Raw genomic sequence first — 144,179 nt, 5'->3', positions numbered from 1 at the left:
GTTGAGTTTGAGAAGTTCTTTATAGATCTTGGATATCAGCCCTTTATCTGTAGTGTCATTTGCAAATATCTTCTCCCATTCTGTGGGTTGCCTCTTTGTTTTGTTGACTGTTTCCTTTGCTGTGCAGACACTTTTTATCTTGATGAAGTCCCAAAAGTTCATTTTTGCTTTTGTTTCACTAGCCTTTGGAGATGTATCTTGAAAGAAGTTGCTGTGGCCGATGTCAAAGAGGTTACTGCCTATGTTCTCCTCTAGGATTTCGATGGATTCCTGTCTCACATTGAGGTCTTTCATCCATTTTGAGTTTATCTTTGTATATGGTGTTAGAGAATGGTCAAGTTTCATTCTTCTGCATGTGGCTGTCCAATTTTCCCAGCACCATTTATTGAAGAGACTGTCTTTTTTCCATTGCATATTTTTTCCTGCTTTGTTGAAGATTATTTGACCATAGAGTTGAGGGTCGATATCTGGGCTCTCTATTCTATTCCATTGGTCTATATGTCTGTTTTTGTGCCAGTACCCAACAATTCACTTTAAATAATTAACGTTATTCCCATTTTACAGATGATAAAACAGAGAGTTAGGTTAACTAAGTTGTGCTCAAGGTCACACACAGCTGGAAAAAGTTGGAGGAGAGAATCATACTAGGTTTTCTAACTCCAGATATTTCACACTCTTAATCAGCATATATCATACTTCTCATTCATAAGAAGGTGTCTGATCTTGGTCCTTAGGATATCAGGACTGTGCTATGATGAAAGGTGTATCAGGATAGAGGGAAAGAAAGGGTCGTAGCAGCCTCACCTTGACCCCTCTCCACTATTGTTCTCACCTCCCTCTCTCATCCCAGATGCCAGATGGAAAATTTCCTCTCACCTATACACACTCACAAGGCTTCTTTTTATTTGAGTTGACTCTGAGCTCACTCAGTATGAAAAGCCTTTTCCCCTGTCGAAAATAATCAGTGGCAATTGTTCAACACAGCAGTTGCCTGAGGCAGTGACAATAGTTGGGGCAAACAACAAACTGTCCAAAAACTTCAAAGAAAGAGCTGGAGAATGAGATGTACAAGGGAGCTTTGAAGAGTGTCAACACATTCCTGGGAATCTATAAAGCCATGCACATGTTTAGGGCTGTGTGCATGCCCAGGGAAGACACGAGGAGGCTATAAGTTCTCACCTCTGGCTGTCCTTGAGGCTCTGTATAAGTAGGAAGTGAAGCCTAAGACATGGTTGTCAGTTGCCTGACTGAGTGTCAAAAGTTGCCCCAATACACACAAAGAGCCCCATAGCAAAGACTGGGAAGCTTATTTGTCCCAAACATTTAAGGAAATCATTCTCTAATCAGTACCTGACCACTAATAACTAAGCAGAGACTTCATTGCCATGCATAACAAAGAATACAGACCTCACAGAATTGGTTCAGAAAAGTCACTAAGCAACAAACAAAACAACAAATACTGTGGAGTGAGGGATCCAATTTCCAAAGCTGTCACACTATATTATTTTAAATGTTCTCTTTTCAACAAAAATATGAGGAATACAAAAAAAGAGTATAGTCTATACATAGAGTAAAAAGCACTAATTAGGAGCTGTCTTTGAGGAAGCATAGGCATTGGATTTAATAGATGAAGACTTTAAACTATTTTAAATACATTCAAGTAACTGAACTATGTCTAAACTAATGTATGAGAATGATGTTTCACCAATTAGAGAATATCAATAATGAGATAGAAATTATAAAAGTCAAATAGAAATTGAGTTGAAAATTATAATAAGTGAAATAAAAAATCCAGAAGGCTCAAAGTAGATTTGAGCATGTAGAAGGAAGAATCAGTCAACTTAAAAGAGATAAATTAAAATTATCCTCTGTGAGGATCAACAAGAAAAAAGAATAAATAAAAGTAAACAGAGCCTCAGAGAAATGTGGGAAACCATCAAGCATACCAATATATAAATAGTGGAATTTCAGAAGGAGAAGAGAAAGAGAAAAGAGCAAAATATATATATTAGAAAATGAAAAAAATCCTGAATGTGATAAAAAAAAAACCCAACCCAACAACATCTTAATCTACACATCCAAAAAGCTCAACAAACTCCCAAGCAGGATAAATTCAAAGAGATACATCATAACCAAACTGTCAAAAATTAAAGTCAAAGGGAGAATCTTGAAAGTAGGAAAGAGAAAAGTGACTCACACATACAAGGGAACTTCAATAAGATTAACAGCTGATTTCTCATCAAAAACCATGGAGGCAAAAGGCAGTGAGATGACATATTCAAAGCAATAATGAAAAAAGATCGTCAGTGAAGAACTCTATATGCAGCAAACCTATCCTTCAAAAATGAAGAAGTTAAGACATTGCAAGATAAACAAAAAATGGAGAGAATTATTTGCTAGCTGATCTGCCCTACCAAAAATACTAGAGGCTGAAATGAAATGAATAAATACTTCAGGCTGAAAGGACATAGACAGTAACTTGATTCAACATGAGGAAATAAAAAGCATAAGTAATGGTAATTACATAGGTAAATATAAAAGATAGTATAAATTTTGCTTGTAATGTTTTCTCCTATCTAATTTAAAAGATATCTGCATAAACCACTACTTATAAATCTACATTAATGAAAATACAATGTATAAAGGTATAACTTATATGACAATAATAGTACAAAGGAGAGGGAGAGAGAATGGCGTTACATAGAGGCAAAGTTTTTGTAAACTATTAAAATTAAGTTGGTATTAGTTCAAACAAGATTGTTATAAAATAAGATGTTAATTTTAATTCCCAGGGCAAAGGACACTATGCAGAAAATGAAAAGGCAACACACAGAATGGGAAACATTTTTGCAAACTATATATCCAGAGTATATGAATACGCAACTCAATGAAAACATGATAAATAACCCAATTTTAAAATAACCAAAGGATATGAATATACATTTCTCCAAAGGAGATATACAAATGGCTAATAAATGCATGAAAAGATGCTCATATTTTTATGATTATTTTTCATCCCTAATTATTACTGGGGAAATGCAAATCGAAATCACAGTGAGATACCACTTCACGCCCACCAGGATGGCTATAGTGACAAAGACAATAACAAGTGTTGGTAAAGACATGGAGAAACTGGAACTCTCATATACTGCTGGTCAGAATGTAACAGGATGCAGCCACTGTGTAAAAATGGTTTTGCAGTTTCTCAAAATGTTAAATATAGATTTTCCATATGACCCAGAAATTCCAACCCTAGGTATTCATACTCAAGAGAAATAAAAGTATTTGTCCATACAAAAACTTGCACATAAAAGTCCATAACAGCATTATTCATAATAGGCAAAAACAACACAAATGTACATCTACTAATGAATGAATAATCCAAATATGTTATATTCATACAGTGGAATATATTTCAGCTATTAAAAAGGAATGAAGTTCTGATATATGCAATAACAAACCTTGAAAATAACATGCTAAGTGAAAGAAGCCAAAAATAAAAGACCACATATTATATGATTCCATCTATATCAAATGTCCATAATAGGTAAATCTATAGAGATGGAAAGCAGATGAGTGGTTGGTTAGAGCTGGGGTGTGGAGAAGGGAATGAGGAGGGGAATGCCAATTGGTATGGGGTTTCTTTTGGGGATAAAGAAAATGTTCTAAAATTGTGGTGATGGTGTATTAATTATATCTCAAAAAATAGAATAATAATTACACAGGCAAAACTCTCAATAAGAGCAGGATTTCCTGGAATGCCAAAGTGAAGTCAGGGCCTTAGAGACCATAGCCTTCTTGCAACTGACTATGCCAGTATAATGCCAATTTCACTGCTACCTCCTTCACCATCCCAGGAATGGAAAGAGCTTCTGGCTGAGGATAGGCTGATACATTTTGCAATGTATTTCTGCTACTCATTCTAATGACAAAATAAGGTATAGAGTCCCACTAAGGAAGCGGGGGGGGGGGGGAAGTAGCCCCTGTCACAGAATTGCAGTCAGTTCTCTGTTAATCCTAGAGCTGTAGGGTCTTTTGGCTTTGCTGGACCAGCCCAGCCATTTGGCAGGTAAAGCATAGTCAGCCTCTTTACCAGTGGGGCTGAAGCCCAGGAGACAATAACTTGCCAGAGTTAGCTATGTGCTATGGAGTGGAGATTGCCAGGGTTCAGTTGAGTCCAGGCTGAGCTAGGATTCGGATCTTGGTTGTCTGCCAGCTTCTTGGGAAAAATAGATGTTTTCAGCAGTTCAGTTAAAAATGGCCCCTAGGCGAGGAGCCCTATGGGAAATGAGAGGAAGCTTTCAGACAAAAATGGGTAAGAACAAAGGGAAGAAAAGCATCTCTTTTGTTGTAGCAGGAAGAAGCCTAGAGAGCTGGGAGACCTGAGTTACAGTCCAGTCATATTACTTCGGGAATGCCTCAGTACTTTTCTGGGCCTACTTCTTCATAGGTAAAGGAAGCAGGCTGAGTGAATTAGATTAGGTTTTTGGGTTTTTTTGTTTTATTTTGTTTTTTTCTCCAACATGTTTCAGGGAACCTTAGGGCATCGTTACAGACTAAATTATGGCAACAAAATCCTTATGTTGAAGTCCTAACCCCCAATGTGACTGCATTTGGAGATGGGGCCTATGAAGGTCTAATAAAGTTTGAATGAGTTAATAAAGGTGGGGCCTTCATTCCAAGGACTGGTGTCTATATAAGAGGAAAAGACCCAAAATATCATTCTCTCTCTCTCTCTGAGTGTACACAGAGGAAAGGCCATGTGAGGACACAGTGAGAACATGGCTATCTACAAGTTAGGGAGAGAGTTCTCACCAGAAACCAACCCTGACCACACCTTGATCTTGGACTTCTAGCCTCCAGAATTGTGAGAAAATAAATTTCTGTTGTTTAAGCCACCTAGTCTGTGGTATTTTGTTATGGCAGCCTGAGCTGACCATTACAGCTATAGTGAAGGTACATCAGTTCATAACCTTTTATTTGACTTAATTTCTTAAGAGTTTATTTTAAAAGCTTAGTAAAAGTCATGAAGACATAGTGTCATATGCCAAAAGTGTTAGAGACCACAGATTTTTGTTAAATTCTCCTGCCAGGTTAGCTCATTTTTACAAAGCTCTTTGAATGAAGCTTCTTTTCCTATCAGCTTAAATGAAGAGTATAAGGCTATTTCGGGATAAGCTGTTTTATTTATTTAAAGATTTTCATATGGTCCTTATGCTTTCTTTCTATTAATTTCTTTCAGGATTCTTTTTTTTTTTTGTCTCTATTTTGTGAATTTGACCCTGATATGTCCTGGTGATGGCTGGCTTTTTAAAAATTTAATTGTAATTATCTGTGCTTCTTGGATTTCCATATCTGTATCCTTCCCCAGATTAGGGAAGTTTTTGACTATAATTTGCTCAAGTAAACCTTCTGCCCTTTTTACTCTCTCTTCATTTCCTTAGACTCCTATGATATGAATGTTATTACACCTTAAGGAGTCACTGAATTCCCAAAGTCTATATTCATGATCCATTACTTTCCTTTCTCTCTTCTTTTCAGTTTCTTTATTTTCCATAATTTTATTTTATATCACTGATTTGTTCCTCTTACTTGTCCATATTCATTTTTATGGCATCCATTTGGGTTTGCATCTTGGTTATAGCATTTTTAACTTTGTCCTGACTAGATTTTAGTTCTTTTATCTCTGCAGTAGGGGATTCCCTAGTGTCTTCTATGTTTTTTTCAAGTCCATCTAGTATCCTTGTAATTGTTGTTTTAAATTCTAGTTCAGAGATCTTACCTGTATCTGTATTGTTAAATTCCTGGCCATTATTTCTTCCTGTTCTTTCTTTTAGGGTGAATTCCTCCATCTTCTCACTTTGTCCAGAAAAAAAAAAAGGAAACTATATCCTAGGTGTGTTTTGGTACACTTGTTAAGAGAAGCTAGATCCAAAAAATAAAAAATAATTAAATATATATATACACACACACACATATATGAAAGAAAGCTAGATCCTAGGTGTATTTTGGTTTGTTTGTTAAAAGAAGCTAGATTCAAAAAAATTTTTTTAAAATTTAAAAAATAAAAAAGGAAAAAAGATAAAAGAAATAAGAAAATAAGAAAAAACCCCAATAAAATAAAAATAATAAAGAAGCTGGATCTTATTTGCCATGGAGCTGAAGCTTTGAGGCACTCTATGATCAGTAGACTTGGTGCATGAGAGGGGTTTCTGCTGGTCTTCTGGGGGATGCCCTGATGGAATGATTCTCAGGCCAACTTTCCTTAGTGGAGATGCACCTGTGGGCCTCAAGGAGGCGGGGCTTGGTATAAGTAGCTCTGCCCTCCAGTGGGTGGTCGTGTTTTGCTCCCTGAAGTGTTTCAGCAGGATGGGCAGGGTGAAAATGGGTCACCCAGCTCTCTTGACCAGGAGCAGGGAGCTTGTACCTACCACCATTCAGAAAGCCCTCACAGAGAGAAAATAATCACCTCTCCTGGGTCCCCAGCCTCCATCACATCCCTGCCTTCACCCTGCGTGCATCTGAGCTGTCCACCTGGCAGGCAGCACAGCACTCTTGTGTTTTATCTCAGGCGAGTGGCTGAGTTCCCAAACTCCAAATTTTAGAGATCCACGTGGTCACGGACCTGCGCCAATTCCCTGGGGGAGGATTTCTCTGCACTGGACACCTGCCGGTTTGTACAGAAATCAACCACATGGCTGTGCAGTGGCTCAGAATTTATGGCAAAGTGCAGCAGAAAGCTGGTCCCAAGGCTCACTGCCCTCAACCAGTGCCCCTGTTTGTATGCTAGCAACAGAATCAGGCTTACAGTTTTTGTTCATTTTTTGGTTTGTTTCCTTTTCTTGTGTTCTAGATCAGATTTCATTTTTTTTTTCTTTTCCTTTTTCCTTTTTCTTTGTTTTTCTTTAGAATCAGGCTTATAGTGTTTTGTTTGTGTGTTCACTTTTTGTGTTCCTTTTCCTTTTTTCTTGGATCAGGTTTTTTTTTTTTAATCAAGCTTTTCTTTTTTAAGATTTTATTCATTTATTTGACACAGAGAGAGAGAGAGCACAAGCAGGAGGAGGCAGAGGGAGAGGGAGAAGCAGGCTCCCTGGTCAGCAAGGAGCCTGACATGGGGCTCAATCTCAGGAGCCCAAGATCCTGACCTGAGCCAAAGACAGATAATTAACTGACTGAGCCACCCAGATGCCATTAATCAGGCTTATCTTAGCAAACAAACCAAAGCACACCTAGTTAAAGGTCCAAACACTCCCCACTGCAAGCAAGGGGAAACTCTGTAGAGGACTGACCTGTGGGAAAGAGCAGCTAAAACACAACAACAGAATGTGCACAGCATACACCAGAAACACTTCCTGAAGTGCCAGGCCCTGGACAGCGTATGACCCCTTCTTAATATAGTATTAGTTTCAGGAGCAGTAAATATAATAAGCTTTCATAAGATTCAAAAGACAGAAACCTAGACATAACAACAAGATGGAGGAATTCTCCCCAAAAGAAAGATCAAGAAGAAATCACAGCCAGGTATTTGCTTAAAGTGGATATAAGCAACATATCTGAACAAGAACTTAGAACAGCAGTCATTAAGAATATTAGCCAGGCTTGAAAGAAGCATAGAAGACACCAGAGAAATCTTGGCTGCAGAGACAAAAGACCTAAAAATTAGTCAGGCTAAAATAAAAAATGGTATAACTGAAATGTAAAACTGACTGGTTGCAATCACAATGAGGATGAAAGAAGCGGAGAATTGAAGAGGTGATATAGAAGATAAAGTTATGGAAAATAATGAAGCTGAAAAGAAGAGGGAAAGAAAATTATTAGGTCATGAATATGGACTTAGGGAACTCAGCCATTCCACAAATCACAATCATATCCATTTCATAGCAGTCCCAGAAGAAGAGCAGGAATAAGGGACAGAGAGTTATTTGAACAAATTATAGCTGAAAACTTCCCTAATCTGGGGAAGGAACAGGTATTCAAGACCAAGAGGCACAGAGAACTCCCCTCAAAATCAACAAGAACAGGTCAACACCAAGATATATCATAGTAAAATGTGTAAAACACAAAGAAAAAGAATTCTGAGAGCATCTAGGGACAAAAAGTCCTTAACCCACAAAGGTAGACACATGAGGTTAGCAGCAGACCCATCCACGGAAATTTGGCAGGCCAAAAGACAGTGACATGATATAGTCAACATGCTGAATAGGAAAAATATGCAGCCAAGAATAGTTTATCCAGCTGTCATTCAGAAAGGAAGGAGAGATAAAGAGATTCCAAGACTAGCAAAAACTAAAGGAGTTTGTGAACACTAAATGAGCCCTGCAAGAAATATTAAAGGGGACTGTTTGAGTGGGAAAAAAGACCAAGCAACAAAGACTAGAAAGGAAAAGAGAACACCACCAGAAACACTAACTTTATAGGTGGCACTAAATTCATATCTATCAATAATCACTGTGAATATAAATGGACTCAATGCTCTAATCAAAAGACATAGGGCATCAAAACGGATTAAAAAAAAAACACAAGACCTGTGTATATGCTGCCTGTGAGAGACTCACTTTGGATCCAAAGACACCTGCAGATTGAAAGTGAGGGGTGGAGAACCATCTATCATGCTAATGGAAATCAAAAGAAAGCTGGAGTAGCCATACTTATATCAGACAAACTAGATTTTAAAACAAAGACTGTAACAAGTGATGAAGAAGGGCACTATATCATAATAACGGGGTCTATCCATTAAGAAGATCTAACAAATGTAAATATTTATGCCCCCAACATGGGAGCACCCAAATACATGAATCAATTAATAACAAACATAAGGAAACTCATCGTTAATAATACAATAATAGTAGGGGACTTTAACACTCCACTCACAGAAATGGACAGACCATCTAAGCAGAAAATCAACCAGGAAACAATGGCTTTGAAAGACACACTGGACTAGATGGACTTAACAGATATATTCAGAGCATTTCACCCTAAAGCAGCAGAATACACATTCTTTTCAAGGGCACATGGAACATTCTCCAGGATAGATCACATACTGGGTCACAAATCAGGTCTCAACCAGTACAAAAAGATTGAGATCATACCATGCATATTTTCAGACCACAATGCTATGAAACTAGAAGTCAACCACAGGGGAAAATTTGGAAAGACCACAAATACAAGGAAGTTAAAGAATATCCTACTAAAGAATGATTGGGGGGGGGAATTGGGGAGGGGGAACGAACCATGAGAGACTATGGACTCTGAGAAACAAACTGAGGGTTATAGAGGGGAGGGGGGTGGGGGGATGGGTTAGCCTGGTGATGGGTATTAAAGAGGGCATGTACTGAATGGAGCACTGGGTGTTATACGCAAACAATGAACCATGGAACACTACATCAAAAACAAATGATGTAATGTATGGTAATTAACATAACATAATAAAATTTAAAAAATAAAATAAAATACTTAAGAGACAAAAAAGAAAAAGAATGAATGGGCTAACCAGGAAATTAAAGAAGAAATTAAAAAATACATGGAAGCAAATGAAAATGAAAACATGGCAGTCCAAAACCTTGGGATACAGTAAAGGCAGTCCTAAGAGGGAAGAATATTGCAACACAAGCCTTCCTCAAGAAGCAAGAAAAGTCTCAAATACACACTCTAACCTTACACCTAAGAAGCTGGGAAAAGAGCAGCAAATAAAGCTTAAAACCAGCAGAAGGGGAATAATTAAGATTAGAGCAGAATCGATGATATAGAAATCAAAAGAACAGCAAAACAGATCAACAAAACTAGAAGCTGGTTCTTTGAAAGAATTAACAAAATTGGTAAACCCCTAGCCAGACTTATTAAAAAGAAAAGAGGAACCAGATAAATAAAATCATGAATGAAAGGAGAGATCACAACCAACACCACGGAAACACAAACAATTATAAGAGAATATTATGAGCAATTACATGCCCAACAATTAGGCAATCTGGAAGAAATGGATAAATTCCTAGAAACATACAACTACCAAAGCCAAAACAGGAAGAAATAGAAAATTTGAGCAGACCCATAACCAGCAAAGAAATTGAATCAGTAACCAAAAAATCTTCCAACAGACAAGAGCCCAGGACTGGATGGCTTCCCAGGGGAATTCTACCAAACATTTAGAGAAGAATTAATACCTATTCTTCTGAAGCTGTTCTGAAAAATAGAAATGGAAGGAAAATGTCCAAACTCCTTCTATGAGGCCAGCATTACCTTGATTCCAAAACCAAAGACCCCACTAAAAAGGAGAATTACAGGCTATTATCCCTGAACATGGATGCCAAAATTCTCAACAAAATTCTCCACAACTAGCAAATCAAATCCAACAGTACACTGAAAGAATTATTCACCATGATCAAGTGGAATTTTTTCATGGGTTGCAGGGGTTTTTCAATATTCCCTAATCAATCAATGTGATACACCACATTAATAGAAAGAGAGCATAAGGACCATATGATCTTTTCAATAGATGCAGAAAAAACATTTGACAAAATACAGCATCCTTTCTTGATAAAAATCCCTCAACAAAGTAGCTATAGATGGAACATACCTCAACATCATAAAGGCCATGCATGAAAGACCCACAGCAAATATCATCCTTAATGTGGGAAAACTGAGAGCTTTCCCCCTAAGGTCAGGAATACGACAGGGATGTCCACCCTCACCACTGTTGTTAAACATTGTACTAGAAGTCCTAGCCTCAGCAATCAGACAGCAAAAAGAAACAAAAGGCATCCAAATCAGCAAGGAAGAAGTCAAAAATTCACTTTTCACAGATGACATGATACTCTATGTAGAAAACCTGAAAGACTCCACCAAAAATATTGCTAAAACTGATACATGAATTCAGCAAAGTCACAGGATATAAAATCAACATACAGAAATCTACTGCATTTCTATACACCAATAGTGAAGCAGTAGAAAGAGAAATCAAGGAATAGATCTCATTTACAATTGCACCAAAACCCATAAGATACCTAGGAATAAACCTAACCAAAGAGGTAAATGATCTGTACTCTGAAAACTATAGAACACTTATGAAAGAAATTGAAGAGGACACAAAGAAATGGAAAAACATCCAATGCTTATGTATTAGAAGAACAAACATTGTTAAAATGTCTATACTACCCAAAGCAATCTATGCATTCAAAGCAATACCAATTAAAATAACTCCAGCATTTCCCACAGAGCTAGAACAAACAATCCTAAAATTTGTATGGAACCATAAGAAGCCCGAATAGCCAAACCAACCCTGAAAAAGCAAAGCAAAGCTGGAGGCATCACAATTCCATACTTAAATCTCTATTACAAAGCTGTAATCATCAAGACAGTATGGTACTGGCACAAAAACAGACACATAGATCAGTAGAACCGAATAGAAAACCCAGAAATGACCTACAACTATATGGTCAACCAATCTTTGACAAAGCAGGAAAGAAAATCCAATAGAAAAAAGACGGTCTCTTCAACAAGTGGTGTTGATGGGGCGCCTGGGTGGCTCAGTTGGTTAAGCGTCTGCCTCCGGCTCAGGTCATGATCCCAGGGTCCTGGGATTGAGCCCCACATCGGGCTCCCTGCTCAGTGGAGAGCCTGCTTCTTCCTCTCCTCCTGCTGCTCCCCCTGCTTGTGCTCTCTCTCTCTCTCTCTCTCTCTCAAATAAATAAATAAAATCTTTAAAAATATGGTGTTGAGAAAACTCGACAGTGACATGCAGAAGAATGAAACTGGACCACTTTCTTACACCATACACAAAAATAAATTCAAACTGGATGAAAGACCTAAATGTGACACAGGAAAACATCAAAATAATAGAGGAGAACACAGGCAGTAACCTCTTTGACCTCGGGTAGAGCAACTTCCTACTAGACACATCTCTGGAGGCAAGGGAAACAAAAGCAAAAATTAACTTTGGGGACTTCATCAAGATAAAAAGCTTCTGCCCAGCCAATGAAACAATCAACAAAACTAAAAGGCAGCCTTTGGAATGGGAGAAGATATTTGCAAATGACATATATAATAAAGGGTTAGAATTCAAAATTTATAAAGAACTTATCAAACTCAACACCCAACAAACAAATAATCCAGTCAAGAAATGGGCAGAAGACATGACCAGACATTTTTCCAAAGAAGACATCCAGACGGCCAACAGACACATGAAAAGATGCTCAACATCACTCATCATCAGGGAAATACAAATTTAAACCATGATGAGGTATCACCTTACACTTGTCAGAATGGCTAAAATTAACAACACAAGAAACAACAGGTCTTGGTGAGGATACGGAGAAAGGAGAAACCTCTTGCACTGTTGGTAGGAATGCAAACTGGTGCAGCCACTCTGGAAAACAGCATGGAGGTTCCTCAAAAAGTTAAAAATAGAACTACCCTACAACCCGGCAATTGCACTACTAGGAATTTTTCCAAAGGATACAAAAGTGCTGATTAGAAGGAGCACATACACCCCAATGTTTATAGCAGCATTATCAACAATAACCAAACTATGAAAAGAGCCCAAATGTCTATCCACTGATGAATGGATATAGAATATGTGGTATACATATATAATGGACTATTACTCAGCCATCAAAAAGAATGAAATCTTGCCATTTGCAATGACATGGATGGAGCTAGTGTGTATTTTGCTAAGTGAAATACATCAGTCAGAGAAAGACAAATACCATATGATTTCACTCATATGTGGAATTTAGGAAACAAAACAGGTGAACATAGGGGAAGGGAAGAAAAAATAAAATAAGGTAAAAACAGAGAGGGAGGCAAACCATAAGAGACTAGTAACTATAGAGAACAAACTGAGGGTTGCTGGAGAGGAGGAGGATGGGAGGATGTGCTAAATGGGCGATGGGCGTTAAGGAGGGCACTTGTTGGAATAAGTACTGGGTGTTATGTATAAATGATGAATGACTGAATTCTACAACAAATATTGTAAATATTAAGTAACTTGAATTTAAATTAAAAAATGAAATGGAAGGCTGCTTTTTATTATTTATTATTTTTTAAGACTTCATTACCCTTTTTAATGATTTATTTATTTATTTATTTTAGGGAGAGGGAGAGAGAATCTCAAGCAGACTCCCCACTGAGCACAGCCTGAACAGGGCTTGAGCTCATGACCCTGAGATCACTACCTGACTTGAAATCAAGAGTTGGACTCTTAACCAACTGAGCCATGCAGGCACCCCAAAAGACTTTATTTCTTTAAAGAAAGTTTTGATTCACAGCAAAAGTAAGAAGGCGGCACAGGGATTTCCCTTATACTCCCTGCATCCACACATGCATAGCCTCTCCCTTTGTCATTATCCCCCACCAGACCAATAAATTTGTTATATTTGATGAACCTACACTGATACATCATAACCTGAAGTCCATAGTTTACATCGTGATTCATTCTTGGTGTCGTACATCCTATGAATTTGGACAAATCTGTAATGACATATATCCATTATTATATTATCATACAGAGTACTGTCACTTCCCTAAAAATCCTTTGTGCTTCACCTGTTCATCCCTTCCTCCTCACAACTCCTGGCAACCACTGATCTTTTTACTGTCTTCATAGGTCTGCCTTTTCCAGAATGTTATATAGTTGGAATCATTCATTAGGCAGATTTTCTGATAGACTTCTTTCACCCACCAATATGCATTCAAGTTTCCTCCATGTCTTCTCATGGCATGAAACTTTTCCTTTTTAGTGTGGAGTAATATTCCATTATCTAAATGTGCCACAGTTTATTAATCCATTCATCTACTGAAAGACATCTTGGTGGCTTTCAAGTTTTGGTAATTATCAATTAAGCTGCCATAAACATCGGGGTGCAGGTTTTTGTGTGGATGTGTTTTCAACTCATTTAGGTAAATACCAAGGAGCATGACTGACTGCTTGATCACATGAGAAGAATATGTTTAGTTTCATAAGAAACTGCCAAACAATTCCAAATTGGCTATACCATTTTGCATTTCCACCAGCTGTAAATGAGAGTTTTTGTTGTTCTACATCCTTGCCAGCGTTTGGTGTCATCTTTTAATTTTTTTAAAGCATTTGTTAGCTAGGTTTTGGAGGCCAAGAGAGCTTCTCAAGAAGATTGTATTTTTGCTTTGAGATTATTTTCAGTCTCCCAACACTCAAGAAGAAAATGTTAAGCATTCTCCTAGTGCTACTCATCTTCAATTCCTTGACACCTACATTTATTTTTTTTTTATTTTTTTATTGTTATGTTAATCACCATATATTACATCATTAGTTTTTGGTGCAGTGTTCCATGATTCATTGTTTGTTCATAACACCCAGTGCTCCATGCAGAACGTGCCCTCCTCAATACCCATCACCAGGCTAACCCATCCCCCTACCCCCCTCCCCTCTAGAACCCTCAGTTTGTTTTTCAGAGTCCATCATCTCTCATGGTTCGTCTCCCCCTCTGACATACTCCCCTTTTCTTCCTCTCCTGTTATCTTCTTCTTTTTCTTTTTTCTTAAAATATGTTGCGTTATTTGTTTCAGAAGTACAGATCTGTGATTCAACAGTCTTGCACAATTCACAGCGCTCACCGTAGCACAAACCCTCCCCAATGTCTATCACCCAGCCACCCCATCCCTCCCACCCCCAACCACTCCAGTAACACTCAGTTTGTTTCCTGAGATTAAGAATTCCTCATATCAGTGAGGTCATGTGATACATGTCTTTCTCTGATTGACTTATTTCACTCAGCATAACACCCTCCAGTTCCATCCACGTCGTTGCAAATGGCAAGATCTCATTCCTTTTGATGGCTGCAAAATATTCCATTGTGTATATATACCACATCTTCTTTATCCATTCATCTGTCGATGGGCATCTTGGCTCTTTCCACAATTTGGCTATTGTGGACATTGCTGCTATAAACATTGGGGTACACGTACCCCTTCGGGTCCCTACATTTGTATCTTTGGGGTAAATACCCAGTAGTGCAATTGCTGGATCGAACGGTAGCTCTAATTTCAACTGTTTGAGGAACCTCCATACTGTTTTCCAGAGGGGTTGCACCAGCTTGCATTCCCACCAACAGTGTAGGAGGGTTCCCCTTTCTCCACATCCCCGCCAACATCTGTCGTTCCCCGACTTGTTAATTTTAGCCATTCTGATGGGTGTGAGGTGGTATCTCACTGAGGTTTTGATTTGGATTTCCCTGATGCCAAGCGATGTTGAGCACTTTTTCATGTGTCTGTTGGCCATTTGGATGTCTTCTTTGGAAAAATGTCTGTTCATGCCTTCTGCCCATTTCTTGATTGGATTATTTGTTCTTTGGGTGTTGAGTTTGATAAGTTCTTTATAGATTTTGGATACTAGCCCTTTATCTGATATGTCATTTGCAAATATTTTCTCCCATTCTGTCGGTTGTCTTTTGGTTTTGTGGACTGTTTCTTTTGCTCTGCAAAAGCTTTTTATCTTGATGAAATCCCAATAGTTCATTTTTGCCCTGGCTTCCCGTGCCTTTGGCAATGTTTCTAGGAAGAAGTTGCTGCGGCTAAGGTCGAAAAGGTTGCTACCTGTGTTCTCCTTTAGGATTTGGATGGACTCCCGTCTAATGTTTAGGTCTTTCAACCATTTGGAGTCTATTTTTGTGTGTGGTGTAAGGAAATGGTCCAGTTTCATTCTTCTGCATGTGGCTGTCCAATTTTCCCAACACAATTTGTTGAAGAGACTGTCTTTTTGCCATTGGACATTCTTTCCTGCTTTGTCAAAAATAAGTTGACCATAGAGTTGAGGGTCCATTTCTGGGCTCTCGATTCTGTTCCATTGATCTATGTGTCTGTTTTTGTGCCAGTACCATACTGTCTTGATGATGACAGCTTTGTAATAGAGCTGGAAGTCCGGAATTGTGATGCCGCCAGCTTTGTTTTTCTTTTTCAGTATTCCTCTGGCTATTCTGGGTCTCTTCTGGTTCCATACAAATTTTAGGATTATTTGTTCCATTTCTTTGAAAAAAGTGGATGGTATTTTGATGGGGATTGCATTGAATGTGTAGATTGCTCTAGGTAGCATTGACATCTTCACAATGTTGATTCTCCCAATCCATGAGCATGGAACATTTTTCCATTTCTTTGTGTCTTCTTCAATTTCTTTCATGAGTATTTTATAGTTTTCTGAGTACAGATCCTTTGCCTCTTTGGTTAGATTTATTCCTAGGTATCTAATGGTTTTGGGTGCAATTGTAAATGGGATAGACTCCTTGATTTGTCTCTCTTCTGTCTTGTTGTTGGTGTATAGGAATGCCACTGATTTCTGTGCATTGATTTTATATCCTGCTACTTTACTGAATTCCTGCATGAGTTCTAGCAGTTTTGGGGTGGAGTCTTTTGGGTTTTCCACATACAGTATCATATCATCTGCAAAGAGTGAGAGTTTGACTTCCTCTTTGCCGATTTGGATGCCTTTGATTTCTTTTTGTTGTCTGATTGCTGTGGCTAGGACTTCTAATACTATGTTGAATAGCAGTGGTGAGAGTGGACATCCCTGCCGCGTTCCTGACCTTAGGGGAAAAGCTCTCAGCTTTTCCCCATTGAGAATGATATTCGCTGTAGGTTTTTCATAGATGGCTTTTATGATATTGAGGTATGTACCCTCTATCCCTATACTCTGAAGAGTTTTGATCAAGAAAGGATGTTGTACTTTGTCAAATGCTTTTTCTGCATCTATTGAGAGGATCATATGATTCCTGCTCTTTCTTTTGTTAATGTATTGTATCACGTTGATTGATTTGCGGATGTTGAACCAGCCTTGCAGCCCAGGAATAAATCCCACTTGGTCATGGTGAATAATCCTTTTAATGTACTGTTGGATCCTGTTGGCTAGTATTTTGGTGAGAATTTTTGCATCCATGTTCATCAAGGATATTGGTCTGTAATTCTCTTTTTTGATGGGGTCTTTGTCTGGTTTTGGGATCAAGGTAATGCTGGCCTCATAAAATGAGTTTGGAAGTTTCCCTTCCATTTCTATTTTTTGGAACAGTTTCAGGAGAATAGGTATTAATTCTTCTTGAAATGTCTGATAGAATTCCCCTGGGAAGCCATCTGGCCCTGGGCTTTTGTTTCTTGGGAGGTTTTTGATGACTGTTTCAATTTCCTTAGTGGTTATAGGTCTGTTCAGGTTTTCTATTTCTTCCTGGTTCAATTTTGGTAGTTGATACATCTCTAGGAATGCACCCATTTCTTCCAGGTTATCTAATTTGCTGGCATAGAGTTGCTCATAATATGTTCTTATAATTGTTTGTATTTCTTTGGTGTTGGTTGTGATCTCTCCTCTTTCATTCATGATTTTGTTGATTTGGGTCATTTCTCTTTTCTTTTTGATCAGTCTGGCCAGGGGTTTATCAATCTTGTTAATTCTTTCAAAGAACCAGCTCCTAGTTTCGTTGATCTGTTCTACTGTTCTTTTGGTTTCTAGTTCATTGATTTCTGCTCTGATCTTTATTATTTCTCTTCTCCTGCTGGGTTTAGGCTTTATTTGCTGTTCTTTCTCCAGCTCCTTTAGGTGTAGGGTTAGGTTGTGTATTTGAGACCTTTCTTGTTTCTTGAGAAAGGCTTGTATTGCTATATACTTTCCTCTCAGGACTGCCTTTGCTGTATCCCAAAGATTTTGAACAGTTGTGTTTTCATTTTCATTGGTTTCCATGAATTTTTTTAATTCTTCTTTAATTTCTTGGTTGACCCATTCATTCTTTAGTAGGATGCTCTTTAGCCTCCATGTATTTGAGGTCTTTCCGACTTTACTCTTGTGGTTGAGTTCTAGTTTCAAAGCATTGTGGTCTGAAAATATGCAGGGAATGATCCCAATCTTTTGGTACCGATTGAGACCTGATTTGTGACCTAGGATGTGATCAATTCTGGAGAATGTTCCATGGGCACTAGAGAAGAATGTGTATTCCGTTGCTTTGGGATGGAATGTTCTGAATATGTCTGTGAAGTCCATTTGGTCCAGTGTGTCATTTAAAGTCTTTATTTCCTTGTTGATCTTTTGCTTAGATGATCTGTCCATTTCAGTCAGGGGGGTGTTAAAGTCCCCCACTATTATTGTATTGTTGTCAATGTGTTTCTTTGCTTTTGTTATTAATTGCCTTATATAATTGGCTGCTCCCATGTTCGGGGCATAGATATTTACAATTGTTAGATCTTCTTGTTGGATAGACCCTTTAAGTAGGATATAGTGTCCTTCCTCATTTCTTATTACAGTCTTTGTTTTAAAATCTTGTTTGTCTGATATAAGGATTGCCATCCCAGCTTTCTTTTGGTGTCCATTAGCATGGTAAATGGTTTTCCACCCCCTCACTTTCAATCTGGGGGTGTCTTTGTGTCTAAAATGAGTCTCTTGCAGACAGCATATTGATGGGTCTTGTTTTTTAATCCAATCTGATAGCCTGTGTCTTTTGATTGGGGCATTTAGCCCATTTACATTCAGGGTAACTATTGAAAGGTATGAATTTAGTGCCATTGTATTACCTGTAAGGTGACTGTTAACTGTCTGTTGTCTGTGTTCTTTTCTGCTCTTTGCTGCTTTTGGGTTCTCTCTTTGCTTAGAGGACCCCTCTCAATATTTCTTGGAGGGCTGGTTTCGTGTTTGCAAATTCCTTTAGTTTTTGTTTGTTCTGGAAGCCTTTTATCTCTCCTTCTATTTTCAGTGATAGCCTAGCTGGATATAGTATTCTTGGCTGCATATTTTTCTCGTTTAGTGCTCTGAAGATATCTTGCCAGTCCTTTCTGGCCTGCCAGGTCTCTGTGGATAGGTCTGTTGCCAGTCTAATGTTTCTACCATTGTAGGTTACATATCTCTTCTCCCGAGCTGCTTTCAGGATTTTCTCTTTGTCTCTGAGATTCGTAACTTTTACTATTAGATGTCGGGGTGTCGACCTATTATTATTGATTTTGAGAGGGGTTCTCTGTGCCTCCTGGATTTTAATGCCTGTTTCCTTCCTCACATTAGGGAAGTTCTCTGCTATAATTTGCTCCAATATACCTTCTGCCCCTCTCTCTCTCTCTTCTTCTTCTGGGATCCCAATTATTCTAATGTTGTTTTGTCTTATCGTATCACTTATCTCTCGAATTCTGCCCTCGTGATCCTGTAGTTGTTTCTCTCTCTTTTTCTCAGCCTCTTTATTTTCCATCATTTGGTCTTCTATATCGCTGATTCTCTCTTCTGCCTCATTTATCCTAGCAGTTAGTGCCCCCATTTTTGATTGCATGTCATCAATAGCCTTTTTGATTTCGATTTGGTTAGATTTTAGTTCTTTTATTTCTCCAGAAAGGGTTTCTCCAATAACTTCCACGCTTTTTTCAAGCCCAGCTAGTATCTTTAAAGTCATGATTCTGAACTCTAGGTCCGACATCGTACTAATGTCCGTATTGAGTAGGTCCCTGGCTGACGGTATACCTCTTGTTCTTTTTGCTGAGGTGATTTCTTTCGTCTTGTCATTTTGTCCAGAGGAGAATAGATGAATGAGAGAACAAAATGCTAACAGGTTTACAACGTCCCCAGCAAATATACTGTATACAAATCAGAAAAGACCTGAAACCAGGGGAAAAGAAAGGGAAAGAAAGAAAAAAGAAAGAGAAAAAGAAAAAAAAAGAAAAAAAAGAAAAAAACAAAAACAAACCAATACAAAAAAAGAAGAATATGATCAAATATGATCAGGCTAGTGCATAGATCAGTGCCACACACTAGTTTTTGGGCGTATTTTGTTCTGTTAGAAAAAAGTGCCTCCTAAAATTTTAAAGGAAGAAAGACATATATGTACAAAATAAGGGTTGATACAATGAAGGGATGGAAGATGACTGTAAAGATGAAAATTATAAAAGATTTTATAAAAGGACTTGGTAAGATAAGTTGTTTGAAAAAAGAAAGAAGATTTAAGAAAAAAAAGAAAAAAAAAGGAAAAAGGGAGAGAATGTGATCAGGCAGGAGACTAGAACAAAGCCATACACTAGTGATTTAGGGTATATTTTGATCTGTTAGAAGAAACTGTACCTCAAAATTTTAAAGAGAGAACAACTTATATATATATGCCAAAAATAAGGGTAACTACTATGAAGGGATAAAATATGACTCTAAAAATGAAAAATAGAAAATGTTGCTTTTTTTTTTAAAAAAAGGGATTGATAAGATGTTGGTTGAAAAAGGGAAAAAGAAAAATAAAAAAAACAGTCAACAAAAATTAACTTTGATGAAATAATGAATTATGGTAAAAAAAAAAAAAAGCCATGAATCTATGTGCAGTATTCCCCTAGCGCTGGAGTTCTCCCATTCTCCTTGATCGATCAACTTGGTCTTGGCTTGCTGGCTGTTTGTGCTGATCTTCTGGGGGAGGGGCCTGTTGCTGTGGTTTCCAAATGTCTTTGCCGGAGGCGGAATTGCCCCGCCCTTGTCGGTCCGGGCTAAGGAAGCTGCTCCAGTTTGCTCTCAGGAGCTTTTTTTCCCTGCAAGCTCTCGGTACAGCTTTGGAGGACCAGGGCAGAAATGGTGGCCTCCCAATCTCCACCCGGAGGAGCTGAGAACTCGGGGCCCCGCTCCTCAGTGTGCCCCCAGAGAAAAGCAGTCACTTCCGTGTCCCCGGTCTCCGGCCGCACTCCATGCTCACCCGGCCTGTGACCAAGCATTGCTATCTCTGGCACCCGACCCCGCACGGAGTCTCCAAACCCAGCAGATCCCTGCAGTGCGTTCCCGCACCGCTCCTCCCCGGGAAGGAAGGGGAGTCTCCCCGGATCTGCTGCTTGTTGGGTCCCTGCTGGGGGAGCCGTGCCCCGACTGGGCCGCAGATCACAGTTTATGGCAACCCCGAGCTGAGAGCCCGCGCCTCGGCTCTATCTCTGCAGCCGGTTTCCCCACTCTGATACCTGGGAGCTCTGGCGCACTCAGGAACCCCCGGTCTCTCTGTGACCCCAAGGGTCCTGAGACCACACTGTCGGGGGAGGATTCCACCCCCCGCTTAGCCACTGCAGCGACGTCCCTCCGCCGAGCCAACTTCTAAAAGGTCCGATTTTGTGCTCCACGGCTCTAGCACTTGCCAGAAGCGGCCGACGGAGGCCCCTCCCCCGCCGTCTATCCTCCCGAATATTGCCTCGGATTCACTTCTCCGCACGCCCTACCTTCCAGTAAGTGGTCGCTTCTCTGTTCAGAGAGTTGTTGCTACTCTCCTGTTCAAACTCCTGTTGAGTTCGTAGGTGTTCAGAATGGTTTGATCCCTATTCAGCTGAATTCCTGAGACCAGATGAAATCTAGGTCTCCTACTCCTCCGCCATCTTGCTCCGCCACCGACACCTACATTTAAACCTTTATGATTTATTTGTTTCAAATGCTTGTGAGGCAATGTTCAAATAAACAGAATACTGATTTATAAATACTAATTGAGGTAAAAGATTGAAGAGACACTATAAAGATTGAAAAGACAAGACACAAACTGAAGAATTCTAAAATCATAGATTAGATTTATACACAGAATATATAGAGACAACAAATCAATAGGACAAACAGACCAATAGGAAATTGTGCGAAAGTTGAAATTTGGTATTTCATAGAAGATGCACAATGGGACAAGAAGCATGTAAAAAAATACTCAACATTGCTACTAATTGGGTAAATGCATATTAAAATGATTGTTAATTTCATAGCCATCACTGAAAAAAAAAAACGACTGATAACATCAAGTGTGGTGGCCAATGTTGGGAAGTAGGAACTCACACACTCCGTTTGAGAGTGTAAATTGGTTTGACCTCTTTAGAGAGCCATTCATAAACACCTGATATGCATTCCTAAAGTTTAGCAATTACACTTCTAGGGGTAAACACTCCTTAAGTCTCAGTATTTATATTTTTAGATGTGTGAATATAATTTCTAGATTATAGACAGGGGATGCCACTGTGAAAAAGTGAGGAATACAGAGTAGGCAATTACAACATAGTGTGATCAATACTAAAATGAAGGCAGCACAAGATGCCCTTGGAGTAGCCAAGAGGAAAAAAAACCTCCATTTTACAGATGAGAACATTGAGATTTAGGTTAACCAAGTTGTGCTCAAGTTCACATAGATGGGAAGAGTTGCAAGAAGGAATTCCACTCGAGTTTTCTAATTCCAGGTATCCTACATGTTTAACCAGCATGCATATTATCTCCTATACATTAAAGGCCTTCTTTATTTAAAATAAGCCTGTTACAGTCTTACATTTTTCTCTAAAATTACCCAAGTGTGAATGTACCAGTTTCTTCTTGACTAAATTCTATTAATATGAGTATTTTCATTCTACCTTATTATGACTAAATTCACTGTTCTCTTGGTGTGCTCAAAGGGTTCCATACAAGATTTAATAATACAGTAATCTCTATTTGTATGGCAGAGATCCATTCCATTGGACAATTATGTATTCAGGGAGTATCACAAACATGGCAGGTATTGTAGTAAATATATTTGGGTCTCAGTTCTAGAAGTCTACATGGGATTCTCTAGAATAGAATGGCTCTTTTTATTTTGAGAAAATATAGTTTCCAACAAAATATACAGCTTTAGGAGTCACACAAAGAGCTCCTGATAAAGAAAGGGGATTCCACCCTGGCCATCTACGGTAGCCAAATCTTATTGATCAATTGGGAGACACAGGTCCTCACCAAATCACCTCAAAACCTAATGGTCTAGTAGCTTTTATACCGAATTGACATGACCAACTCTCATGTCCAGATGCCAGCTATGACACACTTCTAGAACTAGTCTCATTCCTATCATACCAACATGGACTGCTTAATTGTTTTGTGAGTTTTTTATTTGAATTCTCCTTCAGTTTTCCATTTAAAAACACATGAATCCATAGACAGGATGTGTTCATTAATTTTAGTTGTGGTTTCTTTTCCATATGTCAGTGATACCCAGACGCACTGAGTTGAGTACCTGTAGGTGCTACATTATTGAAATTTGTAGTCAAATTTTTATTTGGTTAAAAAACATAGTTATGCAGGGCTCCATCTCATCTGACATGGGAGTTACAAAGAAGATTTCTGAGTGTTTGATGTAGGAGGCCAAGGATGATGAGTGAGGAATGATGTAGCTGTGGCTGTGGATTCAGGAGGAGGAAATAAGTTTGAAGATCCCATTTCTGAAACTGGTAATTCAGGTGGATGGCATTTTATTTATTTATTTTTCATATTAAACTTGTAGGTTTTTTTTTTAAAAAGATTTTATTTATTTGTCAGAGAGAGAGAGAGCACAAGCAGGGAGAGGGGAGCAGAAGGAGAAGCAGACTCTCCGCTGAGCAAGGAGCCCAATGTGGGGCTTGATCCCAGGACCCTGGGATCACGACCTGAGCCAAAGGCAAACACTTAACCAACTGAGTCACCCAGTGTCCCAAACTTGTAGCTTTATTTAGGTTTGATTTTAATAAATGTGTCAGAGAGAGAGCCCACAGGAAATGGTGAGGCCCATGGCAGGTGGATGGAATTTTAAATCTTATTTATTAGCCTGTTATTTGCCAGAGTATGAGTGCCTTTGGAGAAAGGATTTCTAAGGGGTAAATGGACTCTTTAAGGTGTATGATCAGAAGAACCCTCAACACTTGCAATGTGGAACATGTTGTCTCTGTAAGGATCACTTGATTGGAACCAAGGAACCAAGACCCAATCAAGCTAGTTGTGGGAAGAAAGTGGCTGGCTATAAGGATACTTGTAGAGTCAGGGTTCAAATTCCATCCTTTTCAGGTGAGGCCTGGAGTACAAAGCCTAGAAAGTCTGCTCTTAAGTTCCCCATAACTCTCTCAGACTCAAATCTGTTCTTTAGTCCAGCATCCACTGGGTCTGGACCTATGTCTCTTTCTTAAGAGTCTGTCTTCCATCTGACTCCACTGCACCTTTGTGAACCTCTGTCTTGGCTTACCTCTATTCACAAAAGGAACTGACTTTGATGTAGGAATTGGCTCTGTTCCAAAGGCCAGGGCAGCTGTGTCACACCTCTGAAGGGAACACAGCCAGGTTTCCAGAAGAATTGTCTCTATTCAGTGTCCAAACACCAACAAAAACTGGCAATTCATTCTAAGACATCCCTGAGAAGCTAATGGAGTTGGTTAGCAGATAGGCATCCCCAGAAGTGTTTTGGAAATGTTGGGAACATGGGCTTGGGTTCTAATTATGGATCTTCTTGGTCTCTTTTAGATTCAATCTAGAAGTATAATATGAATAATAGTTATACTTTCTATATGTACTAATAGGCAAAGCACAGTTCCCAGTGTCTGGCACATAAAAATTGCCCAAAACTATGGGATATCACTTATGCTCATGCACAACAATGACCACAAACCAAGAAGGACATCTTTCAGATCAAGACTGCCAACTTTCTCTTCATCCTTCCCACTTCATATCCAGTACCTAGAATCTACTTAGAATTTAGTCATACACATGTACCTAATTATAGGTCATTTCTCATCATTATTGTTTGTCTTGGTTTTGTGGTTTTTGGAATTGAGGTTGTCAGCTGTTCCTCAACAAAGTGTGAAGCTGACTGGTTTTCCCATACCTTTTGAAGGCTGTCCAAGGTCTTTATAACTCCTAAAATTGACCTTGAGCCCAGTGAAAACAGCCTGTGATGGCAGCTTGTATATGATCCAAACCAGCTTTCCTATCAGTGGAGTACCCTCTTCCACATGCCAACATCTTACTTTTATAGACAATGCCCCTAATTACTACAACTTTACTGGAAATTCTGAAGCTGATCAAATATAAAGCTACAATTAGTAGGGACATAAGGTAGTTGTGAATTTCCTCAAGCTTGTGTGTGTGTGTGTGTTAGCAATTTTTTAATTGAGATTCAAATAACACAAAATTTATCATTTTAATGTGTACAAAGTTTTTAGTATGTTTACAAAGTTGTGCAATCATCACAACTATTTAATTCCAGAACATTTTCATCACTCCAAAAAGAATATTTTTACCTATTAGCAGTCATTCTCAATTCCTCCTACCCTCATTCCCTAGAAACCACTAATCTACTTCCTGTCCTTATGGATTTGCCTATTCTGGACATTTTATATAAATGGAATCATATAATATGTGGCATTTCACATCTGGGTTCTTTCATTTAGCTTAGTATTTTTAAGGTTAATCCACACTGCAGCATGCATCAGTATTTCATTCCTTTTGATGGATGAATAATATTTCATTGTACAAACACAACACATTTTGCTCATCCATACATCAGTTGATGGACATTTGGGTTGTTTCCACTTTTTTAGCTATGAATAATAATGTTTAATTCTTTGTGAATACAAAGTTCTTTTTCTCCCTCTGATATTGGGAATGTGGACTTGTATTTTCAAGGCAACCTAGAGGATGAAGGATAGGGCTAGAGTAAGTTAAAACACCACAAAACTTGCTGTTCTTACTAAAAATCAGCTGTTTTTCTTGAATAAGTGCTCCCCATGTTGCTGAAAGCCTCTGGTTAGTTTTGAGATTAGCTAAAAAGTTGATTCTGACAGTTTTGCCAGTTTTATAATTGTTTTTATGGAGGGGCAAAATTCCAGTTTCATTTTTTGCTGATATGCCACATCAAGTGTTAAATAAAAATAGTTCACTTCTACCTGGAGAATTGGTAAATGGACAAGTCAAAGAAATCAAGTTCTTTTGTCCTCAAGGTGCAAATGCCCCAAGTATCATACTTCTTTTTACTGTTGGGGTTGGTAGTAAGTTCAGCTTCATCTCATGCTAGAAATTCAACTGGTACAAGCCTACAGAGAACAGCCTTTATCCAGCTGGCATAAAGCACTAGGAAAGGGATAACAAATATGACCAGCTTGAGAAGCCCCGAATCTCAACTTTGAGCAGGGAGGAGGAAGGCTAGCAACTTTCTTCAGGGCAGTCTACTGCTGCAACCTGGCTGACTTTGAGCCTCTTAGGAAACTGATGAGTCATATAGTTGGCTCCATTAATAAGTGAATTTCGAGCAAATAACTGAGATGTCATCAAGTCAGACATGCAAAGCCACACAGCAGCTCTGTGGGGATGATGAGGCACACATTTTGGACCCACACACATATCAACAGTCTCCACAGAATTTTTCTGGTATCAGCATTTGACCGAGAATTTATAAAACTAAAAATGTAGAGGGGATTTCTGTGGCATATACTGAGCCAAATTTAAGGATTAGGGCCCCAAAACTCTTGGCTCTTCTGCAGGTTCTTTGAAAGTGAATTCAACAACTAGAGACTATAGGGAAAACCAGAAAGCTGTCCAAGTGTATTTCATGATTTGGGCAACTGATGCACTAGACATGGGGTTGACACTGGATCTGCAGAGACAAGAATATAACGCAGCAAACAACTTGAGCTATCACTGATCAGTATTTAGATAGTCATCATAATGTAATGTTGGTTTGGGTTTTTAAACTTTAGAATCTACCTATAAACAAAGCATGTAAGACTTAGTCTGGTTATAAAACAGAATATAATGTTATCAGTTTTGCCAAGACAGTTGGGGGGGCTGGGAAGGAGTAGTAACAGGGAGGTAAGCACAAGGTAAGAGCCTGCCTGCCAATATTTTCATTTCACAGAGTGGGGGTTAATAGGTAATGTTAAGAAAAAAAATGAGATAAGGAGGGTCAAGTATATATTATTTACTTTACAAAGAACAAAAATAATAAAACATCAAAATCAAGAATGGGATTAATGAATTAAATCATCTTCATAGGCTCATAATAATATCATAATTATAGTATCATTATATCATAATATGTAAAATTGATAAATAAAAAATAGAATATATACAGAATTAAGAGTTATAAAATAGACACCAGAAGAAATAAAAAAGGGAAATAATAACTCTGGGTTGTGCAGCTGGGGTTACAGAGTGGTGGCTATTTCCTTAACTATGAATAAATATGTAGAAGTAACATACGGATATGTTGTAAAAAAAATCTTACGAGCACTTCCCAATTGCTTTTAAGGTATAATCCCAAGTCTTCAGTATGGCTTCATTCATGTTTATCTTTTGCTAACTTCCTCAGCTTCATCTTTCTTCATTTTTCTCCTCCCAGGATAGTTCAGCCATGCAGAATTAGTCTTAACTTTCCCTAGCACACTAAGTGTCGCTCATCTTCAAGTTTGCAAGTCTGATGTTTTTTCTGCCTGAGGCGTTCTTACCTTGCTTTTCCTCCTCCTCACCTAATTAACTACTCAGGCCGATGGCTTTATTGTAGACCTCACTGCCTCTGAGAAGCACCCATGATCCAGACAAGATGGGAACCTCTCCTACATGCTCCCATAGAATCCTCAAATGTCATGCACAGTGCTCAGGTGGACACCAGGAGTAGATGTACAGTTCCCTGTCCTACTGAAATCCCGGGGAAAGCTGTGCAAGGGCCAGATGCAGCTGGATACATTGAGTCTGTGCTACAGGAGAGGGAACCAGGCCATTGTGGCTCCCCCTTTTTATAGAGCAATTGAGAGAGCAGCTTTGCCAGAAGAGCAAAAAGAACTCAAGGTTTGACAACAAATGATCTGAGCCTGGGTGTCAATTTTCCTGGGAGTTGCTGGTAATGCCAACTTCTTACTATCTGGAGGCCTTGAGAGAAGCTGACGTCAGGTGCAGCTCCTATCATTGAGGGGAGAGGGGTCCAATATAGCTCATCACCAGGCTATCCTGAGAGGATTCCTGGTGTCATTCATCTCACCACTATTTTTAGTAATTATCATACTATATTAAAATTGGGTATTTACTGCATCCTTCCAACTAGTCTGAGTGACTTTTGAGGCCAGGGACCTTGTTTATTGATCATTATGTCTCCAGCACTGAGTCAGGTTTATAAACTTTGGTTCCTCTGAATGAATCAATGAATAAATGACATGCCATCTGAAATTATGCTTGGAAAGAGTTGTCCAACTACCTTAGTTAATAGGCCCCTTCTGTTTACATGTATGTTACTGTCTAAGCCTTTAAAAGAATACCCTGGTGATTGGAAAACTTCCTTAAGAGCCAAGTGAGAAAATCTCAGAGTTGGCAGAACTCCTTGGTATTATTAAGATGGAGAATGATGTTCCCTTGACTCCTTACTTTGTGTGTGTGAATAAACATGCATGCATCCATCATTCTCCACCGGCTCCAGTCATAATCACAGAGAAAGGGAAAACACTTATATTAGAACTTGAACTGAAGTCTTTCTAACTCCAAGCATAGTCTCTGAAGACATAAAGATAATGTAAAACATTGGCCCATGTAATGCAATACAATATTCCTTATGAATAAATTTAAGACTTTTTTTAACATCTCTCTCTAAACTTTTTTGGAACATGTGCTGTCTTTCTAGATGTTTGTTGGGTAAATTATAAAGCCATAGCAACAGAGGAACTATTTATTTTAGTACAGAACAGGGTTCTGAATGGTCCCTCTCTTATCACCATGAAAGCTCCAGCCAGGTCTATGTTCCCCTTCCTTCTGGGTAAAACAGAATGGCACCCTCTCCTTGAAATAATGCAGGAAAGGAGTCCTTTCATCTGTGCATTGCTTTGACTCTCATATAGTTTTCTCCTGATCCTGATGTAAACCTAAGAGTCCCCCAGGGAGCTAACAGATAATTCAAGGGCTATTTATGGTAAAGAAGGAAGCATAGATCAACAGTAATACTTGGAGTCTAGTCAACTGCAGAGAAGAATATCATGAAATTGCTCAACAAAAAAAGTAAGTTTGTGAATATTAAGGCCCACCTAAAAGAAATGTCCCATTTGCAAATTGGCTAGTGGGGACCTACGCTACTTCATTGAAATTCAGGGATTAAAAAGGACAAGATTGGTTTTGTTCTCTCTTGAGAAAAATTAATTAGACATATTTTCAATTTTTGTTTAGTGTGGAGAAACACTAATTTAAAAGTAATAAAAAAATTCAATTTATTTTTTCTAAAAAAACTATTTTGTTATGAACTCAATTGCTTCTGAACTTAAAACTCAATGAAATGAACTTCATTACTTTTAAGTCTCTGATAAAACTGTTCACTTGAAGAGGTTTTACCTTCACTAGTCAGATAGGCTTCCCACCGTAAATGGGCTGATTTCTACAATGTGTATCTTATCACAAACCTACCAAAAAAACCTACCATAATTAACTCATACTTGGTAAATATTTTATTTGGGTAACATATGTGCTACTCATTGCAAATATGTGGATAAGATCAAATTGTTAAATAATGAATACCTTATAAATAAGTTATTCTAATCAGGTAGTGATATCTCAAAGTACTTCTTGGTCTATGATTCATTAAACATCTAAATATGTCATCTAGAGACACATGCAGAAAATATCAAAATAAATCATGACTAGCACATGAGGGGTTATCTGGCTTGACACATATATATACATCTATCATTGAATTGGGGTTACAGAATGTTGTATGAGCCAGGAATCTATCTCTTACAATCAGATATTTGTAAGAGGAAGTGACCAGGAGTAACTTACATAATGAAAATGTTAGGGGTTAGTTATACTTGATCTAGGTCTTTGTGAAGAATATTCTTCAGGAAGACACACATGATACTTAAGCACCACAGGGACTATTCTCTTTCAGCACAAATGTTAGCTTACATTCATCTGTTTCAAACTAAACCCTGGTTGGAAAAGCCTGAATACTCTGCAGAGAGAGACCATGAATTTCTGTTTTACCATCCAGAAAAGGTAATGAGCCATTCTTTTTTTTTTTTTTACATTAGCTGTATACAAATTTGGGGGGCTTTCCTTCTATGATCTACCCATAAGTAGCCAGAGAAACTAGGATATCCGGCCTAGAACAGGTACGTGTATGTTTTTCTTTTAATAACTGGAACTCCAATAGCTTAAAGTCACTTTTTCTAACCACTAGAGAATTCTAGAACATCAAAATGAAATAAATATTCTCTTTTCTGAATTATAAGAAATGCAACTTATAGTATTTTTTTATTTTTGTTAAAGATTTTATTTATTTATTTGACAGAAAGAGACACAGCAAGAGAGGGAACACAAGCAGGGGGAGTGAGAGAGGGAGAAGCAGGCTTCCCGCTGAGCAGGGAGCCCGATGCAGGGCTCGATCCCAGGACCCTGAGATCATTACCCAAGCCAAAGGCAGATGCCTAACGACTGAGCCAGCCAGGTGCCCCGCAACTTATAGTATTAATTAAATGTTTACCTTGCCATCCATGCACAATGATTATTTAAAAATGGAACAAACAGCTAAACAGATAGTTAAGTGACACAGATCATATTTGGGTCTTGCAAAGTTGTTTGCCTTAATGAGCCTTGCTCTCCTTGGGAATAAATTGGCACTTAAATTTCTTCTATACCACACTTTATAAGGCGTATAATTTCACACACAATCAGTCATAGCTGTTAGTGTGTACTTTATCAGCAATTTTCAGAGCTGTTTTTGCTTTTTCCAACAGAGAGGAGAATGGAGCCCACTAATAAATATTATTTATAAAGTACCTTTTTCTTTCCCCAATGGACATTGCTGTTTTCTGACTTTGTGTCTCCCTTTCCCTACTTCACTATATTATTCTGTAAACTTCCTCTAATATTTCTATATAGCACTATGTAATGGTACACTTTACAACAACCTTGGACCCAGAATTGTCCCCCTTGAGCTCCTCTTGGCTACTTTCCAAGCACACAGTGAACAACTGTCATCAAATGGTCTCGGTTTCTTTTTTCTACCTTTTCTGCCATGTGTTTAATGCCAGTTGGTTTGTATCATTAATCTTGTAATTAAAACCCTCCTTCATTGAATTTATAACCTTTGCACCTCCCTGAGCAACACATTCTTTCCGATCCTTTGAAAGTGTTTTTCCTGATCTATAAGTCTTGCATCATTTCTGAATTTCTTTGATCCTCAAAAATGGCTTTCAGGTTTAAGGGAAAAGGGCCACCTCCAAGATGTAGGTTCAATAACAACAAGGTTATAATACTTGTTAAACATGGTGGGAATAATAACAGAACCACCAATGTGTGACAGGATCCCCATGTGCAGCCCTTGCTCTTACTCACAGTCTACGAGTGCAAATCCTAAATAAATGCAATCCCACACAGCATTAATAAAATTGTATTTCTGGTTGGGAGTTTTCTTTCTTTCTCTTCTCTTTCCTCTTCTTGGGAGCTTGGGACAGGTAGCATGTTAGCATATTAGCAAATGGTCAGAAATATCAGCTGAAGGTCTGTTTACTTCACAGACCTCTAAGGATCTAAAGCACCTACATAAAGTCATCACAGGTGAAGAACTCAAGAGTGAAAGGTAGGGGGTAAGAGCAAGACTTAATAAGATCTCTTGGAAGTAGAGGAGGTGGAGGGAAAAGGTGGGATTCCCAAATGCCCATTAGAGGAAAATTTTGGATTAACTGATGATTTGATGGGGAAAAATAAAGCAAGGTTGGTTTCATCCCCTTGACTATGTTCATGAGTGATTGGCTAGCAGTAAAATCTGATTTCTAGTAATGATCTTCCTTATACCTTCCCAAATGCTGTTTCAAAAAAAAAAGGGGGGGGCTATAGATTCTTTACCAAACATATTGGGGGAACCAAAGAAATAGTTTATATCATGCATCTTTATGAAACTTCATATAGTTTTGGAACACTCTTTCAGTGAAGAATTCTTCTCATCTGTTAGCAATTCTTCCTTCTCCTTCACAGAAATTATTTCTCAATATTACACCAATTTTCCATAGATACCCAACTCTTATCTTCATATTGGGACCACACTTAGCTAAAAAAAAACAAAACAAAAACCAAAAAAACCTGACAGTCAAAAAGTAACTATCTACTCTTAGAAGCCATGCCCCATGAGAATCTTTCTCTAACCCAACTGGCTTTTCAAAGTACTTTATCCAGGAAAAACTACTCCCATTTACCTTATACATCATTTTATTGAAAGGTTACAGTAGCTCTAGTCCTTTTATATACACTTGTAATATTCACATTTTCAGATTTAGTACAGAATGCCAAAGTTGTACCAATTTACATTTTTACCAGCAATATATGAGAGTGTGTGTTGCCCCATATCCTTTTATTTGCTTTTGTCATTCTTTAATATCAGGCATTGTGGTGGGTGTGTAGTGATATATCTTTGCGGATTTTATTTAAACTTCTGTGATGACTAATGATGTTGCACACCTTTTAATATGTTTAGTCATCGTTTGTATATCTTCTTTTATTAAGTGCCTATTCAAGTCTTTTGCCCATTTTTCTATAGGGTTTTCTCTCTTTCTCACTGATTTGTAGTAGTTCTTTATGCATTTTGTATACGAGTCCTTTGTCAGTTTTATATTGTGCAAACATCTCTTATTCTTTGACTTGCTTTTTCACTCTCTTCATGGTATAATTTGATAGTCAGACTTTCTAAATTTTAATGTATTCCAATTTATTAATCTTTTAATTTAATGGTTAGTGTAATTTTTGTGTTCCATTTAAGAAATCTTTGATATTTCAAAGTCATGAATATATTCTACTATGTTATGTTCCAAAAGCTTTAGTGTTTTAACTTTCACTTTAGATCTTTCACATTTAGATCCACCTTGAAATTATTTTCATATAAGTGTGTGGTTGAGGTCTAGATTCATTTCTTCCTTTATGGCTATTCTATTGACTCAGATGATTAATTTAAAAGAATCCCTTTCCCCAATGCCCTGCAGTGTCACTTTTGTCATAAATCAAATGTCCATACATATGTGGGTTTATGGGTTTATTTCTGGACTCTACTCTGTTCTATTGCTTTATTTGTCTACCCTTTTGAAAAGACCAAACTATATTAATGTAGTTTTATGAGTCTTGCTATCTGATATTGTCAATCTTTCAACTTCGTTCTTCTTTAGGACTGTCTTGGCTGTTCTTGGCTCTTTGTACTGCTTTATAAATTTTAGAGTCAGCCTGTCAATTTTCACCAAAAAAAAAAAAAAAAAGAATGTGCAGAGATTTGGATTGGTTGAATTGCATCTATAACTCAGTTTGCAGAGAACTGATATCTTTACAATATTGAGTGCTCCTGTCCATGAACTTAGCAAATTCCTCCATTTGCTTACATTTGCTTCAACTTTTTTCAGTAATATTTTGTAGTTTCCTGTGTAGAGGTCTTGTTAGATTAATTCCTAGGTATTTCATGGTGTTGTCAATGTATCTTTTAAAACTTCATTTACAATTGCTTGTTGATAGTATATGGAAATAAAATTGATATTTCCATATTGACTTTTTACCCAGTGAATTTTCAAAATTCACTTATTAATTATAACATTTATCTGTAGATTCTTTTGTGTTTCTACATACACATTCATTCAATCAATACATTTCTAAAGAATATGTGGGGGTGGGAGGGATGGGGTGGCTGGGTGATAGACATTGGGGAGGGTATGTGCTACAGTGAGCACTGTGAATTGTGCAAGACTGTTGAATCACAGATCTGTACTTCTGAAACAAATAACACAACATATTTTAAGAAAAAAGAAAAAGAAGAAGATAACAGGAGAGGAAGAATGAAGGGGAGTAAGTCAGAGGGGGAGATGAACCATGAGAGATGATGGACTCTGAAAAACAAACTGAGGGTTCTAGAGGGGAGGAGGGTAGGGGGATGGGTTAGCCTGGTGATGGGTATTGAGGAGGGCACGTTCTGCATGGAGCACTGGGTGTTATGAGCAAACAATGAATCATGGAACACTGCATCAAAAACTAATGATGTAATGTATGGTGATTAACATAACAATAAAAATAAAAAAAAGAATATGTGTGTATGTGTATATGTATGTAATACAAATGTCTGCTGGGAGAGTGTAGCAAAGAAATGCCTTATGTGTCACTACAAACTAACCTATCAGCTGTGATTTCCACTCAGCATCTATTCTGTTCTTTCTTCCTTTTCTGGATCCCATTTGTCTGTATCTGCTACCATAAAGCTACTCAGAAAAGCATCACCACTGACACTATGTGTAGTCCCAAGTAGACTGTCTTTAGATGATTCTAAAATGCCCATCCTTGGGATGTCAAACCTGTATTGGGTCCCATGAAAAGGCAAAAGAAAGGGCTTCTCTACTCTGTGTTGCCCTGTGTTGCTGGGTTCTAAAGCCAACTTGCTTGTGCCCAGAGTTTCAGAGCCTTTTTTGAATGCCCCATCTCTCACCTTTCTCTAACTACAAAGGGTCACTCAGTTCACATAGCTGGGGACACATCCTGTATCATCATCTTCATTCTCTATTTTCATCTTTTTAAGTTCCTCTCTCCAGAATAAAAACAAAAACCTCTCCTAGTTTATGAATAGAAGCAAATGGATACTGGTATGTAGAGGGTGGAGGGTGGAGGGTGGACCGGGACCTCATTACACTATCTGCAGACAACATAAATTTCCCATTATAATTTTACAATAGTAAAATCTTTGTAGTCTCTTGATTTAACTGATTCTTTCTTAGAATGCTGTGTATGTTTTGGTGAGGTATTGAGTACAAATACAGAGAAACTGGGATAATAGAAGAAGGCTATTTGAAATGCAACTGTAAATAGACTAAAGAGACTGAGAATTTTTAGCATAATATCTCATAGGAGTTATGTTCAAATCCAGACTGAAAGGGATAGCTGTTCTTTATCCCATCCTCCGTCCACATGGATTTAAAGACCTTTCCAACTTTAACGAAAGAGCTAGATGGAACAAATGACAACCCACCTGGGTCAAAGACTGAAACAAGCAAAATGTAGGAGCTCAGAAGAGGGAAACAGAGGTTTAACAACAGGAGAAACCTGTGGAGGAATGAAGAAAGAGATAATGACTCCAAAGAGGGACGAGTTTCCCTAGGAGAAAGGTGACTATATAGGTGGTTCCAGTAATGACAAAGATTCAACACATGTAGTGGAGCAGGCAGGATGAGCTGCAAAGTGTGGAAAAGTTACTTCCAGTTCTCCCACAAAGGTAACACTCCCCTGCACATTTTTATGGATCCTGAGCATGTGGCTGGTGGAGAGTAAGATTTGTCTCTTTGGGAATGCATTTTATTGTGCTCCATTTGGCTATTCAGGGCACAGTAAGGAGGCTATACTCTAACTCTCATTGTATTTGGCTTTGAATGGCTCCCAGGAAAGCTGCGTGTTGGCAACATTTTTCTTTAAATGCAAATTAGAAATTTCACATTTGACTTTGGTGCCCTTAGTCATCTTCAGCCCCAAAATAGATTCTGTGTATATAGTTCTTTCCTTCCCCAAACAGCTAATGCCACCACATAAAACTCTCACAACCATGGTAATAGCATTCTTGAGGTTTAACCATTTGTTCCCATTGTGCTTGCACTGGATATAATGTAATATACCATTAATCAGTTCTCATGCTATTCTTCAAGCGAATTTCAAAGAACATGTAGTTTCTTCTAGGAGGCCTTTAGTTTTTCCTTTAATCAGCCTTTTAAGCTTGCATTTTGTCCATTGTCTTTTCCTCCAGGTCTGACTTCTAGTTGGAACATTTGACAAGTTTCCATGACCACAGAGTTGATACCCACCATAGACTAAGTTTCTGGAGGCAGCATCAATCTTTTGGCTATATTTCACTCAGGAAAATTTCCTATACTTTGGCAACTACAGATAGCTTTGAACCCTTCATTGGGGATAGTTTCAATAGCTTGTTGGTATGTGTTATGAGAGACAGCATCAATATCTTAATCTTGATCCCAGGTTTATAGAAAATATTATACTGAATAATAAAATTTAATTTTATTAGTACTACTGCTGATAGCACTGAGCTTCATATTGGTAAACAGTACATCTGAAAAGGCACACCATAATTAAGAAGGGCACTTGTTATGATGAGCACTGGGTGTTATATGTAAGTGATGGATCACTAAATTCTACTCCTGAAACCAATATTACACCCTATGTTAACTAACTAGAATTTAAATAAAAATTTGAGACAAAAAAAGAAAAGGCACACCATAAGTGTATTCTTTGTAAGAGCCCATTTTAAAGTCAAGAATTTTATTTTGCAAACAGGATATTGAGTCTCAGCTTCAGAAAGACTCATACTTATATAGCAATAACTATATGTATATATATATATATATATATCTTCATAATTTTCCTGACAAACCACAATATTTATTTTAAAAGGATATTAAATACAGGGTTTGAGGAGGCCAACAAACATTAGGACAGGAGCTTAAGCAAGTCATCAATGATTAAAGTACCTATATATAGGTTTTTCTAACCAATGTCTAAAGGAGTAAAATACCAGCCAACCCCCTGTCTGATCATTGAACTTTCCCTCTTTTTAAAAATTTACTTATTTTTATTTCAATTCAATTAACATATAATGTATTACTGGTTTCAGAGGTAGAGGTCAGCGATTAATCAGTCTTATATAATACCCAGTGCTCATTACATCACATGCCCTCCTTAATGTCCATCACCCAGTTACCCCAATAAAACAAGATGAAATCAGAGAGGGAGACAAACCATAAGAGACTCTTAAGCATAGGAAACACACCGAGGGTTGCTGGAGGGGACGGGGTGGGGGGATGGGGTAACTGGGTGAACTTTCCCATTTTTCATCTGACAACTCTAGGTTGGTTCGTGAAGGGGTTTCACAAATCTACAGTGCCCAACGAAACCCAAGAAGATCCTTAATTTCCTATAATTTGTGAACAGGGCTAGTTAATAAGAGTAAAATTCTTTTTAGAATGTGTGATCACCTCCAGTTGTGGCACAATATACCCTACATGATCCAGGACTAGTAGAATTGGCGTTTGTCAATGGATACTTTCAGGCTTGCATTTTCCAAGTGGTCTCATACCAGAAACAGTCCTCATGTTTCTCCAAGTTCTTGACTAATATGATTGTGCCTTCTAAATAAATTAACATCTCCAGGTAGTCCAAATTACCAGTCATTTTTTTTCTCCATCAACTGCTGGAACATAACAGCCCCTCTCCCAAGATAATTTAGGGCATCCTTTCAGATTGGTAAAATCCCACAAGGCAGAAGAAATCTCTCTTTTTTGCTCACTTCATCCACAGGGGTTTGATAATACTTGCACCCCTAGACCAATACACAGTAACTCATTATAGCCCTATCTGGTAGTTGTTAGATTAGGAAACTGAGGTATTGAAAGGTGAATGAACTAGCTCAAGCTCATACACTAGTTAATGGTGGAGCTGAGATTTGAACCCAGATCCAGAATCTGCACTTTTAAGTTTGAACCCATTCTTTACTCCTCTCCCTTCCTCCAAGTTTTAGGTATATGGTGTCATATTTTATATCCTTTTATTTTGTGAATTCCTTGACTGATTTTTATAGATATACTTAATTTTACTGCTTTTGTGCTTCCTACTTTTCTTACTCTTACTTCTGGTCTTTCCTTTTCACTCAGAGTCCCCTTTAACATTTCTTGTAGGTCTGGTTTAGTGGTGATGAATTCCTTTAACTTTTGTTTGGGAAATTCTTTATCTCTCCTTCTATTCTGAATGATAGGCTTGATGGATAGAGTATTCTTGGTTGCAGTTTTTTTCCCCCAGCACTTTGAGTATATCATGCCAATTTCTTCTGACCTGCAAAGTTTCTGCTGAAAAATCATCTGATAGCCTTATGGGGTTCCCCTTGTATGCAACTGTTTTCTTTGCTCTTGATGCTTTTAAATGTCCCTATCACTACTTTTTGCCATTTTAATACTATGTCGGGGCTCTCTTGCCTCCTGGATCTGGATTTCTGTTTCCTTCCCTAGATTTAAGAAGGTTTCAGCTATTATTTCTGGTTTTTTTATTATTATTATGTTATGTTAATCACCATACATTACATCATTAGTTTTTGATGTAGTGTTCCATGATTCATTGTTTGCATATAACACCCTGTGCTCCATGCAGTACGTGCCCTCTTTAATACCCATCACCAGGCTAACCCATCTAGAACCCTCAGTTTGTTTCTCAGTGTCCATAGTCTCTCATGTTTCGTCTATTATTTCGTCAAATAAAATTTCTTCCCCCTTTTCTCTCTCTTCTCCTGTGGGATCCCTATAAAGCAAATGTTATTATGGTGTCACTGAGTTCCCTTGGTCTATTTTCATTTTTGTTATTATATTTTCCTTTCTCCTGTTCAGCTTGATTGCCTTCTATTACTCTGTTCTCCAGGTCACTGATCTGTTCTTTTGCTTCCCCTAGTCTATTTATTCCATATGGTGTATTTTTAATTCAGTTATTGAGTTCTTCATCTCTGGTTCTTTTTTGTGTTTTCTATCTTTATTTGAGGGCCCCACTGAGGTCCTCCACTCTTTTCTCAAGTCCAGTGAGTATCTTTATGACCATTACTTTAAATTCTCTATCAGTCATATTACTTATTTCTATTTCACTTAGGTCTCTTGCTGTGGTTTTGTCCTATTCTTTCATTTGGGACATATTTCTCTGTCTATTCATTTTGTCTAACCCTCTGTGTCTGTTTCTATGTGTTAGGAAAGTCAGCTTCATCTCCTGCTCTTTAAAGTAGTGGTCTTATGAAGAAGAGGTCCTGTAGTGTCCTTCAGTTCAATGTTCCCCGTTCACCAGAACCTAGTGCTTCAGGAATGTCTCTTACATGTGCTGCATGCGTGCTACTATTGTGGCTGAGCCACTTTTGCCTTCAGTCCAGTCATCTACAATGACCCTCTTTGTCTGTTGTGGGCAGTATCTATGTTGTTAGGGTGTTAGTCTGGGGCTGCCTTGGGCTTGAATTGAGTCAGGCCAGGCATTTGCCAGAGATGCAGTACCACAGAAATGCAGGGCACTTTCCCTGTGTTGTCCCCAGAGAAGCTTTTGTTGATGGACAGAGCCTGCAGTCAGACCCAATGTATGCCCCCAGCCCACTGCTGGGGCCACAGTTGTACTGGTATTTGTGGTTATCTTCCCCTCTCTCTGGGGCAGAAGTCACTTTGGAGTGGTGATGGCCTCTGTCAGGGCTACTTGAACACTGCTAGGCTCGTGGCACCACTTTGGATGGGCTCCAGCCAAGGGTGTATTGGAGGGGCAGGTCTGCAGGAGAAGCTGGGGGTGAGGTGCATGGTGCCAGCAAAGTCCATGTTGGTACACTGTGGGAGGGGATGTGCATCCACCTGGGAAACTTCTGCCAATGTGGGCTGGTTTGGAGGGGGCAGAACCACAGAAACAGGCAGAGGCAGGGTGCACTGTTAGTAAGCTAGGTGGAGAGTGTTGGGTCTGGGCTGGTTCCTGCAGGTGTCCCTGTATTTAGGCCAGGGGTCAGGGGACAGAAATGGCACCCACCAGCTCTTTTGTTCTTGGAGAATTCTCCCAAAGATACCTGCCCCTCCAGCACATGCTCTGAGATTAGTAAATAAATCTACTTCTTGTATACCCCAGGCATTTTTCAAACTGCTGTTTCTATGCTGTATCTTTGCTGTTTGTTTTGCTATCTCCTTAAGGACAGGACTCAGTTTCCTACCACCCTCCAGACTCTCCCAGAGTCAAGTTTACTGATTTTTAAGGTTCCAGGTGTTAAGCGACACTAATTTTAAGAACCCATGAAGCCAGGCCCCTCCGGTTTTCAAAGCCAAATGTTATGGAGATTTGTCTTCCCCCTGCAGGTCCCCCATGTCTGGGGTGCCTATTGTGGCGGTCTGTTTCTTTCCCCTCTCTGTGTCTGCCACATCCTTCCCTCCTGTGAACAGTACAATGGGCCCTTTCAGCTCCCAATTGTTTCTTTGCCCTTCCTTCCCTCTTTAATGTGGCCTCTTTACATTTAGCTGAGGAGAGTCTGTTCTGCCAGTCTTTGGGTCACTTTCTGGGTTATTTACACTGATATTGGTGTTATTTTGTTGTACCTATGGGATGAGGTGAGCTTAGGATCCTTCTACTGCACCATCTTCTTCCTCACTGCTGAGTCTGCACTCTAAATATCTACTTTTCAATCTTTCTAAATAGTTTCTCACATGAGAAAAGATTCCTGTAACTCAATCTTATGCTTATTATCTTAAGCACAGCTCCCATCCAATTCACAGAGGGAGAAAATTCCAGATTTAGAACTTCCTCCTCAATCTCACCATTCTCTCTTTAGGTATTAGTAGGTCCTCCTAATTAAAATTCTGGATTTCATATTATGGAAAGAACCCAAATATCCATTGACTGACAAATAGATAAAGAAAATATGGTATATATATATATATATGCGCAATGGAATATTACTCAGCCATAAAAAAGAATGGAATCTTGCCATTTGCAGTGATGTGGATGGAGCTTTAATATTGTGCTAAGCAAATTAAGTCTGTCAGAGAAAGACAAATACCATATGATTTCACTCATATGTGGAATTTAAAACAAATGATCATAGGGGAAAAAAGAGATAGACAAACTAAGAAACAGACTCTTAACTGCAGAGAACAAACTGATGGTTAGCAGAGGGGAGGTGGGTAGGGGGATGGGTAGAATAGGTGATGGGGATTAAGGAGTGCACTTGCTGTGATGAGCACCACGTATTGTATGGAAGTGTTAAATCACTAAATCATACATCTGAAGCTAATATTACACTGTATATTAACTAACTGGAATTTAAATAAAACTAAAAACTAACTAACTAAATAATAAATAGCATTCTGGATTTAATTTAGGAGACCAGGGAGTATTCACTTCTAGGATAGAAACATGGGGTGGGGCAATGGGACAATGCCAGAAGAAAGTTGTGAAAACCATCACTACACTCAAGCGAAGACTGGAAATGGTAAAGCCCTACACATCAATAGGCTTTGGCATATAGGCTTTGCCAAGTCTATCACTACTGGCCATATGGTTTATAAATCTGGTATAATTGATAAAGGTGCATTGATAAGTTTGTGAAGGCAGTAGCTGAAATGGGAAAAATAAGCTTAGGTTCTAGATAACCTGAAGGTTAAGCATGAAAATGGTGGCACTGCTAATATCTTTCAGTGGAAATTTGAGCCCATCAAACCTTATGTGATCCTCTTTGATGTTTCAGAACAGAAATATTTTATTTTAAATACACACACACACACACACACACACACACACACACACACACACACCTCAGCCTGATGGAACTGCCCAGTATGAAACAACTTGTTGTCAGTTTTAATAAAAATAGATCTTACTGAGGTACTCTACAACCAAGAAATATTTGAGGAAATTGTCAAAGGATCTAGCCTCTACTTTTCAAAAATTGGGTACTACCTAGACACTGTAGCATTTGTTCTAACTTCTGGTTAAAATGAGGGAAATATGTTGGAGTTAAGCTCTAACATGACTTCATCAAATGGATGGAAATTCATATATAAGGATAACATTGCTGGTGGAAATACACTGCTTGTTTTGCACTTCATATTAAAGGAGGAAATATCTCAAACTGTCTAATTTAGCCTAGCCATGGAAGTTTAAGTGTAGGACTAATTAATGATAATAGTACATTGTAAAAGCTTCAGATGGAAAGAAATGTTTTGTGGATCATTTGTTTCTGGAAATTTGCAGCAGATTATGTCAGCTTCCTAGTCAACATCCATTACTTCCATCCTTTTGTGGCAGAGGTATCAATTATATATAGGCCAAAAAAATTATATATAGGTCAAAACACCAGATATTTATTTTTCTAACTTCCTTTGAAGAGAGGTAATGAGCATGTGATTCGATTTTGATGAGATTTTTAATAAATATTCACTCCTATAAAAATTTATGCTTTGGAGAAAATACCTTTCTTCTTTTTTGAAAGCAGTTATGTCTGCATGTGATGGGTAGAACTGCTGTAGCATTCTTGCAACCATGAAGGAAGATATCACTGATATACTTGAGGATGGCAAAACTTAAAAATGGAGAGCAACTGAATCTCTGATAAATCCACTGAAACAGTACACCAATCCAGGAACCATCATATATCTGTGCTTTTTGCTATGTGAGATAATAAATGTACTTATTATTTAAGACACTTTAGATAGATCATTATGTTATTTCCTGTTATGGGTTGAATTATGTCCCCCACCCCTTAAATTCATATATTGAAATCCTAACCCCCAGTACTTTAGAATGTGACTGAATTTGGAGATAGTATCTTTAAAAAGGTAATTAAGTGAAAATGAGGTCTTTCAGGTGGGCCCTAATACACTATGATTGGTGTCCTTTTAAAAAGAGGAAATTTTGACACACACAGATACAGTGGGAAGACCATGTGAAGACACAGGGAGCAGTCAGCTATCTACAAGCCAAGGAAAGAGGCCTCAGAAGAAACCAACCCCACTGACACCTTGATCTTGGATGTCTAGCCTCTGAGACTGTAAGAAAGCAAATTTTTGTTGTTTAAATCTCTTAATTTGTGGTTTGATATGGCAGCCCTAGGAAATTAATACATTGCCCTCTAAATCCTAACTCGTATATAGTTCATAAGATTGACACTTTAAAAATGAAAACAACTTGACCAAAAGCCACCACAGACCCACAGACTTTTTGAGACAATTTAAACAAAGTTAATATAAAAACAAAAACAAATAGAAGACCAGGTGGTGGGCTTCTGGCCAGATTTACCTTTCCAACATGAACAACTATAAAACAGGACAAAACACACAAAAGAACGGTCTTCAGACATTGAACAATAGTCACCACAGGATAGTTATCTCCAAGAGAAGGAAAAAAAAGAGGAGCCCTACAATTGCCCCAGATTTCTGCCTGGTAGTATCTGAGTATCTGCTCGAGTTGAGGATATAGAGAATTTAAGGAGGCTAAGACACCTAGAATTTACAAGGCATATTCCTGGAGGTAAGAGAGCTAGAGAGAGAAAGAGACATTCATCAATCAATGGATACTTGGTCCAATTCCGTATCTTGGCTATTGTAAAAAATGCTGCTATAAAGACAGGGGTGCATTATCCCTTTGAATTAGTGTTCTTGTATTCATTGGGTAAACACCCAGTAGTGTGATTTCTGGATCATAGGTAGTTCTATTTTTGACTTTTTGAGGAACCTCCATACTGTTTTCTGGAGTGGTTGCACCAGTTTGCATTCCCACCTGGGGACTCTCTCCACATACTTACCAACACCTGTTGTTTCTTATGGTGTTGGTTTTAGCCATTCTCATGGGTGTGAGGTAATATCTCATTATAATTTTGATTTGCATTTCTCTTATGGTAAGTGATGATAAACATCTTTTCATGTGTCTGTTAGTCTCCTTTGGGGAAATATCTGTTCATGTCTTCTGCCCATCCATTTAGGCTATTTTTCATCACAGACATTTAATTTTTCTGAAGTTTACATTGGGTCTTCCATGTCTCTTAACATATTCATGCTTTCTTCTACCTTTCTGAACAGATGGCAGATAGCTATAATAGCTGTTTTCATGTCTGTGTCTAATAATTCTATCATATGTTTCTCTTATGTGTTTATCTATTGACTCAATTTTATTATTATGGGTTGTATTTTTATGCTTCTTTGCATGCCCAATAATTTTTTATTGGATGTTTTCCATTGTGAATATTTCATTGATGGGTGCTGGAGTTTTAAAAATTTCTTTTTTGAGCTTTGTGTAGGCTGATGTTAAATTACTTGAAAATCATTTGATTCTTTTGAAGATTGCTTTTAAACTTTGTTATGTGGAATGACAAGAGCAGCTTCTAGTCCAGAGCTAGTGTCCTCACTACTGAGATAATACCTTTGTGGGTACTGAACCTGATGCCCTGGAATTATGGAGTTTTCCACTCTGGCTGGCAGGAATACAAACTATTCCTCACCCTGTGTGAGCTCTGAGAATTGCTCTTCATACTCCTTTCCATTGTTTCCTTAATCCTCCCAGGCACAGGTGGTTTCCTTACATGAATGTACTGATCAGTAGTCAGCTACAGATTTACAGGAAACCCTCTGTAGATTGAGTGCTCTGCTCTCTCTTCTGTTCTCTCTCCTATCCCATCTTCCCTCTCTCCTCTCCACTCTCTCCATTTCTCTCTCTCTCTCTTCTCCATCTCTCCCTCTCTCTGTAGATCTCTTACCTCCAGTAATCTGCCTTGTAAATTCTAGGTGTTTGGCCTCCTTGAATTCTCTATATCCTCAACTCGGGCAGATACTCAGATACTACCAAGCAGGAATCTGGGGCAATTATAGGGCTCATCTTTTTTTTTTTAATAAGGGAATTTAAGAGTGCTCATGTATACTGGGAAATTTGGGAAGCCACACACATGCCCAGGAAAAGACCATGTTTAGAAAAGACCTGACAAGACCCTAACTTTTCACCACTGGCTGATCTACAGGTTCAGTGAAAGTAGAAAACAAAGGCTGAGGCAGAATTGTTAATGGCCTAGCTAAGTGTTAAAGGAGTGTCTCAGCAGAGAGTCAATCTATAACAACTGGGATTGGGTTTTTTTTTTTTTAAAGCTCCTAGCATTCAAGGAAATATCAGTCAAACACTGACTGCACATAAGCTAAATCTTCAACAGTGAAGAAAAACAAACCCTGGGAAAGGGGAAGAATTTAATCTCCAGAGTTATTACACAATATTCAAATGTCCAGTTTGCAATAAAAAGGTACAAAACATATAAAGAAATAGGAAATTATGGCTCATTCAAAAGAAAAATAGAACCTGTTCCTGAGGAAGCCTAGACATTGGACTTACCAGACAGACTTTAAATCAATTGTCTTAAATATGTTCAAAGAGCTAAGAGAAACTGTGGAAAAGAACAACAACAGCAATAAAAAACCCAGGAAACAATGTATGAACAAAATGAAAACATTAACAAAATGATAGAAAATATTAAAAGGAGAAAATAAGAAATTCTGGAGCTTAGAAATAAAATAACTAAAATGAAAAATTCACTAGAGAGGTACAACAACAAACTTGAGCAGGCAGAAGAAAGAATCAATGAACATCAAATAGGATGATTGAAATTATCCAGCTTGAGAAACAAAAAGAAAAAAAGAATGAAGAAAAATGAACAGCTCCTAGGGAACCTGTGGTAGACCATCAAGTGAGCCAAAGTATGCACTATGGGAGTCCCAGAAGAAGACAGAGAAAATGGGTCAGAAAGGATATTTGAAAAAATAATGGCAGTCAGAAACTTCCCAAATTTTATGGAAAACATGAATCTACACACCCAGGAAGATTGACAAACTCTAAACAGAAAAACTTAAAAAAGATCCACCCAGAGACACATTATAGTCAAAATTCCACAAGCCTAAGACAAAGAGTGAAGTTTGAAATCAGTAAGGGAGAAGCAGACTTACACATACAAGGAATCCTCAATAATATTTACATCTGAGGAGCACCTGGGTAGCTCAGTCGGTTAAGCAGCCGACTCTGGATTTCGGCTCGGGTCATGATCCCAGGATCCTGGGATCCAACTCTCTGTCGGGCTCCATGCTCAGTACAGAGTCTGATTGAGGATTCACTCCCTCTCCCTTTGCCCCTCCCCCTGCTAGTGCTCTCGATTTCTCTTTCTCTAAAATAAATAAATAAATCATTAAAAAAACCACTAATAGCTGATTTCTCACCAGAAACCACAGTAGCCAGCAGGCAATGGGATGACATTCTACATCCAACAAAACTATCTTTGAAGAATGAAGGATAATAATGCAAAAGCTCGGGGAGTTTATTACTAGTAGACCTGCTATATATTTAAAAAAAAGCTAAAGAGAATCCTTTAAGCTGAAATGAAAGGAAACTAGACAATAACTTAACATCACATGAGGAAATAAAAAACACTGGTAAAGGCAACTACTCGGGTTTTTTATGGCATAGAAAAGCCATTATTACTGTACTTATGGTTTGTATCTCCTCTATTTTTTCCTGTGTTATTAAAAGACAAATGCATAAATCAATATTTAGAAATTTACATTATTAGGCACACAGTGTATAAAGATGTGATTTGTGGCAACAATAAAGGGAAAAGGTAGAGACTTATAGGAGTAGAGTGTTTGTATACTATTGAAACTAAGTTTGTAGTATTAAAACTGGGTTGTTATAAATTTAGGATGTTTACTGGAATCCCCAAGATAACTATTAAGAAAATAACTAAAAAGTATACAGAAAAGTAAACAAGAGAATAAAAATGGTACACTAGAAAACATCAACTAAATATGAGAAATGGGCAGTAAAAGAATTGGGAACAAAAAAGCATATAAGACATACAGAAAACAAATAGCTAGATAACAGAAGTTCTGCCTTATCAGTAATTACTTTAAATGTAAATGGAATAAATTCTTCAACTAGAAAATATTTGAAGATTGGAAAGAAACACATGATCCATCTAAATTCTGTCTAAAAGAGACTCATTTGAGATACAAAGACATAAAAAGGATAGGAAAAGATACACCATACAGATAGTAACCATAAGAGAGCCAGGGTACCTATATCATCATCAGACAAAATAGAATTTAAGTAATAAAAAGTAGTAAGACACAAAGAAGGACATTATATATTGATAGAAGTTTCAATAATTCAAGAAAATATAATAATTATAAACATACATGTACCTAAAGGCAGAACCCCCAAATATGAAACAAACACTGATATAATTGAAGGAAGAAATAGACAATCCACAATAATAGTTGGAGACTTTAGAATCCTATTTTCAATAATGGATAGAACAACCAGACAGAATAAGAAAGCAGAAGACTTGAACAACATTGTTAACCAATTAAATCTAGCAAACATATACAGAACACTTTACCAATATAAAGACAGAATTTGCATTCTTCTCAACTGCACATGAAAGATTCTCCATCATTGACCATATATCAGGCCACAGAAAATGTCTCAATAAATTTAAAAGATTGAGATTATAGAAAGTATATTTTCCAATGATAATGGAATAAAGCCAGAAAATTAGAAAACTCATAAATAGGCAGAAGTTTAAAAACACACTCTTACAATGAGTCAAAGAATAAATCCCAAAAGAAATTAGGAAACACCTTGAAGCGAGTAAAAATGAAAACACAACATAATAAACTTGTGGGATGCAGTGAAAGTAGTGCTTAGAAGAAAATTTATAGCTGTAAACATCTACATCAAAAAATTGAAGACCTCAAATTAATAACCCAATTGTACACCGTAAGTAACTAGAAAAAGAAGAGTAAATTAAACCCAAAACTAGCAGTGGGAAAGAAATAATAAAGATTAGAGCAGAGATAGATGAAATTGTAATTAGAAAAACAATAAAGAAAATATGTACAGGATCTATATGCTGAAAACTATAACATCTTTATTCACCGTATACAAAATGTGTCTCAAAATGGATCATATAACTTAATGTAAAATGTAAAACTATAAAACTTTTAAAAGAAAGTATAGTAGGATTTCATTACCGGGGGTTGGGAAAAGAGTTCTTAGACATGATAACAAAAATAAGACCCATATGAGAAAATCTTGATACATTAAACTTCATCAAAATTGAAACTTTTTCTGATAAAAAACAATGTAAGGAAAATCAAAAGACAAGCTAAAGATTGGGAGGAAATATTTGCAAATCACATATGTGGTCAAGGACTCATATAGAGTTGTTAAAACTCAATAGAAGGTGATCAAGATTAGCATCAACATTGATAAGTCTTGCTGATAGAATGTACCCTTGACGTGATGTGATGAAATGGTATTTTACCTCTCTAGTCTTCCTCCCCAAATTCTATTCTAATCATAAGAAGATCATTAAAAAAGTAAGTTGAGGAACAATCTACAAAATACCTGACTAGTACACCTCTAAACTGTTAAGGTCATTGAAAACAGGGAGGAATATCTAAGAAACTGTCACAGCCAAGAGGAGCCTAAAGAGACATGATGATTAAATGTAAAGTGTATCCTGAATCGGATCCTAGAACAGCAAAATGACATTAGGTTAAAACTAAAAACATCTGAATAAAGTGTGAATTTAATATATCAACATTCTTTCATTAATAGTAGCAAAGGTACCGAACCAATGTAAGATGTTAATGATAGGGAAAACTAGGTGGAATATATGGAACTTCTCTATATCAACCTCGCATTTTTTCTGTAAATCTAAATAGTCTAAAATTTTAAAGCTTATTTAAATATTAAAAAATAAAATAAAAACCACAACAGGAAGAAAACCAAGAATCCAGTTTTATAAATAGTCAAAAAACATGAACAAACACTTCACCAAATAGGATATATGGAGGGCAACCGAGTACATGAAAGGATGCTGAACATCATTAGTTTACCTCTGGAGAATTTCAAAAAATTATTTACTTTTTACATTTATTATTTATTGTTCCCTTCCTTCCCTCCTTGCTTCCATTTCTCTCTTTCCTGTCTTTATTCTTTTCATTTCTTTTTTTCCACCACAATCATGTATGACATTTTAAAATAAGCCTTTTTATTTTGGAATAGTTTTAGATTTATAGAAAAGTTGTAAACACAGTACATAGTTTCAGTTTCTCTTAATGCTATCACCTTACATTATCGAGGCATGTTTGTCAAAACTAAGAAACCAACATTGGTAAAGAATGAACTAAGCTCCAGACTTTAATCATATTTTGCCATTTTTTCCCATTAATTCCATTTTTCATTTCCAGGATCCAATCCAGTATACCACACTGCATTTAGTTGTCATGTCTTCTTAGTCTGCTCTAGTCTGTGATAGTTTCTTTTCTTGTTTTTTCATGACTTTCACAGTTTTGAGGAGTATTGGTCAGGTATTTTGTAGAATATCCTTCAATTTGTATTTATCTGATATTTTAATCAGGATTACACTTAGGGTTATGAGTTTTGGAGGGAAATACCATAGAAGTGATGTGCTCTTTTTGCACATCATCATATAAGGAGTACGTAAATAACATGACTTATCATTGCTAATGTTAACCTTGATCACTAGGTTAAGGATGTGCTTCCCAGGGTTCTCCTCACCATTTTTTCCCTTTCTAGTATGTATTAGTTTTATAAGATAACTAATAACATATTTTTTAAAGTAGAAAAATTATTCAAAGATCAAATGGTTCCTTGCAGATTAGTGGGTTCCCAATCTGTCCAGAGCCTTTTTCAGGAGAGTCAGACTGAAAATGTTATTTCCCAGAGAACAGAGGAATATGACTTACTGGAAATTCTTTTTTATTTACTTTACTGGCAAAATTAAATTTTACTCATATCCTTTCTATGCTTCCCCCAGGAATATAAGACTTGCTTTGTTGAAGCAGTTTGAGTAGTAATGGAAAAAGAAAGTTTCCACTTTGTTTTATAGCAATCTAAAAAGAGATGATTTGACTTGATTCTTGGAAGTAGCTTGAAGTGTTCTACGAGGATCCCAGACCACAGCTGTGCTGAACGAAACTTTACACTTAGGGTATGGTATCATAGAATGTTTTTCTGTTACCTCCACAACTTAAATGACATAATAAGGCCTCATTCTGGTTGAAGTTTACATTTGAATAATTAATGCCTTTGTGGAGAAATTGCCCTGCTTCCCTAAAGAAATATAGAAAAGTGTCATTGTTCCTTGGGTACTGCAATCCTTTAATTTCAATCATGAAGAGAAATGGTCCTTTTTTAAATTTTTTTTAAAGATTTTATTTATTTATTTGACAGAGAGAGATCCCAAGTAGGCAGGCAGGGAGGCAGAGGGAGAGGGAGAAACAGGCTTCCTGCTGAGCATGGAGCCCAATGCAGGACTTGATCCCAGGACCCTGGGATCATGACCTGAGGCGAAGGCAGACACTTAACCGACTGAGCCACCCAGGCACCACGAAATGGTCCCCCCCCCTTTTTTTGGCCAAAGAATACTATATAGTATTTAGAAGCATAAGCTTGTTCTGGATCCATTATTTACTACCTGTGTAAGTCCCACAATGTTTCTGTGACTTAGATTCCTTATTTGTAAAAATTGGAATAAAAATTAGTATCTGCTTTGTAGTATGAAGACTACTGCCCTTTTGAAGGCATTATGAAATGTGTTTATTTCCAGTAATACTTCTTGCCTTAAAGACTATTTAATCTAACATTGATATAACCATGACAGCTTTGTTGTTGTTGTTGTTGTTAGTGTTTGCCTGGCATATTTTCCATGCTTTTACTTTCAATCTATCTGTATCTTTATATGTAAATGTCTCTTGTAAATACCATTTAGTTCATTTATATTAATGTAATTAATGATATAGTTGTATTTAAGCTGACCACCTTGCTATTATTTTCTGTTTGTCTCATTTGTCCGTTGCTTCTTTGTTCCTCTTATCCTGCCTTACTTCGGTTTAATCAAGTTTCTCATTATTATTATATGCATTTTGAGTCCTCTATTAGCATTTTGTTTACATCATTTTCTATTGTTTTTGGTGGTTATTCTAGAGCAGTATTTCTCAACCAGAGTGATTTTGCTACCCTGGGGATATTTGGCAATGTCTGGAAATATTTTTGGTTGTCACTCATGGGGGGAAAGTGCTACTGGCATCTAGAGGATGAGTGAGTCCAGGGATACTGTTTAGCATCTTGCAATACACAAGACAATCTCCCACAACAAAGAGTTATCAAGTCCAAAAAGTCATAAGGTTGAGATAAGGTTGAGAAATGCTGCTTCAGATAGCTAGAGGTTACATCATGCATCCTTAATTTATTACAGTCTACCTTAAATTAGTACTTTACCACTTCATGATAAATGTAAAAATTATACATCAGTAAAACTCCATTTACCTGCTCCCATACTTTTAGCTATTATATTTTGCTTCTATGTACAATATAACTCCACAACGCACTGATATTATTGTTACTTTAAATAATAGGCATTTCATCCATTTTGAGTCTATTTTTGTGTGTGGGGTAAGGATATGGTCCAGTTTCATTCTTCTGCATGTGGCGGTCCAATTTTCCCAACACCATTTGTTGAAGAGACTGTCTTTTTTCCATTGGATATTCTTTCCTGCTTTGTTGAAGATTAGTTGACCATAGAGTTGAGGGTCCATTTCTGGACTCTCTATTCTGTTCCATTGATCTATGTGTCTGTTTTTGTACCAGTACCATACTGTCTTGATGATGACAGCTCTGTCAAAGATCTTGAAGTCTGGAATTGTGACGCCACCAGCTTTGTTTTCTTTTTCAACATTCCTCTGGCTATTTGAGGTCTTTTCTGGTTCCATACAAATTTTAGAATTATTCGTTCCATTTCTTTGAAAAAAGTTAATGGTATTTTGATAGGGATTGTATTAAATGTGGATGAAAAACCTAAATGTGAGACAGGAATCCATCAAATCCTTGAGGAGAACACAGGCAGCAACCTCTTTGACCTCAGCCGCAGCAACTTCTTCCTAGAAACTTTGCCAAAGGCAAGGGAAGCAAGGGCAAAAAGGAACTATTGGGGCTTCATCAAGATAAAAGGTTTATGCATAGCAAAGGAAACAGTCAACAAAACCAAAAGACAAGTGACAGAATGGGAGAAGATATTTGTAAATGACAGATAAAGGGCTAGTATCCAAAATCTATAAAGAACTTATCAAACTCAACACCCAAAGAACAAATAATCCAATCAAGAAACGGGCAGAAGACAGACATTTCGGCAAGGAAGACATCCAAATGGCCAACAGACACATGAAAAAGTGTTCAACATCACTCAGCATCAGGGAAATCCAAATCAAAAACTCAATGAGATACCACCTCACACCAGTCAGAATGGCTAAAATTAACAAGTCAGGAAACAACAGATGTTGGCGAGGATGCGGAGAAATGGGAACTGTTGGTGGGAATGCAAGCTGGTGTAGCCACTCTGGAAAACAGTATGGAGGTTCCTCAAAAAGTTGAAAATAGAGCTACCCTATGACCCAGCAATTGCACTACTGGGTATTTACCCCAAAGATACAAATGTAGTGATCCGAAGGGGCACATGTACCCCAATGTTTATAGCAGCAATGTCCACAATAGCCAAACTATGGGAGGAGCCTAGATGTCCATCAACAGATGAATGGATAAAGAAGATGTGTGTATACACACACACACACACACACACACACACACACACACACACACACACACACAATGGAATATTATGCAGCCATCAAAAAATGAAATCTTGTCATTTGCAACGAAGTGGATGGAACTAGAGGGTATTATGCTAAGTGAAATAAGTCAATCAGAGAAAGACAAGTATCATATCTCACTGATATGAGGAATGTGAGAAACAAGACAGAGGATCATAGGGGAAGTGAGGGGAAAATGAAACAAGATGAAACCAGAGAGGGAGACAAACCATAAGAGACTCTTAATCTCAGGAAACAAACTGAGGGTTGCTGGAGGGGAGGAGAGTGGGAGGGATGGGGTGGCTGGGTGATGGACATTGGGGAGGGTATGTACTATGGTGAATGCTGTGAATTGTGTAAGACTGATGAATCACAGACCTGTACCCCTGAAAGAGATAATACATTATATATTAATAAAAAATTTTTAAATAAATAAATAAATAAATAAATAATCTTTTATATTTACCCACATATATATCCCTTCTGGTGCTCCTCATTCCTTTCTGCACTTCTGTTCTTCAAAGCAGTATCATTTTCTTCAGTCTGAAGGAATTAGTATTTCATATAGTTCATTTCTGATGGCAATGAATTCTCACAACTTTTACTTGTTCAAAAACACTTTTATTTCACCTCCATTTTTGAAGGATATTTCACTGGGTACAGAGTGGAAGTTTTCTCTTATAATATTTTAAAGATGTGACTATGCTGTATCTTGGAATCCATGGATTGTGTTGTGTTGAAGGGTATGTTGTTAGTCTTGTTTTCACTTCTTTGAAGGCAATTTGTCTTTTTCTTTCTCTGGCTGCTTTTAGGTTTTCCCCTGTATCCTTGGGTCAGAAGTTGGACTATGACATACCTAGGTATGATTTTGTTGTTTATCTTGCTTGGGCTTTACTGAGATTCTTGTATCTATGGTTGATGTCTTTTAAACTTTTTTTTTTTTTTTAAGTGGAGAGAGAAAGCACACGCAAGCAGTTGGGGGAGGAAGAGAGGGAGAGAGAGAATCTCAAGCAGGCTCCACGCTCAGTGTAGGGCTTGATCCCATTACCCTGAGATCATGACCTGAGCCAAAATCAAAAGTTGGACACTTAACCAACTGAGCCACACAGGCACCCCAATGTCTTTTACCACTTTTGGGAAATTATCAGCCATTACCTCTTCTAATATATTTTTCTGGCTTATTCTTTTGCTCTTTTCATTCTGGGGTTCTAATTACACATATATTAGACTGACCAACAATTTCCCAGGTATTTCTTACACTTTTTTCTCTTCTTTCCATAATTTTTTCTGTTTCAGTTGGATAGTTTCTATTGAACTATCTTTGAGTTCTCTATTCCTCTCTTCTGCTGTATTCAGCCTGCTAGTAAACCCATTCAAGGAATTATTTTTTAATTGAGGTGAAATACACACCCATAAAATTAATATTTTTTTCAGAGTAAAATTAATATTTGCCATGCAAAAAATCTCAAATATGGTCAAAAGAAAAAAATAGACACAGTGAAAATAATTACCCCTCTTCAGACATCCATCTCCTCTTTCACCCTTTTAGGCATATGAACAAATACAGTTGACCCTTGAAGAACATAGGTGTGAAGAGTGTGGGTCCCTTATACAGATTTTTTTTCATTATATTCAATCATTGAACACTACAACAGAAACTTATATACTATATGTTGGTGAAAATTAATAATTTTAAAGCATAGATTTCAGTGGCATTTAGTACACTTACAATGTTGTGCAACCACCACTTCTAGTTTCAAAACATTTTCAACACCCCAAAAGAAAACCCCATACCCATTAATTAGTTACCCTCTATTCTCCCCTCCTCATGGACCCTGGCAATCACCAGTTTGCTTTCTGTCTTTATGGATTTATCTACTCTGGATATTTCATACAAGTGTATTCAAACAATATATGATACTTTGTGTCAGGATTCTTTCACTTAGCATAATGTTTTGAGGTACAACCACATGGATCACCAGTGGGTCTACTTCTACTGACTGTTTTTCCTATTGATTAAGAGTCACAGTTTCCTGTTTCTCCATGTCTCATAATCTTTGTATGCTGAACATTGTGCATAAAGTGACTATAAATTCTAATGTCAAATTTTTTTTTCCTCCAAGAGAGGGTATGGTCACTGTCAGAAAAAGTAGTAAGGAGCTAATCATCTCAAGCCAAATAGGACTTGAGCTAGGTAACCCTGGGTTGTGGCTTTAGTTGCCACTCAGTTCTAACTAAGTCTCAAGGGCAAAATTTAAAAGCAGATCCTTCCCCTTTAATAGAGAACATTTTCTCTACCTAGACTTTCTCTCTTATAAATCATGAGACTGCAATGGATCTGTCTCTGACTTCCCAATCCAATTTCTTGGTCTCCAATGCCATTCCAGCACTGAGCAAAAGCCTATAGAGACAAACCAAGGTGAGATCTGAATGTGGATTTGAGGTTCCTCCAAATTCTGACCTGTCATGCTAACCAAGGAGGCTGTAAAAGGTTCTATTGCTTCCCTACCCCCCAGCAGAGTGCTTCTGTCTACAGCAAAAACAAATCTTACTTCATATCCAGACTTTCCAGGTGCCCACAGAAGGAAAGAGGTTGCTAATTTCCACATACATATAGAGGACTCTTCCCTTGTTGGGCGATAGATAGATAGATAGATAGATAGATAGATAGATAGATAAATAATAGATAGATGATAGATGATAGATAGATGATTGATAGCTCCTTTTTTCTTAGCTGTTACAATGGGAAGGAGGTCTGTTCCTACCTTCTATATCCTGCAGGATTGAGCTCCATCACATCACGTGGAGAAGAGTTTATGAGGATTATATTAATTGATTTTATTAATTTATTCAACTAATATTTATTGTTCCCTTTCTTTGTGCTATGTATTGTTCTAGACTCTAGATATATTTTAAAGATCTATTTATTTATTTTAGAGAAAGAGAGAGAGAGGGAATGCAAGAGAGTGGGGGGTGGGGTGTAGAGGGAGAGTGAGAATCTCAAGCAGATTCCCCACTGAGTGCAGAACCTGACATGGGGCTCAATCTAATGACCCTGAGATCATGACTTGAGCCAAAATCAAAAGTCAGATGCTTAACCAACTGAGCCAGCCAGGCACCCTTAGATGTATGTTAATGTACTTAGCTTTAGCAGTTGTGTAAATGGTTATACCATTTAGGGGGATATATCATTGGTAATGGAACCAGTTTTTGGATATGAAGTGTATCAAGAGTTCTGTTTTGTATAAGCTTAGCTGAGATTCCTATTAGGCATCCAAGTGGAGATATCATGTAAGCAGATGTATACACAAGTCTAGAATTCAAGGGAGAGAGCCAACCTGGAGTTATAAATTTTGGGGCCATCAGCATATAGATGAGATTCAAAGCCATGGGTCTGAATGAGATTATCCAAGAATGAGTGCCTATTAAGAAGAGTTCTATAATACTTATACCTGGGGAAATCCAATATTTAGAGATGTGAGAAGAGGAATAAGTCAGTCAGCAAAGGAAGCAGTGAAGGAGCAGCCAGTGAGGAAGGAAGGAATCTAAGAGTAAGGTATCACAGAAGCCAAGTGAAGATAACATCTTAAGAGGAGGGAGTGATCAATTGTGTTGAATGATGTGGAGAGGTTAATGAACATGGAGACAAAAATATGACCTTTGCATTTGACAGCTGGTGACCTTAACAAGAGCTGTTTCAGTAGAGTGGTAGGGCCTAAATCCTTGTTAAAGTGGAGAAAAATTGGGAAAAAAAAGTATAAACAATTTTGTGTGAATTTTACTGTTAAGGGGAGTGTAGAAATGGGATCATAGCTGGGAGGGCATCAAGAGATCAAAGGAGGGTTTATTTTTAAAGATGTTACTTATATAAACCATTTAGCATAGTAAAGGTAGGCAAATTATGTTTATTATTATTATGTCAGTATGAGAATCCCTTGAATTTTTCTATACTAGTCTAGATAATTTTAGGACTTTTATTATTCATGTTCTGATTCCTTAAGTTTGGAATAAAAAGGAAAGTCAAATCCTCAGAAAGAAACCCAGAATTTTGTGAGCATACTTGTGGTGACAGACCACCCTCTCACTATACATGAGATCATCCCACCAGAGACCAGAAGGATCCATAGCTGCCCAGTTATTATAGAAGACAAAATTTTTGGTGTGTGACCTTCACACTAGAATCACTGTAGTAAACAGAGAAACTCTGAGAATTATCTAATGTGTCAAGTATATCTTTTCATTCAGTAATTCAGTAATTACTTATTAAACAACTATGTGCCAGACACTATTCTAGATGCTTGGATCACTGCAATTAAAAAAAACATACAAAATGTCTGCTCTCTTGAAGGTTATATTTTAATGGGGGGAGATAGGTAAACAAGTATGCAAATAATTGGTAAGATAATTTCATATAATGTGTGGTATGAAGAATATACACAGGGTAAAGAGATAAGAAGTATCTAGGAGTAGGGTGAGTGAAATTCTATTTAAATAAGGTAACCAAAGAAAGCTACTTTCAGAAAGTGACATTTGTTCTGAGAAAGGAAGCAGCCATGTGCAAATATGGGGAGGGAGCAATTTTCTAGGCAAAGGAAACAAAGATGCCTAGGTAAGGAGAAGCTTCAATTGTATGTAGAACAGAAAGAAGGCTGGTATATCTGCTGTATAATGAGCAAGAGCAGTGGTATGAAAAGAGTTCAGAGGTAGTCAATAACCAGATAGGGTATAGGGCTTTGTAGATAATGGTAAGGAGTTTGCTTTTTCAAAAATTGTGACAAATACACATAACATAAAATTTACCATTTTAAGAATTTTGAAGTGTACAATACAGTAGCATTTACTATATTCATGATGTTATGCAATAATTACCTCTATCTAGTTCCAGAACATTTTCAATATGCCAAAAAGAAACCCTGTAACCATTAAGCAGGAATTCTCTATTCCCTCTCCCTCCCAACCCCTGGAAACCACAAATCTTTTTGTCACTATAGATTTGCCTATTCTGGATATTTCATATAAATGGAATCATATAATATGTGGCTTTTTGTGTATAGTTTATTTCACTTAGCATACTGTTTTCAAGGTTCATCCATGTTATATAGCCTGTATCAGGATTTGTTCCTTTTCATGGCTAAATAATATTCTATTGTATAGATATACTATATTTGTTTCTTTATTCATCAGTTGATGGATATTTGGGTTGTTCTCATTATTTATCTATTACAATAGACTAGTAGAAACAGTAGAGTACAAATTTTGTTTGAACAACTCTTCATTTGGTCCAGCACATGGTAATTCTGTTTGAATAATGGCCAAACTATTTTTTACAGGGGTTTCACCATTTTACATTCTTTCCAACGATGTATGAGGATTTCAGTTCCCACACATTCTTGTTTTCCTTTAATCATTTTCCTTTGATTATTTATTTACACTTATTTTCCTTTAATAATAACTATATTACTTCTGCATCCATCATAGTGGTTGTGATTTAATATCTCATTGTGTGTTTTTTTAAATTATTGAAGTGTAATTGACACATGTTATATTAGTTTTAGGTGTACAATGTATTGATTTGACAATTCTATACATTACTCAATACTCACCACAATAAGTGTAGTCATCATCTGTCATCATACAACATTATTACAATATTATTGACTATATTCCTTATACTATAATTTTCATCTCTGTGACTTATTTATAACTGGACATTTGTACCTCTTAATCCCCTTTATCTATTTCATCCATCCCCCAAACTACCTCCCCTCTGGAAACCAGTTTGTTCTCTGTATTTAAGAATCATTTATTTGTTTTTTATATTCCACATATAAATAAAATCATATGGCATTTGTCTTTGTCTGACTTATTTCAATTAATAAAATACCTCTAGGTCCATCCATGTTGTTGCAACATTCATGCACTCATGGTGAGGGTGTAAACTGGTGCAACCACTGTGGAAAATAGTAAGGAGTTTCCTTTAAAAATTAAAAATACAAATACCATATGATCCAGTAATTCCACTACTGGGCATTTACCCAAAGAAAACAAAAACACAAATTTAAAAAGGTATATGCACCCTTATGTTTACTGCAGCATTATTACAATAGCCAAGATATGGAAGCAACACAAGTTTCCATTGATAGGTGAATGGACAAAGATGTGGTATATATATATAATGCAAGATAATAGTCCAAATTCATTACTTTGCATATCGATATCCAGTTGTCTCAGCACAATTTGTTGAAAAGAATACCAAATTGAATGGTCTTGGTATCCGTGTAAAAAATCAATTGACAATAGATGTATGGATTAATTTCTGGGGTCTCAATTCTAGTCCATTTATCTATATGTCTATCCTTATGCCAATAAAACAATGCCAGTTTTTATTACTGTAACTGTTGCAAGTTTTGAAATTGGAAAATGTGAGTCCTCCAACTTTATTACCAATTTTATTACTCTTTTTAAAGATTGTTTTGGTTATTCTGGGTGCCTTACAATTCCATATAAATTTGAGCATCAGTTTTTACATTACTTCAAAAAAGGCTATTTGCATTTTGACATGGATTGCATTAAATCTGTAGATTGCTTTGGGGAGAATTGCTACCTTAACAATATTATGTCTTCTACTCCATAAACACAGAATGTCCTTCTATTTATTTAGGTCTTTTATTTATTTCAGCACTCTTTTATAGTTTAAATTTTACAAGTCTTGCATCCCTTTGGTTAAATTTATTTCTAAGTATTTTATTCTTTTGGTGCTATAATAAATTGAATTGTTTTCTTAATTTCCTCTTTGGATTGTTCATTGCTATTATATAGAAATACAATGAATTTGCTAAATTCACTTGTTTCTAACAGTTATTTTGTGTGTGGATTCTTTAGGGTTTTTTTAATATATAACACCATACCCCATCTACAGAGATATAGTTTTATATCTGTGTTATACAGATAGTGTAACTTCGTTCCATTTGGGACGCCTTCTTATTTCTTGTCCAATTGCTTTGGCTAGAACTTCCAGTACATTGTTAAATAGAAGTGGCAAAAACAGGCATCTTTGTCTTGTTCCTGTTCTTAGAGAAAAAGCTTTCAGTCTTTCATCATTGAGCATGATGGTAGCTGTGGGTTTGGTTTTTTTTTTTATGCTATTATGTTAAGGAAGTCCCTTTCTATTCCTAGTTTGCTGAATGTTTTCATCATGAAAGTGTATTGGATTTTGTCAAATGATTTTTTTTGGCATAAATTGAGATAATCATGTAGTCTTTTTCCTTCATTCTATTACACTGGTGTATTACATTGATTGATTTTATTTTAAATATTTTATTTACATGAGAGAGAGACAGAGAGAGAACGAACAAGTGGGAGGGGAGCAGAGGGAGAGAGAGAAGCAGACTTCCCACTGCACAGGGAGCCCGACGTGGTGCTTGATCCCAGGACCCTGAGATCATGACCTGAGCCAAGGGCAGAAGCTTAGCTGACTGAGCCACCCAGGCACCCCTGATTTTCACATGTTGAATAAGCTTTTGTATTCCTGGGATAAATCCCAGTTGGTCATAGTGTATAATTCTCTTAATATGCTATTGGATTTGGTTTGCTAGTATTTTGTTGAAGAATTTAGCATCTACATTAATAAGAGATGTTGGTCTATAATTTTCATTTGTGTATTTTTCTGGCTTTGGTGGCAGGGCAATACTGGCCTTGAAAAATGAGTTAGGAAGTCTTACCTCCTCTTCTATTTTTGGAGGTGTTTGAGAAGGATTGATAGGTGTAAATTTGTCTTAAATGTTTGGTAGAAGGTATCAGCGAAACCTTCTGGTCCTGGGCTTTTTTTGTTGTTGTTGTTGTTGCTGGGAGGTTTTTACTTAACTGTTTCAGTCTCTTGTTATAGGTTTGTTCAAATTTTCTACTTCTTTTATTTTTTTATTTAAATTCAATTAGCCAACACATAGTACATCATTAGTTTCAGATGTAGTGTTCAATAATTTATCAGTTGTGTATAACACCCAGTGCTCATCACATCATGTGTTTCTTTTAAAATCAATTTTGGTAGTTTGTGTGTTCCTAAGAATTTGTCCACTTCATCTAGATTATCTGATTTGTGGTTTATAATTATTCATAGTATTCTCTTTTAATCCTTTTCATTTTTGTAAGGACAGTGGTAATGTCTCCACCTTAATTTCTGATTCTAGCAATTTGAATCTTTTTTCTTAGTCTAGGTAATGGCATGTTAATGTTGATCTTTTCAAAGAACCATCATTTGGTTTTGTTGATTCTATTGTTTTTCTATTTCTGATTTTATTTATCTTAACTCTAATCTTTTTATTTTTTTCCTTCTGCTAAATTTGGGTTTAGTTTTCTATTTCTAGTTCTTTAATGTGTTAAGTTGGATTATTTATTTTAGATCACTTTTTAAAATGTAGGTGTCTTCCATAGCTTATAAATATTCCTCTGAACACTGCTTTTGATACAGCTGATAATTGTTGTTATGTTGTGTGTTTGTTTCCATTTGTCTGCATGTATTTCTAAGATTTTTTTGAACCATTGATTGTTTAACAGTCTGTTTAATTTTCACATATTTGTGGATTTTCCAGTTTTACTCCTGTTATTGATTTCTAGTTTCATTCCTTTGTGGTTGGAAAAGATACTCGATATCATTTTAATAAGTTTAAATTTATTGAGACTCATTTGTGGCCCAATATATGGTCTATCTTTGAAATTTTTCATGTGCACTTGAGAAGTATGTGTATTCTGCTGTTGTGGAATGGGGTGTTCTATAAATATCTGTTAGGTTTAACTGGTTTGTAATGTTGTTCAAGTCTTCTATTTTCTTAATGATCTTTGTCTAGTTGCTATATACATATCATAGGTGGGATACTGAAATATCCAACTATTATTGTAGAACTATCTATATTTCCCTTTAATTCTGTCAACTTTTGCTTCATGTATTTTGGAGCTCTGTTGTAAGATGTATATACATATATAATTTTTATATCTTCATGAATTTATCTTTTCATCAGTATATAATATCCTTCTTTGTATCTTGTAACAATGTTTTGACTTAAAGTCTATTTTGTCTGATATTAGTATATCCATTCGAGCTTTCTTTTGGATATTATTAGCATGTAATTTCTTTTTCCATCTTTTACACTTAACCTATTAGAGTCCTGGAGTCTAATGTGAGTCTCTTTTAGACAGCATATAATTGAATCATGTATTATTATCCATTCTTCAAGTCTCTGCCTTTTAATTCAGGAGTTCAATCCATTTACATTTAATTTTGGAGAAGTAAGGACCTTGCTGCCATTTTGGTATTTCTTTTCTATATGTCATACCTTTTTTGTTTCTCAATTCCTCCATTACAACTTTCTTTTGAGATTAACTGATTTTTTGTAGTGTACCATTTGGTTCCTTTCTCATTACTTTTTTTCTGTATATTTTTAGTTATATTCTTAGGGGTTACTTCGGTAATTATAATTAGCATCTTTTTTTTCTTCCCACTATATTATAGCTTGATTGACACATAGTTCACATGCCATACAATTGTCCATTTAAAGTGTACAATTAGCTTTTTAATTTTATAAAAATTAAGGTTTATAAAAACCTATTTTAAATTAATAACCAACTTTTTTATGATTAAACACTTTTTAAATTTTTTATTGTTATGTTAATCACCATACATTACATCATTAGTTTTTGATGTAGCATTCCATGATTCATTTGTGTATAACACCCAGTGCTCCATGCAGAACGTGCCCTCTTTAATACCCATCACCAGGCTAACCCATCCTCCCACCCCCCTCCCCTCTAGAACCCTCAGTTTGTTTTTCAGAGTCCATCGTCTCTCATGGTTCGTCTCCCTCTCCGATTTCCCCCCTTCATTCTTCCCCGCCTGCTATCTTCTTTGCTTTACTAATATACAAAACTCTGCTCCTATACATTTTCATCCCTCCCCTTTGTTATTACTGTCACAAATTACATCTTAGTACATTTGTGCCTATTAACATAAATTTATAAGTATTGTTTAAGCATTTGTATTTTAAATGATATCGGAAAAAAGAAGAGTTACAAAGCAAAATTACAATATGAGACTTATATTTATCTATGTAATTATTTTTCCAGTGTTATTTATTTCTTCATATGACTTTGTGTTGCTGTCTAGTATTCTTTCATTTCATTCTGTAAGACTTCCTTTAGCACATTTTATAGGACAAGTCTATTAGTAACAAATTCCCTCAGCTTTTGTTTATCTGGAAATGTCTTCATTTCACCATCATTTTTGAAGGATTGTTTTGTTAGATCTAAAATTCTTTATTGATAGGGTTTTCCTTTCAGCACTTTGAATAAGTCATCCCATAACTTCTGATCTACATGGTTTTGATAAGTAATCAGCCATTAATCTTATTGAAAAACACTTGTACCTGATGAGATGCTTCCCATGCTATTTACACGATTCTCTGTTTTTGAACAGTATGATTAATATGTTTCATTGTGGATCTCTTTGAGTTCATCCTACCTGTTTGTTGAGCTTCCTGGATGTGTAGACTCATATCTTTTATCAAATGTGAGAAGTTTTCAGGTGCAATTGATCTTCAAATATTCCTTCTGCCCCTTTCTTTACCTTCTAGGACTCCTGTAATGCATATGTTGTCCACTTTGTGGTATTCCACAAGTCCTTTAGGCTCTGTACATTTTTTTACATTCTTTCTTTCTGCTCCTCAGACTAGAATTTCAACCATTGTGTCTTTAAGTTCAGTGATTCTTCTGCCTGTTCATATATGCTGTTGAATCCTTCTAGCGACTGTACTTTTTAGTTCCCGAATTTCTATTTGGTTCTTTTTAATAATTTCTTTCTCTTTATTGATATTCTCTATTTGATGAGACCTTGTTCTACTTGTTTCCTTTGGCTCTTTTTTCTTGGTTTCCTTTAGCTTTTTGAGCATATTTAAGACAGTTGTTTTAAAGTTTTTGTCATAAGTTTAATGTCTGGGCTTCCTCAGGGGCAGTTTGTATTATTTTTTCTCACACTTTCTTGTTTATTTGGATGTCTTATAATAAAAACTGGATATATTTAAATATAACATGACAACCTTGTAGAGATTTCCCACGCACACTCCAGTTTGTTGATGCTGTTCATTGTGTGCTGTTTATTTAGTGATTTTTCTAAGCTATTTTTTACAATGACTGTGTTCTTTGTCACATGTGATCACCGAAGTCCCTGTTCTGTTACCTTAGGGATTTCTTTAAACATCTAGTGCCAAAAACAAAGCAAATAACAAACAAAAATACTGTTTTGGTTCTTTGTATATTGACTTTAAGTTGAAGCATTCCTTCAATATTTAGCCAGGCATTTACAACTCTGACTTAACCTATATTTCCCATTTGCACAGAGGCTAAAGACTAGTCAAAGGTGAAAACTTAGGGTCTCTGAAGTCTTTTCTGAGCATGAGTTTAGCTCTGAGCATTCACATGGTCTTCTAGTTCCTTCAAAATATGCAGGAAATTTTCAGAGTTCTTATTACCTTCTTGTACCTCATTCCCAAGTCTCTTCCTAGTCTTTTCAGTCTGTCTGCTAATTGTCCATTTGCCCCTGCCTCAAGCAACTGCAGGCTTTAAATACTTTCAAAAAGTGCCACCCAAAATAAAAACCACAGTGAGATACCACTTCCCATCCATTAGGTGGACTACCATTAAAAAAAAATAAAAGAAATAAAAAAGAAAAGTTTTGGCAAGGAAGTGGAGAAAATGAAACCCTAAGTATATTGTTGGTGGGAATCTAAAATGGTACAGCCACTGTGGAAAACAGTTTTCTGGCTCCTCAAAAAATTAAAAATGAATTATCATATGGTCCAGCAATTCCCCTTCTGAGTATATACCCCCCAAAATTTAAACTATTGCTTTGAAGAGATATTTTTACACACATGTTCACAACAGCATTATTCACAATAGCTAAAAAGTGGAGGCAATGCAAGTGTCCATTGATGAATGAATAGGTAAACATAATGTGGTATATACATACGATGGAATATTATTCAGCCTTTAAACAGGAAGGGGATTCTAACATATGCCAGAACATGGATGAAGTTTGAGGACATTACACTGTGAAATAAGTCTGTCACAAAAACACAAATATTGTATGATTCCACTTATATGGGGTACTTAGAGTAGTTAAATTCATAGAGATAGAAAGTAGAACAGCAGTTGCCAGGGGTTGGGTGGATGGAGGAATGGGGAATTATTGTTTATAGAGTTTCAGTTTTGCAAGATGAAAGACTTCTGGATATGAGTGGGTGGTGATGGCCCCACAATATGAATGTATTTAATACTGCTGAACAGTATGATTAAAAATCATTAAGATGGCAAATTTTGTTATGTGTATTTTTTACCCCAATAAAAAAATTGAGAAAAAATGCTGCCCAGGAGGCTACTCCATCCTGAGATAACTTGGGGTAAGGTGGAAAAAACAAAAGCAAGTTCCTGAGATGATCCCTTAGGGAGCCACCAAGCAGGTCAAAATGCAAAACTACAACTCTTTGAGAACAAGGTCAGCATTACCTCCTTTGGCAACTGTAAGCCGGCAGTTCCATGGCTGTCACTGAGCTATTGATTGGGGGATGGCAGGCAGGCAAGTAAAAATGTCATAATGCTCTCTTACTGAAATTCAGCAGCCTCTTTCTTCATAAGCACTACCCTGGTTGTTGTAAGTTGTTTTCTTTTTAATTTCAGAGTTCCAAAAACGTTGATTCTGACAGTTTTTTCCTAAACATTGCATTAGTGAAAGGATAAACCCCTGGCTTTCCCTACTCCTCTATTTTCAGTGACATCACTCCCTGGAGTTTGCTTTTCTTTCTTACTAATGTGGAAATTTGTTAAAGGGTTTTAAGCCAATTAGTTATAGGATTACAATTTATATTTTTAAAAAAGATTCCTCTTGGGGTGCCAGGGTGGTTTGGATGGTTAAGCATCTGCCTTTGGCTCAGGTCATGATCTCTGGGTCCTGGGATCGAGCCCCACATGGGGCTCCCTGCTCAGTAGGTGAGTCTGCTTCTCCCTCTGCCTCTCTCCTCTCCCTGCTCATGCTCTCTCTCTGACTCAAATGAATAAATAAAAAAAAAACTTTAAAAAAGTTTTTTTTAAAAATAGAAGATTCCTCTCTACACTATTTGGAGAATGGATTGTAAAGAGGCAAGAGTGGAAGAAAGGACACCAGTTAGGAGGCTTAGTGGTAGTCCATCCAATTATGGGTTGGTCTAGGATGGAATGGATTGGTAGTAAAGTTTTAAAAAATGGGTGATTCTTCAGTCAGAATGGCTAAAATTAACAACTCAGGAAACAACAGGTGTTGGCAAAGATGTAGGGAAAGGGGAACCCTCTTATACTGTTGGTGGGAATGCAAACTGGTGCAGCCACTCTTGAAAACAGTATGGAATTTCCTCAAAAAGTTAACAGTAGAGCTACTCTACAATCCAGCAACTGCACTACTAGGTATTTATCCAAAGGACACAAAAATACTGATTAAAAGGGGCACATGTACCCAATGTTTATAGTGACAATATCCACAATAGCCAAAATTTGGAAAGAGCCCAGATGTCCATCAACAGATGAATGGATAAAGAAGTGGTATATATATATATAATGGAATATTACTCAGCCATCAAAAAGAATGAAATCTTGCCATTTACAACGACATGGATGGAACTAGGGGGTATTATGCAAGTGAAATAAGTCAGAGAAAGACAAATACCATACGATTTCACTCATATGTGGAATTTAAGAAACAAAACAGATGAACATATGGGAAGGGAGGGAAAAAATAAGATAAAAACAGAGAGGGAAGCAAACCATAAGAGACTTTTAACTATAGGAAACAAACTGAGGGTTGCTGGAAGAGAGGTGTGTGGGAGATGGGGTAACTGGGTGATGGGCATTAAGGAGGGCACTTGATGGAATGAGCACTGTGTGTTAAATGCAAATGATGAATCACTAAATTCTACCTCTGAAACTAATAACACACTATATGTTAACTAAATTGAATTTAAATAAAAAATTAAAATAAAGAAAAAATAGGTGATTTCTGATATATTTTTGGAGATCACCTCTAGGTAATCTCCAGGATTGCTTATGGATATATGTGGAAAGTGAGAGGACAAAAGGAATGAAGAACATACTGAGAACTTGGATGATAGTGCCATTTTACCAATGAGGGAGACTAGAAAAATGATGGGTTGGGGAGGTAAATATTCAAGTCTTCTATTTTGAAAATGTGACATTTGAGATGGCTTTAGACATTCAACCAGCCTTGTCAGGAAATCAGTTGGTATAAGAATCTAGAGCTCAATAGAAAGATCTGAGCTGGAAGCAGATTTGGGTCATAAGCCTATAGGTAGTAATATAAATTCATGAAACTAGATAAGAACTGTTAGGGAGAAAGTAAAATCAGAAAAGAATAGGCTAGGTAAGGAGCCCTGGGGCCCAATAACATTTAGACAAGCAGAGAAGGAGCCATAAGACAACTGGGAATTTATTACTGAAGTAGGAAGAAAATCAGGATTGTGGTGTTACAGAAGCCAAGACAATAGTGTTTCAAGAAAGAGAAAGTGGTAAACTGCATTGAATGCAGCTGAGAAGTTGAGACATAATGAGGACAGCGAAATTACCATTGATTTGGCAAGATGGGGTGAGGGGTGTTACAAAAGACCTTGTCAAGAGCAGTGCCTTATTGAAACAGATTTAGGAGAAAATGGGAAATATGGATACAATGACTATAGAAAACTTTAAGAAATTCTGCTGTAAAGAAGAGAAAAATGGAACAATAGCTTGATGGGAATGTGAAGTCATGGAAGTTTTTTTTAAATAAATAGGATGTACAAGAATATGCTTATATGCTGATAGAAATGAGACTGGTGATGCAGAAAGAGAGTACACTTATGTGTTAGGTCCTTGAGAAATCAGGGGACTGGAATCCAAAGCACAAATGAAGGGGATGGCCTTTGATAGGAGCAAGGATATTTCATCCATTGTAATGATAATCTAATATCTATTGAGCTCTTAACTATGTACCAGGTACTACTTAAAACACCTTATACATATTCACTTAATGCAACAAGACTGTGAGGTAGAAACTTTTACTGCCCTCATTCATTTTAAAAAATGGAAAAAACTATAGCATAGTTTAAATAGGTTAGTCAAGTTCACACAACTAGTAAATGGTAGAGTCATGATCTGAACACTGGGAGTATGGCATTAGATCCCACACCCTTACCCACTATTCTATACAGTATATGGAGAAAGCTAGAGTGTAGACACAAATTAAATAGATGGTAGATTTGGTTATAAAAAGAGGAGGAAGTTCTCATCTGATTGCTTTTATTTTCTTAATGAAATATGAAACAAGATCCATATCAATATCTATAGATCTGTCTCATTCCTTTTAATGCCAACATAATACTTTATCATATAGTTGTACCACAATGTAGTTATTTAACTAATCAGTTCCCTATTGATGAAATTTTGTTTCAAGGTTTTTGTTATAACAAAGCTGCAATGAATATTTCTGTGCATATATCTTTGAGCATATATATATTTCTGTGTAATGGATTTCTAGAAGTAGATTTTCTAGATCGTCACAATTAAATTTTTAATAGAGACAGCCAAATTGTCCTCCCAAAAGGTTACACTTATTTATACTCTTATCCAAAGTGTATGGGGTGTCTACTTTCCATACCCTTGGAAACACTTGCTTTTATCAATCTTTATAATATTTGATACTCTCATAGGTTATAAAAAGAACACCTAGTGCCCAGGTCTTTGTTTCTAAATGAACTAGGGCTCCATGTAGAAATGGTTGATTCTAGCACTGGGATAGGAAAAACAAGATTAATCTTGAACAACTTGTGGTGCCAGAAAATAAGGAAGTAGTCAAACAATGGGGACCTGTCAAAATGACATAGAAGCTCTCAATGGTCAAAGTTGAAACAATTTGAACAAAATAATGATAGTATTAGGTTATAAGTCAGAATAAAATAAACATCCATTAGTCCATGCTGATATAAATAAATGAGTAAATAAATGGGGAAGATGGGATATCTTCCTTATAGAATTTCAATTAATACATATAGAAGGAATGAAAGAAATAAAAAATCAACATTAGGTATAAACACCACAGTAGTAACTGTCACTATCAAGAACAATTGATGAATGCTAAAATTAGGGGGCAAAAGTATGAGAAACAGGATATTTAAATAGTCTCAATGTACTTTCCTACAAGATATTTATTAATTATAAAGAGGAAAATAGTAACTTTATAGTGAAGCTTACCAACCACCACCTTAACCAAGTGATCAAGGTTAATATCACCAGTATTAAGACATATCAGCATTAGCTATCTGATGCACTAAAAAAGGCAAATCATGGAGAGGAGTTGAGATGGCAGAATTTGTCTGGCCTAAGTTTGTCTGGTCCCTAGAATTCAGCTAGATAGTTATCAAATCATTCTAAACACCTGCAAAATCAATTGGATCTGAGAAAAGAAATGCTGCAATTCTACAAATAGAAAAGTGATCACTTTTTGGAAGGTAGGAGGTGCAGAGACTTGAATCTGGGGTGATATGTCAGAGGATACTGTGGAGGGGAGGGAGCCAGCTTACGGAGGCTACCGCAAAGTAATATAAGCAGCGGAGTGCAAAGTTGGAACTTTTAGAAGTCTCTTGGGGTGCGGGAGGGGGACATCCCTGGCTTAAAGTGCTTAGGTGGTGAAGCAGGGTGGAATCCCAGGTGGGACAGCGTGGTCTCAGGATCCCCGGCGTCACAAGAACAGGGGTGCCTGAGCGCGGCAGAATTTCCAGGCATCGGAGCAGGGAAGCTGGCTGAAAACCATGAGTCTAGGTGCGGGATTTCTGCTTGGTGTTGCCATAAAATGGGAACTGCTGCACAGTCACGTGACTGCTTTCCTGGCAGGGGCCCAGCAAAAGACAGAAGCCTGGTGAGACTCCCACCTTCCCCAGGGAGGAACAGTGCAGGTGTGCGCTGCAGGTGTCCATGAAATTTGGTCTTGAAATTCAGTCGGGCGCCTGAGATAAAAACACTCGGTCATAGGCCAGGTGAACACAGAGTTAGGATGGAAACTGAGGAGACAAGAGTGACTGCTTTTCTATGAAGGCTCACTGAAGAGTCGGGGGCACGAACTTTCAGCTCCGGGGCTAGAGAGCGGTAGGCAGCCATTTTCATCCCATCCCCCACATCAGTGCTGAAAGTCTTCAGGGAGCAAAACAGTGCCACATAGTGGAATCCAGAGCTGCTTACACTTAGCCCAGCCCGCTGGCAAGAGCAAAGAAAGACACCTGAGAATCAGCGGATCAAGTGCCTCCCCTAGAAGACTAGTAGGAACAACTGGATAGCACCAAGTCTACTGATCATAGAGAACCAAAGCTTCAGCTCTTGGGGAAAAGTATATAGCATTTGTGGTTTTCTTTATTCTTTAGTCTTTCAGTATTATTTTCTCAGCAATTTTCTTATTTTTTCAATTCATTTTTAATTTTTGTTTATATATATCATATATATAATTTTTTAATTTCCTTTCATTGTATTTTATCCTATTTCATTGTATATATCTTCTGTATATTTTTGAGTATATATAAGTTCTTTCTTTCCCATTTTGGGATCCAGTTTCTTTAACAAGCAGACCAAAACACATCTAGGATCTAGGTTTTTTTTTGTCCTCTTTTGTTTCTTGTCTGATTTTTTATTTTGTTTTGCTTTGTTCTTCTGTTGTTGTTATTGTCTTTTCTCCTTCTTTCTTCTATTCTTTTCTGGAGAAACTTATGAGATGGAGAAATTTACCCCAAAAGAAAGAAAAGAGGTAGTACTCACTGCCAGGGATTTAATCAATATGGATATAAGTAAGATGTCTGAACTAGAATTTAAAACAATGATTATAAAGTTACTAGCGGGGCCTGAAAAAAAAGCATAGAAGACTCTAGAGAATCCCTACTGCAGAAATAAAAGAACTATAATCTAGTCAGGCTGAAATTTAAAATGCTATTACCGAGATGCAGTCCCAAATGGAGACTCTAAAAGCAAGGATAAACAAGGCAGAAGGGTCAGTGATATAGAAGATAAAATAATGGAGAATAAGGAAGCTGAAAAGAGGAGAGAAAGACAACTACTGGATCATGAAGGGAGACTTAGAGAGCTCAATGATTCTATAAAGCAAAACAATATCTGGGTAATAAGGGTCCCAGAAGATGAAGAGAGGGAGAAAGGGGCAGAAGGTTTATTTGAACAAATTATGGCTGAGAATTTCCCTAATCTGGGGAAGAAAACAGGCATTCTAGTCCAGGAGGTACAGAGACCCCCCTCAAAAATCAATAAAAATAGGTCAACATCTTGACATATAATAGTGAAGCTTGCAAATTTCAAAGATAAAGAGACAATCTTGAAAGCAGCTTGGAACAAGAGATGCTTAACCTGTTACAAGGGTAGAAACATAAGACTTGCAGCAGACCTGTCCATAGAGACCTGGCACCCAGAAAGGACTGGCATGATATATTCAACGTGCTAAGTGGGAAAAATATGCAGGCAAGAATACTTTATCCAGCAAGGCTATCATTCAGAATAGAAGGAGAGATAATTTCTAGGACAAATAGAAACTAATTTGTGAACACTAAATCAGCCCTGCAAGAAATATTAAAGGGGATCCTTTGAGCAAAGAGAGAGCCCAAAAATAACAAAGACCAGAAAGGAACAATCTATGGAAACAGTGACTCTACAAAGGCACTAAATTCCTATCCTTAAATAATTATTCTGAATGTAAATGGACTAAATGCTCCAATAAAAAGACACAGGGTATCAGAATGGATAAAAAACAAGACCCATCCACATGCTGCTTAAAAAAAACTCTTTTTTGACACAAAGACACCTCCAGATTGAAAGTGAGGAGTGGCGAACCACCTATCATGCTAATGGAAATCAAAAGAAAGCTGAAGTAGCCATACCAATATCAGACAAACTAGATTTTAAAACAAAGACTGTAATAAGAGATGAAGAGGAACACTATATCATAATAAAGGGCTCTATCCAACAAGAAGATCTAACAATTGTAAATACTTATGCCCCAACTTGGGAGCAGCCAAATATATAAAGGAATTAATAACAAAATTAAAGAAACTCATTGATAATAATACAGTAATAGTAGGGGATTTTAACACCCCACTCACAGCAATGGACAGATCATCTAAGCAGATCAACAAGGAAAGGATGGCTTTGAATGACACATTGGACCAGATGGACTTCACAGATATATTCAGAGCATTTCATCCTAAAGCAGCAGAATACACATTCTTCTCGAGTGCACATGGAACATTCTCCAGAATAGATCACATAATGGGTCACAAATCAGGTCTCAACTAGTACCAAAAATTAAGATTATACCATGCATATTTTCAGACCACAGTGCTTGAAAACTTGACGTCAAACACAAGAAAAATTTGGAAGGAACACAAATACATGGAGGTTAAAAAGCATACTACTAAAGAATGATTGGGTCAAGCAGGAAATAAAAGAAGAATTTAAAAAACTACATGGAAACAAGTGAAAATGAAAACACGACAGTTCAGGAGTTTAGAAGTTTTCCTTCCATTTCTATTTTTTGGAACAATTTGAGAAGAATAGGTATTAACTCTTCTTTAAATGTTTGGTAGCAAAGTTGTCCTAAGAGGGAATATATAGCAATACAGGCCTTTCTCAAGAAGCAAGAAAAGTCTCAAATACATAACCTAAACTTACACTTAAGGAGCTGGGAAAAGAACAGCAAATAAGTCTAAATTCAGCAGGAGAAGAGAAATAATAAAGAATAGAGCAGAAATCAATGATACAGAAATAAAAAAAAAACAAAACAGAAGAAGACACCAACCAAACTAGGAGCTGGTTCTTTGAAAGAATTAACAAAATTGATAAACTCCAAGCCAGACTTATTAAAAAGAAAAGAGAAAGGAACCAAATATATAAAGTCACGAATGAAAGAGGAGAGATCACAACCAACACCACAGAAACACAAACAATTATAAGAGAATATTATGAGCAATTATATGCCAACAAACTGGGCATTCTGGAAAAGATGGACAAATTCCTAGAAACATACAAATTACCAAAGCTGAAACAGGAAGAAATAGAAAATTTGAACAGACCCATAACCAGCAAAGTAATTAAATCAGTAATCCAAAATCTCCCAACAAACAGAAGTCCAGGGCCAGATGGCTTCCCAGGGGAATTCTACCAAACATTTAAAGAAGAGTTAATACCTATTCTTCTCAAATTGTTCCAAAAAATAGAAATGGAAGGAAAACTTCTAAACTCCTTCTATGAGGCCAGCATTATCTTGATTCCAAAACCAGACAAAGACCCCACTATAAAGGAGAATTATAGGCCATTATCCCTGATGAACATGGATGCAAAAATTCTCATCAAAATACTAGCCAATAGTATCCAATAGTACATTAAAAGTATTATTCACCGTGACCAAGTGGGATTAAGGTCAGGAACACGATAGGGATGTCCACCCTCACCACTGTCACTCAACACAGTATTGGAATTACTAGCTTCAGCAGACAACAAAAATAAATAAAAGGCATACAAATCAGCATAAGAAGTCAAAATTGCACTCTTCACAGATGACATGATACTCTATGTAGAAAATCCAAAGGACTCCACCAAAAAATCGCTAGAACTGATACAGGAATTCAGCAGTCGCAGGATATAAAATCAATGCATAGAAGTCGGTCGCATTTCAATACACTAACAATGAGGCAGAAGAAAGAGAAATTGAGGAATCGATTCTATTTACAATTGCACCAAAACCCCGAGATACCTAGGAATAAACCTAATCAAAGAGGTAAAAGATCTGCACTTTGAAAACTATACAACAATTATGAATGAAATTGAGGAAGACAAAGAAATGGAAAAACATTCCATGCTCATGGATTGGAAGAAAAAATATTGTTAAAAGGTGTATGCTACCCAAAGCAATCTACATATTCAATGTAATCCTTATCAAAATTCCATCAACATTTTTCACAGAGCTGCAATAAACAATGCTAACATTTGTATGGAACCAGAAAAGTCCCTGAATAGCCAAAGGAATGTTGTAAAAGAAAAGCAAAGCTGGAGGCACCACAATTCTGGACTTCAAGCTGTATTACAAAGCTGTAATCCTCAAGACAATATGGTACTGGCACAAAAACAAATACATCACTGGAACAGAATAGAGAACCCAAAAATGGACCCTCAACTCTATGGTCAACTAATCTTCAACAAAGCAGGAAAGAATATCCAATGGAAAAAAGACAGTCTCTTCAACAAATGGTGTTGGGAAAATTGGATAGCCACATGTAGAAGAATGAAACTGGACCACTTTCTTAACCCATACACAAAAATAAACCCAAAATGGGTGAGAGACCTAAATATGAATCCATCAAAATCCTAGAGGAGAACACAGGCAGCAACATTTTTTTTTTTTTTACCTCAGCTGCAGTAAGTTCTTGCTAGGCACGTCTCCAAAGGCAAGGGAAACAAAAGCAAAAATGAACTATTGGGGCTTCACCAAGATAAACAGCTTTTGCACAGCAAAGGAAACAGTCAACAAAACTAACAGGCAACCTACAGAATGGGAGAAGATATTTGCAAATGTCTTATCAGATAAAGGGCTAGTATCCACAATCTATAAAGACCTTATCAAACTCAATACCCAAAAACAAATAATCCAGTCAAGAAATGGGCAGTAGACATGACCAGACATTTCTCCAAAGAAGACATAAAATTGGCCAACAGACACATGAAAAACTGCTCATCACTAGGCATCAGGGAAATACAAATCAAAACCACAATGAGATAACACTTCACACCTGTCAAAATGGCTAAAATTAACAACTCAGGAAACAACAGATGTTGGTGAAGATGCAGAGAATGGGGAACCCTCTTACACTGTTGGTGGGCATACAAACTGGTGCAGTCACTCTTGAAAACAGTATGGAGTTTCCCCAAAAAGTTAAAAAGAGTTACTCTACAACACAGCAACTGAACTACTAGGTATTTATCCAAAGGATACATAGTGACTTAAAGAGGCACATGCATCCAAATGTTTATAGCAGCAATGTCCACAATAGCCAAAATTTGGAAAGAGCCCAGATGTCCATCGACGGATGGATAAAGAACTGGTATACAATGGAATATTACTCAGCCACCAAAAAGAATGAAATCTTGCCATTTGCAATGACATGGATGGAACCAGAGGGTATTATGCTAAGTGAAATTAGTCCGAGAAAGACAAATACCATATTATTTCACTCATATGTGGAATTTAAGAAACAAAACATGAATATAGGGGAAGGGAAGGAAAAATAAGATGAAAATTGAGAGGGAGGCAAACCATGAGATGCTGAACTCTAGGAAACAAACTGAGGTTTGCTGGAGGTGGGAGGTGGGTTGGGGGATGAGGCAATTGGGTGATGGGCATTAAGGAGGGCAGTTGATGTAATGAGCACTGGGTGTTAATGCAACTGATGAACACTAAATCCTACCTCTGAAACTATATAAAAAAAGGAGGGCACATCACTTCTCTGGTATTCTTAACAAAAACATATAACCTCAGTCTAATCATAGGAAATCATGAGACAAACCCTAATTAGGGACATTCTACAAAATAACTACAATAAATAATAAATGCAATGTGAGATACTGGATTTGCACCTGGATCATAAAAAGACGTTAGTGGCACAAGTGGAAAAAATCAAATAAGGTCTGTGAGTTAGTTAATAGTACTGTAGTAATATTATTTTCCTGCTTTTTGATAATTATACTATGGTTATATAAGGTGTTAATATTAAAAGAGGCTGGGTGAAGGATATATGGTAACTCTTGCTATTTTTGTAACTTTCCTATAAATCTAATTTTTTTTTAAAAAGCTCATTGTCCTAATTTTTACTACTCTGAATATTTATCTTAGTTTATTAGTCATTTATATTTGTTTCTATACATTTTCTTTTTTACCCATATTTTTCTCGCATTATTTACTTTTGTATATTAAGAAAATTATATATATTGTATTTTAAGAAAATTAGCTCCTTGTGCATGGCAAATTATTTTCTAGTTTGTCTTCTGACGTTTTTATAGTGGGTTTGTGTGTGTATGTATATGTAGATGTTTTTAACTGATGATTTCTGCTGACCTGTGTGCAGAAAATAAAGAATAGTAGCTAAGTGGCTTTAAGTCTTCCATGTAATTAAAAGACCACAGAATAGGAACAATACTTTATGACTTCTCTCCATTAAAAATTACATTTATTTAAAAAATTCACATATAGTAAAATTCATCCTTTCTGGCATATAATTCTAGTTTTGACAAATGCATACACTCAAGTAACTATAATCAAGATACAGAAACTTTCCATTATTAAAACAAATTCCTTGTGCTACCATTTTGTAATCAGTCTGCCATTTTTTAACCCCTGACATCCACTGATTTGTTCTCTGTTCCTATAGTCTTGCCTTTTCCAGAATATCATATAAATGGAATCAAACTCTAAGTAGCCTTTTGAGTTTGGCTTCTTTTACTTGGCAAAATGCATTTGAGATTCATCCAAGTTGTTGCATGTTTCACAGTTCATCATAGTTTTTATTGCTGAGTAGGATTCTATTGTATGGATATACTACAGTTTGTTTATGCACCAGTTGAGGGACATCCTCCATTTTTATTTTCCTCTGTTGTTAGTGATCTGCAGGTCTAGCAAAGGGCAGAGGTGAGATTTCCCACTCAACAGGACTAAGTTTCTTCTGAAAAGTCCAGCTTAGAAGTATGTCCCTGGATAACATGTGCAAGAGGTTATACCAGGATAACTTACTTCCTCCCCTCACACTATATTTAAAATTGAAGAGTTAATCCTAAGTGAGCACTATATCAAAGGAATGGGAGTTTGTCCTGAGTATAGTTAGATGATATCCTCAGAGCAGGCCTGACAAATATCCTGGAAGCCAAATCATTTGTAGAGTATTAAAAAATTTTTTTTAATTTAAAAAAACTGAAAAAAGTAAAAATCACCCCAAATCACACCACTTTAAAAATTTTATAAAGCAAAAGTCCCCTTTCAGTCTATCTAATCCTACTTCTAAAAGGTTTACAATTTGGTATATATATTTCCCAGCTTTTTCCTAAATTTATTCAGAAATGCCTATATACACATGTATCATACATATACAAATGCTTTTGTTTACAAAATGCATTCACATTATACCATTTCTTGCTTTTTAAATTAATACAAAATTCTGCACATCATACAGATCAGAATGTATTCACAGATATACTCCATTATTTTAATGGATGTATAGTATTTCACTAAAATGAATGTGTCATGATTTATTTATTCATTTTCTTATTGATGGACAGTTGGGTTGTATCCAATTTCTTTTTTTGGTGACTCTGAGATATAATTCATAAAAATACAATTCACCTATTTAAGGTATACAATTCATTATTTATAGTATATTCATAGAGTTGTACAATTTTCACCAGTCAATTTTAGAACATTTTAATCAACCTCTAAAGAAACCTCATACAATTCAGCTATCACCCTCAGCCCTGAGCAACCACTAATCCACTGTCTCTATATTAATTTACCAATTCTAGACACTTCATATAAATGGAATCACATAATTATATAGTCTTTTGTGACTGGCTTCTTTCATTTAGCATGTTTTCAGCGTTCTTCCATGTTTGTAGCATATATTAGAAGTGTTCCTTCTACTTTTTGGAAGAGTATGTAAAGAATTTGTATTAATTCTTCTTTAATGTTTGCTAGAATTTATCTGAGAAGCAATTCGAGGCTAGGCTTTTTCTTGTGGGTATTTTTAAGAGTTATTAATTAACCTCTTTACTTGTTATAGACATTTTCAGATTTTGTTTTCCATTGGTTCCAGTAGTTTGTGGGTTTCTAGGAAATTTTCCATTTCATCTAAGTTATCTAATTTGTTATATAATTGTTCATAGGGCTCCTTCATAACACTTTTTATTTCTAGAAGGTTGGTAGTAATGGTCCCTCCTTCACTTCTGATTCTAGTAATTTGAGTCTTCTTTTTTCCCTGGTCAATCTAACAAAAGGTTTGTCACTTTTGTTGATCTTTTTTTATAGAACCAACTATTAGTTTCATTGACATTCTCTACTCTTTTTGTATTCCCTGTCATTTATTAATCTTTTTTATTTTCTTCCTTCTGCTTACTCTAAGTTTAGTTTGCTCCTCTTTTCCCAGTGTCTTAGGCACAAAATTGAGGTTATTTATATGTGATCTTTCTTCTTGTTAAATATAGGCATTAGTATTTATAAATTTTTCTCCAAGCTTTGCTTTTGGTGCACCCCACATTTTGGTATGTCATGTCTTCATTTTCATTCATCTCAAAGGATTTCCTAATTTCCCTTGTGATTTTTTATTTGACCCATCGGTCATTTAAACGTGTGTCTAATTCATGTTTATGAGTCCTTCAACTTTGTTATTGATTTCTAACTCTATTCCAAGGAGTCAGAAAACATACCTTGCATGATTTCAGTCCACTTAAATTTACTGAGGTTTGTTTTATGGTCTATGATATGATCTATTCTGGACATACTTCATGTGCCCTTAAGAAGAATGTGCATTCCATTCGTGCTGGGTAAAGTGTTTTATAGATCACTTTAAGGTCTAGTTCATTATGGCACTGTTCAAGTCTTCTATTTCCTTGTTTATTATCTAATTGTTCTATTAATGAAAATGGGATACTGAATACCCCAACTCTTACTGTAGACTTGTGGACTTTTCCCTTCATTTAATTCAGTTTTTGATTCATGTATTTTGGTGCTGTGCTGTTAGGCGCATATATAACTTTGCTCTATCTTTCTGATGGGTTGATTCTCTTATCATTATAAGATGTCACTCTTTATGTCTAATGACATTTTTTGTTTTAAAGTCTATTATTTGATATTAGTATAGCCACTCCAGCTTTCTTACAGTTGCCATTTGACCGCTATTTTCTTCTATCCTTTTACCTTCAATCTGTTTGTGTCTTTGAATATAAAGTGTGACTCCAACAAACAGCATGGAGGTGAATCTTGCTTGTTTTTCCCAGTCTGACACTCTCTGTCTTTGATTGGTTTAATCCATTCATATTTATTGTTATTATTAATATAGGTGGACTTAAGACTGCCATTTTACTGTTTGTTTCCTACATGTCTCTGGAGTTTGTCTTTGTTTCTCTATTCATCCTTTTGCACTGAATATTTTCTAATGAAAAATTTAAATTTCTTTAATAATATTTTCACTATATATTTTCAGTTAGTTTTGTAGTGGTTGCTCTAGGGTTTACCATACAAATCTTAACTGAATTGGCTTCAGATATATATAAACTTAATTCCAATGATATAAACACCTTATTCCCATATGAACCTCCTTCTTTCCCCACTTTTTTATACTATTATTGTTATACATATTATTTCTACACATTATTAACCCAATACACTGTTATAATTATTACTTGATATAATTTTATGTGTTTTAAAGAAGCTCAGAGAAGAAAGAAGAGCAAATAAATATTTGATGCTTTTTTATATTAACTTTATTTCCCACTTCTTGTTTTCTTCACTTGTTCCTGTAGATTTGAGTTACCATCTGGAGTCATTTCTATAGTCCAATACAGCTTTGCCTCCACCCACCTCCTATGTCCTATTATTGGCAAATATACTGCATTTTTATATGTTATAAACCCAACAATGCAACTATGTACATATTGCTTTTTAAAATTACTTTTAAAATCAATTAAGAAAAGAAAAATGCATTTAGACTGTCTCTTCTTATTATGTAATTACCTTTACCCATGCTACTTTCCTATATGTGTAGATTTAAATTATTATCTGAGGTCACTGCTTTCTGCCTGAAGAACTTCCTTTAATGTTTCCTGTAAGTCAGGTCTGCCAGCAACAAGTTTATGATTATGTGGGAAGACTTACATTTTATCTTCATTTTTTTAAAACACAGCTTTATTGGATATAGGATTCTATACTGACAGTTGTTTTCTTTGAGCACTTGGAATATGTTATTCCACTGCCACCTCCATTGTTTCTGATGGGAAGTCAGCTGTTAATCTGATTGGGGTTCTCTTGTAAATGATGTTTCATTTTTCTCCTGTTACTTTCAAGAGTTTCTCTGTCTTTGAGTTTTAGCATTTTTATTATGATGTGTCTGTGGATTTCTTCTTTATCCTACTTGGCGTTTGTTGAAATTCTTGGATGTGGGACATTTACATCCATTATTTATTGGAATATTTTTTCTGCTTCTTTCTTTCTCTTCTCTTTTTCTGGTCCTCTCATTACAAGTATGTTTGAGTGCTTAATGGTCCTACTCTCTGTTCAACCTTCTTCATTTTTTTTCCTTGCTGTTCTTCAGCCAAAATAATATCATCTCATTTAATACTTACAACCCAATGAGGTAAGTAGTATTATTATCCTCGTTTTATAGATGAGAAAACTGAGGCTCAGATTAAGTGACTTGCCAAGGTCACGAAGTGGTAAGTGTGGCTGTGAAGTTCAAACACAGGTCTGATTCCAAAGTTTGTACTACTTCATCTATATCATATTTTGTTTCTATTCTCCAGCAACTACAAACAAACCGAGGGATTTGGGAATGGGTGGCTCTCTTCTAGAGAATGCTTTCTTCCCACCCTCCTTTAGTATTGTTTGCTAGTATGTTCCTCTTCTAAAATTCATATACCTAATATATAACATATATTAGATAGTCACTCAATGTTTATTGCTTTGAATTCAATGATTACTCAATGGTAGCTAGCTTAAATGACTATGAGAACATCAATATTTTGACCTAAATGCTTTCATTAGAAAAATATATAGCTTTTTGAAGACACTGATAACTTTATGGGGAAGCATTGATTAAATATGTGGACTGACTTATGAAAATACATATTGTCACTGCTGATAGTTCTCATTCAACAGCATTTGTTGATGTTTAGGCCTGGGGTGGTCATTTATTTACTAGGTGGATATAATTAGGGATAAATGAGCTCTAGTAAATAAGTATTTCAACATTTAATTAGTGTTTTAGTTCTGCATATAGGAGGCAATCTTGGAAAGAATGTTATCTTTACAGACAAATATTGAAGACCCCAGATAAATTATAAAGATCTTAAAAAATCCTTAGAAATAATCATTTGTAATTTATCCTGAGAAAATGATACTCTTTCTACCCTATGCTTCATACTTGGCATATGTCTGTCCTATATAGTCTTTGATTATAAAATACGTTTTCTAGCTATTCATTCTGAAACTGAGAGGGATTATCTTAGTTCTTCCCTCCCTCAGTTAGTTTCTCTTCTTCAAATCCAAACAAATTGCTATCTATACACAAATTCTAGATCCAAGATTCTGATGCAGGGAAGACCTCCTGGGACTCACCATCTATATATCTTTTAGCTACCACTGATTTCTGCTGTGTTATCTGGAGCAGATGATATGAGAGAAGCAGCCTGGAGGTCTGACCGTTGCTTTTTGTTCTTTCCAAATTCTATCACCAGTATTTTCCCACGTAGTTTATATCCATTTACTAGATATAATGCTTGCCTTGCTATCTCCTTATCTAAAAGAGAAAGAAAAAAACATCAACTTACATTGGGCTTAATAATTCAATTCCATTCCAAGTCTAGTTTATGTTGTTTTGCCTTGGAGTTAAATATAGGCTATAAGGCTATATAGTTATTTAATTTTATTACCTTTTCCATAATCTCAAATTCATACAACTCAGCAAGATTAAACTAATGGCTAAGAATAATGACAATAAAAACTTAAAATGGATGTTTAGAGTGTCTCCTAATTCAAAGATAAGGTTAAAGAAACAAGAATATAGACAGTGTGCCAAAGAAAGCTAAGCTATAACTAATAACATATGAACCTCTATCTTAGATAACAGATTACAGGTATTGTGATAATGAAATCATTTTCAAATTGGATGACATGAATAAAAGATGTTATCATGGTACTGAGGACATTTTGTTACTTTTTTCTTTTGATGGAAGAGTGGGAGCCCTCATTGGGATAAATAAGCTTGAGAATTCCTGTAGGCATATGGATGCTTGAGGTATGGGAGTATACAGTGTATAGCAGGAGTTTTCAATCTATGGGCCTCAGAGCCTGGATGTGGGAAATTTGGAAGTGGAATTATTGCTCAGAGTCTGTGAAATCATAGGGAGACAAGCAATGTCTTTAGACTAAACCAATTTATGTCTCACATATGTATATACTACAAATTTTCAAATTTTATACTACTGTTATTAGTAAAACAGCTGTTCACTTTAAAGTACTTAGTTTATAAAATCTTTTTATTATATAAAAACCACTAGTATAGAGGATCCACAAACCTTCAACATGATAGGAAAGATGGCATAAGAATGTAAGAAAAAAGTGAAGGGGAGTTTTGGTACTGCTTACATGTAAAAGTACTTGCCTATACATAGACTACTAGGCTATTTATAAGTAATGATAGTTTAGGGATAATGAAAGGTATAGCTCCTACGCAGCTACCACCAAAAGACAGTCTGGTCTGTTAAAGAAAATGAAATTCCTATATCATTGTTCTTTTAATTAGGATACTGAAGTCATGTATTAAGATAGAAACAACTGTTAAAAGAATTTAACATCATTCACTAATTATGAATTACTAGTGAATTAGCATGTTAACTTATAGTCTCTTAGTCCCAAAGGAATAGGGCATAAGGCAAGTACAAGTATTCTGACAAGAATACCAATATATTAATAAGTAATATAATTATAATTTAAACTAGAAATACTATCATCAGCAAAGGGAAAAGGTACATTTTGATAGAGAGAAGGAAGTGCCAAGATTGGGGAAAACTGAGGACAGTGGAATAAGGTGGTCAGTCAAGTATTGTCAATGGAGAAGAAGCACAGAAGGGAGGACAGAGGAACACTGAAAACATAGTTTCCTTACTTCTCTTTCCTTCTTCCCATGCGCTTGTTCAAGCACATGCTTCTTATTACTATGGAGAAATGAAAGGGCTAGATTTAAATTAGAGAGGGTATAAATAATCTCCAATGAACTGATGCTACAATTGATTATCCAGAAGAAGCTACTTACTGGGAAAGGTGATAAAAGCCTGCCCCCTCATTCGTCCAGTCATCATTCGGAATTGAATTGGTGGTCCTTTTTTCTCCTGGAACCGAGCGAACAATGAGACAAGATCTCTTTCGGTCACCCGAGGGCTAAGGTTCTTCAGGTATAACACCTAATATAAACCAAGGATCAACAGAAATATCACATGAGGAAGGTAAGGCAACTATTTCACTTTGGTTAGAATTAGTTTCAGATAAAGATGGCAGACTGAATACATGCATCTAATTTCACTCCCTACAGAAAACTCTCTAAAACTATAGGGACTTAAAAAAACCCACAAACCCACAAGATAAGAAAGAACAAGGAAAGGAGGCAATAGCAGAAATATTCTGGAAGCTGGAAAATAATTAGATAAGTGTACTCGAGAAAGGTGAATCTTAAACCTGCAGTGGGGAAAGCCGGGAACCAACCCAGTATACACCTAAGAATCCTCAAACAGTTTAGGAACTGATAGCTTCAGGTACTTCTGAGAATGAATGTAAAGGGATAAGGTTAAGATAAGGTGGGTAGGTTGAAAGTTGTTTAAAAACCAACTAGATCTTAAATATCTTCCCCTAAAACTAGCTACCAGGTAAAGGCCAATCCCAATCCCAGTGAATAGTGGTAGTTCATTTTCTGAATATGGGAAATGCCAGACACAGATGAGGGTATAAATACTGTATCTGAACACAAGGAGATTAAGAGAAATAATGCACACTAAATATGATTAGCCTAGAGAAAAGATAAAAAAAAAAAATACTGGTTTGGCATTGGGAATTTCTCCAACAAATGGACCAACCAGATGACTTTAAAATGAAGCTAAAAGTTAACAAGGGCCGCTCGTCTGCTTTTTGGCCCCTACTCATAAGTATGGGCACAGATTACCAGCCATCTGAGGAAAGCCTCTAATGTCAAAGAGAGAACAGAACAAACAGAAATGAAAGCAAATGGAAAAAAAAAAAAAAAAAACAGACCATGCAGGGTGAAGAAAACTTCAAAAAATCATCACTAATACTCTCAGAGGAATGAGACAATATTCTATTAGGAATGGGATGCTATAAAAAAAAAAAGAACATTCAAGAAAACAACAAAGAACCCTCAAATACAATTAAAGTTCTTACCAGCTTAAAATAGATTTTTATAACTATAAGATGTTTTAAGGAAGGCCCATTGTAACCCTAAAGAAAATACCTATATAAGATAAACAAAAAATAAGAAAGGAAAAAAGCACATCACTACAAAAAATCAATGAAACACAAAGGAAAACTTCAAGAGAGGAAAAGAGGGACAAATGAGCTACAAGACAGAAAACAAACAATAAATGGCGATAGTAAGTCCTTTCCTATCAATAATTACTCTACAAGCAAGTAGTATGTTAAACTCTCTAACCAAAGACAGAGTGGCTGAATGAATACAAAAACAAGTTCCAACTACAACTGTCTACAGGAAACTCACTTTGTATTTTAAGGCCACATATAAGCTGAAAATGAAAGGACAGAGAAAGATATACCATGCAAATGATAACCAAAAGAAAGCAGGGTGGCCATGCTTTTATCAGACAAAATAGACTTTAAGTAAAAACTGTCACAAGAGACAAAAATGGACATTATATAATGACAAAAGGGTCAATTCACCAAGAAGATATAACAACTATAAATATATATGCACCCAACATCAAAGCACCTAAATGAAGCAAACATTGAGAGAACTGAAAGGAGAAATAGATAGCAACACAATAATACTAGGACATTTCAATACCTCACTTCCAAGAGCAGAAGGAAAACTAGAAAATTCACAAATATGTGGAAATTAAGCATCATACTCTTGAACAACCAATGGGTCAAAGAAGAAATAAGAAGGGAAATTAGAAAATATCTTCAGACAAATGAAAATGAAACGACAACATAACAACATTTATGGGATGCAGCAAGAGTAGTACTAAGAGGGAATTTTATAGTCATAAATGCATACATTAAAAAAGAAGATCTCAGGGGTACCTGGCTAGTTCAATCGGTCAAGCATGCAACTCTTGATCTCAGGGTCTTGAGTTCAAGCCCCACCTCGGGCATTGGAGACTACTCAAAAAACAGAAGAGAAGAGAAAAAGATCTCAAATAAACAACTCTACAACTTAAGGAACTAGACAAAGGATCAAATTAAGCCCAAAGTTAGAAGGAAAGAAAAAAAGATTAAGGCAGAAATAAACAAGAGATTGGGAAAAAAAACTAAGAGCTGTTTTTTTTTTAAAAAAAAAGATTAACAAAACTGACTACCTTTAGCTCAACTGAGAAAAAAGAGAGAAGTCTCAAATAAAATCAGAAATAAATGAGGAGCTGTTACAACTAATGCCACAGAAATAAAAAGGATTACAAGAGACTACTATGAACAACTATATGCCAAAAAATTGGAAAACCTAGACGAGAAGGATAAATTCTTAGAAACATACAACCTACCAAGACTAAATCATGAAGAAATAGAAAACCTAAAGAGATTTAGAACTAGTAATGAGATTGAATTAGTAATCAAACACCTCCCAGCAAAGAAAAGCCCAGGACCAGATGGGTTCATGGGTGAATTCTACCAAACATTTAAAGAATTATTGCCAATCCTTCTCAAACTCTTCCAAAAAACTGAAGAGGAGGGAACATTTCCAAACTAATTTTAGGAGGCCAGCATTACCCTGATACCAAAAGAAAAAAAAAATGACATTATAAGAGAACTACAGGCCAATATCCCTGATGAATATAGATGCAAAAATTTTCAACAGAAAAGTAGTAAAATGAATATAAAAGCACATTAAAAGGATCATATACCATGACCAAGTGACTTATCTCTGAGATGGAAGGATGGTTCCACATACAAAAATCAATGTGATATACCACATTAACAGAATAAAAGATAAACATCACATGGTCATCTTAATAGATGCAGACAAAGCACTTGACAAAATCCAACACCCTTTCATGATAAAAATGCTTAAGAAACTAGGAATAGAAGGAATTTATTTCAACATAATATAGGCCAAATATGAAAGGCCCACAGCTAATGTCATGCTCAACAGTGAAAAACTGGAAAGCTTTCCCCCTAAGATCAGGAACAAGACCAGGATGCCCACTCTTGTCACTTCTATTCAACCTAGTTCTCCTGGCCAGAGAAATTAGACAAGAATAAAGAAGTAAAAGGTACCCAAATGAGAAAGGAAGAAGTAAATTATGTTTGTATATGACAAGATCTTATATGTAGAAAACCCTAAAGACTCCACAATTAATTGTTTTAACATGGGTAAAACCAATAAATTCAGTCAAGTTGTAGGACACATACAAAAATTAGGAGCAAAAAAAAAAAAAATCAGCAAAGTGAAAAGGCAATACACAGAATAGGAAAAAATATTTGCAGATCATGTATCTGATAAAGGATTAATATCTAAAATATATAAGGGGCTCCTAAAGTGCAGTAATGAAAAAAAAAAACCTCAAATAACCCGATTTTAAAAATGCATAAAAGACCTGAATAGTCATTTCTACAAAAAAGACATACAAATGGTCAACAGGTATACAAAAAGATGCTCAATATCACTAATCATCAGGAAAAAATGCAAATCAAAACCTCAATGAAATATCACTTCACACCTGTTAGGATGGCTATTAACAACAACAACAACAACAACAAAAATAAGTGTTGGTGAGGATACGGAGAAATTCTGAAACTTGTATGCTGTTGGTGCGAATGTAAATGGGTGCACCCACCATGGAACACAGTATGGAGGTTCCTCAAAAAATTAAAAATAGAACTAAAATACAATCCAGCAATCCCACTTCCGGGTATATATCCAGAAGAACTGGAATTGGGATCTGGAAGAAATACGTGTATTCCCTTGTTCATTGCAGCATTATTTACAATAGCAAAGACATGGAAACAACCTAAATGTCCACTGACAGATGAATGGATAAAGAAAATGTGTATAAATACAATGGAATATTATTTGGCCTTAAAAAAGAAGAAAATCTTGTCATTTGCTACAATAAAAACTTGGAAGACACTATGCTAAGTGAAATAAACCAAACACAGAAGAACAAATACCACATGAGAATTTGTAGAATACTAAATGGGAATTTATATCAGGCATCTAACACAGTCAAACTCATAAAAGCCGAGTAGAATCATGTTTACCAAGAGGCTAGGAGGAGGGGTAACTGGGGAGATGTTCATCAAGTGTATACAGTTTCACTTATGCAGGATGAGTAAGTCCTATACATCTACTGTACAGCATAGTGCATACAGTTTTCAATACTGTATTAGATATTTAAAATTGATTAAGATGCTAGATCTTATGTTGAATGTTATTATCAAAAGAGAAAAAGGAGGGAGGAAATTTCTAGAGGTGATGGTTAAGTTTAGAGCATTGTATATGGTGATGGTTTAATGGTGTACACTTATTTTCAAACTCATCAAGGTGCATACATTAAATATATACAGCTTTACTGGGTATTATATGTAAGTGATGAATCACTAAATTCTACTCTTGAAACCAACATTTCACTATATGTTAACTAACTAGAATGTAAATAAAAAATTGAGGCACCTGGGTGGCTCGGTTGGTTAAGTGTCTGCCTTTGGCTCAGGTCATGATCCCAGGGTCCTGGAATCAAGCCCTGCATTGGGCTCCCTTCTCAGCAGGGACCCTGCTTCTCCCTTTCCTCCCCACTCATGCTCTCTCTTGCTATCTCTGACTCTCTCAAATAAATTCTTTAAAAAATTGATACTAAAAAACCCAACCAAACAAAAAATATGTACAACTTTTTTTATGTCAATCATACTTCAATTAAAAAAAATTAACCAAGGAAGCTAAGGACTTGTACACTGAAGACCACAAAACATTGCTCAAAGAAATTAAAGACACAAACGCAAAATTGTCCCATATTCATGGACTGGAAGACAATACTGTTAAAATTTACATACTACCTAAAGTGATCTACAGATTTAATTCAATTCCTATCAAAATCCCAACAGTATTTTTATAGGGATAGAAAAAAAATCCTAAAATTCATATGGAACCACAAGAGACCCCAAATAGCCAAAGAAATCTTGAAAAATAACAATACTGGAGACCTCACACTTCTTAATTTCAAAACATATTACAAATCTATAGTAATCAAAACAGTAAACTACCATAAAGACAGTTATATAGACCAATGGAACAGACTAGAACCCAGAAATAAACCCACACATATACAGTCAACTGATCAATAGAGAGGCAAGAAACACAATGGGGATAGTTCCTTCAACAAATGGTGTTGGGAAAAGTTGGTATCCACGTGCAAAATAATAAAATTGGACTCTTATTTTATATCACATACAAAAATCAACTCAAAATGTTATTAAAGTCTTAAACATAAAATCTGAAACTCTAAAATTCACAGAACAAAACATAGGTAGGAGAAAAGCTTCATGACATTGCCTTGTCAATTTCTTGAATATTACATTGGAAGCACAGGCAGCAAAAGCAAAGTGGGACTGTATCAACTGAAACACTTGTGTACAGCAAAGGAAACAATTAGCAAAGTGAAAAGGCAACCTACAGAATGGCAGAAAATATTTAGAAACCATCTATCTTATTAGAGGTTAATATCCAAAATATATAAGGAACTCTTACAACCCAACAGCAAAAAGACAACTCAATTTTTAAAAATGGGCAAAAGACCTAAATAGACATTTTCCCAAAGAATACATGTAGGAAATAAGTTGATAAGGATGTAGACAAATTGGAATTCTTGCACACTGTTGGGAGAATGTAAAATGTACAGCTGCTATGGAGAACAGTATAAAGGTCCTGCAAAAAATTAAAAATAGAACTACTATATGGTCCAGCAATCCCACTTCCAGATATTTATCCAAAAGAATTAAAATCAGAATATTTTAATACATTTGTTGCAACACTGTTCACAATAGCCAAGAGGTGGAAACATCCATCATGGATGAATGGATAAAGAATATGTGGTATACACATATACAACGGAATATTATTCAGCCAGAAAAAGGAAGGAAATCTGGTCATATGCTACAACATGAGTGAATCTTGAGTGCACTATGCTAAGTGAGATAAGCCAGTAACAGAAGGACAAATACTACATGATTTCACTTGTATGTTGTATCTGCAGTAGTCAAACTCATTGAAGCAAAAAAAATGGTGGTTGTCAGGGACTGAGAGGAGAGGGAAATGGGAAGCTGCTGTTCAATGTTTATAAAGTTCAGTCATGCAGGATGAAAAAGTTCTAGAGATCTGCTATACAACACTGTGCCTGCAGTTAACAATATTGCAATGTACACTTAAGATTTTGTTAAGAGGGTAGATCTCAAGTTACATGTTTTACTACTATAAAAAAAGATGGAGGAAAAAAATCTCTATATGTTAGCTGGAATAAATTATATCCTTTATAGTTTAATGGAACTTTAGAAGAATTCAGACAGAAGCAGCACAAGTGAAGAAGAGCCAGAAAATAGAGCCCACTTAAATAAGTTAACCACTGAAACATAAATAAATATATTAAACACTATGATAAGCAAGAGACTCTATGTCTCAAAGAGTTTAGGAGCTAGATTTCACATATTTAGCATTTAACTATACTTGTATCTTAAAGGCAAAGGCACAGATTAACTGACCTATGATTCACTTAAGTAAATTCAAGTGATCTAGAGTTTTGGCTCTGAAATACTTAACATAAAAGCATCGTCAAATTAAATAACTGTAGAAAGGAGTATGTGGAACATACTACAAGTTTCTCACCAAGTAGGAAATATCCATACTAAGATCGTTCGCTTTGATATGAACACTTTTAAAAAATCAAGAAGACTTCTGGTCGAGGTGGCTTGGTCACTTCTTGCTTGGATGCATCTTCTCTACTCCAAACACACACACACCACACCCACACACACATCCATATACATGGGTATATATGTATGTATTTATCAACAATACACATATATATTCATATATGTAAAGGTATGCACAAAGATACAGCTAGGCTCAAAAACAAGATAAACATTTCTATGAAACAGAAAAACAGATACTCCAAGTGATAATACAAGATGAAACTTCCTGGCATCCTTCTGCAATATACAGTATTATTTTGTATGTTTTGAACTTTATATAAATAGTATTATATTGTATGCACTCTTCTGCAGGTATCTGTTTTAAATGTTTAAAAAGGAGACTATTTTTTTAGAATAGTTTTAGATTTACAGAAAAACTGAGAAGACAGTACAAAGAGTTCCCATATACTCCACACCCAGTTTCCCCTATTATTAACATCTTACATTACTATGGTGCATTTGTTAAAATCAATGAATGAATAGTGATACCTCAAAGTCCATACTTTATTTAGATTTCCTTAGTTTTTCCCTAACGTCCATTTTCTGTTCCAGGATTCCATCCAGAGTACCACAGTACATTTAGTTTTCATGTGTCTTTAGGTTCCTCTTTGGTTGTGGCAGTTTCTCAGACTTCCCTTGTTGTTTAAAAATCTTGGCAGTTTTGAGGAGTACTGGTCAGGTATTTTGTAGGATGGCCCATTACTAGAATTTTGTTGTTGTTGCTGTTTTTCTCATGGTTAGATTGGGGTTATGGATTATGAGAAGGAAGACCAGAGAGGAAAATGCATTTTTGATCCCATTATATCAAGCATGCATGCTATTGACATGATTAATGACTGTTGACGCTGGCCTTGATTACCTAGCTGAGGCAGTGTTAGCTTTCTACACTGTAATATTACTCTTTTTTCCTGCCTTTCCATACTGTACTGTTTGAAAGTCACTCAAGAGCTCATAACTAAGGAGTGGAAGTTATGCTCCCCTAGTTTGAGATGGAGCTTCTATATAAATTATTTAGAATTCTTCTGGGTGGGATATTTGCCTTCTCTCCCCCAGTTATTAGGTTTACTCAATCATTTTATTATCAGTATGGAGTCATAGCTATTTATTCTATACTTTAGGTTATAATCCAATATTAATTTACCTAAGTTTGTTGCACAAATTGTTCCAGTTTTGGTCACTGGAAACTCAGTTGGCTCCTGTGCTCCTTTGACATATACCCAACGTTTTTATGTTGGTATTTCCAGCACTTTTCTACTTTCTGTCACTACAAAATCCTCAAGTTTCATCTTGTATATTTCCTGCCCCAGTACTAGAATCAGTAATTTCTCTAAGGAGCCCTGGTTATTTATATATATATATAGAGAGAGAGAGAGAGAGTGCGAGCCAGGGTTGGGGGGGCAAGGACAGGGGCAGAAGGAGAGGGGGAGAGAGAGAGAGTCCTAAGCAGGCTCCATGCTCAGCACAAAGCCTGATGCAGGGCTCAATCTCATGACCCCAAGATCATGACCCAGGCCGAAATTGAGTTGGATGCTTAACCAGCTGAGCCACCCAGGTGCCCCCTTGGTTCTTTCATTAGAGAATGGTATTACAAACTAAGATTTGGGTGCTGAACATGCTTGTTGCTACTGGAGTATCACCTCATTTAGATCCTCTCGGCTGACAGAGAAAAAATTTATTATGTTTATATGTTTATACTAACCTGTGTTAGTATAATATACATAACTATATTTTATATGTAACTCTTAATAACTATGTTAAGTTAAACATGATTTCATACTGATGTCTCTAACTCTAAACCATTAAATGGATCATTCTAGCTTCTTTCCTTTGCTTATCTGTAAATTCCACCAGTGAGAAAGCTGGCTCCCACCATCTGCCATCCATTTACTTAATTGCTCCATCTCATTATACATATATATCAGTATCAGGATTGCTAACCAGTACCCCCATGAGACACAACCTTATTAACTAGGGTACAGTGAACAGTGATTATGTGCAGTTCTGTTTTTAGTCTTCTAGACTCCACATATTTCCAAAGATACTTAAGTCAGTACTTTTCACCCCCCATACCTTCACTGAGGTTGCTTCACATATTTGTAACACAGATTCTCTTGTCATAGTCTGCATTCTTTCCTGGGGTTCCCCCACCTCTCAAATGATTTTTTAATATTTGTGTAATTAAGGGTCACTCTTTATTAAGCTGTACAGTTTTATGGGTTTTGACAAATGTGTATCTTGCATCCACTATTACATTATCATATAGAATAAGTTTGCTACCTTAAAAATCCCATGCTTCACCTATTCCTCTTTCCCAACCCCCTAAACTCCTGGCAACCATTGATTATTTACTATATCTATGTTTTTGTGTTTTCTGGAATGTCATATAATTGGAATTACACAATATGTAGTCTTTTCATACTGGTTTTCACTTATTAATATACTTATAGTTCCTCTATGTCTTTCTGTAGCTTGCCAGATCATTTCTCTTAACTGATTAATTATATTCCACTGTATAGCTGCAGCTCAGGTGAATGTACCCATTCATCTATTGAAGGACATCCTGATTGCTTCCAGTTTTTGGCAATTATGAGTAAAACTATTATAAACATTCACATGCTGGTTTTTGTATAAATATTGGTTTTCAAATAAATTGGGCAAATAACTAAAAGTGTAACTTCTGGATTATATGGCTAAACAATGTTTAGCTTTGCAAGACTGCCAAACTGACTTCAAAGAAGTTGTACCATTTTGGATTCTCAACAGCAGTGAATGAGTTCCTGTTGCTCAGCATCCTCAATAGCATTTGGTATTGCCAGTTTTATTGCGAATTTTAGCCATTCTAATAGGTGTGTAATGGTATCTCACTGTTGTTTTATTTTGTAATTCCCTGATGACAAATGGCGATGAGTTCCTTTTCATACGCTTATTTGACATGTATATAACTTTCTTTTTGAGGTGTCTGTTCTTATATTTTGCCCATTTTTTAATTGGGTTGTTTGTTTTACTACTGTTGAGTTTTAGGAGGACTTTGTATATTTTGGATACAAGTCCTTTATTAGACATGTTTTGCAAAATTTTTTTCTAGTCTGTAGCTTGTAATTTTCTTAAAAGTGTCTTTCACATACCAGAAGTTTATAAATTTAACAAAGTCTGATTTGTCAATTTTTTTTCTTTCACAAATCATGCTTTTGGTGTTGTATCTATAAATGTATCACCAAACACAAGGTCATTTAGATTTTCTGTTTTCTTCTAGAAGTGTTATAGTATTGTGTTTAACATTTAGATCTATGATCTATTTTGAGTTAATTTTTTAATTAACATATAATGTATTATTTGTTTCGGGGGTACAGGTGTGTGATTCATCAGTCTTACACAATTCAAAGTACTCACCCATAGTACATACCCTCCCCAATGTCCATCACCCAGCCACCCCATCCCTCCCACCCCCCTCCACTCCAGCAACCCTCAGTGTGTTTCCTGAGATTAAGAGTCTCTTACGGTTTGTCTCCTCTGGTTTCATCTTGTTTCATTTTTCCCTCCCTTCCCTTATGATCCTCTGTCTTGTTTCTCAAATTCCTCATATCAGTGAGATCACATGATACCTGTCTTTCTCTGATTGACTTATTTCACTTAGCATAATACACTCTAGTTCCATCCATGTCATTGCAAATGGCAAGATTTCATTTTTTGATGGCTGTATAATATTCCATTGTAGATATATACCACATCTTCTTTATCCAAGAATGTAAGATCTGTGTTTAGATTCCTATTCTACATGTGGATAACCAGTTAGTTATTTTAGCACAATTTCCTGAAAAGCCTGTCTTTCCTTCATTGAATTGCCTTTGCTCTCTTGTCAAAGATTAGTTCATTATATTTGTGTGAGCTTATTTCTGGAATCTCTATTCTGCTCCATTGATCTACATGTCTTTTTTTTTTTTTTTAACCAACACCACCCTTCTTGATTATAGTAAATCTTAAAGTTGGGTAGTATCAGTCCTCCAACTTTATTATTCTTCAGTATTGTGTTGGATATTCTGGGTCTTTTGTTTCTCCATATAAACTTATAATCAGTTGGTCTATATCCACAAAATAGCTTGCCAGGATTTTACTGGGATTGTGTGGAATCTACATATCAGTTTGGGGAAGAATTGACATCTTAACAATATTAGGTCTTCCAATCCATTAACATAGGCTATCTCTGCATTTATTTATGATCTTCTTTAATTTTTCAGCAGAGTTTTATGGTTTTCTGTGTATAGATCCTGTACATATTTTGATAGATTTATACCTAAGTATTTTACTTTTTGTATGCTTTTATAAAACAGTATTGGGTTTTAAATTTCAATTGTTCATTTCTTGGTAGAAAGAAAAGCATTTGGCTTTTGTATATAAACCTTGTATTCTCCAACCTTGCTATATTCCACTTATTAGTTCCAGTAGTTATTTTACATTGTTGTTGATTCTTGGGATTTTCTACATGGACATACATGTCATCTGTGAAAAAAGACAATTTTATTTTCTCCTTCTCAATCTGTGCGCTTTTTCTTTTCTTATTTTACTGCACTAGCTAGCATTTCCAGTACAATACTGAAAAGAAGTAGGGAGGTGAGTACATCCCTGCCTTATTCCTGATCAAAGGGGAAAGCACCCAGTTTCTCACCATTAAGTACAATGTTAGCTGTAGGGTTTTGTAGATATTCTTTAGCAAATTGAGGAAGTTTCCTTCTATTCCTAGTTTGATGAGAGTTTTTTGTTATGAATGGTTTTTGGATTTTGTCAAATGCCTTTTCTATATCAACTGAAATAATGGTATAATCTTTCTTCTTTAGTTTGTTGATGTGGTGGATTATATTAATTGATTTTCAAATGTTGAATCAGCCATAGATACCTAGAATAAATCCTACCTGATCAAGGTACATAATATTTTGATACATTGTTGGATGTGATTTCCTAATATTTTGATTTTTCAAACAAAATGTTTTAATCAAATATTTTTATTTTCCTAAAATTTAGGATTTTTGCATTTATGATCATGAGAGATACTGGTCTGTAGTTTTGCCTTATTCAATGATTTTATCTGGTTTTGATATTAAGCTAAGGCTGGTTTCATAAAATGAGTTAGAAAGTGTTCCCTGTTTCTATTTTGTAGAAAAGATTGTAGAGAATAGGTATCATTTTATGATTCCATTTTCACCCTTCTCAGCATATCAACTATACTTCATTTTGTAATTTTTAGTTGTCACCTTAGAGTTTACAATATTCATTTACAACTAATCTAAGTCCACTCTCAACATTATACCACTTCACAGGTAGTACAGATAACTTATAACAGTTATATACACCAAATAATTCCTCCCTCCTACCCTTAAAACATTCCTGTTTTATAACATTCATTTACCCATATGCTATAATTGCCTAACATATTGTTATTACTTTGAACAGTTATCTTTTAAATCATTTAAAAATGAGAAAATAAAAGATTTTATTTTACCTTCATGCATTCTTTCTCCCATACTCTTCTTTAAAGAGATCTGATTTTCTGACCTATATCATTTTCCTTCTCTCTGGAAAACCTTTTTTTTGAAAAATAAATATTTCTCATAAGGCAGATTTACTGCTGACAAATTCCCTCAGTTTTTGTTTGTCTGACAAAGTCTTTATTTTTTGTTCACTTCTGAAGGACTGTTTTGCTGGATACAGATTTCTAGGCGAGTGGTTTTTTTTCTTTCAATACTTTACACTCTTCTCTTCTTGCTTGTATGGTTTCTGATGAGAAATTCAATGTAATTCTTATTGTTCTTCTATAGGTAAAGTGTTTTTTCTGGGTGTTTTCAAGATTTTCTCTTTGTCTCAGTTTTCTGTGTTTGAACATGATATGCTTAGGTGTATTTTGGGGGTATTTATCCTGGTTGGTATTGTCTTTCTAGATCCTGGATCTGTGGTCTGGTGTCTGTCATTAATCTTGGAAAATTCTCATTCATTCCTACTTCAACTATTTCTTCTGTTCCTTTTCTTTATTCTCCTTCTGGTATTCCAATGGCATGTATGTTAGAGCATTTGAAATTGTCTTAGTTCTTGGATATTATTTTCCATTCTTTACAGTCATTTTTCTCTTTGCATTTCAGTTTGGGAAGTTTTTATTGACATGTCTTCAAGCATACTGATTCTTTCCTTGGCCACTCCCCAGTTTGCTGATGAGTGTATCAAAAGCACTTCTTTTTAGTGTTTCTGATTTCTTGTATCTCCTTCTGATTCTGAGTTTCCATCTATCTGTTTACATTACCCATCTGTTCTTGCATATTGTATATTTTCTCTAATAGATTCTTTAGCAAATTAATCATAATTATTTTAAATTCCATATAGCTGGTAATTCCAAAACCTACATAGCTTGAGTTTGGTTCTGATGCTTCCTTTGTCTCTTCAGAGTGTGGTTTCTCTTTTAGCATGCCTTGTGATTTTTTTTTTTTTTTTTTGGAAGCTGGACATGATGTATAAGTTAAGAGGAACTAAGGTAAACAGGGCATTAGTATAAGGTTTTATGTTAATCTGGCCAGGAGTTGGCTGTGTTTAGTGTTTACTCTAGCTGTAGGTGTCAGAGGTTTCAATTTCTTCTAATGTCCTTGTTTTTTCTCCCCTGTTTTTTTAGGTTTCCCTAAAAACTCCATAAATAGAGCCTGAGCCTTGCAAGTCTTCCAGCTGTAATCCATAGTTATTGTATCAAAGCCCTATTGATGTGATGGGAAAGTGTGGGGCAAGGGAAACATTCTGTAATCTCATAATTAAGTCTCAAGCCTTTTAGTGTGCCTGTGTCCTCAGCCTATAACCTTCACAAGTGTTTCACAGCTTTCTTATTTTATCTCTTTCTCTCTTAGATGAGATAGGAAGGCTAGAGTCATCTGGAGTTGGATAATTTCCCTTCTAACAAGCTGGAGAAGGATTTGGTAAAGTTGTTTCACTTGCTCGGTGTCCCTTTGTGTTAGGTAGATGCTCTGTATATATTTCAAAATGATTACTTTTCCCTTCTCCATGCCAGGAACAGGAGATTGTTTCTTGGCCCTTCCCCTTGAGAACCTAGTGGAATTCCTAGAGTTAAAAGTAATGTAAATGTGAGGACCCTCATAGACTGAGGCCCCTAGAGTTTGTCAAACAATCTACACTCTGCTTCCAGAAATTTGTCAAGGTTACCACTTGTCCCTACCAGTTCATGGCTCCAGTGTTTTTTGTTCCTGATAAGCAGATCTGGGCTGTGATTCTCTGTAATCGCCTGTCTCTCCAGATTTTGGGGTTGCAGTTTACTTTGTGACTTCAGTTCTCTGATGGGTCCAAGAAAAGTCATTGCTGTTTCCTTTGTTCAGCTGTTTTTCTTGTTATAAGACAAGAGTGACAACTTCCAGGCACTTTACATGATGGAGCTGAAAACAAGTAGCTTCTTTCATTCAATATTGTTTGTGAGTTTCATGCATGTTGATACCTGTAGTTCTATTTTATTCATTTTCTATACTGCACAGTGTTCTGTTTTATGAATATACCATGCTTTATCCATTCTCCTGCTAATGAACAAATGTGTTGTTTATAAACAATGCTACAGTGAGTATCTTTATAATCTCTTAATGTGCATGTGTAAGAGTTCCTCTAGGACAGATGCCTAGGAGTGGGACTGTTGACTTTTAGTGTATGAGCATCTTCTATTTTACTAGGAATTGCCACAATGTTCATAAAAGTGATTGTCTTCATTTATATTCATCCAGCAGCACGTTAGAATTCTTACTACTCTGTATGTTCACCAATACTTGGCAGTGTCAGGCCTTTAAAGGTATGCCAACTTCCTGGGTATTAAATAGTTTTTCACTGTAGTTATATTTAGCATTTCTTTGATCACTAATAAGGCTTCATAGTTAATTGGCTATTCATGTTTTCTCCCCCATGAATTGCCTGTTCACATCTTCTGGTCATTTTTATTGGGTTGTTTGTATACTTCTTATTGGTTTGTAGGGAAAGATTTCCTTAAAATGACTCAAAAAGCACAAACCATCAAATAAAATACTGATGGCCTGATTACATTAAAATGAAAGGGGCACGTATAGAATGGAGCACTGGGTGTTATATGCAAACAATGAATCATGGAACACTACATCAAAAACTAATGATGTAATGTATGGTGATTCACGTAACATAATAAAATTAAAAAAATTAAAAAATTAAAAAAATGAAAGACTTCTGCTTAACAAAAGACATCAGAAATAATGTTTAAAAGATAAGCCATGCACTGGACGAATATATTTGCTAAATAAGCAACATGTGTTTATATCCATAATTTAAAAAGAATTTCTTGGGGCACCTGGGTGGCTCAGTCGGTTAAACATCTGACTCTTTATCTCAGCTCAGGTCTTGATCTCAGGGTCCTTAGTTCAAGCCCATGTTGGGCTAGATGCCGATGCGTGGAGCCTATTTAAATTTTTTTTTTCTGTAAATAATATGACAAACTAAACAATCAAATAATGGGCAAAGAAATGGAACAGGCAAAACACACAAGATTACTGAAAGGCTAACAAATGTATGATTACAAGCATAACTTCATTGCAAATCAGAAACATGCAAATTAAATCAATGAGATACCTTTAAACATTTTATACTGGCAAAAATAGTAAGTCCAATACTAAAGAGTCTTGGCAAGGATTGAAAGAAATTTCTGAAACCCTGCTCATGGAGTTGAATATATACATACCCTATATCACAGTAATTCCACTCCTAGGAATGTAATCTAGAACAGTAATTCTTAAAATGTCACTCTTAGACCAGCAGCATCAGCATCTCATGAGAACTTGTTGGAAATGCAAATTCTCAGGCCCTACTCCAGGTCTACTGAATAAGAAATTCTGAAGGTGGAGGCCGGCAATCTGTTTTTAACAAGACTTCCAGGTGATTCTGATGCATACTAACATTTGAGAATCACTGCAATAGGACAACATTTTTCCAACATTTTTGACTGAAATCTATAGGAAGAAATGCATTTTACATTCTGACCCACATACATAATCATACACACACACACACACACACACACACACACACACACACACACACACACACAAAACCAAACCAAAAGCTCTTTCCAGAAACAGTAATCACCGTTTAGAATATTTTCTATTCTATTCCATTTTGTTTCATTAAAAAAATTGCTTGTTGTGACCTACTAATTCCAACCTAAAGTTTCGATAACTGTCCTAGAGAAGCTCTTGTACATATACAGCAGGAGATATGTACAATGCTTGTTGCAGAATTGTCTGTAATAGCAAAAATAAAAAGAAAATATCTTTAGGAGAATGGATAAATTATAGCATATTTCTACAATGGAATACTACATAGTTCCTTATATTATTAAAATAAGTTTCAAAAACATGTATATTGAGTCAAAAAGCAAGTTGTAGAAGGATATATAGAGTATGATATCATCTAAATAGTTTTAAAATATGTAAAACTATGTTGTTTATGAATACATAAATATGTAGTAAAAATATAAAAGCATGCATCAGAATGATAAGTAGCAAATTCAGGATAGTAGTTACCTCTGGAGAGGAGATAGGGAAATGGGATTGGTGAGGTTTACATGGAAGTCTTCAGGTGTATCTATAAGGCTCTCTTATTTTCCTAATTAAGCTGCCCTTGAACTAACAGCAAGAATATATTAGAATTGCAATCACTCAAAGGAAACTGCTTTAATACCCTCATCTACAATGCATTTTTTTAAAATTCAGGGATAGCCAGAAGCTGACATTATTTTGTTTTTTAAATTAAACACAACCAAGTATATGCTCCAGGGGCTTGTGTTGCCTCTTTGAGTGACATGACAATAAAGTTTTCCATTCTGGATGTAACATATACCAATAATGTGAAATAATGATGTGCTCAATAAAACAAGGATTGTTTACCACTCTACTTATATATTTGTCAATTTCTCAAGACTTAGACACTTTCACTTTGCCGCTTAGTATCAGCAATTTAAAGTCATGTCGTATGAAAGCCAGGTGGAGCATTCTAAAGAAAAAAACTCATGTAATAACAGTAAACCCTACTCACAGCCAGGTGGACAATTATTTATTGACTAACTGCAGAGGCACTATGGCTACCTGATAGGGTGGTCCTACAAATATTACTTGATTTATTACTAGCCTAGGAAACTGGAGGCTAGTTTTCCTTCAATTCAGGACCTCTAGTAGATATGGACTAGAGTCTCATCAAGATTTCTTTAAAATTCTAAGGGTAGCTTAGGACCTTAGGAAACCACAAAGAACATCATAGGAAATATGCTACTTATATAGTATGCAGAGAATTAATAGTCAAAGTCACGGAAAAACACAATCACAGTGCCGATGTCACGATTCCTTGGTATAATCAAAGCTAATTTAAAAGTATTAATTTAGGTAGAGGTAAAGAAAAATGAAAACAACCCATGTTTTTTTTTTTTTTTCTTGGTTTGGCCTATACCTTGTTTGGCTCCCCTGGATTATATGAAGAAAACATAGGAATTTTTCGGATCTCTTCCTCTGACAAACGATTTCTCTGGATCTCATCTTCTGGGACAAATTCTATTGGCTGCGTCAGCTTCTTAGGCCCAGTCCAACACTGCTCAGGTGAATTATCAATAACTTTTGCCACATGGAGACTGGGACCTTTACCCTGTGCTGCCTGTTTTCCCTTGTCCTGGAGTAATGACGGGTTCTCAGCTGTGCCACTATCTCCCACTGATGTAGCTGAGACCAGTGAGTGGGAAGCAAAGGGTTCACCTCTCATAAGTTGGAACTCTTCAAGACGTTTTTTCATTATCATCTCTTGGTAAAAACTTTCCAGGTTGTTCATGGGATCACCTTTGTTCTTCTTTTGGGGTTCATCTAGATCAAGACAAAGAGATAGGGAAGTTCTACAAAGCCTACCAACACAACCTTTGACAAATAAATAAAAATCAAATCTTGGATCTCGGATACAGAAACTGCTGGGGCAAGTTTGACAAATGACAATAGTATACAGCTATTTTAATGTAGTGCATCTCAAGCAAGGCTGGAACTATGGTGAAGCAAGTGAGGCACCTCAGGTGCAAAATTTAAGGAGGTGCTCACTCTCAGAATCATGCAAGTACATGCACCTAACTGATAAAGACATTAAAAATGTAACTAGTATGGCATTATCCCACTTGACAAAATTAATAATAATCCTTTTAGTATCAGCTGCTATGGAGTTCATATTCAAATGGCTCTGATTATCTCAGAGATATCTTTTTATACTTGGCTGTTCAATGCAGAATCTAAACCAGGCTTTGGCTGTTATACCTGTTAAGTCTCTTTGATTTTAAAACAGTGCCCCTTCTTTTCCACCCCTCCAACTCATTTTTTTCTCCATCCCATTGAATTATTAGAGGAACCACATCATTTGTTCAGAGAACAAATGAAATTTGACTGATTATTCCTCATGTTATTGTTTAACTTGTTCCTCAATCCCCTCTATCTCTTACAAACTGGCAGTTAAAATTAGAGCTATGCTATCTAATATAATAGTCACTGGCCACACAAATCTATTTAAATTAATGTTTTAGATGTCAGTTCCCCAATTAAACTAGTCACATTTCAAATGCTCGACAGCCATATGTGGCTAGTGGATACCATAATGGGCAGAATACATAGAAACCATTTACATCATTGTGGAAAGTTGCATTACGATAGTGCTGATCTAGAGGTTTGATTAGATTCAGGTTCAATATTTTAGGCAACAATCATCCATAGATAGATGTGTACTTCCTATTACATCATGTCATAAGACACATAATGTTTGGTGGTCCCACTTTAATGACGCTAAAGTTGATCAGATTCAGGTGGTGGTAGTCTGATCCCTCCATTATAAGTTTTCCCATTCACCTAATGGGTTTTGTATCCATTGATGACCATTGCCTAGATCTGTTAATTTATTGAGTTGTAAAATGGAGCTCCCCTAATTCTATTATTATTTTGTATTTATTAATCCTATTATTTCTTTCGTGTTTGTTATCTGGAATTCTATAATGAACTTACCGTCAACTATTTGGTTTCCCCATATACAGTTCATACAGGAAAGGCAGGACAAATGCTTGATTTTTTCCCAGTATTTACCAACTATGACAGTAGTGAGTTGGTACCTTAGAAATTTCCAATGGTGACCAATGATTATTTTTAGTATGATTGTGAGATCATTTTCATATGTTTGATGTGTTTCAATTAAATGTAATATTTATTCTTTTTAGTGGACAAATTATCCTACTTGGGACCAGTAAGTCCCTTCAGATTGGCTCCTGTGTTGCTTTCCAGTTTTTTGGCACAGCAAGATGTCACAAGTTCATTTTGAATATTTCCTGACTCAAACCTGATTATCTCTCCAAGGACCCCTGGCTCCTTTTAATGGGAAATAGTATTTAGAAACCACAGTGTGTTGCTAGGTGTGTTCATAGCTGTTGAGCTGTTGCTTCTAGGCCTTTTCAGTGGACAAAGCTAGGAAATTCTTTTAAAAGAAAAATAAATCATGAGTTCATACTGGTATTTCCACTTTAAATTTAAGATTACAAGGTTTTTACTCAAACTCCTTGATTTTAGACTTATATCTCTTTTCACATATGCTTAAAATATTGGCTCAATGATATTAACAAAATTATTTATTAGCTTTTTCCTATAACATATTTATAGAATTTTAAAATGTCAGTAACAATACTAATGTAACTATTAATGATAAAACTACTGAATACAGTTTTATATGTCTTTGCAGTTATTTTTGTCCTTAAAATATATCCCATTAGGAATGTACAAATGTTGTTCTACAGTCACTTTACATAATTGGTTTTTTTCTGTATGGTTATGTTACCAACTTTATTTATAGTCAGGCTAATGTGCTTCAGATTACTTATGAATTTTAGGAACTGATTTTTTTCCTTTTTTAGTATTTTTTATATTATGCAGAACATTTCTATGAGTCTAAAGTGAAAACTGTGTTATACAGTACCTTCACAGAAGTCTCACCTCCATCTCTGTCCCCTTCATCCCATTCCTTTCCTTTTCCCTAAGTATAATTTTTATTAGGTTTTGACATTATGGTTCCATTATTTCTTTTTTGAAAATATAAGCAGATAGGTGTGCATACACAACACATATATGTGTTTATCTATGTAATTCATTATTTACACCCCTTTTCTATATAAAAGGTAACTTACTACAAACACTGTTCTCAACTTACATTTTTGCACTTAACAATATATCCTGGAGATAACATATTAACGTGTAGTCTTCCCCCTCCTCTTGATAGCTTCACAGTACTCTACTGTGTGGATGTACTAATTTATTCAACTACTCCCCTACTGAGGCACATTAGTGCTATATCCAGTCTTTTTTGCTTTTATGAATAATACCTTGACAAACAGCCTTGTGCATACAGGATTTTGTATTTTTCCAGTATGTCTTTGAAACAGATTACAAGAGGTGGCAGGGCTGAGACAAAGGGTAAATGTGTATGTAATTTTTCCTAATATTGTTAAATTCCACTCTGTAGTTATATTATTCTGCATTTCCACCAGCAAGGTATAAGAATATTTATAGAAGGATTTCTTAAGACCCCAAAAGCATTAACCTAAGGAAAATATTGACAAATTCAATTACATTACAATTTAAAACTTCTGTTCATTAAAAACATAATAAAGAGATAGAAAAGTCATAGAATGGGAAAAGGTATTTGCTGCACAAATAACTGGTAAAGAACCATTAAGAAAAGGGGCAGACAATTGAAAATATGCCTCACAAAAGAGGAAATATACATGGCTAATAAATATATGCAAAAATGTTCAACCATATTAGAATTCAGGGAAATGCTAATTAAGAAGGGGTTGGGATATTAATAGAAAACTGACATACTGGCAAAAAACTAAAAACACCAATATCACATGTCAGTGAAATTGTAGAGCAAATGGAACCCTCACATACATTGCTGGTAGGAATGTGCACCCATAGTGCAAATCACTATAACATTATCTACTGATGTTGAATATATGCTGGTAATATGACCAATCAGTTCCATTCCTACATATATACCCTAGAGAAGCTTAGGCATATGTGTACCAGGATAAAATAATTATAATGTTTAGACCAGTACTATTTATAGTAGCCTGAAACTGGCAAAAATATAAATGTCCATCTAAGAATCAATTATAAAATTGTAGTCAGTTTATATAATGAAATACTATATTCTAATGAAAGTCAACAAATTTTAGCTATATATGACCAAGTGGATAAATATTCTAATGTATACATTCAAAAATATATATTCAGTGACTATTAGGATTCAGATACTATTCTAGGTTCTTGGGATATATCAGTAAATAAAACAAAGATCCCTATCTTCATAGAGCTCAGTGAATTATACAGTATGTCAGAAGGTTATGAGTGCTATGAAAAGAAATATAGCAGTGTAATGGGTGATCGGAAGTGCTAGGGGGTTGTAGTAGTGGTAGATGCAATTTTAATGTTGGTCTTGGTAAGTCTTATTGAGAAAGTGACATTTGAGAGATATGACTTAAAGAAAGTGAGGGAATCTATCATGCTGATATTAGAGTGAGGGCCCCAAAGTGGGGACTATGTCTTAAAAAATTTAAAAAGTCTGAAATCATACAAACTATCTGACCACAATGGAATTACATTAGAGATCCACTGCTAGAAGAATTCTGAGAAAACATAAATATTTAGAAATTAAACAACACACTTCTAAATATCTCATAGGTCAAAGAACTCACAAAGGAAATTTAAAAAATATTTTCAACTAAATGAAGAGGAAAACACAGCATATCTAAATTTATAGATGTAACTAAAACAATGTTAAGAGAGAAATTTGCAGTTTTAAACACCTATATCAGAAAAGAATAATGTTTTTAAACCTATAATCTGAGCTTCCAAACTAAGGAAACTAGAAAAAGAGCAAACTAAACACAAAGCAAGGAAAAAGAAGAAAATAATAAAGATTAAGGAATAAATCAGTGCAAGAGAAAACAGAAAAATAGTAAAAAATCAATGAAACCAAAAGCCGATTCTTTGAAAAGTTTAACAAAATGGCAAACCCTTAGCTAGACCAACCACAAAAATAAGAGAGAAGACAAAAATGACTAAAATCAAGAATTAAAGATGGGGCATCATTACTGACACTATAGAAATGGAAATGATTATAAGGGATTATTATAAATAACTTTAGGCCAACAAATTAGAAAGCTTAGATGAATGGACAAAATTCATAGAAAGATACAAATTACCAAGCAGACTCAAAAATAAAGAGAATAGCTGAATAAACCTATAATAAGTCAGTTGAGTCAGTAATCAACAGTCTATCCACAAAGAAAAGTCCAATTCCAGATGTCTTCATTGGTAAATTCTACCAAATATTTAAAGAAATAATATCAATCATGCACAAACACTCTCAGAAAATAGAGGAGGGAATCTTTTCCAACTTATTCTATGATGTCAATACTAAACTGAAACCAAAGCTAAACAAAGACATCACAAACAAAGAAAACACAAATATACCTCATGAACAGACACAAAAATCCTTAACAAAACATTAGCAAGTCTGCCTAATTCATCAATATATAGAAATGATGATACACATGTAAGTGGAATTTATCCCAGAAATGAAAGATTGGTTTATCATCTAAAAAAAAATCAATGAATATAATACATCATATTGATAGATTAAAACATTAAACCACATGATCACTATTATAGGGAGTGTAGCAAAAGCATTAAACAAAATCCAACACCCATTCATGATTTAAAAAAAAAACTTCAATGAAGTAGGAATAGAAGGGAACAACTTCAGCCTGCATATGTTAGGCTGAATGACACCCACAAAATGCCCACATCCTAATTCCTGGAATCTATGAAAATGTTACACGGCAAAAGAGACTGTACAGATGTGATTAAATTACAGATCTTGAGTTAGGGAGATTATCCTGGATTATGCAGGTGGGCCCAATATAATCAAGATGGAGGCAGGAAGGTCAGAGACAGAGTAGTAGATGTAGTAATGGGAGTAGAGGTTGATGTAATGTGAGGAAAGGGCCATGAGCCAAGGAATTACAGGTGGACAGGTGGATTCTAGACACTGGAAAAGGTTCCCCTCGAGAACTCTAGAAGGAAGGCAACCCTATGGACAACTGATTTTACAACTTCTGACCTTTAGAACTGTAAGAGAAGAAATTAGTTGCTTTAAGCCACTAAGTTTATAATAATTAGTTATAGCACCCACAGGAAAGTAATGTACTATAATGCTAAAGATCATGTACAAAAAACCTAGAGCTAAGATCATAGTTTATCGTTAAAAACTGAATGTTTTCCCCCTAAGACTGGGAACAAGGCAAGGATGCTTGCTCTCACCACTTCTATTTGACACTGTACTGAAGGATCTAGACAGTGCAAGGAGACAAAAAAAAAAAAAAGAAAAGAAAAAGATATACAAATTGGAAAGAAAGAAGTAAAACTGCCTTATTCATAGGCAACATAACTGTCTATGTAGAAAATCCCAAGGTATCCACAATAAAGCTACTAGAATAAAAAAATTACAAGATCAAGAATGCAAGATAGATATACAATAATCAACTGTATTTCTATGGACATGTATGTAACAATCAGAAAATGAAATAAAACAATTTTGTTCACAAGAGCATCAAAATGAAAAAATATTTAAGAATTAGTAAAAATATAGTATTTGTAAACTTAAAACTATACAACATTGCTGAAATAAATTACAGAAGAGCTGAATAAAGGAAGAGACATTCCATGTTCATGGATTAGAATATTCAATATTATTAAAATGGCAGTTTTCCCCAAGTTGAATTATAGATTCAATACAATCCTTATCAAATATCTTTATCAATACAATCCTTATCAAATACAAAAAAGCAGGCTTTTTTATAGAAAAACTGACAAGCTGCTTCTAAAATTTACATGGAAATACAAAGGGCCTAGAATAACCAAAGCTATTTTGAAAAACAGGAATGAAGTTGGAAGAATTATACTACCTGATTTCAAAACTTATATAAAGACATTCAGAATATAAGGATAGGTGCATACATCAATGGAACCAAAACAAGTGTCCTGAAATAAACCCTTACATTTATGGTCAATTGATTTTCCACAAAGATGCCAAAACAATTCAATAGGGGAAATAACAGTCTTTACAATAAATAGTGCTGGGACAGTTGGATATGCATATTTAAAAATATGAACTTAGAATCTTTATCTCTCACACAAAAATGAACTCAAAACAGGTAACAGATCTAATTGTAAGAGCTAAAACTATACATATTCTAGAAGAAAACACAGGAGAGTATCTTTCTGACCTTGAGTTCAGCAACAATTCCTTATATATGATACCAAAAAGCCCAAGTCATAAAGGAATAAATTGATAAATGGAACTTCATTAAAATTAAAAACTTTTGTCCTTCAAAAGACACCATTAAGAAAATAAAAAGGCAAGCTACAGACTGGAAGAAAATATTTGCAAACCATATAACTTATAAAGTACTTGTATTCAGAATATGTAAAGAACTCTTACCACTCAAAACTAAGACAACAACCCCATCAAAAAATGGGTAAAAGACCTGAATAGACACTTCGTCAAACAAGACATAAGAAAGGCTGATAAACACATGAAAAATACTCATGATTATTTGTTATTATAGAAATTCAAATTAAAGCCACAATGAGGTATTAGTACACACCCACTAGTATGGCTGTTAAAAAAAAAGGGGGGGAGTAACAAGTGTTGGCAAGGATGTAAAGAAGTAGGAATGCTCATACATCACTGAAGAGAAAGTAAAATGATGTAACCACATTGGAAAACAGTTTGGCAGTTCCTCAAACAGTTATACAGTTACCACATGACCTAGAAACTCCACTCACTCAAGAGAAATGAAAACATATCTACTCAAAAACTTGGACATGAATGTTTGTAGTATTATTCACAGTAGCCAAAAAGTGGAAACAACCCAAATGCCATCAGCAGTGAAAAGATAAAGAAAATACGGTATATATCTATAGAATGGAAAATTATTTAGTAATAAAAAGGAATGAATTGCTGATACAGGCTACAACATGAACGAACTTCGCAAACACATTACCTGAAAGAAGCCAAATTCCAAAGATCCCATATTGTTAAGATTCCATTTATATGAAACACCTAGATACAACAAGTTTATAGAGAGAGAAGGCTTGGGGTAGGCGTGGGGGTGATCTACTGCAAATACGCTCATGGAATTTTGCAGAGTGATGGAAATGTCCTAAGATGGGACTGTATTGATGATTGCATAAGTCAGTAAGTTTACTAAAAATCACCTAGCTGAACACTTACAACAGGCGAATTTTACCACATATAAATTACATACCTCAATGAAGTTGTTGAAAAATCAAGAAAAAAACTATTCGGTCTCACAAAATGTTAGAACAGAAAATAGGAAAAATATATTAAAAGACATTAAAGAATAATTAAATGAATGAGAAGATATAGCACATTCACCTTTGAAGAGCTGAAGATTCATACTGTAAATATGTCAATTGTCCTCAATTCATTTAAATACTCAATGGAATCTCAGTCGAAATCATGTAAGAGAAAGTGTGTGTGTATGCGTGTGTGTGTAACTTGACAAGCTGATTCTAAAATTTCCATGGAAAAGCAAAGTATCAAAAGTAGAAAAAACACTTTTGAAGAAGAACAAGGTGGAAGGAATTGTTTTTTTACTGTATCAAGACATTAAAAAGCTAAACTGTCATACTGGTTCTGATATACTGATAGCCAAAAAGACCAAAAGAACAAAAGAGAGAACCCATAAAAACACCCATGCATACATGAACACCTGATAGATGACAGAGTTAGCAATACAACAACAGTGCAGGGACATTTCCAAAATATAGTGTTGGGATAGAGGGTTATTTATATGGTAAAAAACAAAACAAAACAAAACCTGAAATCCTACTTCATACCATATACAGAAATCAATTCCAGGTGGATCAAAGACTTAAATGTGAAAGACAAAAACATAAAGCCTTCCGAATAAAGAATAGTATCTTCCTGAGCTCATGTAGGGAAGGATTCATTAATCAAAGCACAAAAATCACAAAGTAGAAAGGAAAATTAATAGATTTTATTACATACAATTGAAGAACTTTTATTCATCAAAAGACACCGTAAAGGGAATGAAATGATAAGCCACAAAATGGGAACAGGCATTTTCAACACATATAGCCAACAAAGAGCAAGTATCCACAATAATAAAGAACTTGTACAAATTTATAAGAAATGCACATAAGATGAGACAAAATTTGGAGATAGACTATTCAGGACATATAACCACAACACTTTCCTACTAGCTCCCTCTTGTCTGTAGCACTACTGAAGGTTAAGTAGTGATGATTGAGATCTGCCATATCCCAGGGTTTGGGGGCTGAGCTATTGCTTCGATACATGCCTAAAGTGACCTCTGAACCAAGACTGCTCCTGGACACAGATATAAACAGATGGAAAGATATTCAGGTAATATTTGGTAAACGGGCAAAAGAACTGAATAGCCATTTCAGAAAGGAGGTTATCCAAATGGTCAATTGTGTGAGAGGGTTTCCAACCTCATTAGATATCAAGGGAAGGAAGTTAAAACCACAATGAAACAAACAAAACAAATTGGACTTAGATTCCTGAAAAATATCAATGCCTGCAAGACAGACAGACAGATAGACACACACACAGAAAAACTGTTATAAAGCAAACTAAATGCAATATGTGATCCCTGACTCATCCTGGATTTAAAATTGAGAAATCTAATTAGAAACTGTATATTAGATAGTATGTGTAACAATGCTAAATATCTTAAGAGTGATCATAATACTATGATTATACAGAAGAATGTCTATGTTCTTAGAAGATACATAAGGAAGTATTTAAGAGTAAGACTTCTTGGGGCGCCTGGGTGGCTCAGTCGTTAAGCGTCTGCCTTCGGCTCAGGTCACGATCCCAGGGTTCTGGGATCGAGCCTCACATCAGGCTCTCTCCTCAGCGGGAAGCCTGCTTCTCCCTCTCCCACTCCCCCTGCTAGTGTTCCCTCTCTCTCTGTCTCTCTGTCAAAATAAATAAATAAAATCTTAAAAAAAAAGAGTAAAACTCCTTAATGTCTGAAATTTACTTTCAAATTGTTTAGCAATACACAAACCACACACACATTCTAGTGTAGAGGAAATCAGAGGTATAGCAAATGTGGCAAAATGCCAGTAGTTGGTAAATGTACGTGAAGGGTGTGGGTGTACTATTCTTTCAATTTTTCTCCATGTTTGAGATTTTTCAAAATAGAAGGTTGAGGAAAACAAGACTTTACTAAATCCTAGACAAATAAGAAGTAATATAAATGAATGCTAGTTATTAAGAAAGGGAAAAGATAATATACTGAAATGTAAGTAAATACCCATTAGATTGGAGTCTGACAATACCCAGTGTGGACAAAGATATGGAGCAACCTGAACCTTCTTCACACGTGGTTGGTAGGTTTTTAACATGGGACAATCCCTTCACAAAAGAGGTAACATCTATAAAGTTGAACAGGGAGGAATTCTTCACCCCTCAATTCCACTCCTAGGTATATATCCAGAGAAACTCCTGCACATGTGTCCCAGGATACATTTACAAAAATGATCACAGTAGCAGGACTGATACTTACAGCTCCCCCAAGTGGAAACAACCCATATGTCCGACTATAGTAAAATGGATAAATGTCCATATAAAGGAATACTATACTACAGTGAAAGTGAATGAACTATGGCTATACATTGTAATATGGCTGAATCTCAGAAATATAACAGGTAGAAAAGGAAGACCCAATAGAATACATACAGTACAATTCATTGATATAATGCCTAAAAACAAGCAGAACTAACCACTGTCTAATGCTGTATGTATGGGTGGTAAAAATATAAAGAGAAGCAAAGCAATTATTATCACAAGTCAGGACAGTGGTTATATCTGGTAGGCAGGGAGATGTGATTTCTGAAGAGCATACAAGGACTTCTGGAGTATCGGCAACGTTTGATTTCTTGACTTGACTGACCGTATGTGTTAAGTACCCTCTGGCATGATCTATTTCATTATTAAAAATATTTTTTAGGGGTACCTAGGTGGCTCAGTCAGTTAAGCGTCTGCCTTCGGCTCAGGTCATGATCCCAGGGTCCTGGGATCGAGCCCTATGTTGGGCTCCCTGCTCAGCAGGGAGTCTACTTCCCCCTCTCCCTCTACTGCTCCCCCTGCTTGTACTCTCTCTCTCTCTAATAAATTTTTAAAAAACTTAAAAAAATATTTTTTAAAAAAGTGAGTAGGAGGTAAGGAGGAGATAACTCAGTATACTGGGTTGAATAGTATCCCCCCAAAATTCATGTCCAACCAGAACCTCAGAATGTAACCTTATTTGGAAATAGCGTATTTGCAGATACAGTTAGGTAAGATGAGGTCATACTGGATTAGAGTGGGCCCTAAATCCAATGACTGGTGTCTTTTTAAGAAGGCCACGTGGAAACACAGACACACAGACATACGTGTCACATGATGGTAGAAGCAAGAGATTGGAGTGATGCATGTACAAGGCAAGGATAGCCAGCAACCACTAGAAGCTAGGAGAGGGGCACGGAACAGATTCTTCCTCAGAGTCTCCAGAAGAACCAACCTTGTCAATATCTAGATTTGAACTTCTAGCCTCCAGAACTGTGATCACGAGAATACATTTCTGTTGTTTTAAGTCACCTAGTTTATGGTACTTTGTTACAGCAGCCCTAGGGAACTAATACAGATTTTGTACTGGGAAATGGGGTGCTGCTATATCAAATACCTAAAAATGTATTTGTTTTGGAATGTATTTGGCTTTGGAAATGGGCAATAGGTAGAGGCTGGAAGAATTTTTGAGTTGCTTGACAGCAAAAGGTTGGTTACCTTGAAGAGACTGTTGGTAGATATATGAGTGTAAATAGCAGTTCTGGTGTGTGCTCAGAAGTAAAGAGGACAGTAGAGAAAGCTTCTATCATCTTAGAGAACACATATATCATCATGAATAGAATACTGCTAGAGATACGAACATTAGAAAATGTACTTCTGGTGAGGCATTAGAAGGAAATGATGAACATGTTATTGGATGCTGGAAGAAAGGCAATCTTTGTCATCAAGTGGCAGAAACTTGGCTGAATGGAGTTTTGCTGTTGGGTGGACTTAACTTATAAGTGGATATTTAGCTAAGGAGATTTCCCAGCAAAGTATGGAAGATGCAGCCTGATTTCTCTTTGGTGCTTACAATAAAATGAAGAGAAAAGAGAGATAAATTGAGGAAGGATCTGTGAAAAAAGAAACCAACACTTGATGATCTAGGGAATTCTCAGTGTATCTAAACAATGTGCTCTGGAAACAGGGCCAATGGTGTGGCTGGACAGACTTTCACTGAAGAGATTAGGTGTGTGACTCATGGATGCAATCAACCATCTCAACAGAAGCCAAGAAGAAAGGAGGGGTTATCCAGAAAGGACCTTTGGAAAACCCTTATAACTGACTATATGGGTCTCTTGACAGGCATGAGACCAACAAGGTTTTTAGAGAATTGTATACCAGAAGAAACAGTGCCAGCCTGGTGTGAAAGTGACAAAGACAGGACAAAATGAAGGATGACTGCAAAGGCAAAACCACAGATGCAAAAGCCAGTGAGGGTGGGGCTGCAGCTACCTTGGTAGGCTGAGAAGGTGGGGCTATCCCAGAGGACCCAGAGAACAAGACCACCCCTGGGGGCCAGAGGAGAGAGCACTGAGTCCAGAGCATTACTCTCAGGCTCTGAGACCTAACAGAATTTTCCCTGCTGGGCGGTTAACTTGCTTTAGACCAGTAACCCCTTTATTCCTTCCTTTCTGCCCTTTCAGAGTAGGAATGCCTATCCTATGCCTGTCTCACCATTGTATTTTGGAAGGAGATAATTTGGTTTCACATGTTTCTGGACAGAAAGGAATTTTGCCTTAGGGTGGAACATACTCAGGGCCTCTCTGACACCTGGTTTTGATTATTTAGATAATGACACTTGAGACTATTTGAGTTGAGATTTAGATGAGCTTTGGGACTTAGACTTGATGCTGGAATAGGTTGACTTTTGTGAATACTGTAACGGGGTCAATGTATTTTGCGTGTGAGATGGATTTGACTATTTGGAGGCCAGAGGGCAGACTATACTGGGTTGAATAGTGTACCCTCAAAATTCATGTCCATTCCGAGCCTCAGACATGACTTTATTTGGAAAGAGAGTCTTGGCAGATGTCATGAGTTAGGATGACATTACACTGAATTAAGGTGGGCCCTAAATCAAATGACTTATGTGCTAATAAGAAGGCCAAGAGAAGGCACAGAGACACAGACACACACTGAGACCGCCATGTGATGATGGAGGCTGAGACTGGAATGATGCAGCTAGCTATAAGACCAAGGAATGCTGGCAAATGCCAGAAGCTAGAAGATACAAGGAAGGTTTCTAGAGACCTGCAGAAAGAGTATGGCCCTGCCAACACCTTGATTTCAGACTTCTCACCACAGTGAGAGAATAAATTTCTGTCGTTCTAAGCCACTAGATTTGTGGTCATTTGTTAAGGCGGTCCTAGAAAAAGAATCCAGTGATTTTAGAAGATTCTTCTAAGAAATTTTGTTGCAGAGAGAAGGAAAAACGATTGACATACACAACAGGAATGAATCTCAAAAAAAAAAAAAAATGATCAGTTAAGGAAGCCTTCAGAAAGAATACAAAGGATAGCATTTCAGTTATCTGAAGTTCTAGGACAGGAAAAACTAATCTATAGTAGAAAAAGCCAAAACACCAGTTGCCTCTCGGAAATTGTGACAGGAAGTATGATAAAACTTTCTGGAATGGTGGTAATCTTCTATGGATTAGGTTACACAGATGCAACGGTATGCTAGAAATGGCCCATTGATTATACACAAATTTTCCAGACTCCATGTTCAGTGATAACACTTCGGTAGCTTGAAATTTGCCACGGTGTAAGTATGTACACCATGGAAACTGGCAAATGATGCAAATCAGAGCCCTTTTACTTTCTGGAGAGCCAGCTGTTAAACATTTACCAACACACCACTACAAAAATGTATACACTGGTAAAAAGTTCACAAATGAACACAAAATTCATGCATTTTATGGCATGCAAATTTTACATCAAAAGAAAAAATTGAAATATTTAATTCTAGCTAACAATATGCATGCTGAAGTATTTAGGGGATATGCATTTACACTGGCAATTTATTTTAAATACTTCAATAAAATAAGATGGATTGATAGATGAGTGGAGGGCAGGTATGTGATAAAATAAAATATTAATGGTAGAATCTAGTTGGTGATATAACGGGTGTTTGAGATAAAATTCTTTCACCATTTCTGTGTGTTTGAAAATTTTCATTAAAAACTGGGGAAACATCACTTCCTATATGGATATCAAAAAAATATTGACATATGGACTGGCTTCTATCATTTTGATATTTCATTTTTTAAACGAAGTGCTACTTATTATGGTTACAGTGAAGGGAGAGAATCTAAACATATTGTTTGCTCGAGTAGGTAAACAACTGAAGGGCATTTTTTGTCTTTATCATTTTTTAAAGATAATTCATGGTAGGAGTGTGGACACTATGGAAACTGGCAAGTAGTAAAGTCATGTTAAAATCCTGAAAGGAGGGGCTCCTGGGTGGCCCAGTCATTTGGGTGTCTGCCTTTGGCTCAGGTCATGATCCCAGGGTCCTGGGATCGAGCCCCACTTCGGGCTCCTCATTCAGCAGGAAACCTGCTTCTCCCTCTCCCTCTGCCTGCCACTCCCCCTGCTTGTGCTCTCTCTCTCTCTCTCTGTGTGTCAAATAAATAAATAAAATCTTTTTTTTAAAAATCCTGGAAGGAAAGAAGCAGTACTGGGGATAAGTGACTGAGGTCCCTAGGGCTAGGATCCAGCACAAAGGTGTAAAGATTAACTTCAGGCATGAAGGATATACCTACCACTGAGTTGAGATGGAAGAAAATAAGACTCAGGATGCAGAATTAGCAGAGTCAGGCAGAAAGCAGATGAAGGCTCTTGTCAATGACAATGTTTCCTTTGAAACAGGAAGCCTACCTGCTAAAAATAATCAAACAGTAGGATGGAAAGAATAATGAAGATCTAAAAGAGTATATGGAAGGAATGAAATGGAGAGCTGACAAGGGACCAGGAGATAGACTGCTGAACAAGGAAGAAGGCTCTAGACAAGACCAGACATGAGGAAACTGTAGAGGCATTATCAACAAAATTATATGATTGTTCTTTAGTAATGCTCAAAAACTATCCTGCAGAAATAAAGAAGGCAATTAGTTAGATTGATTCAGGGTTGAAGTTTTGCCGGGTAGGTATGGCACACAGACAAGGAAACAAAAAGAATGCTTCACCGGCAAGAACATGAGCAAATAATGGGTGATGGAGTCTAGGTAAGATGTGGAAGGAAAAGGAGACAGGAAGGGGATGACAGACTGGGAGAAAATAAAAAGGTCAAGGAACTAGAGATTTCAACAGGGTTGAAGAGATGGAATAACAGCCGTAAGAGAGTTGCAAGGGCCAGAAGTATAAGAAAGAGGTTGTGGTCAGAGTAATATACTGGGGCTTAAGATTTCAGAGGAAGTTTATTTCTAAGAGATAATGTATGTTTTCCCACTGATTTAAGGTTAGAAGATGGGATATGTTTTACTCCCCCAAAAGTGTTCATCTCAAGATATAGCAAAATCAGGGGCGCCTGGGTGGCTCAGTTGGTTGTGCATCTGCCTTCGGCTCGGGTCATGATCCCAGAGTCCTGGGATGAAGTCCCACATCAGGCTCCTTACTCAGCTCCTTCTCCCTCTCCCTCTGCCACTCTCCCTGCTTGTGTTGTCTCGCCCTCTCTCTCAGTCAAATAAATAAATAAAACCTTTAAAAAAAAGATATAGCAAAATCACACTTAATAAACCAAAAAATCTTCTCAAATCCCATATACAAATGCTATGATCAAGACCACTGACGTTCATGTACGAACAGACCTAGACTTAAGTCCTAGCATGGCCACTTAATAAGTGACCTTGAGAAAGTAGCCTACCTCCTCAGAAGCTCAATTTCATTATCTGTAAAATGGGTATAATACTGCCACTATCTTGTAGGGTTAATATAAAGGTTAAACGAGCAAACACAGAAAATGCTTAGCACAGGACTGGCACAAATAAGCCCTCGAAAATTATTAGCTATTAGGAATTCTGTTTCCATGTAAGAAGTAAGCATACTTCATCCCTGCCTCTCCCACTGAATACAATTCTAAAACCTGGTGAGAATTCATGGAACATTTGAAGACTGCAAAAAGTACATAGTAGCAGGTGGAATAGGTGAGAATTTGAAATAACAAAGAACCCATGCCCAAACGCAGGATGATCAGATTGCTGAAAAGTAAACAGAAAGAAAAAAAAGAGTAGAATAATAAGGAGAGAGCATTTAAAAATCCTTGTATTTATAGTCCACTGGTTTTCCACAAAAGTACTAAGACAATTTAATTGGGAAAGGATAGTCTTTTCAACTAAAGGTGTTAGGACAATTGGCTATCCATATGCAAATAGACTAAAGTAACCCTAACTTTACATTACATGTAATTCAGCAATTAATTCAAAATGGTTCATAGACCTAAGTGTACAAGCTAAAACTATAAATTCTGTAAAAGAATACATATGAGAAAATCTTTGCAACCTTGGGTTAAAAAGAAATCTTAGTTATAGGACCAAAAGCAGAAATCATGAAAAAAAGTAAATTTGACTTCGTCAAAATCACAAACTTTCAAGCTTCAGAAGATACTGTTAAGAGACTTGACATCAGTGCAAATGTCAGAGTACGGACCTCTTGAAATTCTCTCCTCCATAAAAGCAATGAGAACACTGGCAAAAACTGTCAGGATCAGCTTCTCCAGAACTCTGGAACAATTAACCAAAGGCTTGCAGCAATCTGGGAAATATTTATTCAATAAAAATAGCTAAATCTCAATAAGAATAATAAATTTTATAGCATTTTAACTAGCCCTTTTCTCATCCATTTCTCCCAGGTCTGTGGTAACCTTGAAAACCAACAACCTGAAATCACAGTGAAAACCAGCAGCCTGGCAGCTACCAGAGAGGGAAGAACGGGGCTAGAGTTTCTTCAAAGCACCATTGTCAGAGAACAGTCATCTAGGTGGCCTTTCTAGTGGTTCCCTGGAAGATTCCATAGGTAACGCTCTCCATGATGTAACTCAAAGCTAGCCACCCAGTGCTAAGAGCCTTCTTCCGAGAACTTTTGTCAAAAGTAATCACAGGAAGGGGATGCTTGGGTGGCTCAGTCAGTTAAGCATCTGCCTTCGGCTTGCGTCATTGATCCCAGGATCCTGGGATCAAGTTCCGCATTGGGCTCCCTGCTCAGCGGGGAGCCTGTGTTTCCCACTGCCTGTCCCTCCCCCTGCTTGTGCTCTCTCTCTCTCCGATAAATAAATAAATAAAACCTTTAAAAAAATAATCAGAGGCAGTTGGTGAATTCTTCCCCTGCCTGAGGTGGTGGAGTTGGGATAAACAATAGGTTAACCAAAAAGCCTAGAAGGAAATCTTGGGGGATGAAATGTCCTTAGAGGGCACTGAAAAGCTCCAACATACTCCCAGGAATCTGGAAGGCCACACATGTGCACAGGCCTGTCCTCATAGCCGAAGTTGTATGCATGCTCAGGAAAGACTAGAAAAAATCCTAAGGTCTTAGCTCTGACTAATCTTACATCTCTGCACAAGCAGGAAGTGAGGGTTTAAAATGGAGTTGTAAACTGCTCGGCTGACTATGGAAGATGTGCTCAGCTTGCATACAAATCCTTCAGTACTAGGAAATCCCTCAGTTCTGGGAAGAGTACTAGTTCTAGGAATAATTAAAACACTGTGTTAAGTAAGTTAAAAAAGGCCACATGTTATACAGTCCCATTTATAATGAAATGTCCAGAATAGGCAAATCCATAGAGAGGGACAATGGACTAGTTGCTATCTGGGCTGGGAGAAGAAAAAGGGACTGAGAACCATCTCTCGGGTGATGGTCATGTTCTAAAACTAGATTGTGATGATGGCTGACCAACTCTATAAATTTACTACAAGTCACTGAATTGTACGTTTAAAATGACTGAGTTTAATGCTATGTCAATCATAACACAATAAAAAGGTGGGAAAAAACAACCCAACTACATTCTAAAAGAAACTCATTTTTTGGAAAAATATGAAACTCACTTTCAAATATAATATAGATAGGATAAAAGTAAAATGGAGAGAAAGTAGTTCTAGAATGTTGGAGTAAGGACCTTGAAAATCTGCTCTTCCATAAAAGCAAAACTTATTAAAAATTAAACTTTTGATAAGTCTGGAAATTAAATAGAGGCATACAACAATAGGAGGAACAGTTATTCAAGAAAAACAGCTGAGTCTCACTAAGAACACAGTAAGATTTATTGCATTTCAGCTTCCCATAATCATGTTTCCCTCTCTCCAACTTTGCAGTAGCCTTGAAAACCAACAATCTTGCAACTGTGGTAGTTGCAAATAAAACAGCAGCCTAGCTGATACTATAGGAAGTAGAGCAGTTCTGGAGTTCACCAAAAGCCCCATCCTAAGAGAACTGTCACTGCTTGACCAGCCTAGTACTTCACTGAAAAGCTACAATCTGAGGGCTTGTCTTTGACTTGGTTCATATCCCACTCTGTAGAACAGCCCAGCCTTAAGGCATTTGTCAAAACCAATTGGTGAGGGTTAACACTGTAGCTGCTTGAGACAGCATTACCAGTTGGGGCTAACAAGAGGATGACAAAAAAATTAAAAGAAGACATAGGAATGAGCATACACTTACGGGTTTCAAAATATACTACAAAGCTATAGCAATGAAAACACTACGGTACTAGCATAAAGACAGACATACAGACCAGTGGAACAGAATAGAAAGCCCAGACATATGGTCAACTTGGTTTTTGGCAAGAGCGACAGGAATACACAATGGAGAAAGGATAGTCTCTTCAACAAATGATGCTAGAAAACTGAATCTTCACATGGAAAAGAATGAAATGGGACCCTTATTTTATACCAGTCACGAAAGTCAATTAAAAATGGATTAAAGACTTAAAAAGAAGACCTGAAACTCTAAAACTCCTAAAAGAAAACACAGAGGAAAATCCACTTGACATTGGTATTGGCGATGATTTCTTAAATATAACTCCAGAAGCGCAGGCAACAAAAGCGAAAATAGAAAGTGGAACTATATCAAACTAAAAACCTTCTGCATAGCAAAAGACACAGTTAACAGAGTGAAAAGGCGACTACAGCATGGGAGAAAATATTTGTAGACCATATATCCAATAAGGGGTTAATATCCAAAATGCACAGAGAACTCCTACAACTCAATGCCATAAAAATGAAACCTATGAAACTAATATAACACTGTATGTTAACTATACTGGAATTCAAAAATTTTAAGATTTATTTATTTCAGAGAGAGAGAGACAGAGAGAAAGTGTGAATGGGGGGAGGGGCAGAGAGAGAGACTCTTCAAGCAGACTCCCCACTGAGCACAAAGCCCAACACAGGGCTCAATCTCACAACCCATGAGATTACAACCTGAGCCAAAAGCTAGGGTTAGACACTTAATCAACTGGGCCACCCAGGCACACCTGGAATTCAAAATTTAAAAAATAATTTAAAAATTAAAAATAAAACCTGACTAAAAAATGTGCAAAGTATTTGTATAGACATTTCTCCAAAGAAGACATACAGATGGCCAACAGTATATGAAAAGGTGCTCAACGTCATTAATCATCAGGGAAATGCCAATCAAAACCACAATGAGATATCACCTCACAACTGTTAGGATGGCTAACATCAAAGAAACCAAAATGTAACAAGTGTCAGTGAGGATCTGGACAAACTGGAACCTTTGTACACTTTCGGTGGGAACGTAAAATGGTGTAACTACCACAGAGAACAGTATGGAGCTTCTGCAAAAGAGTTTAAAGATTAAAAATAGAAATACCATGTGATAAAACAACCCCACTTCTGAGTATTTATTCAAAGAACTGAAATCAGAGCCTGCAAGAGATATCTGCACTTACATATTCATTGTAGCACTGTTCATGACAGCCAGGATGTGGAAACAACCTCAGTGTCCATCAATGAATGAAGAAAATGTGGTATATACACACAATGGGGTATTATTCAGCCTTAAAAAAGGAATAAAACCCTGCCAACACAGATGAACCTTGAAGACATTATGCTAAGTGAAATAAGGCAGTCACAAAAGGACAAATACTGCAAGAAACAGCTATGTAAAGTTTTTAAAATAATCAAACACAAAGAAGCAGAGAATATAATGGTGGTTGCCAGGGGCTCGGGGAAGGGGAAAATGGGGAGTTATTATTCAAAGGTTATAAAGTTTCAGCTATGCAAAATGACTAAGTTCTAGAGACCTATTGTACAACATTGTGCCTATAGTTAATAATACTGGAGGGCGGAGCAAGATGGCGGAGGAGTAGGAGACCTGGATTTCATCTGGTTTCAGGAATTCAGCTGAATAGGGATCAAACCATTCTGAACACCTACGAACTCAACAGGAGATCGAAGAGAAGGATAGCAACAACTCTCTGAACAGAGAAGCGACCACTTACCGGAAGGTAGGACCTGCGGAGAAGTGAATCCGAGGCGATATTTGGGAGGATAGATGGCGGGGGAGGGGGCCTCCATCGGCCGCTTCTGGCAAGTGATAGAGCCGTGGAGCACAAAATCGGAACTTTTAGAAGTCGGCTTCGCGGAGGGATGTCGCTCCAGTGGTTAAGCGGGGGGTGGAACCCTCGTGGGACAGTGTGGTCTCAGGACTATCGGGGTCACAGAAAAACCAGGGGTGCCTGAGTGCAGCAGAGCTCCCAGGTATTGGAGCAGGGAAGCCGGCTGCAGAGACGGAGCCAAGGCGCGGGCTCTCAGCTCAGGGTTGCCATAAACTGTGATCCGCAGCCCAGTCGGGCCACTGCTCCTCCAGCAGGGTCGCAACAAGTGGCAGAGCTGGGGAGACTCCCCTTCCTCCTCTGGGAGGAGCGGCGCGGGAGTGTACCGCAGGGATCTGCTGGGTTTGGAGACTCCACACGGGGTCGTGTGCCAGAGATAGAAACGCTCGGTCACAGGCTGGGTGAGCACGGAGTGCGGCCGGAGACCGGGGACATGGGAGTGACTGCTTTTCTCTGAGGGCGCACTGAGGAGCGGGGCCCTGAGTTCTCAGCTCCTCTGGGTGGAGATTGGGAGGCCACCATTTTCACCCTGGTCCTCTAAAGCTGTACCGAGAGCTTGCAGGGAACAAAAGCTCCTGAGAGCAAACCCGAGCAGCTTGCTTAGCCTGGACCGACAAGAGCGGGGCAATTCTGCCTCCAGCAAAGACATTTGGGAACCACGGCAACAGGCCCCTCCCCCAGAAGATCAGCACGAACAGCCAGCAAGCCAACACCAAGTTTACCGATCAAGGAGAAGGGAGAACTCCAGTGCTAGGGGAATACTGCACATAGAATTCATGGCTTTTTTACCATGATTCATTAGTTTTTCAAAGTTAATTATTTTTAACTGTTTTTTTTTAATTTTTCTTTTTCCCTTTTTCAACCAACATCTTATCAATCCCTTTTTTAAAGAAACATTTTCATTTTTCATTTTTAGAGTCATATTTAATCCCTTCATAGTAGTTACCCTTATTTTTGGCACATATATATAAGTTGTTCTCTCTTTAAAATGTTGAGATACAGTTTCTTCTAACAGATTAAAATATACCCTAAATCACTAGTGTATGGCTTTGTTCTAGTCTCCTTCCTGATCACATTCTCTCCCTTTTTTTTTTTTAAATCTTCTTCTTTCTTTTTTCAAGCAACTTCTTATCTTATCAATTTCTTTTATAAAATCTTTTATACTTTTCATCTTTACACTCATCTTCCATCCCTTCATTGTATCAACCCTTATTTTGTACATATATAAGTCTTCCTTTAAAATTTTAGGAGGCACTTTTTTCTAACAGACCAAAATACGCCCAAAATCTAGTGTGTCGCACTGATCTATGCACTAGCCTGATCATATTTGATCAATTCTGGTTTTTTTGTACTGTTCTGTTTTTGTTTTTATCTTTATCTTTTTCTTCTTTCTTTTTTCTTTCTTTCCCTTTCTTTTCCCCTGGTTTCAGGTCTTTTCTAATTTCTACAGAGTATATTTACTGGGGACGTTGTTAACCTGTTAGCATTTTGTTCTCTCATTCATCTATTCTTCTCTGGACAAAATGACAAGACAAAAAAATCACCTCAGCAAAAAGAACAAGAGATAGTACCATCAGCCAGGGACCTACTCAATACGGACATTAGTACAATGTTGGACCTAGAGTTCAGAATCATGACTTTAAAGATACTAGCTGGGCTTGAAAAAAAGCATGGAAGTTATTAGAGAAACCCTTTCTGGAGAAATAAAAGAACTAAACTCTAACCAAGTCGAAATCAAAAAGGCTATTAATGAGGTGCAATCAAAAATGGGGGCACTAACTGCTAGGATAAATGAGGCAGAAGAGAGAATCAGCAATACAGAAGACCAAATGATGGAAAATAAAGAGGCTGAGAAAAAGAGAGAGAAACAACTACAGGATCACGAGGGCAGAATTCGAGAGATAAGCGATACAATAAGATGAAACAACATTAGAATAATTGGGATCCCAGAAGAAGAAAGAGAGAGAGGGGCAGAAGGTATATTGGAGCAAATTATAGCAGAGAACTTCCCTAATGTGGGGAAGGAAACAGGCATTAAAATCCAGGAGGCACAGAGAACCCCTCTCAAAATCAATAAAAATAGGTCAACACCCTGACATCTAATAGTAAAACTTACGAGTCTCAGAGACAAAGAGAAAATCCTGAAAGCAGCTCGGGAGAAGAGATCTGTAACCTACAATGGTAGAAACATTAGACTGGCAACAGACCTATCCACAGAGACCTGGCAGTCCAGAAAGGACTGGCATATCTTCAGAGCACTAAACGAGAAAAATATGCAGCCAAGAATACTATATCCAGCTAGGCTGTCATTGAAAATAAAAGGAGAGATAAAAAGCTTCCAGGACAAACAAAAACTAAAGGAATTTGCAAACATGAAACCAGCCCTACAAGAAATATTGAAAGGGGTCCTCTAAGCAAAGAGAGAGCCTAAAAGCAACATAGACCAGAAAGGAACACAGACAATATACAGTAACAGTCACCTTACAGGCAATACAATGGCACTAAATTCATACCTTTCAATAGTTACCCTGAATGTAAATGGGCTCAATGCCCCAATCAAAAGACACAGGCTATCAGATTAGATTAAAAAACAAGACCCATCAATATGCTGTCTGCAAGAGACTCATTTTAGACCCAAAGACACCCCCAGATTGAAAGTGAAGGGGTGGAAAACCATTTACCATGCTAATGGACACCAAAAGAAAGCTGGGGTGGCAATCCTTATATCAGACAAATTAGATTTTAAAACAAAGACTGTAATAAGAGATGAAGAAGGACACTATATCCTACTTAAAGGGTCCATCCAACAAAAAGATGTAACAATTGTAAATATCTATGCCCCTAATGTGGGAGCAGCCAAATATATAAGGCAATTAATAACAAAAGCAAAGAAACACATTGACAACAGTACAATAAGAGTGGGGGACTTTAACACCCCCCTGACTGAAATGGACAGATCATCTAAGCAAAAGATCAACAAGGAAATAAAGACTTTAAATGACACACTGGACCAAATGGACTTCACAGTCATATTCAGAACATTCCATCCCAAAGCAACGGAATACACATTCTTCTCTAGTGCCCATGGAACATTTTCCAGAATTGATCATGTCCTAGGTCACAAACCAGGTCTCAACCGGTACCAAAAGATTGGGATCATTCCCTCATATTTTCAGACCACAATGCTTTGAAACTAGAACTCAATCACAAGAGGAAAGTTGGAAAGAACTCAAATACATAGAGGCTAAAGAGCATCCTACTAAAGAATGAATGGGTCAACCAGGAAATTAAAGAAGAATTAAAAAAACTCATGGAAACCAATGAAAATGAAAACACAACTGTTCAAAATCTTTGGGATGCAGCAAAGGCAGTCCTGAGAGGAAAGTATATAGAAATACAAGCCTTTCTCAAGAAACAAGAAAGGTCTCAAATACACAACCTAACCCTACACCTAAAGGAGGTGGAGAAAGAACAGCAAATAAAGCCTAAACGCAGCAGGAGAAGAGAAATCATAAAGATCAGAGCAGATATCAATGAAATAGAAACCAAAAGAACAGTAGAACAAATCAATGAAACTAGGAGCTGGTTCTTTGAAAGAATTAACAAGATTGATAAACCCCTGGCCAGACTGATCAAAAAGAAAAATGACCCAAATCAACAAAATCATGAATGAAAGAGGAGAGATCACAACCAACACCAAAGAAATAGAAACAATTATAAGAACATATTATGAGCAACTCTATGCCAGCAAATTAGATAATCTGGAAGAAATGGGTGCATTCCTAGAGATGTATCAACTACCAAAATTGAGCCAGGAAGAAATAGAAAACCTGAACAGACCTATAACCACCAAGGAAATTGAAGCAGTCATCCAAAATCTCCCAACAAACAAAAGCCCAGGGCCAGATGGCTTCCCAGGGGAATTCTATCAGACATTTAAAGAAGAATTAATACCTATTCTCCCGAAACTGTTCCAAAAAATAGAAATGGAAGGAAAACTTCCAAACTCGTTTTATGAGGCCACCATTACCTTGATCCCAAAACCAGACAAAGACCCCATCCAAAAGGAGAATTACAGACCAATATCCTTGATGAACATGGATGCAAAAATTCTCACCAAAATACTAGCCAACAGGATCCAACAGTACATTAAAAGGATTATTCACCATGACCAAGTGGGATTTATCCCTGGGCTGCAAGGTTGGTTCACCATCCGCAAATCAATCAACGTGATACAATACATTAACAAAAGAAAGAACAAGAATCACATGATCCTCTCAATAGATGCAGAAAAAGCATCTGACAAAGTACAGCATCCTTTCTTGATCAAAACTCTTCAGAGTATAGGGATAGACGGTACATACCTCAAGATCATAAAAGCCATCTATCAAAAACCTACAGCGAATATCATTCTCAATGGGAAAAGCTGAGAGCTTTTCCCCTAAGGCCAGGAACGCGGCAGGGATGTCCACTATCACCACTGCTATTCAACATAGTATTAGAAGTCCTAGCCACAGCAATCAGACAACAAAAAGAAATCAAAGGCATCCAAATCGGCAAAGAGGAAGTCAAACTCTCACTCTTTGCAGATGATATGATACTGTATGTGGAAAACCCAAAAGACTCCACCCCAAAACTGCTAGAACTCATACAGGAATTCAGTAAAGTAGCAGGCTATAAAATCAATGCACAGAAATCAGTGCCATTCCTATACACCAACAAGACAGAAGAGAGACAAATCAAGGAGTCGATCCCATTTACAACTGCACCCAAAACCATAAGATACCTAGGAATAAATTTAAAGAGGCAAAGGATCTGTACTCAGAAAACTATAAAATACTCATGAAAGAAATTGAAGAAGACACAAAGAAATGGAAAAACGTTCCGTGTTCATGGATTGGAAGAACAAACATTGTGAAGATGTCAATGCTACCTAGAGCAATCTACACATTCAATGCAATCCCCATCAAAATGCCATCCACTTTTTTCAAAGAAATGGAACAAATAATCCTAAAATTTGTATGGAACCAGAAGAGAGCCCGAATAGCCAGAGGAATATTGAAAAAGAAAAGCAAAGCTGGCGGCATCACAATTCCGGACTTCCAGCTCTATTACAAAGCTGTCATCATCAAGACAGTATGGTACTGGCACAAAAACAGACACATAGATCAATGGAACAGAATCGAGAGCCCAGAAATGGACCCTCAACTCTATGGTCAACTCATCTTTGACAAAGCAGGAAAGAATGTCCAATGGCAAAAAGACAGTCTCTTCAACAAATGGTGTTGGGAAAATTGGACAGCCACATGTGGAAGTATGAAACTGGATCATTTCCTTACACCACACACAAAAATAGACTCCAAATGGTTGAAAGACCTAAACGTGAGACAGGAGTCCATCAAAATCCTAAAGGAGAAAACAGGTAGCAACCTCTTCGACCTCAGCCGCAGCAACTTCTTCCTAGAAACATCGCCAAAGGCAAGGGAAGCAAGGGCAAAAATGAACTATTGGGATTTCATCAAGATAAAACGCTTTTGCCCAGCAAAAGAAACAGTCCACAAAACCAAAAGACAACCGAGAGAATGGGAGAAAATATTTGCAAACGACATCTCAGATAAAGGGCTAGTATCCAAAATCTATAAAGAACTTATCAAACTCAACACCCAAAGAACAAATAATCCAATCAAGAAATGGGCAGAAGACATGAACAGACATTTTTCCAAAGAAGACATCCAAATGGCCAACAGACACATGAAAAAGTGCTCAACATCGCTCAGCATCAGGGAAATCCAAATCAAAACCTCAATTAGATACCACCTCATACCAGTCAGAATGGCTAAAATTAACAAGTCAGGAAATGACAGATGTTGGCGGGGATGTGGAGAAAGGGGAACCCTCCTACACTGTTGGTGGGAATGCAAGCTGGTGCAACCACTCTGGAAAACAGTATGGAGGTTCCTCAAACAGTTGAAAATAGAGCTACCATACGATCCAGCAATTGCACTACTGGGTATTTACCCCAAAGATACAAATGTAGGGATCCGAAGGGGTACGTGCACCCCAATGTTTATAGCAGCAATGTCCACAATAGCCAAACTGTGGAAAGACCCAAGATGTCCATCGACAGATGAATGGATAAAGAAGATGTGGTATATATACACAGTGGAATATTATGCAGCCATCAAAAGGAATGAGATCTTGCCATTTGCAACGACGTGGATGGAACTGGAGGGTGTTATGCTGAGTGAAATAAGTCAATCAGAGAAAGACATGTATCATATGACCTCACTGATGTGAGGAATTCTTAATCTCAGGAAACAAACTGAGGGTTGCTGGAGTGGTGGGGGGTGGGAGGGATGGGGTGGTGGGGTGATGGACATTGGGGAGGGTATGTGCTATGGTGAGCGCTGTGAATTGTGCAAGACTGTTGAATCACAGATCTGTACTTCTGAAACAAATAATGCAACATACGTTAAGAAAAAAGAAAAAGAAGAAGATAGCAGGAGGGGAAGAATGAAGGGGAGTAAGTCAGAGGGGGAGGCGAACCATGAGAGACGATGGACTCTGAAAAACAAACTGAGGGTTCTAGAGGGGAGGGGGGTGGGGGGATGGGTGAGCCTGGTGATGGGTATTAAAGAGGGCACGTTCTGCGTGGAGCACTGGGTGTTATGCACAAACAATGAATCATGGAACACTACATCAAAAACTAATGATGTAATGTATGGTGATTAACATAACAATAAAAAAATAAAATATAAATACTGTTTTGTACACTCAAAAATTTGTTAAGTGGGTAGATCGCATGTTAAGCATTCTTATAAAAAAGAGAGAAAAATAGGGAATGAAATGTCCGTAAGGGGTTTCAAAAGTTCAGACATACTCCTGGGACTCTAGAAGGTAAGAAACAGGTGCTGGAGTATGCGTATGCCCAGGAAAGTTAGAGCCTGAGAAGTCACTAATCTCTCACCTCTGGCTGACCTTGAGGCTCTGAACAAGCAGGAAGTGAGGTCCAAGGCACAGTTGCAAAGTGCCTGCCTGGGCATTGCCACACACACACACACACACACACACACACACACACACACACACACACACACACACACACACACACACACACACACACACACACACACACACACACACACACACACACACACACACACACACACACACACACACACACACACACACACACACACACACACACACCAAAGGCTGGGTAGAACTTCTGGTTCAAGGTATTTAAGGAAAACCTTCTCCAAGCATTAGTGGACCACTCTGCTAACTGAACAGACTTTATTTGAGAGAGAGAGAACATGAGCAGCGGGGGAGGGACAAAGGGAGAGGGAGAAGCAGTCTCCCCACAGAGCAGGGAGCCCGACGCGGGGCTCGATCCCAGCACCCTGAGATCATGACCTGAGCTGAAGGCAGTGCTTAACTGACTAAGTCACCCAGGTACCCCCACATTACATTATTTTAAATGTCTCATTTGCAACAAAAAAAAACTGTAAGACTGTTATGGACTAAATATTTGTGCCCCCCCCCAATTCGTATGTTGAAACCCTACTGGTGATGTGATGGTAATAGGAAGTGAGGACCTTTGGAAGGTAACTGGGATTAGATGAGGTCATGAGGGTGGAGCCCTCAGGAATGGGATCAGTACCCTTATAGAAGTCATGAGAGAGCTTGCTTCCTCTCCCTGCTCTCTGACACGTGACAAGAAGTTAGCAGTCTGCAACCCAAAAGAGGGCTCTCACCAGAACCTGGTCATACTGGAACCCTAATCTCAGACTTCCAGCCTCTAGAACTGTGAGAAATAAATCTGTTGTTTATAAACTACCCAGTTGATGGGTCTTTGTTATAGCAGCCTGAGCTGATTAAGACAAAGACACTGAAAAAAAAAAGGAAAGAAAAGGAGAGTAGGGCCCATACACAGGAAAAAAGAAACAGTCAGTAGAAACTTTCCTAAGAAAGCACACTGGGCTTCTCAGACAAAACTTCTAATCAGTTATTGTAAGTTCTTCAAACAGTTAAAGAAAACCATGTATAAAGAACTAAAAGAATGTTTCAGAATGCCTTACCAAATAGAGAATAAAAATAAAGAGACAGAAATTATAATAAAGAACAAAATAAAAATTCTGGAGTTGAAAAGTACAATAACTGAAATGAAAACTATTACTAGAGGGGCTCAACAGATTATCTGGGCTGACAGAAGAATCAGCAAACTTGAAGATATCTACGGAAGATTACTCAATCTGAGGAGCAAAAAGAAGAAAGAATAAAGAAAAAATAACAGCCTCACAGACCTGTGGGCGAACATCAAGCATACCAATATATGCATAATGGAAATCTCAGAAGAAGAAGGAGCACAAATAATATTTGAAGAACTAATGCCTGAAAACTTCTTCAAATTGTTGAAAAACATTAATCTACACATTACAGAACCTTGATAGAATCCAAGTAGGACAAACTCAAAGGACCTAGTTGGAGTCTGTCCAAGAGACATCCAGACATGTAGCCAAATTGTCCAAAAGCAAAAGATGAAGATTGAATGCTGACTGTAGCAAGAGAGAAGAGACTCATCATGGACAAGGAGTACTAAATAAGATCAACAGTTGACTGCTCAACAGAAACTACAGGGGCCAGAAGGCAGTAAGATGATATATTTGGTGGGCTAAAAGAAAAAGACTGCCAACCAAAAACTTCACTGTCTGGCAAAAAACTATACTTTAAAACTAGAGAGGGGCACCTGGGTGGCTCAGTAGGTAAAGCGTCTGCCTTCAGCTCAGGTCATGATCCCAGGGTCCTGGGATCAAACCCTGAAACGGGCTCTCTGCTCAGGGGGGAGCCTGCTTCTCCCTCTGCCTACTTGTGCTCTCTCTCTGTCAAATAAATAAATAAATAAATAAATAACCTTAAAAAAATACAAAAAAATAAAACTAAAGGGGAAATTAAGACATTCCAAGATAAGCATAGACTAAAAGAATTCATCACTATTAAGACCTACCCTATGAGAAAAACTTCAGGCTGAAATAAATGGACACTCTTCACTGACTCAAAGAAAGAACACTAGTAAAGTTGACCATATAGGTAAACATAAAAAAAGACAGTATAAATATATTTGTCTTTGTAACATTTTCTTGTCCTGACTTAGGAAATAACTACATAATGCAATAATTATAAAACTATGCTAATGAGCTTAAAATCTATAAAGATGTAATTTGTGTGACAATAATAGTACAAAGGAGGAAGGAGAGGGATGCCTAGGTGGCTCAGTCAGTTAAGCATCTGCCTTCAGCTTAGGTCATAATCCCTGGGTCCTGGGATGGAGCCCCGTGTTGGGCTCCCTGCTCAGCGGGGAGCCTGCTTCTCCCTATCTTCCCAGCTCGCTCATGATCTCTGTCACTATCTGTCTGTCTCCCTCACTCTCAAATAAATAAATAAAATCTTTTTAAAAAAAGAGATACACTTTAGATTTAAAAAAAGAGTTGAAAGTAAAAGGATAGAAAAAGATGTTCCATGCAAAAAAGAATCAAAGTAGAGCAGGGTATGAGAAATTTGTCCTTTTTCTTATTTCCTTGGTAAGTCTAGCTAAGGAATTCTGAATTTTGTTGATCTTTCCAAAAGACCAACTTTTGGTTTTGCCGATTTTCTATATATTTTTTTAATTTTCTATTTAATTTTTTTTGATCTAATCTTTATTATTTCCTTCCTTCAGTTTGATGTGGGTTTAGGTTGCTCTTCTTTTTGTAGTTTCTTTTTTTTATTAGGACTTAATGTTTTTAGAGCAGTTACAGGTTCACAGCAGAACTGAGGGGAAGGTACACAGATTTCCCACATAACCCCATCCCCACACATGTATGGCTTAACCCATTATCAATATCCCCCATCAGAGTGGTACAGTTGTTACAATTAATGAATCTACATTGACCCATTATGATTACCCAAAGTTTATAGTTTACATTATGGTTCATTCTTGATATTACACAGTCTAAGGGTTTGGACAAATTTTTCGAGTTTTTAAAATAGTTTCTGTAGTTCTTAAGGTGAAAAGTTTTGGTTATTAATTTAATACCTTTCTTCTTTATTAATATGGGCATTTATAACTATAAATATCCCCCTAAGCACTGCTTTTACTGCATTATATGTTTTGGTATGTTAAGTTTTGTTTTCATTCATCTCAAAGTATTTTCTAATGTCCCTTGTGACTTCTTTTTGATCCGTTGGTTATTCAGTAGAGTGCTGTTCAATTTCTGCATATTTGTACATTTTCTAAATGTCCTTCTATTATTGATTTCTAATTTCATTCAACTGTGAATGGAACTGTCAGGAGTGCACATCTTTGTCTTATTCCTGATACTGGGGAAAATATTTCATTCTTTCACCATTTATTATGAAGTTAATTATTAACACAAACATATGGCCAATTTATTTCTGACAAAAAATGCAAAGGCAAGTAAATGGAGAAAAAATACTCTCTTCAACATATGGTGCTGAAACAATTAGAAATTCATAGGCAAAAAAGTGAACCTTAACCTAAACCCCACACTTTATATAAGCATCAAGTCAAAATAGATCATAGATCTAAATGTAAAATATACAATCATAAAACTGTTTAAAGGGAAAATCTTATTCATAATCAGCTGTCAGACAAAGAGTTCTTCGATATGGGAAAAAAAGCATAATCCATGAAAGAAAAAAACCCTGATAATTGGATAACTGGATTGTATCAAAATTTTTAAAACATTTGCTGAGACAAAAAACTTGTGTACTAAAAACTACAAAATGTTGCTGGAAGAATTAAAGATACACATAAATGCAAAGACATCCCATGTTCATGAACTGAAGACTTAATATATCGTTAAGATGTCAATATTACCCAAAGTGATAATACAGATTCAGTATAATCCCTATCAAAATCCCAATGACATTTTTTTCCAGAAATAGAAAAATCCATCCTAAAAATCAAATGGTGTCTCAAGGGTTCCTAAATAGTGAAAATCTTGAAAAAGAAGAACAAAGTTGGAGGTCTCACACTTCCTGACTTCAAACCTTACTACAAATCTATGGTAATTAAAACAGTGTGGCATGGCACTGGCATAAAGACAGACATGTACACCAATGGAATAGAATGGAGAGCCTAGGAACAGACTCATATATTTATGGTCAAATGATTTTTGGAGAGGATGCTAAGAACATTCAATGGGTAAAGGACAGTCTTTTCAACAAGCAGTATTAGGAAAAGTGGATTATCAACATGCAAAAAACAAAGTTGGATCCTTACCTTATGACATATACAAAAAAATTAACTCAAGATGGATCAAAGACCTAAACATAAGAGCTAAAACTACAAAACGCTCAGAAGATAACACAGGAGAAAACCTTTATGGCACTAGATTTGGCAATGATTTATTGGCCATGACACCAAAAGCACAAGTAACAAAAGAAAAATCTGACAAATTAGACTTCTTCAAAAATATAAACTTTTGTGCATCAAAGGACACTATCAACAGAGAAGGCAAATCATGAAATGAAGGGAAATACTTGCAAATTATTTATCTGATGAGGGAATCAATATTTAGAATATACAAAAAAAATCCTACAACTTAACAATAAATAAATAAACAACCAGTTTAAATAATGGGCAAAGGACTTACATAGACATTTCTCCAAAGAAGATACACAAATGGCCAAAAAGCACATGAAAAAGATGCACAACATCACTAGTCATTAGGGAAATGCAAATCAAAACCACAATGAAATACCACTTCACACCCGTTAGGATGGCTGTCACAAAAAAGAAGAAAAGAAATTAAGTGTCGGCAAGGGTGTGGGGAAACTGGAATCCTTCTTCATTGCTGGTGGGCATGTAAAATGATATAGCCTCTGTATGTATGGAAGTTCCTCAAAAGATTAAACACAGAATTACCATACAATCCAGCAATTCCACTTCTGGGTATATACTCAAAAGAACTGAAAGCAGGGACTTGAGCAGACACCTGTACATCCAGTTTCATAGCAGTATTATTTACAACAGCTAAAAGGTAGAAGCAACACGAGTGTCTACTGACAGACGAAGGGCTAAACAAAATGTGGTACATACATATAATGGAATATTATTCAGCCTTAAGAAGGAAGGAAATTCTGACACATGGATGACCTAGAAGACATTAAGTGAAATAAACCAGACACAGAAGGACAAATACTGTATGATTCCACTTATATGAGGCACCTAGAGTAGTCAAATTCACAGAGACAGAAGGAATGGTGGTTGCCAGGGGCAAAGGGGAGGAGCATAAGGGGAAATTGTGTTTACTGGGTACAGAGTTTCAGTTTGGGCAGATGAAAAAGTTCTGGAGATGAATAGCGATGATGGTTGCAGAAGAATGTGAATATACTTAATGCCACAGAATTGTACACTGAAAACATGGTTAAAATGATCAATTTTATGTTAGGTATATTTTACCATGATAAAAAAAAAGTCTGTTCTGCAAAAGACACTGTTAAGAGAATGAAAAGATAAGCTACAGACTGGGATAAAATATTTGCAAATCATATATCCATCAGAGAATTGCATTTAGAATATATAAAGAACTCTCAAAAGTCATAAAGAAAATAAACCACCCAATTAAAAAACAGCACAAGATTTGAACAGACACTTCAGCAAACAGGATAGAAGGATGGCAAATAAGCACATGAAAAGATGTTCAACATCATTAGCTATTAAGGAAAAGCAAATTAAAACTACAATGAGATACCACTTCACAGCTACTAGAACTAAAATAAATACCAACAATACCAAATGCCAACAAAGATGTAGAGCAACTGGAACTCTCATACACTGCTGGTGGGAATGCAAAATGGTTCAGCCACTCTGGAAAATGGTTTGGCAGCTTCTTATAAAGTTAAACAGACACTTACCATATGACCCAGTAATCCCACTCCTAGATATTTACCTTAGAGAAATAAAAATTTATGTTCACACAAAAACCTGTACAAAAATGTTCATTATCAGTATTATTCACAGTCACCATAACCTGGAAACAGCCCAAATGCACTTCAATGGGTGGATGGATAAACAAACTTTGGAATATCCGCACAATGGAATGCTACTCAGCAAAATGAATGAACTATTGATACACACAACTTGGATGACTCTCAAGGCATTACACTAAATGAAAGAAGCCACACTTAAAAGATGACGTATTGTATGATTCCATCTTTATGACGTTCTTTAAAAGACACAACTACAGTGATGGAGAACAAATCAGGGATTGCCAGAGATTATGGGTGGAGTTGGGGGATGACTATCAATGGATGGGATGAAGGATTTTTAGAGTGATGGAGCTGTTCTCTATCCTAATTGTGGTGGTAACATGAATCTACATGATTTACATGATTTACAATTCATAGAATTGTACACCAAGAAAAAAAGGAAAAACAGGCAATTTTATTGTAAGTTCATTTTTAAAATAAAAGAAAAAATTGCTATTATATCATCATCATCATCAATAGTTATACTTTAGTGATTAATAAAAATATTCAGAATTAGTTGTGAAATAGGATCTAAAAATCATTAAGGTCATTTTATATCTGGTACAATAACGTAAAGGTAGAGAGAGAAAAAAATCAACAACACTAAATGTAAAAGTTTTACAACTTCTACTAACTCCTCCCTTTAATATTCTTTATCAGGATAAATTGCTCCCTCTGGATCATTTCCTACAAACATTGTCATATACTGAATATGGAATTAAATAAGCACTCGACTCAGAAGTCTGGGACCCTATGTTACATTCCTAAATCTAACACTGTAAGAAAACTCTCGACTTGCCTTTTGTGCCTAATTTTATCTTCCTCTTCATTGAGGTCATGTACTTGTCTGCACTTGTCTTTTTGTGGTATGCTGTGAAGGTTTAAAGCAAGGAGTTTCAAAGATAGGAAACAGAACAGATTCATACACCACCCACCCACCCCAAATACCAGGTACTGCTCTAAGTGATTTATACGTATTACCTCACTTAATCCTTCTAACAATCCTATAATGTAGGTATTATTAATATTCTCATTTTACAAGATGAAGAAATTGAAGTGTAGGGTGGTAACTTGCCCAACATCTTACAACAAGCTAGTTAAGTGGGGGAGCCAGGATTTTTCCAGCAGTCTGCCTCCAGAGCCCATGCTCTTAATCAGTATGCTAGGTCTCTCCACAAGAGGCTGTTCACTGGTTCATTCATTCCTTCCTTCACCACTGCTGTTCCATGTCTATGGTCTCTTTGTCTCTAACAAAGCATTCAATCATGCTCACGGCTTTACCTGCCACCTGAGTGTCCATGATTCCCACTTCTGTGTATGTAGCCAGCTCTGACCTCTCCCCTGAGCTTCCCTGCTGCATTTCCAACTGCCTCCTCAATATGTGCCATTTAATGATCCTGCCATTCTTACCGATTCAACATGTTTCAAATTGAACTTATCGTCTTTCGTCAGAAACTCCCCATAAAGACTTTCTTAATTTTGCCAGTTGTTAAAAAGTCACACAGACTTAAAAACATCTGGGTTGTCTCTGACCTCTCCTTTGACCCTCCTCCTTCATTCTCAGTCAATAAATCTAACCAGTTCTTCCTTTGTGATGTCTCTTACAACCACACCTACCTCTCTTTCCAATACCACTGCCATCATTCTAGTCTAGACCTCCGTGCCTATACGACTGTAATGCCTCCTAAATCATTCTCCCTGCTTCCAGTTCTTTCTCTCATCCTGTTTCTTGGCCACCAGATTCATCATTTTCAAATACTGCTTTTCAGTTTACTCCTGACTCAGAATCCTTTCACCATATCCAAACTAACTGAATAACTAACTCTGTATAGGTCTCTACTACCCACCAAATAAAGTTCAAAATTTTTAGCTACCTTTCTAACCTGGTCTTTCACAACAGCCCCCAAACACGCCATAGTGCTCATATCATCTGCTGCAAATGAACTGCCTTTCCTTCTCCTTACTATAGAATAGGTAGTATTAAAAGAACATTGAAATCTTACCTCCTCTGAGAGGCCTTCTTCAGTCATGCCAATGCACAGTGGCCTTTCCCTCCTACAGCACTTAACAACTACATCGAGTGTCGTCACTAAATGTTACATGGTTCTCTTTCCAACCAGACTGTAATTGCTACAAAGTCAGGAACGATTTCCTAAACTTCTGCACACCTCCCACAGTGCCTAGCAAAACTTATCTGTTAAACCAGTGCTTTCTGGTTAAGATGCATACCATTTATCTGTATATTTTGTGCTCATTTACATTTCGGCCCAAAGACCCTTCACAATCTAGCCTCACCTCCCTTTCCAGTGTCACCCCCCTCATCCCCTGCTGTGTCCTATACTTCCTGCCACAATGAACTTATTGTTCCCAAGATGCACCAGGTCCTTTCACAAACTTGTTCCTGTTCACCTACTATCTGTAATGCCCTCTGCCCTTTATTTACTGACAAATGACTGTTGCTCTGTCAAGACAGTACAAATGTCAACTCCTGACTCCCCCTGCAAACTAGACTTCGATGTTCTATGTTCTGTGCTCCCTTAGCATTTTATTCACATCTCTGTAACAGTGATTTCCATGTGGTATCACAACTGACTATGTACATATTTGTCTCTATCACAGGCCTATATACATTCCTCAAGGAGAGTGATCGTTTGTCTTTCCCCAACTCCCTTCCCTAACTCTTCATATTTAATGTCCTGCTGTTAAATCTTTCTCTCAGTGAAAGAGCACATCAAAGTCACTGGCGATCACATACCTTGGTAATAAAGAGCCTTGAGGAAGGAGTGCCGATCAGCTCCCTGAAATAAAGACTTTTCTATTTCCATTTCTCGCCGGGTCAGCTGTTTGCTCTTGGCAAATCTCTGTGGCAGGCAAAGGATGCGCTGACGCTCCGAGATCCTTTCTTCAATATCTTGAAGACGGTTCTGTATTGCTTCCGGGGTTGCCCTCAGTCTTGTCCTCTGAAACCAGAGAAATGAGATGGCATGTATCATAGATGACATAGCCTGAAAGTGATAATCTAATGCCTCAGATAAGAAAGAAGCTGGTGAAGGACCAGAGGTGACCATTCATAGACATGTTAGCTAAAAAGTCAAGAAAGAGCATCTCTTTACCAAGGTCCCTATCATAGAAACCTAAGAATATTCAGATATAGAGCTCAGTTTTGTAAGAACTAAAAATGAAAAGGTTCTCGGTGTCAAAGGAAGCAATCTCGCCCTTTATTCTTCAGAGGAAAAAAAAACTGGCCCCACTCACCTTTTCACCTGAAACATGGCTCTTCCAGATCAAGATTTCTGTTTCATTGAGCCCTAGTTCCCTAAGAGAAGCAGTTTCCTGGTCCTTCTCATGCAGTGTCTGGAACTGGGACAAAGTCATAGTCCCAGCTGCTTCCTTCCCAAAGGGCTTGTACATAGTACCAGGAGCAAAACTCTCTTTCTTAGACACACATCTGCAAGACAAGCAGGAAGCAAGTAAGAATATCTTCAAGTTACCACAATTTGCAGAAAATGGGGTTCGCCATTAAAAGAGGCACAATGAAACGCACTGGCAATTTCTCTCTCATGTCCTATTTCTAGGCTGAAGCATCACTGCAACGACATGGAATTCCATTGCTATTCCCCTCACCCAGGACCAATAAATGACTGAATCAAATATTTATTTACTGAGTACCTACGCTGCATCAGACAGACACCGGGCCAGGTACTGAGGATTTAACAGTAAAAAAAGATAAAAATGGTTTCTGCTTTTGTAGAAGAGAAGCAAGTAAACAGGCAATGATCCTGTCGGGTTGTAAGTGCTATGTATGTTAAGGGAAGACATAGGAAAGGCCACTGGCCCAGACTTAGTGGGATACGGGAAGCTTCCCAGAGTAAGAGACACAGAAGCAAAATGCTGCCTAATAAGTAGACGTTGGCCAAGGAAAGGGGGGTGGGAGAGGAGTGTTTCATCCGGGCTTTAAGAGGGGTCGGCCACCTGGAGGTGAGGGTCTATGATACTCTACCTGTTTGCAAAATCAATACCTACTCCTCAATGGAGACAGAGGTATCAAGTTGATGCTGAAGGAGGCTTTTCAGCTGCCTCTCCCCTTCTGTTTCCAACTCCTCCAGGACATGCTCACCACTCTTCACACAGCTATTTACCCTGGAGTAGATATAAGAATGTATACAGAAAGTAGAAGAGACAGTCAATCTCAAAACATATTCTTTAGCTATATTATCTACCAGTAGTGACACCATTTGTTTGAAGACACTTTTCTGTTTGTTGCCCTTTATCATTCATCCCCCAACCAGTTACTAAATACCTACTTACACGCAATGCACTGTGCTTGGTACTGATGGAGTCAAAGATATTCAAGACACAGTCCCTATCCTTAAGAAGCTTGCAATTTATTTAGGGTTTGTGTGTATGTGTAATTGTGTTGTGTGCCTGTGCGGGGAAGGAGGGAAGGGAGAGAGGGAGAGAGGGGGAGAGAGGGAGGAAGAGAAAAGAAAGAGAGAATTGGGAGCTAGGGTGGTAAATGAAGACTTTGGAAAGGTAATTCTTAAACTGGCATTTGAAGGACTGGGTATGATGAAGGATAGAACAGGGAGACTGAGTAGAAAGAGAGAGAAATATGTTCTGGGGGATAATAAGTTCACTTTAGTTGGCATTCACATATGAGAGCACTAGGAGATTATCTTGGAGGGGGTAATTAGACACAGATTATGAATGGCCTTAAATATTCCAACTAAGGGGCCTGGACCTTCATGTATAGGTATTCGAAAGCAATTTATTAGGCAGTTAAGTAACACAGTACAAATGATGGCTTAGGAAAATGAATGTGGTTATAATATGTCTTGTAGATTCATAGGAAAGAAACCAGAAGAATGAGTTAGGAAACTCTTTAAATTTATCCAGCATAACGTGATGAAAGTCCAAACTGGAGTGGTAATAGTGGAAACAGAAAGGAAGAGTTAGATGAGCAAGGCCTTTTGAAGGTAGGGGTAAGGAAGAAGTCAAAGATAACCCTGAAATTTCAAGCTGTGTAACTATGAGAATAATGGTACCAATGAAAGAAAGAGGAAGATCCAGACGGAATAAATGGTTTGGGAACAGGAAAGTCAGTATTGTCTTAGCCATGCTGAGTCAACTACCTATTACACTGAAACACCAGTATGAACTATCAGGAATACTTCAAAGACATATTGAGTCTGAGGTGACAGTGTAAATGATATTGGCTAATAGGAAAGCAAGAGATGGAAGAATTGTATAGATGAGAATCTGAGGCTGCACGTGGAAATCTCGAGTCATCTGTGTTGGCAGGATCTGGAGCTGTGAAAAGAGATTTCCAAAGAAGAGAGTATAGAATCAAATGGGATGAGGATCATGACGTTTTATAGCTAAGGCACTACTCTGTAGAAATCTAGGTAATGCTATAAGCTACCCAACCCTAAATAACTGAAAAACTCTTATTAGAGTATAAAGAAATAGCAGGACCAGTAGAGCATGCAACAACAGGTGACAACAGACAAAAACAAAATGAGTTAATTCCATGAGAAAACCAAATATGAAATACCTTCTTTATAAAAAAAGTCCCTTACTATTCGGGTTATGATGTATCTCTCATCTCTCATAATTATAAGCAAGATTCCCATGCTCTAGAAAGACTGAGACCTATTTTTAGAAAATTTTAAAATATCCTTAGGCCCAGGGTTTTAAAAAACTTCCTTTTAAGTATCTCAATTTGTATTTATTATTTAAAATTCTGAAAGTTCTTGCTACGTTTAAAGTGGCTTTGAAAGGAATAAACCATAGCTAACTACATTAGTACACATGAATCTCAAAAAGAAATGCTGAATGAAATAAAAGCAAGTTGCAGAAAAATTCATACAATATGTGTCCATTCATATAGAGTTCAAAAATGGATAACACTAGCAACATTTTGTTTAGGGATAAATTCATCTGTGGTGGACCTATTTAAAAAAAAAAAAAAAACAAGGGAATGATTAATGCCAAATTCTGGACGGTGGTCCCCTCAGGGGAAAGGAGGGAGGACAAGCAATCAGGGAGGGGCACACAGGGGACTTCTAAGATACTGCTAATGTTCTATTTCTAAAGCCTGTAGTGGGTCCGAGTCTATTATTATTCTTTAAACTGTATATATACATTATTTTGCATGTATGAAATATCACAATAAGCACGTTTTTAAAAGTCATTTTGAGGCAGGGAAACGGTTTTTTTAAAAGATGCAGAAACTGACAGTACAGGAGAGCATAACATCAGAACTTTCAATGCACCGCCCTATTCCAGAGTGATTATTCTACTTTGCAGTGAATCCAAAACTAATTTAATGAGGATCCTTTAAAAAGCCATTGTGTACTGTCAACAACTGTGAAGCTCAGGCTTTCAACAATGACCAGCCAAGTTAAAACTGCCGTTTCCTGCAGAACCAGTAGGGGGAACTGCTTACAGCAGTGCTTTTCTCTTCCTATGATAGATTGAGCCCGTTTTGTACTTTCCGTCTAAATTTTTAGAAACCAAGTATCAGTAGCTTAGGTTAAGATATGAAAGCGCTACATGCTCTCAGGGTCCGAGAAAGTCTTCCTCAGTAAACAAACACTGCAAAGAAAAACAAAAACAAAAAAGGCGCCCACCCTGTGCCCCTTTCCGAGGATGAGGTGGAGGTAGGGCGGGACGGGGAGGAGCTGGCCTGGGTCTCTCCCGGCGCTGGGCATCAGTCGGCCAAGACCCTTTTACCTGGGTGGGTCCGTCTGAAGCAGTAAGAAGCCACGGCGTCCGTGCAGCTCCCGGGGCCGGCGCCGTGGCCTAGATGCCCGCGCGGGTAAGGCATTCCTACGGGAACCGGCGGCGGCGGCCCTTCCTGAACTTCGCCCCGCAGGCCTGTCTAGCCCGTCTCCCCTCCTCCCTCCTCCTTTGTCTTCCCGCTCACACGAAACCGCATCCCGAGAACGTGACATAGCCCAAACACAAAGTCATGAAAGCCATTTTCAAAGTTAAAAGGTAGAAGAGAGCTCCCTTCACCGCCTGCTCTCAGACGAGCCCTTACCTCTTCATGTTTCCACAGGCCCCTATCTCTAACTTGGACGAATAGGCCGCGGACTTCAAGTCCCAGAACTCTGTGCGGCCGACTCTAAGGGGATTGTGGTGGAGTGCGGGGCTCTGGGAATTGTAGTCGCGCAGAGCTAAAGAAACGGAAAGAGAAAATACCTACTGAGTAAGGGGTATGTTGTAAATTGTTCAAATGTTTCTCAAATGAGGTTAACGGCAGCACCCAAAATATCCAGCTAATAAAGCTAGGAGTCACCTGAGACTTCCTGACTGTCTCATCCAAATCCTGGCTCCTCTACTTTTCCTCCAATGTATGCCTATCTACCCTGCTTCTGCTTTCAAGGACTTACTATCCGGCCTACCTGCTGTTTCCGGTTGGGCCCCAGGTCCAGCTTCTGCAGTGTAGCCCGTGATCAGACACAAGTTTGACCACATCACCTGCATTAATGGTTCTCCTCTATCTGTAACAGAAGCTTACGTGACATTGTACTTCCTACCCTGAGAATCAGAAGTCTGTATGAATGTTTTGTTGATAATTATGTTGAATCAGGAGAAAGGTACAGCATAGTGGTTAAGACCATGGGCTCTGAGTTCCCAGAAATGGAAATACAAATGTCCCTAAGTATATGAAAAGAAGTCCAATCTCACTTATAAGTGCGATGGAAATTTCAAAGTACACTGACTATAAAATACATGACCTGTACTCCTCAAAACTGTACAGGTCATCAAAAACGTGGAAAGTCTGAGAATCTGTCAGCCGAAGGAACCAAAGAAGACATAATGACTAAATGTAATGTGGTATCCTGCATGGGACTGTGGCACGGAAAAAGGGCTCTAGGTAAAAACTAAAAAAATATGAATAAATTATGCACTTTAGTTAATAAGATTCATTAGAAGTGACAAATATACCAGAGTTATATAAGATGTTAACACTTAAGGTTAACTGAGTGGAGGTATATAGAACTCTGTACAATACAACCTTTATGTATATCTAAAACTGTTCTAAAGAAGTTTATTTTTAAAAAGTACACTAAAATAACATTTTCACCTACAAGATTAGTAAAGATCCAGAAGTTTGAGGGTACATTACTTTTGTTGAGATTGTGGGAAATTAAGCACTCTCATTACACTGCTGGTAGGAACATAAATTGGTACAACCTCTATGGAAGGTAATGTGAGGATACAATTGAAACCATAAATCCCCATTCCCTTTAGAACAGAAATTCAACCTCTATGAATAGTATCCTCAATACTATATATCCTCAAGTAATTGTGTGAGTATATATATATGTGTGTATGTACATATGTATTTTATGTGTATTTCACACACATATACAGATATATATGTATATATTTTATATATAAAATTATTCACTGCAACATTGTTTATAATGACAAAATGTTGCAAACAATTTAAATACCCACAAACGTAATAAATCCATTCAATGGAAAACTATGCAGCAGTCCCAAAGATGACTAAGTTCTCTATGGACTGCTACTGAACAATATAAACTATATTTAGTACAATAAATAGCCAGGTGCAGAACAGTATCTATAGTATGCTTCCATTTGTGTAAAAAAAAATGGGGGGATTATATGTGTGTATTTGCTTGTGTATACATCGAATACCTCTGGGAAAACCTATAGACCGGTGATAAGTGAATGCTTCCAGGTAGGGGAGCTGGATGGTTAGCGAAAAGGACGGGGAAAAACTCACTTTTTGTACCCTTTGATTTTTGAATCACATGATTATATTTATTACCGAGTCGATAATATTTTTTTATTAAAGGGAATGCTTCTTATACCACAAAGAATTAAAAAAGAAAACGATCATGTGTTTGGGGAACACACTGTTTGGATTTCTCAGTTCCCAAAGTTAGAGACAACATAGCAGGCAGTCTGGACTTGAGCGTTTGCTTTGGCAAGTTACAAGACTATGTAAGTTTCACCAAGTTTCTTTAACTGGCCTAGGCCAGCTTCCTCATCTGTAAAATTGGGATGGTACCTCTGAACAGGGTGACTGTAAAGTGTTATGTAAAAGTATGGTTTTAAAGTCACTTGATAGGCAGTCATCTATGAGCAAATATTCTGTTATCCGGCGGAACTTATCCAAACTTTCTGTACTTCCATGCTCAAGTTAGAGGGTAAGACGAAAGAGCAGCTACTGGAAGACATCGTGCTTCCTATCCTAAGAACTTCTTACAGATTGAAAAGGTCATGGAAAGCCTCTGAGTTATCCAAAACCTGTTATATGCAAATGACTATGTTCTTGAAGTGCACGAGTGAATGAATGCTGATATAACATGTACTGTTTTGTGGCTTTGGCACAAGAGGATAGACAGAATGTAAGCATACACAAAGTGTCGATCACACCAGAGCCTGTACCAGGTAAATCCTATATGGTGGTGAGGCTGAATTCTGCTGCTCAACCAAACTGTCCAACTGATGCATCGATCACTAAGTAGATGGGAAAATTGGCCGAAGTTGCTGGTGTGTTTGCCCCCTGGGGAAGTGGCAAAGGGTGGAACAAATACTACACTGATCATAACACCAGACATGTACACACCTTCTAACATGACAGCCGTCCTATTGGCACAGAAGTGATACACACTTTATTAGGAATCCACTAGGTGGGATGAGTGGAGAATGGCTAAAGAGACATGTAGGGTGGAATTGCAACTGGAAAGCAAGGTCATGAGGAAGTACTCTCTGTACCCGTGTATAACTGTAGCCAGTCCCAGTGGTTGGTACCAAGGGACAAACATTCAGAAAATTGCACTAGAAGGAAAAACAGGCTATTTCTAGCTCTGCCAAACTTATTAACTGTGGAATAATAGCTATTCCATTTCCCCACAGCATGCCTTTCCCTGCTTTAAAAGGGAGACAGTGTATAAAAGCTTTGAGACAGTTTATGAAAAGCTTTGAGAGTTCTAGATGTTATTCATGAGCACAGAGATCCTACCATGAGGTAATTTCACAATTTCACCCCAGAAGAATTTATGACAAACTGAAAAATATGCCTCATTTGTCTTTCTGACAATTTAATAAGGTTCATTTAATTAAGCCAGAAGTTCTTCCTTAACATAGACATATTTTCAGTGTTTGTCCTTTTTAGATGCTTTGTTCGCAACACACTTCTGATGAATACATTATGAAGCAATTATAATTTCCAGATATGGAAGAAGATGCTAAAACCAAAAATCTCTAGAAGAGGGATAGCATCACTCATCCAATATTAAGAGTAATCAACTGTGCATGTCTTTCAAATTCCCCAAATGAGATAGCATAAATGCTGTTATAAAGAAAATAAATATAGCATCTTTTTCAAAGGGCGAAGAAAAGTCTAAAAGTGTCAAATTTAAGAACTCTTCCTTCAGCTAATATCCTAGCTGGTCTTTAATAATGGTTAGGAGAGGCTCAAGACTCCAGTACCTAACAAAAATGTTGCCTTAACATGGGTTATTTGTGATCTTTTAATTAATATTTGTTCAACAGTGTCATGTCTTCTAGACACATGTTAGAACCCAAGTCAGAAGGAACCTTAGAGGTGAATTAGTCCAAGGCTCCAGATTCCACTGTACCACTCCAGGTACACTGAGATCTACCAGTAAATCTTAAATTGTTAACTGTATTGATCTGGAAGCCACTCTCCACCCACTGTTCTTCTATGTCCTGGAAAAACAAACAAACAAACAAACCCTAGAACTCCCCCGTGCAAATTCAGTAGGAGTACTTGAGCCTCTCTTATTTTACTGAGGAACTTTAGAGTAAGCATGTATCATTTGTGAAAGGACATAAAGGAATCATAAAACTTCAGAGAAATGAAAACTTGTTTCTTTTACTTGGAAAGACCTTATTCATATGGTTAAATGCTTTCATGGGATAGATGAAAGATGATGCCCCAAATGAAATTATTTGTCCAGTTAATTAAGTAGGGACAAGACTAAATCCAGTGTTTCCTCTAACATACCAGGTACCTTTTACTGAATGTAGAACTTAATTCACACACCAACTACTTTATAAGAGTTAAATCTCCAAAAACAATTAGGAAAATGTCTTTATCTAGGGCATAACAGAAATAACACTAGGCTCAAAAATTGGAGATTAACCAAGATTATAGTCAAAAAAGCTCTTTACCTACAGAAATCATCCACAAAATTAAATGGTCTCTGGATTATTTTCATATTCTAAAGTTTTGAGTGGTAACAAAAACTTCCCTGATAAACTGCTACTTTGAGAAGTTTGG

The 144,179-nt window shown here is 36.8% G+C and overlaps 1 protein-coding gene across 4 annotated transcripts; it reads right to left on the bottom strand.

The window, feature by feature from the left end:
• Positions 1–57,781: 57,781 nt before the first annotated feature.
• On the bottom strand, positions 57,782–139,972 carry RBM41 (RNA binding motif protein 41). 4 transcript variants are annotated; one of them, XM_088028690.1, is made up of 8 exons: positions 139,932–139,972; positions 136,910–137,026; positions 136,142–136,334; positions 135,642–135,846; positions 99,437–99,840; positions 82,065–82,212; positions 80,369–80,549; positions 57,782–57,848 (listed from the first exon to the last, which is right to left on the bottom strand). In XM_088028690.1, the coding sequence occupies exons 1-7, from the start codon at positions 139,937–139,939 to the stop codon at positions 80,383–80,385; spliced, it is 1,242 nt and encodes a 413-aa protein (XP_087884816.1). In that variant the 5' UTR covers positions 139,940–139,972; the 3' UTR covers positions 57,782–57,848; positions 80,369–80,382. The 4 variants fall into 4 exon arrangements, with proteins under 4 accessions (XP_087884816.1, XP_087884817.1, XP_027945549.1 ...); XM_088028691.1 differs by lacking the exon at positions 57,782–57,848 and adding an exon at positions 133,686–133,757 and having other exon boundaries at positions 75,240–80,549; positions 99,437–99,891; XM_028089748.2 differs by lacking the exon at positions 57,782–57,848 and having other exon boundaries at positions 75,240–80,549.
• Between the last annotated feature and the right edge of the window lie 4,207 nt (positions 139,973–144,179).

Source organism: Eumetopias jubatus, unplaced genomic scaffold (assembly GCF_037043125.1).
Source record: "Eumetopias jubatus isolate StellerSeaLion01/CBP00866 unplaced genomic scaffold, mEumJub1_p1.0 scaffold_11, whole genome shotgun sequence".
Lineage (NCBI taxonomy): Eukaryota > Metazoa > Chordata > Mammalia > Carnivora > Otariidae > Eumetopias > Eumetopias jubatus.
This window is presented reverse-complemented; position numbering and strand designations above follow the sequence as displayed.

Bases quoted from the DNA above. Each gene is read 5' to 3' on its own strand.
- RBM41 (XM_088028691.1), bottom strand. The intron at 136,335-136,909 runs GTAGGTATTGAT...CTTGTCTTGCAG, and splicing joins ACCTCTGTCTCCATTGAGGA to ATGTGTGTCTAAGAAAGAGA. The intron at 135,847-136,141 runs GTGAGTGGGGCC...CTCTGGTTTCAG, and splicing joins GCCATGTTTCAGGTGAAAAG to AGGACAAGACTGAGGGCAAC.